The sequence below is a fragment of the Toxotes jaculatrix genome, chromosome 22 (assembly GCF_017976425.1).
Source record: "Toxotes jaculatrix isolate fToxJac2 chromosome 22, fToxJac2.pri, whole genome shotgun sequence".
NCBI classification, from domain to species: Eukaryota; Metazoa; Chordata; class Actinopteri; family Toxotidae; genus Toxotes; species Toxotes jaculatrix.
Window position 1 is genome coordinate 1,326,888 of NC_054415.1, and position 144,179 is coordinate 1,471,066.

At 44.3% G+C, this 144,179-nt stretch overlaps 1 protein-coding gene across 1 annotated transcript; it reads left to right on the plus strand.

Annotated features, from left to right (window-relative positions):
• Nucleotides 1-25,949: 25,949 nt before the first annotated feature.
• Nucleotides 25,950-120,165, plus strand: LOC121176308 (thyrotropin-releasing hormone-degrading ectoenzyme-like). Its single transcript, XM_041030357.1, has 20 exons — nucleotides 25,950-26,450; nucleotides 30,276-30,520; nucleotides 37,825-38,101; nucleotides 51,818-51,944; nucleotides 77,569-77,723; nucleotides 90,150-90,263; nucleotides 94,368-94,505; nucleotides 94,640-94,705; nucleotides 97,578-97,643; nucleotides 98,165-98,343; nucleotides 102,302-102,390; nucleotides 103,619-103,752; nucleotides 103,856-103,911; nucleotides 109,831-109,978; nucleotides 110,136-110,239; nucleotides 110,515-110,622; nucleotides 115,536-115,703; nucleotides 117,707-117,847; nucleotides 117,955-118,036; nucleotides 120,013-120,165. The coding sequence occupies exons 1-20, from the start codon at nucleotides 25,956-25,958 to the stop codon at nucleotides 120,163-120,165; spliced, it is 3,045 nt and encodes a 1,014-aa protein (XP_040886291.1). The 5' UTR covers nucleotides 25,950-25,955.
• Nucleotides 120,166-144,179: the final 24,014 nt, after the last annotated feature.

Consider the following 144,179-nt stretch of genomic DNA (forward strand, 5'->3'; position numbering starts at 1 on the left):
AATGGCTTCACTGTCCACCGGCTGCAGGAGCTGGGCTGAGGTGGACGCCTGCTGCTCCACACTTTATCTTAGAGCCTGAATGTTTCTGAGCTGCCAGACGCTTCAGAAATACAATATTTAGTCACGATGATGCAGTGCAGCGGCGAGCTGGCGATTAGAATCTGAAATACATTTTCATAACACAATCCTCAGAAGAGAAAACACATTAGGAGATAGAGACTGTGGCATGTGACTGCAAATAATCAGTGACACTGGAAAACATTTGCAGCAATCAGACGTTTCTCTGATAAAACTGCTTTGAAACTGACTCTGGATGTAAACGGGTTTAGCAGCAGAGTCCTGGTGTCGCCCCCTGGAGGCTGCAGTGTTAAAACATCTGACAAAATAAACCAATGTAACGTTATATCATGTAATGTTATATGTTGTATGTCTCAGTGTTCCCAGCAGATGATGAACCCACTGGACATTTTTTTTTTTTTTGCTAACAACAAAAAAGTGACAGTTTGTTAATCAGTGCAGCTTTAAATAATAACTGACTTATTTTTAAACATATTCATTAATGATCAGTCGTAAGTTATCGCTGAATGTTTCTAATTCTTGGAGCCTCCACAGTTTCTTCCTTGGAAAGTTTTAATGAGGACGCCTGATGAAGTCGATTTCTCCCACACGGACTGGAGATGAAATATTTTACATGCTGTTTGCTGCATTAATGTGATAAACGATCATTTAGTTGGATTACTCAGAGCAGGCGTCCACTTTTCAGTCATTGTTATTGGAGAATGGTGAATCTTCCCGGTCAATTCACAGGATCGTTTCATGCATTCTGTGGTGAACTGTTCCTTTAAAGATCCGTACTCAGATAACAGCCAGAACAAAGTGATCTGCAGGGTTTGGTGGAAAACTGAATCCTGTCTGTGTCCATGTAAGTTTGCAGAAAAACAGAGGAAACTTTTCTGTTGATAAAAATAACCAAAGGTGTTTGCTGATTCATATTTTTGTTCCTGTAAAGCCAGAGTCTACAACAGGAGGTGTGTTTTCATCTGAGCAGAGCGTCAACACTCGCTGACGCTCCCCGAGTTTGTCCAAATAAAACTCTGCTGTCGTTGTGATCGCAGCTGGATCGTCTTCACACGAATCAGTTCCCTCATCGGAGCCGACGTTTTTACAAGAGTCAGTGAGAAGAAATCAGAGGTTATTTTATTTGGTCCATGATTGTTAAAATCAAATCCACTTTACATGAACCGTGACTCATGTTCAGCTCCTCTCTGATGTTTCCTGTCAGGCTGGTTACAGGGTCGTGATCAGGGGCCACAGGAACAGACGTCAGGCTTCGAATCCAGGCGTCCTGGCACGAAGAAGCCAGATGGCTCCGGATCGTTCCTCCTCGCACAGGTTTCACGTGTCAGGGAAGAATTTGAAGCATGATGTTTGCACACGTAGCACCCGGGGGGGGTAATGGTAACCAAGGAAGCTAGAACACTTTGAATATTCCCCCACGCTCCCAAAGGCAGATTGACTCAGAGCAACCGGGAGTCAGGTTCGAGGTTGAAGGTTCAGTGTCTTTGTAACATCCCACTGAATCACCTGTGATGCTCCTGCAGCAGCACACGCTCCACAGAGAACAGCATCCAGAGTTTCTCGTGTGTGATACCCGGCTGCCTCTCTGCCTGTCGTCATGCTGCTGTGACCTCTGACCTTGTCTCCATCCCGGTTTTCTGTCTGAAGTGTTGGTGGATTTGGGATCCGAAGCTTGTCTGAAGACAAATGACTGAGAAAGAAAAAAAAAAAAAAAAGTCAGTTTTTCTTTGCTGCAGTTGTCACGTTTGCCTGGTTTCCAAGGAAACTGAATCAGTTTCCATCAGACGCATCCTGATGCTGTTTTCACTCTGTTGACAGATTCATGCTTCATACTGAGAAGAGGCACTGAGGCCTTACACATAAGTCACTTTATCCACAGTCTGCTGCTGTTTTACATGTTTGTCTTGTTTATTGAACAGTGGTACAAATAGAAATGCAGAAAATAGACGCATTGGAGATATTTGTTGAACAACAGTTGGTCCTGTCCTCACTGATTTGACCTCTGTCCCAACTCTGCAGGATGGTAACCAGCTTTTTTTTCTCCCCAGTTTTCATGATGCATTCACTGACTGGCTGATAGTTGGTCCTTTCCATTGTCTGGCACATACTGTCTCTGAAAGCTTCAGGATGAAGCCACGAATAATTTTGTTGATTTAGATCATTGAGTTTCAGAATAAAGTTCATTTTATGTTAAACTTGCATCAGTACACAAACCATGAGCTACGTGCTGAGCATCGTTCGTTTTTCCAGCTGTGTCATCGTCCAGTTCAGGGTGGCTCCAGATGCTGCGGTTTCATCTCGTCTTGTGAAACTTGTGAAGCAGTGATGAGCACCGGCTTCGTGCCTCAGCAGCACTTAGAACATCTCAAACTGTGAAATTTACCCGGATCTGAATTCTTCTGGGAGCTTTGAGGCAGAAAACTGTGTGACTGTTTTTGTGCCACGGCTGCAGTTTTTTTGTTTTTATGAAACTGCTCAGAGAGTTGACCACAGCTGTCGCACTGCTGAGACTGTAATCCTCTGTGTGTGTGTCTGTGTGTGCGCTCCACTGAGCTTCTGAAGGTGTAACTTGGTCTTGTGTTGCCGCCGACACTGAAACCTTTTTAAACTGTCAGCCCTGATATCTGGTCTTTACAGCAGCGGCTTAAAGGTGTGTGTATGTGTGTGTTTGTATGCGTGTGTGTATGCGTGTGTGTGTTTACTGATCATATTCTCTGTGACAGTCCAACAGCACTGTAAATGGAGTTTAAATTTTGAATGACCTTCGTGACCTCAAACTCAGTTTCTTTTTCTGTCTCTCTCTCTCTCACACACACACACACAGGCACCCACACACCCACACGCACCCACACCCACACACACCCACACACACACACACACACAATACATCTCTCAGCAGTGTGACAGCTGTGGTCGTGACCTCAGATGCACAGAACTGTTTCCAAAACAACTAGAAACTGCTGCAGAGACGAGGAAAAAAGAAAAGAAAAGAAAAAATAACTTTAAAGCACCAATCCTGGGCCAAACATACACCGTAGCCCCGCCCACCGCCAAAATTCAGACCCCACGATTGGACGGTCCCACAGCTAAATGTTGAATGAAGGTGACCTGAAAGCAGCAGATGACAAAATCTCACCATAGGGTCCATTTAGTAGATTTTCTGGAGCTTTCAGTCCTAACACATGATCTTCATGTCCACTTTGACTTCCTGTTGGAAACCGTGACTTTGTCACATTAACTAAATAATCTGATGCTGCTTGATCCAGTTTATTCACAGACGATGAAAAGTTAACACGTTTTCTTGCTGTTTAATTTGAAAGGGAGAATCTGATTCCACGCAGACAGTGTTGGGTCCCTCAGTCAGTCGTTGTTGTTGACGATGTTTGTTTGTTTGTTGAGCCAAACTCGAGCAGTTTATCTTTTTATTTTGGTTAAATTGAATCTGAGCTGTTTGACAAATTAAAGAATGAACCTCGGGTTTATTGGTTACTGAAATCCTGTGATGATGCTGGATAATGAAAACTGTTTATGCCAACATTATTCCACACAGCAGGATTTTCGGATGTGTTTGTCCAACACAATAGACAATAAGAGCCTTCAGCTGCAGTGAAACACACAAACACAAAGACAGAGTGTGATCAGAGCACGGGACACGCTGTTCATTTTCTGCTCCCTCGCCTGCGACCCTCTCTCAGCAGGTGAACTGCAATGGCGAAATATGAAATGAAAAATAATTTAAAAAGTCAGACTCAATTACGAGAAGGTGCATCTTTGGAGTCAAAGGCCACGGGACAAAAAAAGCAGAGCACTCAGGATCCTGAGAGCTTTATCCCGACGCCTCCACGGAACGCGGAGGTGTCGGCCATGAAATATTAAAGGCTTTTTATCACAGTCCGGACTCAGAGTGCCTGGGATTCTCTGTCTTATTTCCAGGTCAGTGTGGGCGGGTTTTTTGTGTATTTGTGTGTATAGAGCTGATTTTGTCGTCGGTTGCCACTCAGCTACACAACAGTTCCACCCAGTAGTTAGTAGGTGTAGATGTGAAGCTGTAACTGAACTCAGTTTGTGCTTCTGTATTATCATCACATCTGAATCACAGAGCCGAGCATCTGTTGTTCTTCAGTGATCAGTGAGAAGCCCCGTCTTCAAACAATGCTCCGACCATCTGGACAGAAAAATGTCCCTCACTTCTTTCCTTAGTTTTACCTTTTACTTTTCAAAACTTTTACAAAGTCCTGACGTATCACACATACCTGATGTAACAGATGTATAATTTTAATAGGTGTATTTCACCGAATCCATTTCATATTCTCATGTTTTTTTATGTGATTTTATTTTTGCCTGTATTTATTTTGGGGAGCTTTTACTTTGGTAAGTTGTATTTTGACCTTCCATCTTGTAGTGACGACACTTCCTGTGAATGCGCGCTGTCCTCCTCATTCGTTCACTGGACGCTGTGAGGAGAGGTGAGCGTGACGGGTGTTCCTGTTTATAAAGTGTTTAAAAACAGTAAAAACAATAAACAGAGTTACAAGTTTTACTTGTTACAGGTCACACATATTACCTACAGCTGGCGCAATTATTTCGAAGTTTGTACGTTTGTTTATTTATTTATTTAATCAGTGCGGCACTTTTAGGTAGCATGCTAGGTAACATGCTAGGTAACGGATTTCGAGCTAAGCTAAAGGAGCACGGCTGCAGTTTTTTTCACGCCGGTTGTTGTTTTGTTCCCTTGTTTTTAAAGGTGTGGCTGTGGAAAGTTGCTGTACTGGTTTTACTGTGTTTTGCACAGAGAATAAATCTTCCCGGTCAGCCAGGCAGAGGCTGTGCTCATCACAACACAGCGCAGAGTTCGTAGCTACCCTCAGTGTCAGACCGGACCGGTTCCACTGATCAGTGTGAGCCGATGGAAACGAGCTGCATTCACTTCACCTCCTGAGTTTTCTGTTGTTGGCAACGAAAACCTGACACATGTTTTTTAGATTTATGTTTAGACACTCTGAGACTTTGTAAAGTTTGTTCTCTAAGTTAAATATATAACAACTTTTTGATATTTAAGCAGCACACACGCTCCCACCGCCCTCAGTCTGTCAAAACGTTCCTCTCTTCCTCCTCCCCTGTGTAAACTGACGAGTTTCAGCCGTTTTCAACCCTTTTAATGCTTCGACGTAACGTCTGATGTTCATCAACAATTCATAGAACTGTACTTACATAAGTAACTGTTGTTTTAACGTCTGTACCACTAACACTGGAGCCTTTTCTCCTAAACCAGCTGGGGCGGTGTACGTCAGACTTCTCACGGATTTTGGAGACGTAGTGGACATTTGGACATTTGTTTACTGGGACCAGTGAGTCCATACAGTGATTCTGTATTCGGCAGAAGAGATTAATTGGCATAGATGTAATTTTTTACTCAGCTGGTGAAGACTGACGTTATAAAGAGGCAGAGGAACATGTGCAGGACACTGATGTGCAGGGAAACAGTCGGACTGATCCCAGTCAAAGAGGAAAAGCTCGGCTCGTTTATATTCAGCCAAAGATCCAGAGAACGTTCGTTTCTTTCCGTCTGTTTCCTCATTTATTTCATTAATTCTTCTTTCTCTCTCTGAACTTCATGTACAGATAAACTTGTGACAGTGTGTGTGTGTGTGTATGTGTTTAAATGTGTGTGTGTGCAGACAGCATGGTTCTGCTTCAAAGCCCATTTTGAGTCAATGGGTGTGTCATGACGGATTTTTGTCAACCCCCTGCGGTGTTACGCGGCGTGTGTGTGTGTGACAGTGTGTGTGTATGTGTGTGTCTGTGTGACTGTGTGTGACAGTGTGTGTGTGTGTGTGTGTGTGTGTGTGGTAGCTGACTCAGTTCCTCAGGGTAGATCCCTGAAGCTCAGCTGTCAGAATCTGTTTCTCTTTGTCTCCATCTCTCTCTCTCTCTCTCTTTCTCTCTTTTCTCTCTTACTGTATTTATCTCTCTTTGTTTCTCTCTCTCCCTCGTTCTTATTCACTCCCTCTTTTTCCTGCTGTCGTGAATCCTTCCTACACTTGGATGAAAGATTTCGTCATAAACCTTTAGACCTGTGTGCGACTGCCAGTTTTACCTGCAGTTACAGACAAGTCTGACTAAATGAGAAAATAATCTGGTAACATGTACAGCATCAACATCATCAGGCATCAAAGCCAAACTTCAAGGTGTAAACACCGTTAGACAGTGATGGAAAAGATTCAGATGAACATTTAAACAGTAAAGAGATTTACTTCTGCTGATGTGTCCTTTATTTTATAAACTCTACACAATCAGTCGGAGGATTAACATCACAAGATGATATAAACTATAATAACACAAAATGAACAGAAGTGAAGAAATGTAGGATAAGAGGGAAGATGAGCCTCCAGTTGATTTCTCTCTGCTTTCCATCCAACAGCTCAAATGATGAACATGGAGTCGTAGAATATTCAGACACCTAAACCTCCAACCAGCGAGCCTGCAGGGGTTTCACACCAGCCAGCTCAGCTCTGCAGCCGCTGATTTCACAGCGTAACATCCTTCAACCCGAGAAAAGAAACTATCCAGAGAAACGTGAGTAGTCCGGCGGAGGGGAGGGAGGGATGATGAAGAGATTCCACATTTTCTGAGGGTCCATTTTCAGTTTCCTTATTTTATGGATTTTTGAACTTTCTCTTAAAAAAAAAAAATCATCATTACATTACATGGTCACCTTGACTGGATTAGATCAGTAGCTTCCTGTTGGGTTGTTTTGCTAAAATTACCATGTCAGTATGTTCAGAATAGTCTGGTGTAAATTCAAAATAAGTTAACAAAAAATGAAATTGTTAATATGAGTTTCCATTAACGACTATTCTGTGAAAACGGTTCATGAAGATAATAAACTGACGGAGCTAATTTTCCTTTGGTGTCGTGAAATCGTGAAATTTCATCCTTGTGAACAAAGTGTGGACAAAGTTTCACAGTGACTCGTCCAATTATCGAAGAGATATTTCAGCCTGGATCAAAGACAGACCGACGGTGCCATCCCCAGAGCCACGCTGCTAGCATGGCTAATGAAAGCATGTTAGCGCCCCCTGCTGGTGAGTCATTGCTGAAAAACTTCATCAGCTGCAGCAGTGAGTGAGCAAAGTGCAACGTGGGATAAAGGCTGGAAGTTATTAAAATTGTGGTGGATGAACTGTGTGTGTGTGTGTGTGTGTGTGTGTGTGTGTGTGTGTGTGTTAGCTGGACAACTCGGCATTAAATCTCATTAGGAGGTGAGGATGAGAGAGCTGGTCTACTGCCTGGGGACACACACACACACTCATCCTGGCGTTCAGATGCAGCTGGGTCCATTTGGAGTGGAACATCCCATAATGAGGGTCTTTCCGTTTCCATGGTGATGAATAATATAAAGCTTTTGGCCAAAAATCAATTCAAATATATTGCTGATTGTCGACATGTCAGCAACTTGGACGAGGCCGGAGGAGCGATTCATGGTGAAGGACTTTTTCTTTCTTCTTTTACTTTTTCTTCTTCACTTAACTTTTCTTCCCTCGCTCCTCTCCTCCTCCATCAGGACCCGTTTCTCTCCGGCATCCACCCGCCTCTCTGCAGTTTTTCCTCTCCGTCCTGGTTTTCCTCTCGGTTTTTGTGTTTGTCTGTTTCAAAAACAGATAGTAATTATCTTTGTGTCTGCTGTACAAAAATTTGCGCTTAATTAGAAAATATACAAGAGGAAGCTCACTGAATGAATTTAAAATAAAAAAAAGGGATAAATAATAAATTACCCAGCAGCTGAGTCTGGATCATACACACTTTTTTATTTGCCGTCTTGGTTTAACGCCAGGACTCTCAGCTCCTACACGTTGTCTGTCTCTGCAATAATTAAAATCACATTCTCTGCCAAGACGCAGCAGTTATCTCTGGTCAGACTCCAGGAAAGAACATAAAAATGAGACCGCAAAGGCTTTTGGATCAACTTGACCTTGGAGAAACATCGGGACCTTTGTGGAGCATCTCTCGACCCAGACAGAGCCTCCTGAAACCAGAGGATCCTACAAAGACCCTGAAGGTCACAGAAGATTTGAGAAATATTCACTGTGTGAACTCCTCTTTTTTTTTTTGCTGTGTTTGTCCTGAATCTTCATCTTGGTAGAAACTCAACTTTGCTTTAGCCCAAGATGCAACATCTCAGCCGACGAGGAATGTCTTCGCTCTCAGCAGAGGCCACGTCAGGGCCCGGTGACAGTCGGTTTGTGTCCTTTAACTGAGCTTTCAGACAAATCTTTACAGTCAGCTCGTACAGAGGCTCTGGCCCCAGGGCACTTTGACCTTTTGGGCACCTGGGACAGAAAGATTGTCTCAGGTGAGACAAATTGCCCCAGGTAGAAGATCTTACGGATGTTAAAACACCTTGACCCGGGTAAACGATCTGAGCCTTCATGGAGGGTGGAGCGGTTGGAGAGCCACAGTCTTGACTCAGGTGAAGCTTGGCCCTGCAGGATGATGAAGCACCTCGACTCGCTGGATAAATCTTTATCCGGGTTAAGCATCATGACCCTGGACGACCTTGAAACATCCTTATCCATCCACCCCGTCAATATTTTAACCAAACTAAGTATCTGGACGTGTGGGTGTATTTAGAACTGTCAGTGAAGCAAGCAGCTGCTCTGTGTCTGGAAGCTGCAGGAGCCACTGATTTCCCGCCAACTAAATTAAGGTTTCTGCCAAATAAATTGAACTTTGACCCAAAATACGCTGATCTCCTCAAACCGAGGGGGATTCTAGCATTTTAATGTTTCTGTTATTCACATTTCAGTGTCATACACAGCATCGTAGTTTGCTGCTCTTCATTGTGTTTCACTTGTGTTTGGTCTGTTGTCGACCTGGACTCAGGTAAAACTCATGGAGCCTGTTTGACACTTTGCTCGTGACTTGCTCTCGGGTTTCTGGCCGTTTGAATGAACCTCACTGAAAAATTGTCCCGCTGACTCTGGATTGTTTGCTCATTTGCTTCCTGTTGAGTGGTTTCCAAGGCAACAACCAAAGAAACGCCTCAACCAATCTGGCTGACTGCTTCTTATTAATAAACAATGTTATTAGAATAATCTTTTATAAAAAGGTAATAATGTGAATAAAGTGTCACACATAAGTGGAAATTCTGTTCCACTTCATATGGACAGAACTGCTTTAATAATGTTTTTATTATTCATCATATTTTAACCTTAGACTTTGATTTTGTTTTTTTATGAGCCCTCGTTTTCTTCTCTCTCTTCTTATAAGTTGAACAGACAATAAAATATTTTATATAATCTCACATACAGCTTTAATGGGGCGGCATTAATCAGTATTTTATACTCCAATAAACCTAAAGTACAACTTCTGTTTCTGTCCTTTTGTACAACAAACTGTACGACAACTAAAGAAGTAAAAAAACTCACATGAAAAATCTGCTTTTTATTCACAGACCATTTATACAACGATAAATTTACTTTTACTGCGACTGAATAACAGCTGCACGTTTTATAACAGTCTCCGTAACCGTAGTGTTGTTTCTGTAAAACTGTTTACAACATGAACAGCGCTGAGGACGATAATCGTGTGAAGAGCAGACGAATGTTCACACTCAGCCAGTCACAGTTTGTCCTGCAGGTTTACAGTGAACAGGCCGTTCAAACAGCTCGGACACGAACAGCTGTGATCAGGGTCACGCTGCAGGGACGCTGACCTCTTCCTGTCCATGGGACAGGTACATGAGGGAGGAGGCGTTCCTCGTCTTCGTTTCATTAGTCTGCCCTACATCTAAATTCAGCTTCTCCATGTGGATTCCTTTCTTTTCTACTTTCTGTATTTCTTTGGCTCACAAACAGAGCGACAGTGCCGGGGGAAAGGGCGTCACTGTCAGTCCTGTGTTTCTTTAATCATACTTTTGTCAGCTTTGTCAGCCATGTGGTAATGATGCACTTCATCCACACGACGTCTGCAGTCGTCTTCGTAAGAAGGTCTGAGAAATGTGTGACACCACTTCAAAGATAAATTGACCCGATGAGCTTTGATGATCTAACTTCGCTGGTAGTGTCGACATTTCCTGTGGTTGTTTCATACCTTCATACCTTTGCCTGATTCTGCTGATCACCGTGTACCGACCCTTGCCTGATATTAAACCTGCCTTTACTTACCTGAGTTTGCGTTGAGTTGTGCACTTGAGTCCCTGGTCCGAGCGTGGCCTTGATACTGTAAATCTGAGGATGTTGGCTAAAATGATTTTATCCATGAACAGTTGATCACATCAAGCAGTTGCTGAAACCCGTGGTACACGCAGACCAATACACAGATACACTTTACATACACAGAAAGATAAACATGCAGGCGTGAATAAAATCTGTGGGAATAAAAGATTTTCAAATTCACGGAGGCAGAATTAAAGAGAATGAGAGTGAATGACCTTGGTCAAACTTTATTTAGCTAATAAAACAATGTCGTCAGTACTATCACTCAAAAGATAAAGAGAGAACACACACACACACACAGGGTTTCAGTGTTGGTGGTTTGATATTGATCGGCTTTCTCCTCTGTGTTTGATGAAGGATTTATAGCAGAGCAGACAGGCAGGATGGAGTTATTTTAGATGAAGCTTTATTTAACAAGCTTGGTCCCACAGGAGTGGAAGTCACAGAGAGAGACAGAGCGAGAAAGAGAGCAGCGGAGAGAGGTCGGTCGGCGGCGGGTCGGAGGTCGTCACGCAGCGCAGAACATCTTGACTTGAAAGCAGCAGAACAGAGGGAGAGGCTGCAGAGGATCCGACTCTGTTCAGCTCAGATGAATTCAATTTCTTTCTGTTCTGATCCCACACTTCGCCTTTATGCTGCAAAGACAGAGAGGAACGTTCGCCGCCATCTTTGATCCACATCTAAAAAACATGTTCATACTTTTATTTATTTATTTTCCTGATTGTGGAGCGAACCTTCTTCTCTACGTGTGCAGAATGAGTTCACTTCACTCACTGGTTTCTGAAAGATCCTTTGGACGTTCGTGATGCTTGTTTTTGTTTTGTGATGCTTGTCTGACGTTGCACTTTGTGTCTGGATTTCCAGCGTCGTCTGTCTAACCTGTTTGTTTTTGATGATACATGATCAAATATCCAGCACACAGAAAAAGTTTGGAATCATTTAACATTTCTGTGATGTTTCACAGGGTTGTGCTCGGTTTTGTTGCTGTATGTCCTTCCACTGTGATCTGTCTTTAGGAAACTCAATATCCCTTATCACTGCATGCTGCCAACTCACAGCTGCACTTCCCATTGAAACCAAGCGATACTCACAATCTTCAATCTCTTTGAAGTTGTTTGAGGATATTAAATTCTGGATGGCGAACACTTCCCTTCGCCTGAATGAAAGCAAAGCGGACGAGCCGGTTCTCTGAGGTCTCAGTTCACAAACCAGAAATCGAGGCGTCAGCTTTGACTCCACGTTAAAATGTGACGAACAAATCAACTCTGTCCAGGAAAAAACCTTTTCTTGTGGAGAACCGGAGGCTGTTTTACCAGCTTTCATTACCTCACATCTCAACTACTGCAAATCCCTTATGTGGGAGTCAGTCTGTCTTCCTCGTCTCGTCAGTGAGACTCCTCACTGACGTCTCCCTCCACTGGATACCAGTCAAAGGCAGGATTGATTTGAAGAGGCTCTTACTTGTTTTGAAAGCTCTGCATGGTTTGGATCTCCTCAGTTCTTATCCAAAGCCTGTGATCAGAACTCAGCTTTTTCCATCGGACTGTGGAGCAGCTGGGCCTTCGCTGTCAGACCTGTCTGCACGGCCAAAGACCCGCCTTCACAAAATAAAGATTTTATATAAAACAGCATGTGATACTGTTTTAAAACAAGCTGCTCTGATTAAACCCGTGGTTTCTGACATGTTTGGCTTGTGACCCTTCAGAAGAAAACAGCAAATCTAAAGTAAGAACGTAAAGTTGTTCATAATGCTGCTGTGCATGTGAACTGAACCACAGGTGTCTGCATCCTGCTTCCTTGGGTCCAAATGCCAAGGTGAGTTTACATATGTCTCCACTGTGAGTGCACTGTGTGTAAACCCACCTCTACAGGTGTATATGTCGTCTTACAGGTTCATGAACGCAGCTCTACAGTCGCAGGTGTCTAACTCCTGGACAGGACTGTAAGCAAACTTTACAGAAGGTCTAATTCCTGTAATATGAATTCTTCTCACAGCTCCAGCATTTGTTGATGTTTGTGTTCGAGAGGAAGCGATGCCAGAATAAAAATGTGTACTTGTGTATTCAGCGTGTGTGTGTGTGTGTGTGTGTGTGTGTGTGTGTGTGTGTGTGTGTGTGTGTGTGTGCGTCTCCAGGGAGGAAACGTCACCTTTAGCACTTGTGGTGGAAGCTGACAAGTCATTAGCAGGACAAACACACACACATACACACACACACCTACGAATACATACATGCACACACACCACACATAAACACACTTTTACCGCCCGTGGGGTCAAAAGGGGTCACACAGAGTGACACTATAATAAGTCTCTGTCAGTCTGATCAATGACTACACACACACACACACACACACTATGAAAATAAACACACACAGCGAATACCAACAAATGGACACACACAGTGAATTCTAATTAGCCAGCGGGCTAAACGAGGCAGTGATCCCATTTACTGCTCACAATACAAAGAGTTTAACTTTCCCTCTCTCTCCCCCTCTCACTCTCACTCTCTCTCCCTCTCTCTCTCTCTCCCTCTCACTCTCTCCCTCTCTCTCTCTCTCTCTCTCTCTCTCTCTCCCTCTCACTCTCTCCCTCTCTCTCTCTCTCTCTCTCTCTCTCTCTCTCTCTTCTCGTGTTACCAAGTTTGTTTTTTTCACACGTCGACTCATTTATCAGAGCGAGAGCACAAACATGAATTAATCAACTTCTGTTTGTTTCAGCACAATTAGTGATCAAATCAATTTCTGCCTTCTAACGATGGAGGGAGGCGAGGGAGGAGAGGAGAGGAGGAGGAGAGGAGTGAAGACTGAAGAAAGAGGAAGAGGAGAAAAGGGAGGAGGGAAGAAGGAAAGCACAATCGCAGAACGATGGAGGGATAAATGGAGGAGGAAGGTAAAGAAAATATTGTTTGCAACCATGGAAGAATGAATGAGAAGATGGAGGAAGCAAAAGAGGAGGCATGAAGAAGAAGGAGAATAAGATGGAAGGACAGGAAAGGAAAGCTAGAGGAAGGAAGGAAGAAAGGAAAGGAGAAAAAGAAGGAGGGGTGGAGAGAAGAGGGAGGGAAATGCAAAAGAAAGGAAACAGGAAAGGAGCGACGAAGGAAGGATACAGAGGAGACATCAGGATCAAGGAGAGAAGGAAAGATGGAAGGAGGAGAGAAGGAAGGAGGGATGAAAGGAGGATTGATGAGTGCGTCTTTGGTTTGAACGTGTGATTAGCATTTAGCTGACTGAAGTGAACTCTGCTGCTTCATCACTGTTTACTGTTTCTGTTCACACACACACACACACACACACACACAGCTCAACACAAACTTAAATCAAACCATCATTAATAACCTGAGCAACTTCAGGCTCGATGATGTTTCTGTTTCTAAAATAATAAATAAGAACAAAACATCTGAATCACAGACAGACAGAGAGACAGACAGGCAGAGAGACAGGCAGAGAGACAGACAGGCAGAGAGACAGAGAAGCAGAGACAGACTTTAAGTACATTTTACTGGTTGAACCTTTCTGTACTTTGACTCCTGTAGAATTCTGAGTGCAGGACTTCCAGCTTTTATTTTGAGGATCTGAATTCTTCTTCCTGAAATGTTATTGAAGAAGCACATTTCTCAAAATGTTGAACTGAGAAAAAAGAAATCACAGAGACATTTAACGTGTGATTTTCCTGTAATTACCAACTCACACAGTTTCACTTTGAATTTCACTTTTCACTGGAGATCGATCATTCAAATTAGATGAAGTCCAAAACAGCAACCATCCCTCCATCCTGTTTCCATTCTGTCTTTGTTTCTTTAAGCTTCACTCAGTGATCCCAGACACTCAGCTCTCCTGATGCTGTCCAGAGACTGTCAGATCATCGAAATCATCAGTATGTGCTTTATCATCTTTGGTATTGTTGTGTGTAATGGCGCCTGCCGCGGCTCCATCAGGCCTCAGCCTCCGTGATCCCGTTTAAATGTGATTTCAGCAGGTTTCCTCTCTCGTATCGACGACCGCTGTAACTGTGTTAAACCCGATTTTCACTCTCCTCACTTCTCCTTCGCTCAGCTCTGATCACATCACGCTGCTCTGCATCTGCTGCGGCTGTTTTATCTGCTCTTATTGTTTTTATTGTGTTTTCATCATAAACTGTTTCTGCAAACCAAATCTTCCTCACGGGACAATAAAGTTTTGAATTGAATCAAAGGTTTTTATTCAGGCAAAGCTGCAGCAGGAACGCGCCAACGAACAATAACCTCTAATGGATTTATATATAGGAGCTGGGCAGGCTGTGTGTGTGTGTGTGTGTGTGTGTGTGTGTGTGTGTGTGTGTGTGTGTGTGTGTGTGTGTGTGTGTGTGTGTGTGTGTTTTACTGTAGCGGTGAGTATCTGTGAACCCCTGCTGAATATAAACGACTCAAAATCCAATACTGATCTGTCTCTCTCACTCTCTCTCTGTAACACATCACACACACACTCACACACACACTCACACTCTGCAGCACTGACCAGTCCTTCAGTGAAGCTGTTCATTTGCTGCATTAACTGCTGGCTCCTCCTCAGGCTGCTGGAACATTTCAGTTTCAAACATAAACCCTCTGCTCGTCTCCAGGTCTCTCAGGTGATGTCGTCTCCTCTTCTGGTAAATTTTGTGAGATCAAGGACTAAAAACTGATAAACACTAGACTCCTTAAATTAGCTGTGTGTGTGTGTGTGTGTGTTCACGTTACATCTGTATGTCCTTTGCATTAGAGGAAAGGTGCGTTTGTTTTGCACTCCGGCGTACATGTTCTGAGCTGCTGCAGTTCCTGCTGGTAAAGTTGAGTGTGTGTGCATGCTCATGAGCTGGACGTGTACAGCCTCAGGGTAAGCACCAGACCTTTTTGCATCAAATCGATGAACCACTTGAATAATGTCACAGAAATGAGGTTAACACGTCTCTTCTCTCTCAGTTTTCCTCTTCAGTCATGAAGATACCAGGACAAATCGAAGCCGCTCATCTTACAGCCTGTATCACATGACAGACGCACCTGTAAGGTAACACTGTTGGTATCATGATGTGGGTAAAATATAGTCATCGCAGGCTGCAAACCTCCTGCTGCTTGATGCCTCTGACAGGTTGTGAAAGCAGCAGCTCAGCGGAAATGTTCATTTGTAAAATTAGTTTTTACACATAAACGTTCTGACATTTAAAGACTGTGCAGCTGCTTTTTATATTTTATGTTATGAGTTAATTAATAGCTTTTTCTTTTTTTTCCTTATTCCTCTCCTTTCTTGTTTAAGTGTTAAACATCATCGAGCTGCCGTTTCAACCAGGACTCAAAGAACCGATCTCCATCTCAGGGGATGATCCTGGTTAGATAAAGGTCAGAATATAACAAACCTCATAAAAAATCATACAATAAAAACCTGTTTTTACACAGTGAACAGCTTCTCCCTTTCAAAGGTAGATAATTAAAAATCAACATCTATCTATCTATCTGTCTGTCTGTCTGTCTGTCTGTCTGTCTGTCTGTCTGTCTGTCTGTCTGTCTGTCTGTCTGTCTGTCTGTCTGTCTGTCTATCTATCTGTGGTCTCTTTCAGTGTCTGTGTTCATTTCTTTTCTAAATGGCCTGCAGAGATGGATTTTATATCCTCCATCCATCATCTCTGCAGAGAGATGTAACCTGAAGAAACAGCCCACGCCTTCAACGCTGCTCTCAGAGCGAGGGAGTGTGTGTGTGTGTGTGTGTGTCCAACTGTATGAGTGTGTATGCACGTGCACACACAGGGATATAATAGAGGTTAAGCAAAAAGGCATTGTGACTTTGGCTGCCTGAAGGAGAGAGAGAAGTGTGTGTGTGTGCGTGCGTGTGTGTGTGTGTGTGTGTGTGTGTGTTGTAGCTGAATAACTACATTTTCACCTCTGTGTTAAAACGACCCTGAACATTAATGCATTCCCCTCTCTCTCTCTCTCTCTCTCTCTCTCTCTCTCTCTCTCTCTCTCTCTCTCTCTCTCTCTCTCTCTTGCTTCATATAACCAAGGTTGCTCCTCTGTCTGTTCGATGACCTCTGTACACACACACAGATGTTAGTCTCTTGCAGCATTTTACTCTTTCAGTCAGCAGAAGTGAGCAACATGGAGGTTGCTCTGTTGTTGTACAGTTGTTCTCAGACGTGTGCGACTGAGCCGAGCCGAGTGGCTGATTACAATAAGCTGAAAAACCTGCAGATCACAGCAGCCACAGCTTTAAACATCAGAAGTTTTAATCACCATAACATCTCCAACTCTTTCGATGCAGAGATGCAAACGGCTTAAAATCTCACGTTAACATGACGACCGAACTGCGTAGTTACACTTCTGCTCCAACAACTTTTGGTGAAGTTTGGTGTAAAACGTCAGCCAGTTACCATAGAAACGCCAGAGGAGTCACAATAAAGCGGCTGTGTGTTATACTGAGGCATCGTGAGGTTTAAACACACAGACAGCCACTCAGACACTCCTGCCAGCTCCAGATGCATTGTGGGTACCAGGGGGGCAATTTAGTTCAAGTGCCTCTGTCTGAGCCCCGACGTCGACACACACACACACACGCGCCCTCATATACGCTCACACACACTTGACATGATTCATCGTGCTGAGTTACAACCCAATTTGCAGAGGGAGAGTTTCACTGATGACCTGGCAACCCGGCGGTTTCCTTATTTACTATCTGGCAACCCAATATCACATTTACCTTCAGCTGAGCCAAGGAGACGCTGGACCACGTCTGTTTGTTTGTTCCAAAGCACCCATCCTTTGAGATAAACTTCTTGTAAGGACAAACACTTGTCGTTTCCACGGTGACGAGAAGCTAATTATCTACAATGAGCCAATTTACCCATCATGCTTTGCTTTCGATTTGTGTGAAACAAGCAGGAGTCTCATGACGACAAGCGGTGCGTTGTCATTAAATTCAATGGCTGCATTATCACAGCGGTGTGTGTGTGTGTGTGACTGTGTATTTGTGTGTGTGTGCGTGTGTGTGTCTGTGTCTGTGTGTGTGTGTGCCAGATGGTGATACATCAACCATGCAGTCATTAGGAGGAAATTAGAATAATGAACAAATTGTCTGTTTGTCTCCTTTAGTTTCCTCCAGTTTCCAGCCCTATAAATACAGAAACAAACAGAACGTAAACAGAACGTAAACAGAATGTAAACAGAACGTAAACAACGTATAAACAACCGTTGCTTTTCATCACGGAAAGTTTCAGTAACCAGAACGACTTTTTGATTTATAACTCAGATCATTTGAGCCGAGCTGTCGCTAACGTTAACTGTTAGCACGAACAGACGTTTGACTGGTTCCATGTGTTTTATCATGTTTTTAACATGAAACAGTGTAAATCAGTGCTGCAGTGCTGTGATCACTCTGCTCTACGTAGCTTTACAGACACAGATCCTGAGTAACACCAGATGAATTCATAAAGTTAGACAAACGGCTGCTGCAGTTACCTGTTTCATGGATTTATTCCTAACACCTCGCTCTTCTTCTTCTTCTTCTTAAGGTTTGATGGCAGATCAGGCAGCGTTTGGTTCCACTGCAACGTTCAGTGCAGGGATTTGTTGTTGCAGTGACTGAAGGTGTTGAGCTCTCACCCTGATCACCCTGCAGAGTCCACTGCTTACTGTTATTTTAAGCACTGGGACAAGGATTTGCTCTTTTTTTTTCTGCCCAAACAAACCTTGAAAACGTCTGAGGAACAATATGTGATTCATTTCTGTCACACAGCTGCTGGTGAAAGCTCAGCCTTTCCTGTCAGCGTGTAAATGCTGTGCCGTCAGATCACAGAGCTGACGTGGACACAGCCGACAGGTCCGGTCACTGGAGAGTGTGGACTGGCCAACTTCGCTTTTCAGGGATGAAGTCCATCCACTCAGCGACGCCATGGAAGGTAAAACCATCTGAACTCACTTTACTCGTCTTTTGAAATGATCCCACGAGTCTTTTGTGACTGCAAATGATCGGATGGTACAAATATACGTCCGCCAGAGGCAAGTTTATCTGATGAAATGAGAATAATAGGTGCTGGTTTAAAGAACTGGCACCTTCTAAAGACCCAGTTTGAAACAGGTTTTAGTGGGAGACAACAAAGAGCTCGAGACTGGTCTCCCAACACAAACAGGCTCATTCATCTATTACTTCACCTCATCTGCATAAATTTAAATATGGAGAGTAAACAGTGAAGTGCTAGTTTGTTAGCGCGGCGTCGAGCTCCTGGATTGGATCCTGTTAAATGTAATGTAGAAGAGAAATGCTCAATTACTCCTGTGTGTGTGTGTGTGTGTTCTATGCTAATAATTCCATGGAGGGTCGAGGCAATCAAAAACCTCTCACTTTTAATCAGCGTCACACAGAGCAGCACACACACACACACACACACAACAGTCTGACAACTACAGTATGGTGAGACAATACAACAAACACACACACCTGACAAATTAGAAAAACAAATGGGTGTAAAAAGCTGCGTGAGAGTGGGTAACGCAATGTGACAAACGCACACTTACTGCACGTTTAGCGCACTTTCACACACAATCATGCGCACGCTGCTGTGAGGATAAATGAGGGAATAAATGACAGGACAGGCAGATACACCTACCGAAGAGAAGAGAGAAGCAATCTGCTTTACATTTGTATGGCGAGCTGTGACACACACACACACACACACACACACACACACAACCTGCAGCACCCTGATTGTCCCTGACACGCTCTGGCTCTGCTGCTTTCGGCTCATAACAGAGGCCCCGTTCAAACCTGGCATTAACATGCGTCTCAGGTGATCCGAGCACAGGTGGGCCGCGCCAGTTCACACCTGGAATTAGGATCTCACTTCCTGTTCTATGTGAAAATAAACATGTACGCCATTTTCATTTGCAAAGACCAAACACGTCGTTGTTTTTAAATGCACTGTTCACCGAATGCGGTCTGAGTGATCGATCCCAAATGCGTCCTCACTGCGTCTTGTGTGCATTAACACCTGTACTTAGAGCTGATTGGATCACCTGAGACAGGTGTTAATGACAGGGCCTGAGAGAAGAAGAAGAAAAGGACAGAAAAGACAAAACAAAGATCCTGACTTTAAACCGCTCAGAATCAGAATCACCTGCCTCCCACCTGCCTTCTCCAGAAACCAGCCTCTGTTCCTCCGTCCTGTTGCTGAGTGACGCAGACCACATGTCACGGATCCAGACGTGGGGCTCTGAGGACGACCTGAAGACGACCTGAGGACGACCTGCCTCCACGTGATGCCGCTGACACGGTGAGGAGACACTCCACCATCTCTCCATCAGAGGATCAGAGTCTGACCTGACTGAGGCCTTCATCCAGAGCAGGAGCAGCAGGTCAGAGTCTGTCAGACCGACCTCGCCTTCTGAGAGTTGAGGACGTGCTAATTAAGACTCCTAACACTTGGTTAGAACTGTAGACAGCTCTGTGCGTGAGGCCTGAAATTCGTGCACCGTTACATTTGGTAAATCCATCAAATCCAGACAGTTTTGATTTTGACGAACAGCTGCTGAGAGACCGCACAGTCAGAAGTCTGGATACGAAACCTCACACTACACCAAGCTACTCTACGTCCCACTGCGCCACAGCATTCATCAGAGGCACACACACACACACACACACACACACACACACACCCTCAATGATTCAGTTCAGCACAGAAACAGTGAGCCTCTGTTTGTTCTGTGCATACTGACCACAGGATGCTCGGTATATATCTGCATCTCTGTCTCTTCTGTGCAGTGTTTCTATGAATCATGGATGGATTTGTGCTTTCAAGGAATCTGAAATATTGATGTTTGTATCTCTGTGTTCGGCTTTAAGTCTGTTCTCCCTCTGACACACTCACTTCTCTTTTATATTTCTCTTCAGCTGCTGCTGCTTCTTCTGCTGCTGCTGTTAGATTGGTGTCAAGTGCCGAGACCACACACGCACACACACACACACACACACACACACACACACACACACACACACACACACACACACACACACACACACTGTCTTTCTTCTTAACAAGTGATACACATTCATTACATTTTCTGCCCACTGTGAGTTCTGACACCAATCTACCCTGAGGCAGAAGAGTGTGCCACCCACTTAGATCTCTCTCTCTCTCTCTCTCTCTCTCTCTCTCTCTCTCTCTCTCTCTCTCTCTCTCTCTCTCTCTCTCTCTCTCTCTCGCTGTCTTCTACCTTGATCCAGTTGGTTGAAATAGGACTCTAATTGGCCATGCAATGTCAGAGAGACTGTGTGTGTGTGTGTCTGTGTTAGACAGAGAGTGTGTGCTTTGGACTTTGTCCAATAAAACAGTCTAATATTCGGGAACCCTGCTGATGCCCCCTGTGAGACACAGTGTTGGTTAAACCCCACGTTACAGAGGAGCTGGGTGGGCTGATGACTGTAAATCTTGGGGCTAAAAATAGGAAAAGTCACAGAGCCACAGGAATCAAAAGGGTTCATCCACCTATAGGTCAGTTACCAAATGGGCCAACAAACCAGCAGTTAGCATCACAACATGACATAAACCCAACAGCACACACACACACACACACACACACACACACACACGTATGTCAGGTAACAGATAGTTTTAATGGAGGCACTTACTGTTCAACGCACACGCTCAGAAACACACATGTATAAACACACACACATTCGGAGACAGACGGGCAAGAACACGCCAGTCGCTGTAAAATTAATGGCTCATGTGATAGCCAATCAAACGCTTGGCAGACTGTGTCAATAGCCAATCAAACAGCTGGCGGCATGAATGTTGATGAGCTGGACGTCCGTCAGTGTCACCTTGGTAACAGCAGGGAAACACCTGACCTTCAGCACACGACCAGATGTGGTTTAATGTGGCACGCAGAGCATGTTTCATTGGTCGGATACCAAAGGGACGGAGTGGCCAATTAAACGTGTCCTGACGTTGACACAGGTGAACATGATGTTCAGAGCGGCGGCGGTGTACGGTGACTTTTAAAGATTCAGCTATTTACTACACCAACGAGAAAACTGGACCAGACTGAAACTCTCAGTCCTGGAGGAAGAAGTATCAGGATTCATCTGAACTAACAGTAAACATTTCAAATGCTCAGTATAACGGAGAAATATCCCCCCCCAAAAAAATAAAAGAACTACTGTGGTAATCTTCAAAATGTTTACCAAACTCCAGTGACAATGAAGAATCCTGTATTTTCAATGTTCTATCTCAAACTTCTCAGACTCACTGCAAAGAGAACCTGGTTTTAAACAAATGAAAAGATATTAACAACTAAAGAACAACTGAGACCAGTGTGACTTAAACCACAGAATCTGTTTGTTTACTTGGCAATTTTCTAACACTCGTGTTCATGTGTATATTAACGTGTGTAGTATCATCACTGAGCTGAGTCAAGGGCATCTAAACACACTTGTGCTACATCCTGCCTGGAATTGGTTGTACTTCCTGTTTTATTTTGAAATTACTTACCTTATTTGTGAGGTGTTGCTTTACTTCCTGCCTTTGTGTTTTTTTCCCTCCCCTTTTTTTGCCACCTGTTGCTCCTCAGTTAATTAGCCCTCAGTGTATTTAAGGCCTCCTTTCCCTTCCCTTCTGTTTGCTGCAGGTTGTGTTGAGTTGCTGTGTGGTTCCTCGTGTCTCACCTGTCTCACCTGAGCTCTGATTCTCGTACCTGTTCGCTGGAGTTTGGATTCCTGCCTTTTCCTTCCTGGACCTGTTTTCGTGTTTGGACGCCTGTCTCCGGTGTCGACCGGCCTCACCATGCAGTAAGCCTGTGCTCCTCTTTCTCTGAGTAAAGCTGTGAACTGTGTTAGCTCTGCTGCAGTGTCGACACTCACCTGTGGTTTTTGTAACTCTGCTTGCTGGTCGCAGCCAAACGAAGCTTCCTGAAGAAGTTAAAAACAACACGCTTTTACATTGAGTGATAATAATCTAATGATATAATAATGCAGCACTCACAGAGGCCATCATTTACTTATGTACATTTACTTTCAGTACTTAAAGTTCATTTTCCTAATTATACTTTAACTTGAGCAACATTTTCAGTGGAGCACTTTCACTTGTAACGGAGTGTTTTTGTTATTTTACTTTTATTTGAGTAAAGAATGTGAATTCTTGGAAGTCAACCAGTTAAATCTTCTGCTAAATGTTTGCTGGAGTAATGGCAGCTCCTTCAGCAAACATTAACATTAACATTTCCAGCTGCTGAATGATCAGGCTGCTCTGTAATGTACACAGATAGTACAGATACTGAGCAGGAACATCACAGTGGATGGAAACAGTTGGATTTCCTGAAGAGACTGAGTCACCCATTTTCCTGCAGAGCAGCCGTAGTGTCGGGTGTAAAACAGTAAACCATGGTCAGGTGATTGACAACTGATTTTCCAGAGAATCCATTAAAGAAAATACGGATTAATGCATGTTTCCATCCACCAGTGTTCGGTGAATTTTATGAGTTGGTTTACAGTCGATGGCAAAATTCTTTAAAAAAAAAAACTGCACCAGTCAAAACTTTTTCATTTTAAATTTATTCTCAAATTGAAAATGCGCATGAAAACAAGTAAATGGAAACGCATTTTCTCTGCTCACCTTGATGAGAATGACTGACACCTGTCACACAGGTTTCACTGCTCTCATGTTGGTGAATGGCCTCAGCAGATTATACACTCACCTCTCACTGCATTACACTGTGATCTGTGTGTGTGTGTGTGTGTGTGTGTGTGTGTGTGTGTGTGTGTGTGTGTGTGTGTGTGTGAGTGAGATAAAGACTGACTTGTCTTTCATTTAATTTTCTTGTGTTTAGTTTGAATATATCCCACAGAGACGGTAGAATAGATGTGAATAGAGTTTGGTGGGTGTAGCTTTCATCCAGCGGGCGAGTCTCTCTCTCTCTCTCTCTCTCTCTCTCTCTCTCTCTCTCTCTCTCTCTCTCTCTCTCTCTGTCAGCGCGTGCCTCTCGGTCAGAGCAGCAGCAGCTCGTGCTCAAACACAAACGCACACCGCGAGCGCGGACTAACTGCTGAACGGGCTGCACGAGACTCTTCCTCACCACCGACACCCCACCGTCACCACCATCCTCCTCCTCCTCCCCCCCGGTGGATGGAGGGACGCTAATGGGAGAGCTTCATCATCATCTTCATCACCGGGCATCACCGTCATCATCCCCACCACCGCCATCCTCATCATCAGAGGAGCAGCAGCTCTCCGTGGGCTAAAAAAGTTAAGGAGGATCCGGTTAATAAAGGAGCACCGGAGGGGCTCGTGCCCGGCGTTAACCCGGGATAATCCGCCTGACACGGTTCATTTCTACTTTTGGACTCCATGGAAACGGATCCGATGGTTTTGGAGGGATTTACTGTGTATTTAACGGATCACTGACGGCGCTTTCAAGGATCGGTTTCCAAACAGTCCCCGGTCCTCGGTCCCCAACTGAAACTGGTCTCCGGTGTGTTTTAACGAGTCTCCGACGTGTTTTAACGGATTCCCGGTGTGCAGATCGTTCACTCTGAATCGGAACTGATCTCCGACGTTTTGAAATGATCCCCAGATGTTTGTTGTCACGGATTCCCGGCGGTTAAACGGATCAGGAACGGGTTTCTGATGTTTCGCAGCCGCCTGGTTTCCATCGCGGATTTCTGTGTGTTTGAACTCACATCTGAGCTGTTTCACGGATTTCTGGCGACAGTGTAACGGATCCCCGGACGGTCCCGGGCGGACCCGTCGGTTTGCTGACAGACGGTAACCTCAGCCCCCTCTCCCGGTACTGAAGAAGAAGAGGAAACGCAGGTATAAAGCAGGTGCGAACCGCAGAGTTTACAGAGGAAAGGAGCCGCTCTCCTCCCGACCCAAGAAAGTGTCGTTAATAACGGATCTCCACCGGGGAGGCTCCCCTGAACCCCAGGGACCGACCGCCGTCAGGAACGGGCCCGGGGCTCACCGACTCCCAACGGGGGCGAGAGAAGAGAAGTTACCGGAGGAGTTAATCTGGATCTTTAGCGGCTAAATTAGACACTCTCACGGACCGTTAATGATCGGATAACCCTCATCATTAATACCAGACTAATCTCGTTAAGGGAACGGATTGATCGGTGGGATTTTAACGGATAAAACCCGCCTCTGTGTCCCGGTTTCTGCTCGGTTCTCCGTCCGTCTGAAACAAAACATTCCCGGGTATCAGTCATTTAAAATCCATTTTCATCCATCAGCCTCCTGAGCAGCAGCGTTTAGACCCCGATATTCACCGGAGTGAATTATCTCCTCCACGGTGAAATAAACCCACATGCTGACCGTAAATTATCCCTTTAACCCCCCGACAGAGACGCAGGGAGGGAGACGTGGACAGACACCGCACTGAGAGTTATTACCCTTATTAAACAGCTTTTTGGTGACATGTCCACTGAGAGTAAAATCTGATTCTAACGTGAAATCTGTCCCTGCTCTTTTCAGCAGGTTTAAACTCTTCACCTGGTTTTAGTGTAAAGAGAAAAAAAAATTTAATTTAACCAGAAAGTCGAACACATAATCACATTCTCACAGGGAGCAGAGGAAAGTTCTTTATTATTAAAAACGTCTTTGTTTTAGCAAAAATATGAGCAACTGAGGCAATTAAAAATCAGACAACCCAAACATTATCACAACCCAAACCACGTGACAGAAACCTGTGTGAAGATGTGCTGACCTGGTTTAATGAGTAGTCCCGAGTCTGGAGCTGCCTCCAACTCTGAGATGTAATCAGAATCTTCTCAGTGACTCACAGAGCATCCGTGGCTCCGAACGCTGACCTTAATGTTCTGTGAGGTGTTTTCATTTCCTGCTGTATCATAATAATAATCCCATAATAGTCCGATTGGGGTTTATTTATGCTTTACTGCAGGAAGCTGTGGAAGAGCTTTTAACTCAGAAGAAATTAACTTTATAACTACCCGGGGACACAAACCTGCCACTTCCAGTCCCCTGTGTTCGTTTAAGCTTTAGTTTAAGGTCCCTGACTTTGATGCATGTGGATCAGCTGATCGTTTCTGAAGCTCAAAATGAGGATTTCCAGTTTCCCAAACTGGTTTTAATGTCTGTGAGGAAGCCCAGCTAAGCACTGACTCCAGCTTCTGTGTTGGTTTAGAGTTCAGCTCACCCAGCTGATTTCCTGTGAAAGTCTATGGATGGTACGCTCACTGTATAGCCACATCCTCAACAGCATACCTCCTCCTCCTCCTCCTCAGCCTCCTCTACACTTGAAATCAAGCCATGCTGCATTGATTTTTTTTTTTTTTTTTTTCTCCTCGCCACAAAACCAAAACGCACACGGCCATCTCATCCTTTCTGGTTTGTCAGTTTTGTTGCCTGAAATGTTAGACGTGCCATGGTGTTGATTTTCCACCTCGAGTCAGAGCTGAAGGACGTTCATAACAGTCCAGCAGCTGTGGGGTCAGAGTTCAGCTTTTCAGACATATAACGGCTGGAGTTTCAGCACCTCACACTGAGAACTGGGAACATCTCAAACAAACCTTTTTAAAGAAGTCGTGTGTGAACGAGCTGGATCAGAACTGGGTGTAAATTAATGTATTTTTTCAATCAGAATCGATTTCTGACTTTGAACCCTGAGGACATTTCTTTGTTGTTAAAGTGACACTTTCACCTAAATGGGACTAAACGACAGCAGCCCGGGCGCCATGCGAAATGGCCGCGGCCTCTCGGACCAGTGGGCTGAGTCTGTGGTGGTCCGGCCTCGAACCACCGAGCGCCACATCACGGTGCACAAACGGCTGGTGCTGGGCTTCGCCCTGTCCATCCTCACACTCATCATCGTCACAGCGGTGGCCGTGGTGCTCAGCGTTCGTTTTGAAGACTGTGGCGGACAAGACCGTGACGGAGCGACAGGGGAGTCTGGCTCCCGGGGTTCCGGAGGGTCAGCGAAGCTGAACGGGAGCAGAGGGGAGAGGACAGGGGAGAGGGGGGACGAGGAGGCGGTCCAACCGTGGAGAAACTCACGGCTGCCGGGCTCCGTGAGACCACGGCACTACGACCTGAGGCTCGCCGTCTACATGGACAACTTCACCTTCTCCGGAGAGGTCAGCATTGAGCTGGAGTGCATCAACGCCACCCGATTCATCGTGCTGCACACTGACCGCCTTGAGGTACGGTGGCCTGTATGAGAAATCTGTGTCAGAAATCTGGTTAACTTGAATTCTCTGTAAGAACAGATGTACTGTGATATCTGTGACACACCAGTGTGGACAAACATCTGCTTGCCGACAGAAGATGGAAGATTTGCAGATGTATCGTAAACTCCTTCATGATCTGTGCAGTGACATTATGTCTGAAGGCACAGGAAAAAGATGTTCACCTTATTTTGTAGGTACAGTGTTGGTGTTGTAGGTGTAGTCGTCTGTCCCCGCCCCCTGCCCTCTGTCATCCAATCAGCAGCAGGCACAGGTACATCACTGCCTGTGGATGTGTACATTTTGACACCGCTGATAACTTTTCCGGATGATTCTTTCCAAACAAGCCTCCTGGTTTGAGGTCTGCTCTCTGAGTTGGAAAACAACCCGCTCTCTAACAAAGAATGTTTATTTCCAGATTTGGCCTCAGAGATTTCCTTAACGAGGCTAATTAACAGTCAAAGTTGCTGTTTCAGCCCAATTTCCGAGACGAGCGCATGGTGAGAGAAAGCCTCAGAGAAACGCCTGAGCAACGTGATTTTTCAGGCCGGTCATCTCGGCTAATGTGAGACAGGGATGAATCTGTCTAATCTGGGCAGAGGCCAATTAAAAACCCTGCAGCCCCTCCTGTGTTTGTGTGTGAGCACAGTGTGAATGAAGAGGTGTTGTTGGGGCAGTGGGCAGGTCTCCTCACAGTTAATGCGTCATGAAAAGAAAAATTGTCCGGATGTGAAAAGGCCAAAAAAAAAAGGGCGTAAACATAGGAGGAAGAAACACAAAATAAATTCAGCATTCGACAAAATGCAAAGTTCAAAAGTGCTGAAAGCATCATCATGGTGGTTTTTTTCCTGAACCCACAGCAGTTCCTGCTGATACATCCAAAACCTACAGTCAGTTCAGACTGATTTTCTTCAGCCGTGGCAAAGACTGGTCTCAGTTCAGCTCAGTGAACGTGAGGCTCAACCGACCAGAGACATCTGATAAAAACAACGTTAATAAAGTTGTTTTCTTCCGTTCTGACGTTTGACAGTGATCAGTTCAGCTGAGAAATCAAATCAACAAACAACACAATTAAAATGCATTTTGGTTGAGCGGAGCATTTGAAGGCATCACGCAGTGTGGCGCCGCGTTCGCTGACTCACCAGAAAACCGTGAAAAACATCCTTTTAATCCCCAGCGTTTCCTCTCTGTGTCAGCAGGCTCTCTGTTCGTATCGATCAGTTCATTCATCAACGAACAAACGCACACTCCCCCAAACAGATACAGACACACACACACACACACACTCACACTCACACTCAGTGTTTGATTGGCTGAGATTTGCTGATCTGTGACAACTCAGAGACCCTAAAGGTTCCTAACCGTTCCCACTGCTGCCGGATGCTTTCCCATCATGCACTGCTGTTCTTCAGTCCCGTCATCGTTTATGTTTCTCCTTCACGTAAATCCCATGGTTTCAGTTCTTCCAGTTCACAGGCAGCTGCTGCAGATTTCTTTTATTGTTTCATAGTGTTGTAACTCACCAGATTTCTGGTGAACAACTGGGCAAGAATGGGGCGTGGGGGCAGGGGGTGGGGGCAGTTATGTTTACAGACCAGAAACTGGTGCAGAAAAATAAATGTGTGTGTCTTTGTGAAACAGATGACGTTCGAAGCTCGGTGGTGTGTGTGCGGCCCTGACTGTTTACTGGACGGTAATTGAATTTAAGCAGCTGGATTTGTGCCCTCGTCTCCTGCCTGACAGCTGACTGCAAAGCTTGTTTGATGAAGCCGTTCAGTGGAAGCAGGGTTATATCAAACTGAATGATGTGATATGATAGCTTCCTCTGTTTTTCACTCCCTGGATTTCTCCACTCCCTCAGAAGTCAGCACGGTTTGCAAATGGTCAGCGAAAAAAAAAAAATAGTACGTCAAAAATCAAAGTTGAACTCTCCACTCGGCTGTGCTCTGCCTGAAGAAGAGCGCCGACCTGACTGAACAGATCCTGGTCCAAACCTTTGGTGGTTTAAACGCTGGTTGAGCTGAGGCCAGAGATGCTGCTGGTGCACAAACAAACTGAAAACCTGTTGAACTTCCTTGGCATTCATCACATTCCTCAGTCCAAGAACTGCCTGGCTTTTTTGCATCATCTCACACTGGAAGCGTTTTAACAGGAACCACTGCAGAATTTTTTGACGTTAGTTTTCATCCGTGCCCCCGTGGTCCACCCACACAGGTGTTTTCTCTTATTTCACCTGATTAGACCTCTTCCCAGAGCTGCGTGGGCGTGTGCAGACCGAGCTTGACTGACATCTCCCTCACTTTCTGTTCGCCCCGTTGCACCTGTTAGAGGGAGACCACTTTTACCTCGATAATTTTCTTCAGTGCAGTGAGTTTAGTGACATTTCATTTAATTACCAGCAAATACCCACCCATCGTGAAGCCGAGCTCAGGTCTAATGAGGAGGATTAGACCTGAGGATAAGTGAAAACACCTGTGAGGCTTTGTGCTGCTTTTAATGGATGAAGCACTCGTCTTCATTCATTCCTGACTGAACTGGCTGTCCCTGTTGTTTCGCCGTCACGTGGCCGACTAACAGTCGGAGTTCTGCTGACTTTTCTCTCGTTCTGTCTTGAAACTGTCAGAAATGCTTTTTCGAGCTACCTGCATCCTCACACATATCACATGTGGTCCCTGTCACGTCACCATGGTGACAGGGTCCAGCATTCCGAACAACAGCTGGCAGTGGATCAGGTGTTGCTTAGCAACGGCTTTCATCCCACAAACTGTGAAGCTGAGACAAAGTGAAACAGCTGCAGATCTGTCAGAGTAGCGTCGGGTTTGTCATGTGACTTCGCTGATTCTCCTGAACAGCAGAGGGCGCTGCTCACGGTGGAACTCACAGTCAGCAGCTGATGTTGTGTTCAGCCTTCTACCCTCTGCCCCTGCTGAGACCCCGAGTGCAATGTTTTGATTGGCGCTGCAGGATCAATAAAACTCTGTATTTCCTTAAATAAAAACTGGGAGTCGGGTCTCCAGTAATGGCTGTGGGCGTGGCTGATAGACTAATACAGGCTGGGGAACATGTGCTCGCCAGTTAAACATAATGTGTGGCTTTATTTGAATTTTGAAGTCAGCAATATAATGGTGTTATTTTCAACACTTTGTTTACAGACAGACAGTTTGTGGTGTTTGATTCGCTTGTTCTGATCCGCTCCGCTCTGTCGTCCTTTAATCCCGCCCGGCTGTTGTTGCATATGGTGTGCCTGCAAATGTTTCACAATAAAAGCCCCGTGAAGACATTAAGGATTTTATCTGCTGAAATGTTTTAGGGCTTTTACTTCGAAGCAGCTGCAGGTAGTGTTGAGTTTGTGTGAACAGTTTAAGGCGGTAACGTTAACACGGCAAATGGGAGCGAATCACAGTGAGTGACATTTTACATGGAAACTATTTTTATGTGAATAGAGAAAATATAGAGAAGCGATATTTGGCAGCAAAGCTTCAGCCGTTGCTCCCCTGGGGAACACAAACTCTGCTCAGCACAGACCGGGGCGGGACAACGATCGATTAACCCCTAACCCTGTGCAGTTAAGTGTGTGTTGGGCATGTTGCAGAGTTCGCAGCACACAGTGAAGCAGCTCTCGGGCCTGAGTGTTCTCATGCATCTTATTAAAAGTTTTTTACGTCCAGTCTCGGTCTTAAAGTTTCAAATCCAACTTTGTTTCGTCTTCCTCTGGTGTGTTAGTTGATTATTCAGTTATTTGATTTGGATGTTTGATTATCAGTCACTCCACGGTCTAAGTCCCCCTCTTCCTACCTCCAGGTGGACAAGGTGTCCGTTACAGCGGAGGGTGGTCCTGGCGGTCGTCCTGCCAACCGTCCCGGGGGCGGAGCCATGCGTGTCCACCGCCACTTCCCCTTCCCGGCCAATCAGATGTACGTGGTGGTTCTGCACCGTGAGCTGAAGCCAATGAGACTTTACCGGCTGAACGTGAGCTTTGACGCCGCCATCGAGGACGAGCTGCTGGGCTTCTTCAGAAGCTCATACACCCTGCAGAGAGAGAGACGGTACATACACACTGAAACACACACACACACTGGAACACACACACACTGGAACACACACACGGTGGAACACACTCGTTTTTTCTGCAGCAGCAGGTGGTTCAACTAGAAAAGGTCAGAGCTTCACATCTACGACACTGATTAACTCACACACACCGCTCAATATGTGTGTGTGTGTGTGTTCCACATCTCAAACCACACACACACACTACTCACTCCCTCTTTATGAATTTCCCATAAGCCTCCGCTGCAGAATTGTTTCCACATCAGATTTCTTCCCCACGGTGCTGATGGGAAACAGACTGTGTGCTGATACATTTATTATTTCATGCATGAGTCTGTGTGTGTGGCCTCCATCTGTGTGTGTGCGTGTGTGTGTGTCTCAGTGTCTTTTCCACTAATTTCAGAAACACAAAGTCATAGTTAATTATTAAAATCCAGGGAGGCTCACTTGTGATTGGACAGAGGAGTGCGACCATATAAAAACTCTTTAAATACACAGTTGTATTATACATAATATTCCTGTGGCTGCTTCACAATAAAAGCCATGCCATGTTTTCACTGGTTGAATCCTTTTATGTGAAGCAGCAGTAGTGTGAAATGTTGAGTTAGCATCAACAACAACTTTTATAAAAATTTGTTTGATTCTAATGATGTTACATTAGTTTAAAGACGTTCTCACAGTTCTGTTGGTCCGGGCGCTCACGTGGTTCTGCTCAGCAGAGAAAACCCTCGTCTGCACTGATGTCATTAAACTGTAGAGGTCAGAGGGCGACGCTGCTGACGGATCGATGAGCAGGACGGGACACTGGCTGCTGTTTGTACAGTTCAGACTGTCAGCTGCTCACACAGGAGGCAGACATCATGACCCGTAACAGCAGAATACAGCAGAACGTTTACTAACTATATCATAATATATCCTATGAGATGGAATTAAAACATGATCCTGAGCTCCGCTGAGTTTCACTTTCAGAACCAGGAAATTCAAATTTGTGTAGATTTCTTGTGAAAATGAAAGTTTGGAAACATTATTCACGTCCTCGTGTGTGTTATTGTATTAAAACAACATTTTTGTGCGAAAGCTTGAAAAGGATTAGGCCACGATCTGCTGGTAAACACTGTGATTATTTCCACCCTGTGACTCTCGCTGTAAAGCTGTCGGACCTCCAAGACAACTGCATGTAATCTGTTAAACCAGGCTGAAAGTATATGATGCATAAAGGGAGACAATAATAGCTGCAGTGTTTCCTGTACTAATATTAACGTGACTTTTTTGCATCGCTGATTTTGCCACTGATTCTCAAAGAAATGATCATTTTGTTTGTAAAATGTTCCAGATGTTGTTTAAATCACCTGTTTAACAAAAACTTGTTCAGAAAGCTGAAGAAAAAGTGTTTTTCTGTCTCAACACTTGAAACACATGTTGAGCTGAAATTGGCCGTCAGTGGTCCCATGTTCAGCGGTGGCTGCTTGTCGGATCAATACTGGATCAATACAACAGCTGATGAACCAGCAGAGCTCGATGATACAATACAACAACCTGTTTGTTAGACCGAAGCTCCAGCTGACAGGAACCCGGTTACTGTCCACTTTGTGCTGATTTCGATCTCGTTAAAGAGGAATCCAGATTTATCCGTGAGGCAGAAGGATGACACCGTCGGTGTTAACTGGGTTTTTGCATGTGAGCATGTGCGCTGCGAAGGATTGGACGGGGACGTTGTTTCTGTGAGAGCGGCGAGCTGTGGTGAAATGATTAGAATTAACTGCTGGAATAAATAAACATGAATCCGCCTGCGTCCTCAGCTGAATAGTAGATTATTTGTAAAATTCAGACACAGAGCAAAAATAAAAAAATGTGTATATGACTAACACCCTTTAAAGGTGCCAGTCTGGCTTCATAAATATGTTAATCTGATGACGAACCAGCAAAGCAAAAAGACACATAGTGAAACGCAGCTGATTATTACAAAAAAAAAAATTAAAGCTTCCCAGTGTCAGATTCACACAGCGTTGGTGTTTAGAGACTACTGTCCAAGACACACACTGCTGAGGTGTGTGTGTGTCTGTGTGTGTCTGTGTACACAGCTCACTGTTAGCTTAAGGATTGGCTTGATGCAGCGGTGCGGCTAACGCTAACACACAAATACACACACACACAGTCTACTGTGAGATTTGCTTAATATCCAGAGTTATTATAAACCCCAGGCTGAGCTTAAATGCTTAAATGCTGGGAGGGGGAGAATTAATTAGTACTCACACACACACACACACACACACACACACACACACACACACACACACACAGAGTATCACTGTTTAAGCTTATTATTGATCTCTGTGCAAATGATGGGTTTATTGTTGACATTGCTGTTGTCTCCCATTAAAACCAGTTTCGTTCCAGTCTCAGCAGCCGCGTCTGCACAGACTCCACTGACCTACTCACATGACACATGACACATGACATCACGACAGGATAAAAACTGACACATCAATACTCAGCTAATGTAAAGGGAACTGGACCAGGCGGGTAGAGTCGCAGCCATCAGAGGATTTTTTCCTCACACTCTGAAGTTCCTGTCTGTTCACTGAGGTTTGGTTCCTCACTGACATCATTACAACGTAGAAACTCACAACATGGAGGCTTGAAAACAACTAAATGTCCTGGATTCTGATGAAGTTCAGTCTGTTGTTCACGAGGCTAAGTGCTCACAGGTCGAGGGGATTTAGTTGCTGCTGCACCGGCTTCTAACGGGCCCCAGCATAATCTGAATGCACTGGTTGCCAGTCAGCGAGAAAATGACTTAATGACTGTAGACAGTGAACGAGCACGAAAACTGGCAAAGAGGCAGGAGCACGTTTGACAGTTCTGCAGCACAGACTTTATTCCATAAGCTGACGTTTTGGCACAAGCGTGTCCTCTGCAGAGCTGAAAGACGAAAAGACATCACAGAGTATGTAAAGATTTCACTTTTACAATCAGTAAAACCTCAGATAATTCGATATGCACTGTGTAGCAGCACAGCTTCATCCTTCAGCTGTCCATATATGATCAACAGTGTAACGTGGGGAAGATCACTGACCTCGAAGGTTCTCACTGGACTCAACCCACGAGTCTGTGTCTCCTGATTCACAGATTTCTTTTTAAAAAAATCCCAGAAAACCCAAAAACCGCTTCAGATTCTGTGAGGAACGTTTTCATTAGACCGGAGCTGTTTTTGCAGAGCTGCCTTTTCTTAACGAGGAGAGGAATCAGAGTTAACGAGGGGTAGTAAGAGATGTAACGAGGCAGCGTTTGATTAGGAACAGAGATGCTGGAGCGTTAACGAGAGAGACAGATGGTTAACGAAGGCTAGGTGAGCATCAGCATTTTAATGGAAGGTAGAAAGAAGCTGATTGGTCACAGATCTACCTGATCTGTCCTTCATCTGTCATCTTCCTCCTCTTCATCACCAGCTTCTCTCTCTCTCTCTCTCTCTCTCTCTCTCTCTCTCTCTCTCTCTCTCTCTGAGTAATCTGGTGTTGAGATGTTTCAGATCAATACTGCGCTCACCCACTCTGCAGCGTGTCAGAGGGTAACCTATCCAACATGGCAGTCAGAGCTGAAGCGACTTAATAAATTCATTCGTTCTCTGAGCCTTTAACACACACACACACACTCTGAGGGACTCCAGTAACATGTTACTCTGCCATCAGCTTTAAGTTCACACACTGCACAACTTAGGCTGATGAAAGCTGAGTCTGACAGTGTAGAGCTGAGTCTGACGAGCTGAGGGTGAGGACGCCTCCTGAGGTCCTCTGTGGCTTCGTACCAGGGGCCGTTCAGTTCAGTTTCCTGGATCTTTCGGTGTTTGTTTTGTTTTGTGTTGGTGCCTCCGGTATTTAAACTGTGAGTGGTTTCCATGGTAACGCTGAACTTCTCACTAACGTCGTTTAGACCCCACAAAATGTCCCAATGGACCATCTGTGGGTCGTGGGCCACACTTTGACAACCTAGCCCAGAGGACAGGAAGCCTCCTTATCATCCCTCTCTCTCCTTATCTCCTCACAACCTCACCTCCTTATCTCCTCTTATCTTCTTCCTTCTCCTCTCCCTCCTCTTATTTCCTACATCCTTGCCTCCTCTGTCCTTGTTCCCTTAGAAAGTAGTATTGAAATCTGATCCCCCACCCCCTCCCCCCACCCGCCCCCCCTGTGTCCTCCATCAGTCGCATATGTTATACTGAACATGATGAATCAGCCTCTTCACCAGCTTCCTGTGTAAGACTATAGCTGCAGCAGCTCACACACACACACACAGACACACACACTCACCCACACACACACACACACACACACACACCATGCTGGACACACTGATCTCTTTAAGCAATGTCTCAAATTGCAATTCCCCACTTTCACATTGAAACGACTGCAATATGTGTGAGTGTGTGTGTGTGTATGAGGCAGATATAGAAATTGAACACACTTCTAATACATATGCACTCACACACACGCACACACACACACACACACACTCACACACACACATGCACAGAAAAGCACCTGACTCAACAGTTTCCCCTTCAGTCACATCTCTGAATCTGAATGAGGTGTGTGTTTCTCTCTCTCTCTCTCTCTCTCTCTCTCTCTCTCTCTCTCTCTCTCTCTCTCTCTCTCTCACACTATCTGTGTGTGTGTGTGTGTGTGTCTCTGGTGTGTCACTCACATGCCTGTATTCTTCTTCTGTGGTGTCTCCAGACCAGATAATGGCAAACATTACAGCAGGAAATGATGTCATTTCCATTTGTCCTCCAGTGTTTAGGAGACAAAGCAAAGTGTTGTATGCATTCATGCATGAGTGTGTGTGTGAGTGTGTGTTTACGTGTTTATATGTCTGTATGTGTGTGTGGTTACATGCTTGTGTGTCCGTGTGTGTTTGTGTACATGTTGTGTTTGTACGGGGCAACGCTGCTGGCTTGGTTGTCAATCAGGATTACTGTGACAACACGCGTTACCTTGGCAGCAGCGACTGTTGACGACCTGCATTGTGTGTGTGTGTGTGTTTGTGTGTATGTGTGTGTTAATATTGGGGTTTCATTGAGCTTTTATGAAGGTGTGTGTGTGTGTGTGTGTGTGTGTGTGTGTGTGTGTGTGTGTGTGTGTGTGTGTGTGTGTTACAGACTCATCCTCCTCTCCAATAGATTCTCTCTTTATCTCGTCCCTCTCAGGCTTTCTCCATTATTCTCTCTCTCTCTGTCTATGTCTGCCTCGTTCGCCCTCTGCTTATTATCCACGTTACTCCCTCCCTCCTTCCCTCCCTTCCTCCATTCTTCACCTCCTCCCTCCTCTCCTTCCTCCTCCCTCCATCATCCTCTCTCCACACCTGGTTTTTCACTCTTTTCTTCTTCTCACTGCCTCTGTTATCCACCTCTCCATCCTCCCACAGCTCCTCTTTCCTCCTCCTCCTTTCCTTCCCTCTCTCTCATCCTCTTGTATCTCCACTCCTCTTTCTTCCCTCCTTTCTCTTTCTTCTCTTTCCCTTCTCTATCCTCTCCTCTCTCATCCACCTCCTTGTTCCTTCTCTTTTTTGGAGGCCTCTGAGATTTTTCTCCTTTTACTGTTGCTCCTTTAGCCTCATCCTCATTTTCTCCTCCTCTCCTCTTTCTCCTTGTCTCATCCTTCTTTTCCATTTCTTCTTGTCCTCTTCCTCTTACTCCACCTGTACTTCCCCCATCCTCTCCTCTCCCCCTCCTCCCTCTCTTTCATCCCTCTCTCCACAGACAGCAGCAGTAAAATGTATGAGTGTGATAACAAAGTTTCCTGAGGGATTATTTCCTGGAGTTTAAACTTGTCCCAGTGTCTGTCAGGTGACTGACAGACGAACGTAACAAAGCTGTGATATGAAAACATTTAACTCCACTTTAAGAAATCAGGAGGAAACAGAAAGTTTCCTCATGTTTATTGTGGATTATCTTGCAGAAGTACTAACATCTGCGGTAAAAACTTCTGCCGGCAGACAGCCGTCCTGTCGGCTCCGACTTCAGAGGATTATCCTTTAACCCCCTGAACTTTGATTCCACCTTAAATTTCTCCTTTGATAGGTTTGGAAGGTTCAAAGACTAAAACAAAATCCAGCTTTAGGCGGCGTCAGCGTGATCAGCTGATAACTGGTGTAAACAAAGCGAAGTTGCTGTGCAGTCGTAGCGTAGCTGAACAAAAGAAGTAATTCCAAAGTGAAAAAAATAAGAAAACTAAAGGGTGGAAAAATAAGAAAATAAGCAGGATCAGTATGAGAAATACTGTCACGGACCTGCAGGGAAGGAGGGGTTAAAGAAAGAATAAAGAAACAAGGAGGAGGAAGACAGGATGGTAGGTAAGAGAAAGTGTAGAATAAGATAAAAGGAAAAAGAACAGGAGAAACAAAACTGGGAAGAAGAGTAGGATGAGAGGATTTGTGGAAAAGGACCCTGCCTCCACCTAATTAGACCGAGAAGACTTGGGACACGGCTGAGTCTTGGTTTCTTGGACCTGAGTGGACCCATGAGGACGTCCAATTCACTGTGAAACCATAACTTTTAGAAGAGGCAAAAGCACAATCTTCTTCTTACAAATGAAAAGAGGATTCATAAGCAGTAAAACTGAAGCACACTGGCTCAGCTCACTGCACTCTGGGGGGGTTTGTTGCTGCAGCCTCACTCGGTGCGATTTGACCAGATATTTATGAAGACTATACCACAAACAAAGTTCTCTAGATTTTTAAAATTAGGCATTTTGTGACTGAGGATCTATATTACCCACCTCTAACAGAAATGTAGTAGTTAATGTAATGCTGTATTTTTTATTATTTTCTTTTCTTTTTTGGCAGTGGAGTGGATGAACTCTCTTTGTCCTGTGGCAGCTGTGATTACATTTTTTGTAGTGCTGTCCAAACACGTACTTACCCTCTAAAGTTGACTCTTGACTCAAATCACCCCACATCGAATCAAAAGCTTTGTGTACAGTTAAATATCACGTAGTGAAGGTTAACTGGTGTCACTGCATTTTATAGAAAAAAGAACAAAACACATATTTAGCTCTGTGCTGGATGAAAGACGTGACCTGAGTCGTGTCCAGATGGTTCTTTGTAGACATTTGACACCGTAAACTGGCCTCTGCATCGATTTCCCATGTGCTCTATAGAGTGTAGTGAACTGTGAAGAAATGTGGTTTGCTGTTTGCTAAGAGACGAGGAAATGAGTATTTTCATATTGATAAAATAAAATCTTTCTTGGTTCTTGTTATTATAGGATAAAGGTGTGTAACACTGTTCACCTGTGTCTCTCACACAGTTACCTGGCGGTGACTCAGTTCAGTCCGATCCACGCCCGGAAGGCCTTCCCCTGCTTCGACGAGCCCGTCTACAAGGCCACGTTCTCCCTCACTCTCCGCCACGACCCGCAGTACACCTCGCTCTCCAACATGCCCGTGGAGAGCAGCTCGCTGTCGGACGAGGACGACTGGGTGACCAATCGCTTCGCGCGAACGCCTCGCATGTCCACGTACTACCTGGCCTGGGCCGTCTGCAACTTCACGTACAGAGAGACGCAGACCGACAGCGGCGTGACGGTCAGTGTCTACACACACTGAACACACACAGTAAAACCAGGAGTCCTGCTGTGACTCTGGTTTCAGGGTTTCTCTGATGAAGCTTTATCCTGAAACATGTCTGCCTTTTCTAACACAACCCAGAATCTTTCAGTGTCACTTCTGTCTTCTCATGTTGGCCACAGACAGAAAACAGGACAACACAGAAACAATAACATGCAATTAAAACATGTAATAATGACAATAAACTGATACACAGGAAGGTATTTTTCTCTTATCTCATGATCCCAACTTAATTATCTTCTTTTCTTCAGATAAGAAATCCTGTTTATTTTTTAAACCACTGATTTCTAAGATCTGATTTAATGAACTCACGATGAACCAAATACCGTGAATGTTGTTGATTCTGTGTTTGCTGTGGCTTCTCTGTTGTGTTCTGGTGCTGCTGTTTGTCTCGAGGCTCAGAGGAAAGACTCTGTGTGTGAATAGATCGAAAAAAACTCTGGGAAAACTCTGATCCTCTGAAATCTGTTTCCTCAGCTTCGATGAGCGGTGCAGTTCAACAGCAACAAAAATCTTTCCTCCAAAATGTGGTTATTTCACATTAGAGGTTTTGTGTGTGAGAGATATTGTCCTTACTGTTGTGACTGGTTTGAAGTGGGCGGCTCAGCTGATGACAGATGACAGTTGGTTTGTTTATGTTGCCAGCACTTTAAATACAATCTGATCAAACCCACAAACAAACAGTCCTGACAACATCACTCTAACCTGTCAGCCAGTCTCTGACTGATGTTGTATGGATTACCTTGGTTTAGGTTCAGACTCCAGAGATTTATCAGAAAAAGAAAAGAAAACCTGTTCCAACCTGAGAGCAGTGCTTTGAAAGATCTGGTTATTACCAGGCAGAGAGGGTTTAAGGAAAGGAATCATGGGAAGTGTAGGATCCAGTGTTTTGGAACTTGACCTGTGCTGCAGGGACTAAAGGTCAGGGTGACTCTGCCTCTGTTGCCTCTGCTAATGTGTCTGTCATGACTCCTCAGCTTTGTGGTGCCACACTAATCACTGGAGCACCTCTTTAAGCAGCTTAACAAGATCAGCATCTGCGCTCATGAGATAATGAGGCGGTGAAGTCATGTAGGTCTCCAGAACACAGTTTGCCATCTTGATAAAATGACAAGTTCAAGTTTTTATCACAGGAAAACAATGCTTGATATCTCCAGATAGATCTTAATTAAACGGTTATTTCAGGGTAACTGGATTAAACTACTGCAGATGGGAACAATTTCTCCTCTCTAACTAATGACTGATTCAGAACCTCTAAAGTCTAAATCTACAGATAAGAGTTTATTATCTTTCACTGATATAATGAAGTCAGACGGCAGCATTTGTTATCTCAGGATAACACGGTAATTAAGATGTGAATGAAGATAATAGTTTGGTATCTTGAGATAGGAGATAATTAACTGTCTTTTGTATAGAGGTGGACACGGTCTCATTCCCTTTCTCTCAGCTTAGCTGTATGAACACACTCGGATTTGATGGAAAACCGAAGGAGCAGGTGTGATCCAGATGTGGACCTGGTGTGGGTTTAGTTTGGTGCTTCGGACCAGACACTTGGAGGAAAGCTGTTCTATCCGTTTTCTCTCTGTGCTTCACAGTGTTTAACATGTCCATCGTGTCTGTTATGATTCTGATTTGAAAGTGAAAGCCGTCCACCGCTGGATTCGGCTGATTTCCCATCATCCTCTAACAACAGAAATATGCACGCGCACGCGTCTGTGTTCTGATACAAGGACAAATACATGCACGACCTTGTTCCTCCTCCTCCTCCTCCTTCTTCTTCTTCCCCTCCTCCGATCATCTCTCTATCAGTGTAATTACAGCCCATCCATCTCGTCTGCCAGAAACTCAAGGACAGCACCACAACACCCGCAAATATTCACACACATACCCAGTGTTAGAGGCTGGTGATGGTTATAAATGACCCAGATAGGAGTCGTCATTAAAACAGCATTTCACCAAAATTATCTTTCAGTAACAAGGAGACACAGGCAGAGTGTGTGTGTGTGTGTGTGTGTGTGTGTGTGTGTGTGTGTGTGTGTGTGTGTGTGTGTGTGTGTGTGTGTGTGTGTGTGTGTGTGTATAAAGTATTTGTAAGGTCGAATCAGTCAGGCTTGTGAGTTTTAGTCCTCATAATGAATAAATTAATCTTTTATTCTTGCTATTTTTACTCACCAAAAACGAAAGCTAACGCTTCCATCACTTCACACTCATCTTACAGGTGAATAAAAGAAAAGGTTACACATCATAACCCTGGTTCTGCTTCAGGTGCTTCAGACTCTGCAGGTGTGACAGTTCTTCTTTTAGAGCAGCAAACGAATATTTATATGAAACATATACTTCCTGAATCCAGGCTTTCTGTGTGGACTCCGCTGCATTAGCAGTGTGTATTATATCAGCTGTATCATATTAAGAGTGTGTATCTCCTCATCTCAGATGATTTAATGCTCATTAACCAAAACTAAGTACTGCATCATACAGATGTGGGTCTCAGAGTTATTAACCACGTTAGCATTAGCTCCAAATAAGCTACAATAACAAAAGCTTCTTCCAGCCCACCTTCTGTTTGACTTTACTCTGCTGTTTGCCTGTGAATGGACTCCAGCCCCTTGTGATCCTGCACAGGATAAGTGGGCACAGATAATGAACGAATGGATTTTCCAGGATGTCAGGATCTGCTCCCGTTTCCCACCAGCAGAGCGTACTTAGAGCTGATGGTTCCCAGATATGAGATGTTAGCAAATTACTTAGTAATTTATACATTTATGATTTTACTTAGAGACATTAAGCTGCTCCCCTACTTGGTAAGAAGCAGACTCAGATTAGATTATCATGATGTAGAGTCCTACATCACATAATATGCACTGCACTGCAATATCATTACAGTACTCAATAAGACTAATTTAACTCGCAGTAAAACTCCGAAAATTGCTTATTCTCCACCTTTTCCACCACATCCAGGTCCTAATTCACTTTATTTGAATATATTAGGTTGTGTGAACTCATGATGTATTTGTTGCCTTAAAATGGGATAAATGCACATGAACCCAATCAGAAAAATATATTTAACTCAGCCTGGGAAAATGCGTGTACTGGGATAATTCTCTGAGTACAGGTCAGATACACATGGATCCACACAGGGATCTGAAAAAACGAAACACCCGGAAAATCAAATCTGCAGATCGATGAAATTCAAACAAAGTTCAAGTTGCTAGAAAACAACAACAAACAAACTGCAGGGAACTGTGAAGAAGACGTGAACATCCTGAGAAAGTCAGCAGTCGTGCTGATGAAATTCCTCAGTGTTTGTATTGATAAATGTTGAATGACTGGACTTTTCTTCCATGAACACGTAGATGACAGACTGTTCGTTCTGGTACATACTCTCAACACCGTGGAAGGACAGGTTTAAGTGTGAGATTGTCCTGGTTGAATAACAGCTTTTAAAAACAGGATATGATTCTATTTGCAGACAAAAAGCGTGCAGGGCATGAAAGAGATCCAGGAAGCAGCATATTTACAAACAGTTGCTGGGTACACTCTCTGTGTCTCTGTTACAGCATCGCTCTTATATTAAAATCCTTGTTTCAGCCTGAAGGCAGTGGAGACGCTGCTGTCTGTTTGCAGAGCAGCTTCCTTTGACAGAAACATTAATCCTCCCATCCCTCCATCCTCCTCCTCCAAACCTCTGAAAGAAACAGCTTTATATGATGGAGGGGAAAAAAAAATCCCTCCATCCTCTTCATAACCGCTGAAACAGCTTCATCTGACAGAAACATTCATCCTTCCATCCTCCTCAAAGCAGCAGAAAGAAAAGCAAAGCATCCGTTGACATGTTGGACCGAGAGCAGGAATTTAGTCTCTGTAGAAATGACGCAGTTTACCCTGCACAAACCCGAGTGCTGAGTTTTACATTTAAAGATAACTTCAGCCTGTCAATCATGCTGTCAGTATCTCACTGCTTATGTGTTTATTCCATTTTTCATTGTACGTTTACATAAAATGAATGAGGCAGCTTTTACTTGCATTAACTATATTTTCATCAGCTGACTGAGGAAGTGATGGAAATAAAGTTCAGTCGCTATGAAAAGTGTGTTTGTTTGGACTTTGGGCTCCTTACTGGACCTGTTTGTCTTCGTGGACAGCCGTCTCTTCTCTGTGTGAAGGAAACCACTGTACGACTTTAGCTCTGCCTCTGGCGTCTGGATTTGGGCTCTGTCCCCTGTGTTCCTGTTAGCCTGCTGACTCCAGCCTTGACAGGAAACTATGGTGTTGCTGTGTGGTTGCTTTTCCCAGGCGTTTTGTTCGGGTTTTACTTGGAGGTCATGTGGTTGTTGCTGTAATGTAGCTCGGAGCTTGTTAGCGGGACTGTTAGCTGGTGGCTTGTTCCTGAGCGGTTGTTAGGGTGTTCACGGTGGTTACCAGGGTGTTGCTCACACTGTTAACTTTTCCATCCGTAGAAATAATTATACCGTTCTTAAACATACAGAGAAGGTTAATAAGTCCAGAGTATCAATAGATTTATTAGGCCATTTTGGAGACTACGTTAATGAGTCAGAAAATAAGGCAGAGTAACAGCTGAGTCGGTGCTTAAAAACTCATTTAGGTTGGCATTAACACTTTAAACAGTTTTTATGATTGTAAACAAAAACCACATTTTTTATGCACCAAAACAGTGTAAACACAACATAAATGTCTCCGGATGAAGGAATTGTTTCCATCTTTTTGATGATCTGAGCTGCACAAACACATCTTCAGTAGTCTGGGACACTTCCAGCCTTCATTGTCAACTCAAATTCCTTCTCTTGTCCTCCTTTCAAAGCGTCCTTTCTCTGCCTCCTTCAGAAACAGCTGTTTATCTTTCTGTCTCTGCATTGTCTTTCTAATGTGTCGCTGTTAGAATCTCTGTTCCTGTAATGAGCTGCTTTCCCTTCAGGGAGGATTAAAGTCTGGCAGAATACAAACAAACAAACAGTGTGTGATGACCCACTGAGCAGCCCCCAGTTCAATGAAACCCCCATCTTTCAGCCATTTAGCTCGTTATTCCTTCATCTTTGTCATTTCGCCGACTGTCAGCGTCATAAAGCAAAGACTGTTGGTGTTTATCCATCAGCTAATCACAGCTGTGAATCTGGATGTGAACAGGTTTCTGTCTGCAGCACATCTGCTTTTAACAAGACTCAGACACAAAGCTTCAGACCGTGAGGATCTGTCACACTGAGCGATTACTGAGAGGACGTTCCCCGTATTCAATCTGACAAAAAACTAATTCAGTAGGATATAACTCTGATTAATAATTTTTAAATAACAGTGGAAACTATTGGAAATAACTGAGCCTTTTTAAAACAAACTTTTAAACTACAGACGAGGAGGGTAACTCATCCTCGTCCTTGTTTGATATATCCCTATATTACAAATCAAAAAACACACAATAACTTTTTATTAAATTCCTTCAAAGTTTTACTTCATAAATTATATGAGTTTTCGATGGAAACATGGATGGAAACTGCAACTTGACTGGTTGGCAGAGGCATAAAACCACAAGACAGTAGTTCTGGTTGTAATTATAATTATAATGGTCTTAACGTTAACATTTTCTAATAAAGAAAAGCAAAACTGCATCTGAGCAGAGTCCTTCCCTCCCAGGATCAAATGAGGCGGGAGAAAAGTTGGGGATTTTGTGGCACTATAACATAAAATCCAGGAGACTACCATTAAACTCCTGTAATGATATTAAAGGTCACATTAACATTCCATAATGATAATAAAGGTCACGTTAATGCCCTGTAATGATAATAAACTGTAGGTCAGATTAGTATTTTAAAATGATAAAGGTCACTTAAACATTAGGTTTTTCTGTGGCACCCATTACTTTAACCAAAGTTTAACAACATAGGTAAGTCCAGCTCAAAAGACGAGTGGACGGGTGGATGTGTCTCATAGGAGCTGTAGTTTAATGCAAACAGACGTTTCAGTCGTACGCACCCATTTAATTTAGAATACAGAGATACTGATCAAAATACCCTGTTAGAAAAAAACTGAAGAATGATGACAAGAAAATATGATAACAAAGGTAGAACTCAGTTCAACATATAAAAAATAATAAGTTGAATTATTTCGCAAATTATTTGACGTCTTTGTTGTTTAAGTCGTTCATTATACGAACAAATCACAACAAGCAGTTCACACCACAAAGTGTCTCAGTGTGTTTCAACACTGAGAACTCAGCTTGGAAAATGATCTTTTTTGTGTTTGATTGCTGTAATTTTCTTCGAGCTGTAAGAGGCTGCAGCTGCACCTGTCCTTGGTTACTAATTTTGCTTTTCTGACGCCATTTTCAAATATTAATCCATCAAAATGTCTGATCATGAAAGTCCCTGTGAAACTTAAAGGGCCCCGCAGCCTCACCCCACCCCACCCCCCTCAACCTGGGAATCAGAACTTCCTTAAGGTAAACATAGCCCTTTGATTTGTCGTCCCCGCAGGATAAATTTGAGGAGCAGGCACACTGATGGAATAGGAAAGAAGAAGAAAAATCATATTTGTGCCTCAAAGAATCGATTTCCGCTCCCCTCTTTGCTTTCCTCTCTCGTCAAATATCGGATAGTTTTACCTCCTTGGGCCGTCAAACATTGCTCACATTAAACAATGTGAGAACCGAAAACTAAGAGCAACACACACAGCGGTGTTTGACGTACATCAAAACACCCACGTCTACCGTCCTGTTTCCCAACATCTACAGGAACCATCCCTTCACAAAAGAAGCACGATAGACACATCAGTGCTACCTGCACCTTCAATAAGTCTTTGGGTGATTTCCCAGAGCTCAGACATCTGCAACCTGTAATGAGCATCAGACTCTTATTTGTTTTAAGATTCTGAAAAGTAGTGGATGCAGGACAGGACGTTGTCTCTCTGTAGAGGAGGTGGTGTCATTCACCAGAAGCTGCATGTTGCCTCTGTCGGCTTTCTGTTCATGCTCTGGTCCTTCTGCAGTCAACAATCATCTCTTTTGTCTTGCTGACACTGACAGAGAGACTGTTATCCTTGCTCCAGCTCTCGGGCTGTCTCACTTCATCACAGTGGTGTCGTCAGCAAAAGTGATGATATGATTGGACAGGTGTGTGGCGCTGCGGTCATGGGTCAGCAGTGTTTGTTATGGAGGGAGCAGTGACTGTCTGAGGCCTGTTGATCTCAAAGTCACTGTGAGGAGAGAGAGAGAGAGTGTGTGTGTGTGTGTGTGTGCTCGCCCTCTCTCAGCAATCGTATCAGTTGCTAAACCATCCATCAAATTACCGTGGCAACCGAGCGTCCATCACCTCATCCATCATCCAAGGGCGACAAACGGAGCGACAGAACGCAGCGAGAGATGTCACGGACGAGTGGAGAGATAACAAGGAGAGAGGATAGGAGGCAAAGGACGTAAGGAAGAGAAAGAGGAGAGAAAACAGACGAAAAAGTGCTTACATGAATCGACAGATGAGAGTAATGAGGGAACCCTGTGCGTTTGTGTTTTTATCTACTCTTTTTGTGTTTGTGTCCTGTTTGTTCAAACTTTGAATAATGTGCAGCTTTGAATAGAAATGTCACTGTTGCTTTTGTGTTTCTGATGTTGATTGAGCGACTGATGAGGATAAAAGGACGTTTCAGACGTGTCTGCCTGACCAGACATCTTAAAATCAAATCAGGGATGTGGAGTGGCAGCTCCTCCCTGCTGCTGTAAACTGAATCTGCCATTTACATGTGTAGCAGTGTGATGCTGTGCACCACATTATGAACAGGGCTTTGTAAATATGCTTCTTTCATTTAAAACATGAAAGGAACAGAGGGCTTTTATTTTGAAAAAAACAGTGTAACATTACTCATAGATGCAACAATTGCTCCGACAACAGGGGCAAAATATGAATATGGATTATGAGCTCATACAACCACTGGATTTTTTGTGGCGAACACACACACACACAGACACACACACACACACACACACACACAGACACACACACACACACACACAGTGCTGTGATCTCAGCAGCAGCACAGCGTCTCCTCCTCGATAACAATGGAGGAGACAGGAGAGAAACGGAGGAGGGCTGATATTAGGACACTCTTTTTTCCTCAAAACCAAGTAAGTTGTGAACCACTGGGTAATGTTTTTTAAGTTTAATGTTTTTTGAGTTTAATGTTTTTCGAGTTTAAAGTTTGTTGTTTGCTAGTTTTCCAACTAATCCTAAGGTCATGTTGTTGCCTGCTAGCTAGCTAGCTAGCTAAGATAGCAGCAGACAAGCTAATCCAGGGTTAGCTGAACGCGACAGCACGAGACATTTTAATTTGACTTTTATCAGCTGGAATTTATTTAATTCATGTACGAGATGATTTCAACATGAACGCGAGGCGTTTCGCTGCAGTCAGAGATCAGAAAGCGCTTTGGGCTCTCGGCTCAGTCTGACCACAGGCGGCGGTGAAGCGATAGTCGCCTAATTGTAGTTATTTGTCGGGTAATTCATAATTCCTCCCTTCAGGATCTCAGAAGACGCAGAGAGCGAAGCAATTAACAGACGTCTGTCTCTGGATTACATGAAACTGCTGAAGGGTAAAATGATCGTATGAATAAAGGCAGTTAAAAACTTGCTGAAATGTGAATTTGATGCAGTGACTGAGGCAGATAAACAGGTAACAGTTATTATACCATAGTCAGGATTCAGCTTGACATTTTAAAACGTGTTGTCCAGGCCTGGGGGCCAGGTGAATGGAAAAGGGCATACATGTCCATAGTGGATAAGCTCAGAGTGAAAATTTAATTTTCAGTGGCAGCTGCCTGAATTTTGTCTTTTCACCGTAACGTGCTGCAGAAACTGGCCCATGAATGGAGCTTTAGCGGTGCAGGCAGGTGGGTTTGGTTGTGATTGGCTGTTTTCCTGTTTCCACTCTTTGTGCTAAGCTAAGCTAACTGGATGCTGCCTGCAGCCTTCTGTTTAAAAGGCAGATGCAGTCAGATCATCTCATATTTCTTTAAACAAATGTAAAGTTAATAAATTGATATTTTAAGTTTAAATTGTTTTAATGCATAAAGCTTTGACAGGCCGTTTTCTGACTGGCTATTTTTAGAGACAGGCCGTTCCAGTAGTGCTGGTTTGATGGTATTTTGGTGAGAAGCCTCCTTGTTTTTTTTGATCTGCTCCAGTTTGCTGTGATAATTTGCAGCTGCTGCTGTTTGCCGTTAATCTGCTTCACGTTCAAAGCTTTCCAGCAGTTCAGGGGGAATAATCCCTTCACCTCCTCAAAAGGATTTTACTGTGAAATATGTGAAGAAAGTGTTTATTTCATTAACAGCAGTTTAATTCAAGATGGCAAAGTAGAAGCCACTGGATTAAGTGATGAATAGAAATGGTATCACTGTTAAAAATAGAAACTCAAGAGCAGCAGACTGGTGAGTGTTGCGTGACTCTGTTGTACTGATTAGAAGTAATGTAGAATTTAACACGAGAGCCAGGCAGATCATTTAAATTCTGGTGTTGATAGTCTCTAAGTGGACAACTTCAGTCGAGACAAAGTCCCTCAGATGTTAATGTGTAGAAGGAGGTTGGATTTCAGACTCTGAGGTTTGGTTTTATTTGTCAGTGATTGGTCAAATCTGTAAACATTCCTGATTTATAGATGATGATCGATGAGAATAAGTGAGTGAAAATGGAAATTCCTCTCATGGAGCAGGAAGGTGCGGCCTGAGCAGTCTGTCACAGAGCTCAGAAACATGACCAGCAAACTTTCACGCTCACGTTCTCACCTGGGAGCAATTTAAAGTTTCCGCTTCAGATGACCTGCATGTTTTTAGACTGTAGCAGGAAATCCACGCAGACACGGACAGAACATACGAACTCGGCGGGTCGGGTTTAAACCCAGGACTTTCGTCTTGTTAGGCGGCAATGCCGACCACTGAGCCACCGTGCAATGGTTTTAGCTCAGCTGAGGCTGTGTGTTTCAGTCCTGGGAGACACAGTGAATGTGTATATGCTGATACTTTGAAGTGTGATTGTCTCACACCCCCCCCCAAACTGAAAAATGTAATGTGCCCTGGTTTCTCCTCACCTGGGAGAACATGACTGGAGGCGTTTCAGGAATCCTCAGGAGATGATACTCAATTCAGCAGCTCACTGCCAGTCCATCGAAAGAGGCTACGATTTCAATAAAGCCTCCACTTTCTTAGCAGATATTCACTCTGCTGGCTGCCGCGCTCCGAGATGAGTTCTGGTGGAGGAAGGAGAATGTGGGGAATAAGAGGAGAAGAGCTTTAAAACGTTAGAATTTTTATTGGAAAATCAGTCCTGCTGAGGGAAGTGAGGAGTAAAGGAGAGGAGGATGAAAACAAGAGGAGGAGCAGGACTGTGACGAAGCACTAGCACAGCTTTAGCACGTGTGGCACCATCAGTAATAATATCAGTACTCATTAATATTTGCAGCATCAGTGTTTGTGATGCTTTCCTTCACGTTTACTGTCTGATGTTGTCGTCCTGGTTGTTCAGTCTGTAAATACACATAACATCTGTCTGTGTGTCTGTCCTGGCGGAGGGACAGACAGACTCGTCCTCAGGTTTCTATCATTGTTCGCTGATAAAGGGTTTTCTCATGGAAATATACAGTATATTATAGTGACACTTGTCTCTCACAGTGGTGACAGATGACTCTGCAGTGGCATCACATGTTCAGCCAGAACGCAGCTTAATAACACGCACACTTGTGCAGTTTCACAGGAGTTTTTATGTGACACGAACACGGTGGAACCACCTGGTCTGCTCACAATGTGTTTTTACAGCTGTGAGGAAAACACACTTTATTAGAGAGGAAGTGAAACAGAGAGAGAGAGAGAGAGAGAGAGAGATAGCAGAGTGACAGAGCGATGTTTACCTGAGCGAGAGAGAGATATGGCAGGGATACAGCCGCATTACATCATGATGTGACTGTGTATATGTGTGTCCACTCGCCTCCATCTTTATGTGAAAAAGTGTGTGTGTGTGTGTGTGTGTGTGTGTGTGTGTGTGTGTGTGTGTGTGTCTGTGTCTGTGTGTGTGTGTGTGACAGCCAGTCTCAGCTGACAGTCAGTTGGTTTCTCTCTCTGACAGTAAAACCGTCCAATAAACACAGTTGAGTTGTATCTGTGTCCAGGCAGATGTTGATATACACAGTTTGATCAGTGACTTCACCACCTCCCATCGCCACGGTAACGTTTGCCTGTCAGCTGATGGAGTCTGTGTGTAATTAGTCTGTGGCTCAGCCTGATTAACTGCTCCATCCATCACACAAACACAGAGCTGGCAGCTTGTTGTCAAACATTTCCAGAGATTCTCAGCAGATCCACAGGCTGGTTCTGGATTTTCCTGTGTGACCATAATCACACTAACTCACGCAGGCCCTGTTCTGCTGTGCTGGAGGTGGACGGTGAGGTGGATGGTGTCTGCCTCCCCAGAGCAGAGCCAGTCATATTACAGCTAAACTGACGGTGCGCCGTGTTCCCAGGGTGATGCTGGGAAATAAGACGGTGACGTGTTAAACCAGGGTCAAACAGCAATTACACCTCACAGCCTGCAGTGTGTGGACTTTGAAGGTCTCTCCGCTGATGTTACGCACCACAGCCTGTTTACAGGTGCTGGGGGGGGGGCACTGGTGATGCCACCACCCTCAGGACAAACTCTACGTGGTTTAACTCCACTAAAAAGAGCAAAATCGTTGTGTTTGCTTTGTCTAATACTTTAAAACACACAGCTGAACTGATGCTAGCAGAGGCCAACACTCTGACGTCTGAGTGCAGTTTGACAGTATGTTATACAGTGAGATTAGCCCGGAGTTTGACATCAAACTCTGGATGTCGATTGGATCAGGCAGTTACAGCAGCTCATTTTCTAAAAGCCAAATTGCTTTTAGCTCAGAAACCCTTTTTTTTTTTTTTTGGACTCCGATGGAGCAGATGTCTGTCCGTCCTTCAGCCTGAAACAATCACTCCAGTTAAAGAATCAGTTGGGAGCCACTGAAGCGAAGCCGTTCTGACAGAAGTGCAGAATCACAGGAGACGAGCAGATTCATAGCACGGTAACGAATAATAAGTTGGTTTCAAAGCCAGTTAAAAGATACAGTTTTACAGAAAATGCTCTTGTGTGTTTGGCGCACGTGAACGATGGTTGGCCGATCCACCAGTTTGGTCCAGACTGGAATGTCTTTACAGTGATTGGCTTGAAATGTTTTACAAACATTAATGAAGAATTGTGTATGAAGATATTTGTTGACTGGTTGTGTTCATGTTCTTCTCAGGATGAACTGTAATAACCTCACTTATGTTTGTCGGTAGTTCGGTTGTTGTATTTAACTTTGTGATCATGTGATGTGTTTATTGTGATGGTGGACACGGTTGAAGCAGCTGTAGTGGCCTCATGTGTACTGCGTAGTTTAAAATGTCCTTGTTTCTGGGTTTTAATCTGAGCTACATGACACTTCGCACGTTGCCGGTCGCTTTGTTTTTTAATAGTTTAGCCCGGTGGAGTGATTCTCTGTCAGAGAGCAGAGGGTGGAGAGAGAGGCTGCTCTGTTAGCGAGGTGTTGTGATTGTCAGTAAATAAGAACGAGTTGCACTGAGCAGCCCGTCCTTTTGAGTTTCCTTCTCCCTCCAGCCTGATATTAGATGTAAAGCAGTGAAAAGTTAAATGTCAGTACTGAGATTTCCATCTGTACCGAATAACAAACCGTTCTGCAACAACAGATAATTATTTTAAATTGTAGCCTACATCCCACCCACGGTGATGTGAGTGTAATTCATGGCTGTGGAGCTTCAGGGACACGCACACTGTCAGCGTGTCGTCCTGTTGTTCTTTCAGCGAGGTCACTGCACTACCCGAGCGTGCTGATAGGCGGGGGGCAGTCATGTGACCTGGGGGTATTGATTATTGATCGGGACGTTTGGCAGATGAGTTTTCGTGTGTGTGATGGTGACGGACAACTTATCGCTTTCCCTCACATGATCTGATCACACAGCCGGAGAATCTTTAACTGAATGAAGCTGCGGCCACAGTGCGAGTCTTCGTCCGGTACAATGATGAGAACAAACCCAGCACCAGCATTTTGTTTTCTCTGTCTCTGAGAGTCGATTGTTTTTCTGCTCCGTGAGCCTCTCGACTCCGGAGACCTGAACACGATCTCGGCCTGATTCGGTTATCCTCTCCGTGGAGTCGACCAGATCAGCTCTGGGCTGATTCCATTTCTCTTTTTTCTCTGTGCACAAAAAAAAAAATCCCTCAAATTAAATTTCTGTCTGTGCAGATTTGAATTTAAACTCAGCCTGACTGTATTATTTCCTCTGTAGCGTTTAATGTACACGCAGCCTTGTTCTGTTTGTCTCCTCGAAGATTTGATCCTAAACTCTGCCAAATTTAATTTCTGTCTGTGCAGATTTGAATTTAAACTCAGCCTGACTGTATTATTTCCTCTGTAGCGTTTAATGTACACGCAGCCTTGTTCTGTTTGTCTCCTCGAAGATTTGATCCTAAACTCTGCCAAATTTAATTTCTGTCTCTTGGATTAATTCCATTTAGTTTTCTCTGGAGCTGAGCATACGCTAATTCCATTATTCTCTCTGTATTTGTGTTTAGCTCCATCTCTATCAGATTCAGCCTGACTCCTCTGCATCTTTGTCTTTAGATCCGTCTGTACGCCCGGCCGGACGCCATTTCCAGCGGAGCAGGGGACTACGCTCTCCACATCACCAAGAGGCTTCTGGGATTTTACCAGGACTACTTTAAAGTCCAGTACTCACTGCCCAAGCTCGGTAAGTCTGCTGACGACTTCTTCTTCCTTTGACGTTGTTTGGTTGTTGTTGTTGTTGTTGTGAGGTTTTGGTTGCGTCCCTCTTTGTCTTGCCAACATCACTCCAGTGTGTCCATATTCGGCCAAAGGCAGGAAGAAACACCCTGTTCCTCTCATGTTTGATTTCCTGTCAGCATTCATTAAATAAAAAACACAGTGTTAACCTTCTCCCCCTGCTGATCCAAATGAGGAAAGAGAAAACAGCTTCCCCTCCTGGGCTGCCTGTTTTAGGGAAGTCAGCCAGCTCTTTGTCCTTTGCACAATTACCTTTGGGTTCATCAATTTGTACCCAGATCAGGCGCAGAAAACACTCTGTCCTCCTTCTCCGCCTGCGTGTCAGGGGGCTGTACAGTGTGATTAGGTCTGGGAATTGAACCTCCGACAGCCGTTTGTGTTCAGACATTAAACACTGGTGCATTTGAGAGTTTGAGCTTATTTAGTTAAATCTTTATTTGTACTAAGATGTGTTTATACTCAGCAAAGTAAGGTATCAGAGTAAATACTGCTCCTGTTGCACTGAAACTTAATGCAGCTCTGTCTTTTTCATCCTGCTCATTTTTAGATTCATGAAGTAGCTGGTTATGTAATTAAGCAAAGGAAACTGAAGGTGCTTTTGTCTTCATTTCTGTGGAAACTGGCTGAAGTTGGTGCAGTCAAAGGAATTTAACCGAAGCAGTGAAGCTGCAGCAACAAAGAAAAGCTGAAGCTCAGTTCAGACAGAGCGCTGAAAGGAGCCGGCTGAGGTGGTGATCGTCCAGTTTTCTGATTTTCAGCTAAACTTGAAAGTTGGTGACTGGAGTCGAAGTGGCCGTTAAAATGTGTCGCTGAGAGACACGGTCTTTGTTTGTGTTGTGAATGTCCTGAAAGTTTTGGTTCGGCCGAGAGACACGGTCTTTGTTTGTGTTGTGAATGTCCTGAAAGTTTTGGTTCGGCCGAGAGACACGGTCTTTGTTTGCGTTGTGAATGTTCTGAAAGTTTGGTTCGGCTGAGAGACACGGTCTTTGTTTGTGTTGGGAATGTTCTGAAAGTTTGGTTCGGCCGCTCCCTAACCGCGATGTTCAGGCAAAACTCTGAGCTCCGTGTCGCTCATTGACTCACACCAGTATAATTAGTGGAACACTTTGTAGTGTAACTCTATAATACAACAAAGGGACACAGTGAATGTTTGTAGAGATATTATCGTTTGTCTTAGTGGACGACAGGTTTTCCTTCTCGCTGTGAAACGTTCAGCTCTCAGCTGCAGCTCAGCCCGACCACGTTTGGTGTTTACACTCCCGTCCTTCCCGTCCAAGTTAATGAATCGTGTCAGAGCAATCGAATTTCCTCTCCCCGTCCTTCTCCTTCTTCTTCTTCTGTCTTCATAATTGTTTGTGTTTTACACTTCTGTCCTGCCAGAATTAATTAGCTGTGTCACCGTGGTGCATTTCCTTTTTCCTCTCTACGCCCAAACAAGCTAATGTGATCACTGCGGCTCCATATTGCGTATGTCAGGTCCCTCCTTCCTGTCCACATTCATTCATCACATTAGAGATCCACTTTCAGTCAAAGTTTGCTGTTTGTTTCCATCCGCTCAGATTAGCTCTGACATTTTCTTCCTCTTCCTGACCTTTACACTGACATTAGCTGCATTAACAGGCGGCTCCATGCTGAGTTAAAAGTGAGGTCACATCCAGTGGTCCAGCCCAGGTGGTACAAAGATGTCAGGTGAAGATTTATTTTCTCCAAGATACCAAATAATCAGTTACTCAGAGTCTCAGGTGTCAGTGAAGCTTTGTGAACGGGTTTTGACGTTGTAGAACATTTATTCTTTTAAATAAACAAAATGGAAATCCACTCCTAAAATCACTGCTGCTGAAAAAGCACTTTAAGCAGAGACGGCTGAGCAGCGTGTTCAGGACTCAAACCACCTGGAGACAGAAAGTTCTGGTTTAAACCAGCACACAACCTGGTGCTGCTAATCAGGAGGCTCCAGGCCCAGGTAGCACCGATGCCCTCGCTCAGCCGTGCCCTTCAGTAAACCTGCCACACCTGGCTCCGCCGCTCGTGCCAAACTCGTGATGGATGACGCACCAGAATCCACCCAAGTGCGCTGGTCTGAGTCCAGGTGCCGACGTTTTCCCGAAGCTCGGGCCATGTGCTTCTAACTGGATCTGATTCTCAGTCCAAACCAGCCCATGCTCACTTTCCTAAAACCGAGCCAAAAGAGGCAACAATATGTGAGCCAGAGCCAGGAAATGTGTGGTCCTGCGCTGAGCCAACACTCTGCATTTGTTGTAGGTATCCTACAGGGAGGGATGCTTTCAGCTTTTTTATCCACACAATCTCTGGGACGCAGATTGTGACACAAATGGACAGAAGAGTCTCGGTGGTCCTCTTCTAATGTAATTATGATATGAATCATCATTTGTAGAAAACTTTTCAAAACCCAGATTGTTTCACAAAAGTAAGAAACCATTGTATTTTACAGTAAAGATCATGAAAGCAGTTCCATCAGCAGCAGCTCAAAGAACAGAAAGTTCACATAAAATGAAGAGAAACTCTCCATAAAAGAGTTTTTTTCTTTTTTAAAGAAGTGATTTCAGAGATGATTCCAGCTCAGCCAACCTGAGCCTCAGGACTCTGACTGTGAAGACTCTGTGCACTTTAATCAATGATGCTGAATTAATAAGACCTTAAAATGAACTGTAGAAATTGTGGGGCCGCTGTTTTCGTCTGTTTACTGCTCAGTTCTGATCCGTTTGCTCAGTCAGTGGATTTTTGGTACAGACTGTTTCATGAGTCAGTGCAGGAGGAGATGCAGCACAGGTTTCTAAAATAATGTCTTTAATAGTTAAACCAGATTGTATTTTTAAAATATTTCTAACAGAATGAAGAAGTGAGGTGTGTGATTGTAGGATGATGCTTCATAACCTGAATGTGCAGAGACGAGTTGCTGCTTTGCTTTCTTGGCCCGGGAGGACGGATGTCCTGGCCCAAGAGTTAGAGTTCAGGTGTTTGAGGTAGCAGATGGAGTGAAGACAGACGTTACGCTGTCAGTCCATTGGTCAGTCTCAGTGAATCTCGTGGTTCAGGATCCTTCTGTTGTCTGTCCGTATCTCCCATCATGCCGTGCTGTGCTCGGAGATCCAGCAGGAGCTGATTTAAAAAAAAAAAAAAAAGAAAAAGCTGATGAGGAAAAATTGTTCAGGTGGCTGAGAGTGTTTCCACCATGGTCCTGAACTAGAGTCAGACTCTCAAATAGATGGATGGAGTCACCGGAGGGTTCCTGTGTTATTGTGCCAAACAGTCCCCACATGCCCTCACAGCTCCGTGTTTGGGAGCTCTGAAACTCAAATAAGCTAAAACTCAAGTGTCAACTGTGTGTGTGTGTGTGTGTGTGTGTGTGTGTGTGTTTGTGTAACTGCAGTCTTCCATTATAAATCTGCTTTGTGTGTGTCCACACTGTTCATTTACATCCATCCACATAACCATGGAGTGTGTGTGTGCATTCATACTGATGTTGACATCAGTCTCTTCCACGCCTCCTACCCCAGCCCACTGTGTGTGTGTGTGTGTGTGTGTGTGTGTGTGTGTGTGTGTGTGTGTGTGTGTGTGTGTGTGTGTGTGTGTGTGTGTGTGTGTGTGTGTGTGTGTGTGTGTGGGTCCCAGAGCCTCAGGGCTCCATCTGTTGTCATGCAGGGCATCGAGCTCCCCTGAGAGAGCGAGAGAGAAATGATGAGCTGAGATCCAAATTTAAAGGGACAGAGGGAAAAGCGTCTGTGTTCAGACGGACGAAGATACGGATCAGGACGACGAAGAATAACAGTCAGAATCATTGAGTCTTTTGTCCCATTGGAGACAAGCCTGAGGATGTCCATCTGTGTGTCCAACTCAGCCTCGACCATCCAGAGGGACGTTCACTTTGCTGTGGATATTCATGGTCCTCAGATCGTGAACCTTAATGACACCTGGTGTGTGGAAAGCTGGTAGTGAGACAAAGTGTTAGGCAGGAAACAAAGAATGAAGCTCTCTCCTTTCCTTTTCCTCCCAAATGAGCAGAGCTGCACGACGAGAGCTCCGATTCAAACACTACGACTGAGGAAGTACCAACTGGTGCTCAGTGAGCTGTTTAAGCCAAGTCTCAGAGCAGATAAGTCCAAGTCAAACCCAAGTCTAAACTCTGTAGCTCAGGAAATGACAGTTCCAGTGGAGCGTTCCTTCCTTCCATCTTTCTTTACTTCCCTCTTTCTTCCACTTTTTAAATGAAACCCAGAGACTGGAGCTCCGTGGCTTTCTCTCAGTCCCAGCCCGGGAGTTGGTTTTTCGCTCATTCTTTTCAGTCCTGGAGTGAAGATAACTGAAAAAGAAGCGATAGCGGGCCTCTCCGGGCTTCCGTAGGAATTCATTTGACTGTTGCAGTGGAGCAGAAATCTTGCAGCAGCAGAGCGAGCAGGGGCTCAGGTGATCCGACCGTCAGGAGAATTACACTGAATATCTGAGTGTGTCTGAGCGTGTGTGTGTGTGAACACGCCAAGTGGACTAATGCGTTCTGTTGAGTTCTGGCTCCATCTGGGATCCACAGAGACACACACCCAGCACCGCCTGAGGTCCAATACCCACACACACACACACAGAAACACACACAGAAACACACACAGAAACACACCTACATCCCTCTACTTGTGTATCTTCTGAATCTTTTCTTTTCGTCTTTTCATCTTTTCTTTCTTTTTTTTTTCCTCTTTGTCTCTCGCCCTTTCTCTCATGCCGTCGCCTCAGGGTGACACACAACAACAGATGGACTAAACTGAAACGCACATGCTCGTGCACACACACATTAAAACACACACACACACAAACAGAGCTGCAGGCCAGTCAGCTGTCTGCCGGCTGCTGCCTCAGTGAATCTGAGAGCTGAAGTCTCTTCCAGTCAGTCGGTATGTCCGGCTCATTTCGAGCTGTTTGAAAGAGTTTAGCATTAATATTCAGTTCGAGTGAGGAAGACGATGTTTTCAGACTGCAGCGGCTTCGCAAAGTTTCTACACTGAACAAAAGAGGCAGCAATAATACAAGAAACTGAACCTCATTTTCCCCTCTGAGCGTCACGTCGCAGAACTTTATTTTAAATTCTGGTGGAGATCCCAAAGTGTCCAAAGACATCAGATATACCAGGCTCTGATTAGGAAGACTGTGTATGAAATGAAGGCCCAGACATGTAGAATATTTCCACTTGATGAAATGGAAATATTCTAAAACATGGCCTGGCATTTTGGGTTTGAATATTTCATTCAGTTAGTGAATGGATCAAATTAAGTGCAGGAACAAGCCGATGCGTAAAATAAACGTATAACCAGGGGAAATAACAATACAGAGCGAAATTTAAAAAGCAGAATAAAGTGAATTCTTTTCCAGACGACTCACTAAATATAATTTCACCTTTAAATTTGTGTGAGATCGACAAAAAAAACCTGGTTTATGTCCAACTGAGAACTGAAAACCCGGGTTTTGCTCGGTTTAAATCAGAACAATCAATATTTTTATAATAATATATAATAATAATAATGGAATAAATGATGCCTAATATAAACAGGGCTGTTTGTGGTGATGCACCCACAGAGAATCATCTGCAGCTCAGTAGTGTCCCTGTAAACCCACGAAGAATTTTTAGCATGTTTCAGTTAATTGTTTTGGTTTCACTTCTTTCATTGATCCAGTTTCCACCTGCTCAGGTGCAAACTGCAGACAGACTCAGTCAGCGAGCAGCTGCTGAACACTGTGGAGCGTTGAGCAGCTAAAGAGGCAGATATTTCCCCCAGGAGCTGGTAGAGACCAAAACCAGAGCTAAGAGGGAGGGAACACTGGACTGAGATTTGCTGGGTGGCCAAAAATGTGACTCCAGATTAATAGTAAAGTTGCTCTGTGTTTGCTGGATGTGGAAAATAAGCAACTGTTTGCTAACAGTCACCCTAATAACTCTGTGAGATAGTGTCTTTGCTGTGTTTTCTGCCCCAGGTGTCTTAAAAATCTATTAATACTGCTTTAAGGCAGAAATTAAAATAAAGAAGTTTTTGCTTATGAACAATATTTCGTAGCAGGATAAACAGCCAAAGGATTTGATTTAGTCCAGGTCTTTCCAGCGGGCGGCCTTCAGGGGAGTCCCCAGACGAGACTGAAGCTATTAACTAAAGTTGTGAGAAGTGCACGAGGAACTGTGACACTTCATCATCCCTGTTTCTGCTCCTCCACTAACACATTTTACCATCGAAAAATATGTTTCATCTCCCTGAATAAATCCGTAAACAAAGCACTTTAAAAGCCGTTAATGAGTCTAAAATAACCTCCTGAAGTTGTCTGTCTCAGCGACTTCCATTATCGAATCTGGGACAATCCATGCACACTTCACCTGCTGCTGCTCGTTCCTCAGCCCTGATCAGAGAGCTTCACTGTCTTTACTGTCACTGATAGTCTGTGCAACTTTAATTACCAAGGCGAGCTTGTACCCTCTGTTACGACACCATCCATTGTAAATGAGTTATTTTAAGTTGCCTTTCTGCCCACACCATCATCCAGCTGTCCTCGATCTTATAACGCCTTTTTTCTTTTTCTTTTCTTTTCTTTTTCTGCTTCTTATCCACCCATAGAAGAAGACTCCTCTGAGGTTTGCACCTTTATAGTCGATTACTTTGGTTTCTTCTTTCGATTTGGCCATAAACACTCAGTTGTCTGGTTATTACGTCCACGGAGCTAAAGCCAATCACTCTGATAAAACCGTCCACCTGTAGATTCAGCTGTTTGTTTGTAACGTCCACTGGATGTCACCTGACCTGGTCTAACCCCCCGTTAGGACGGAACAAATAACATACTGATAACTTATCTGTGATGGAGCCTTGTCGACTTACGACCCAGAGAATGAGGAAAATTTATCAGGATGAATCAGCTGCGTTTGAAAACCTCTGTTTTAGTTAATTAAATGTTCAGATCCTTTATACTTTCCATTACTGACGATCAATGGTCACCATTTTCCAATCACCCTCAGTTTTTCAGAGGAATTATCTCAACCCGTTTGCTGAATGTGTCATATTTTAAGACTATAAAGGATAAAAATATATCTTTAGAAGAAGGAGATTTATTGGAGTTTACATATCAAATGAAAAAAAAAATGACATCTACTTTTGTACAAATGAGGTTGGTATCAGATCCGGCTGCTCTTCGTGCCTTTCTGTCCTTTAAAGATGCTCCGAGTGCGTCGACTCTGCAGGCTGCTTCTGTGCTGCCGGCACAAAGCAGACTGAAAATGAATGAAGATGGTATCGCTGTTATCTACTTCCAGAGTCTTTTAGCAACAATTTCTTTCCATGACCCCACCACAGAAAGGTAATTTGGAGGTTGGTCTGTGGTTCAGAGGACAGGATGGATGAATGCCGGGTCTCTTTAGGACACAGGCTCTGTTTCAAAGCAGTTTGGGAAACAGCCAGAGGTGAGGAATTTATTTCCAGCAGTGAGCAAAGACCAGCCAAAACCATCCAAGAGAGGGGAGTTTAAAGGGATTATTTCCAAAGAGCTGGAGGACAACAGTCACTGATGAGACTGAGTGTCTCAGATCCTGAGGAGATACGGAGGTGAATTGATTTCACAGAGGAGAGCAGAAGGCCTCTTCAGCTGAGGAGACAACATCAGGTTCAGGGTTAACAAGCTCATCGTTGCTGTGCAGCTAAAACAAAGAACTGTATTGAATTGTTTGTGGATGTGCTTAAATTGCTTTTCTCTGAGCAGCTGTGGGGCCTCAGGACGGAGGTGGTGTTTCAGAGCCACACAAAACCTCACAGCCTCTGCAGCTGCTGATAAAATATATTAGTCACCGTTTTTGTCTTTGTTAAAATGGAAAACTGTGCAGAGCGCTGGTGTCCGGCCCACTGTTTGGTCTGTCTCGCTGTCAGTCAACGTGTCAGTAGCCCCGGTCCTTACACATAGTTGTAATCCCTCTTTGCGTGTTGTTATATAATTGTTGCTTGTGTTGTGATGTGTGGTTTAACGTCACAGTTCTGTACTGTGCATTATTTTACACTGCGTCTCAGTGACGTGTAGTTAAACCCTCTCCAGGTGAAAAGCAGACTGAAGTGCGGTGATGCTGAAACCGTGGTTACACGTGACCCAGAAGTCTGAAAACCAAATTTAGTTTTGACCTGTGCGTCTAGACAGCTCTTGATCAGCAGATGAGCGAATCGATGCTGGGTCATCTGTCATGGAACAGAGACAGAAAAGCACCGTGTCATCTATCACCGTCTCAGAGCGACAGGTAAAAGAAAACCTCAGTGAGAAAAACACTGATGAACTGAAGGTTTGGCGATACGTGTCGGAGGCTGTTTGTGGGCGGGGCTCACTGGACTCAGTGTGTGTGTGTGTGTGTGTGTGTGTGTGTGTGTGTGTGTGTGTGTGTGTGTGTGTGTGAGAGACAGGGCTTCTCAGTGTGAATAGTCTGGGACCAGTTTGTTTGTCCCTTGAACACACAAACCAAAAAGCCTCAAGACTGCAGTGATGTCGACCTGCTGTGTGTGTGTGTGTGTAGCTATTAGTGTCACTTCAACATGAGGACAGAGCTCATTATGCAACACACACACACACTTGCTGTATCTTTAAAAGCACCAATTAGAGACATTTAATCAGTGAACTGTCTGCAGGACTTACCGTGAGTTTCATGGGGCGGACTCAGAGATGATGTGGATCAGCCTCGGCTGCAGCCTCAGCTCACGAGCAGCAGCAGCAGCAGGTTTGTTTTGTTTGGATTTAAATGCCACGAATTCAGTTTCACATCCGACTGCAGCCGTTTGAACACGTGGAATATTTTAAAATACAATGATACGACAACAAAGAAGCACTCAGCACCGCTTCCAGTCTTTATGCTAAGCTAAGCTAAAACTCTTCCTTCAGACTCATTCAGTGCAGCTAAACCTTGTTCAAACCCACAGAACTTTATTCGAAACCTGACGAACACTGAACAGTGAACTCTCTCTGTACCTCCTGGTCTCGCTCTGCTCAGCTGGTTTAAATTTTCCAGTGGTAAAATGTGTAAATGGTGAGTGATGGGCTGAGGCAACTCAGAGCGTCCAACATGTCTCTGTTTAAACCTTCACACTGACAAACTTTACAAGAAGTGAAACGAGCTGCTGGAAAAAATGTCTGAAATGTTCCTAAAGAGAATTTGGGCCCTGAGACAGCAGTCAAACTCCCTCTCTCTCTCTCTCTCTCTCTCTCTCTCTCTCTCTCTCTCTCTCTCTCTCTCTCTCTCTCTCTCTCTCTCTCTCTCTCTCTCTCTCTCTCTCTCTCTCTCTCTCTCTCTCTCTCTCTCTCTTTCTGTGTAACCGAGTGTAACTCGTCCGGACAACCAGTGCAGTGATTAAATGTCTCTAATTGGTGCTTTTAAAGACACAGAGAAGACAGGGTGTGAAGCTGAAGCAGCTATTTTAGTGTCACTTCAAGACAAGGAGAGAGCTGCTTATGTAACACACACACACACACTGGAGTATTCACATATACACTAAAGGGTTGTGCATTGTGTGTGTGTGTGTGTGCGCTGCTCCCCTGCTGTCAAAGTCAAAGCCGACCAGCTGAACAAATGACAGAAAATAAATGAAAAAACAAGCCAGAGAAAGGAGGCGATGGCCGGTTCAGGAGACACAGAGAACAGATCAAAATTTTCCAAAAGATGTACTGTAAGTAGCACAGACACCGGTTCACCTGAGGAAACGCCGATCGATTGAAGTATTGATCGGTGGTCTGAGTGGATCTGTCTGTCTCTGCAGTAATGAGGCTTCATGGGGTTTAAAACTAAACTTTTAAAACACTCGTGGACTCCTCTGCTCAGCTGTGAACTGTGTCCAGTTTTAAAACCTCCACAGACCCTGGCCGAGCTGGACTGGACTTAAAGACATGAGGCTGTGGACCTGTAAGACACACGTGGACTTCACACAACAACTCAGAATAATTTGTATTTTTTAAGGTGGAAGAAACAACATGGACGTCAACCTTACATGGAAGTGTTGTTTCTCAGATTGGTTATAAACTTTAGTCACGGCATTAACATGTGAAAACAGCATCCTGTCCCCAGGTACCGGTATCCACCGGTGCTGACTGGACCGAAAGGTGTGAACCGTGAGTGGGCGGGACTGGAGTTAGATCCAGTGGAGGTGTTTGTGGAGCTGAACTGGCAGCTGAAACACCCCCTGTGTGTGTGTGTGTGTGTGTGTGTGTGTGTGTGTGTGTGTGTGTGTGTGTGTGTGTGTGTGTGTGTGTGTGTGTGTGTGTGTGTGTGTGTGTGTGTGTACCTGCTGGTTGGTCGGTCGGTCGGTTGGTCGGTTGCCAGCTTGTTGACTCAAACTCTCCCTGGCATCAGAACCAAGGTCACCACACACACACACACACACTTTTCCCTCCATCTCTCTCTCCTGTGTTTCACCTCTATCATTTTCTGGAACACACCCCCTCTCTGTCTGTATATAGAACAGAACTGCACACACACACACACACACACACACTCTGAATCCAGAGTAGAGTTCGCTGGCCTCTCACCGACTCAGTGACCCAACATCTGTTGCCATGGTAACGTCTCTCCCACTCTCTCTCCATCTCTGCATCCATCTGCTCCCCCTCTCTGCGTGAAATTCAAATTTTCTTTATTGGCAGACGGAGGAGAAAGCGACTGTGTGTTTCCACAACAGCACGGTTACAGTTACAGTACGTGTGTGTGTGTGTGTGTGTGTGTGTGTGTGTGTGTGTGTGTGTGTGTGTGTGTGTGTGTGTGCGTGTGCATGTGCGTGTTTAAAATGTGAGTGATTAAATCAGATTCTTTGGGCAGATGCTTTTGTCGTATGCTGTTTACAGTAAGCGCGTTGAAACCCAACAGGAACAAGAGCGAGATGTTCAGGTGCTTCGGTTTTTATTTATTTCGTTAAGAAACGAGATGAGAGCACATTAAATGCGACCCCGTGGTGTCGAGGTGGAGGTGTGTGGAGTTTAATCCACCACTGTGGTAACTGTTACTAACAAGATAGTCGTGATCAAAGTGTAATAAATTCATAATAATTCAACTAAATGTAAAATAAAAGCAGACATGCTGACTCTGGTTTTATTCTCTCGTTGTTTGAGTTCCCACAAATGAATGAATGTAAGAATAATTCATATAATTCAATCATAAAATTAACCTTTGCTTTTCTTATGACCTTAAGCCCGATGTGTAGAAAAATGTTAATTATATGTGCTTCATATGAACAAACACTGTGAATATTCACAGGCAGAGAAACATACACAGGTCAGTGACATTACTAATGTTTAGGGTCAGTCAGAGTTGTAACTCCCTGTTAGAGCTCTAATGAACCAACGGTGATAAAAGTGATAAGTGCTGTCAACAGCAGTCACAGCTGCAGAGAATCTGAAAATCCATTTTTATTTAAGCAGGTTTTAGAGCTGAGGTCTGTAATAATCATTTTCTGTGACAGATGCCTGAGACATGTCCTCAGTTCAAACTCAGATTTATGAGCAGTTCCCATGAAAGTACGAAGGTGATTAAACAATGTGTGAGTTTTCTGAGCCGTTAAAAAAAAAATCTCCAGGACCTTAATGATTCAGCACACACTTTATTTTACACTCCGGCGTTCCTCCACCTTTACGCCGACAGTTTTCCCGGTTTGCGGTGCAGGAACATGACTGGCCTGCACAAAGCCTTGACCTCCACCCCATCCAACACCTGTGGGACGGACTGGGGAGCCGACTGCGAGCCAGACCTTAGCACCCAGCACCGGTGTCGGACCTCACTAATGAATCAGAGCCTGAGTCTGTTCAGTCTGAGCTGCACTCATGACTGTTCTGGCTGCAGCTCGCTGCATATCACACACTTTGAGAGTAGCATGTACTTGAGGCGTCAGTGCTCTGCTCTCTGTTGTGCTGCCTCACCACTCAGCTGCTGTTTACGCGCCGCTTCAAAAGCCACAGCGTCCACCTGTGGGCTCCGGGTCTGGGGAGCTGTTAGTGTCCCTCCCCACTCCCTGCTGTGCTGAGCTTCCTCGCGGGGAGCGACGAGGTCAGAGCCAGTGTGGGTGCATGTTCTGCACCCACACAACAATCCGTTCCTCTTAAGTTAGCCCAGTGAAATGCTCCTCTGACTGACAGGGAGCAGATCCCTGCAGCCAAGTTCCAAAACCTCTGGTCAAAGGATCACACAGAACCCATGAAACGCATACATATCAGTATATGAACACAGCGATACGTCGTCCGAACAGTCACAGCTGAAGGATTATTCCTCACGTAAAGTTTGTTTGGCACAGATGCACATGCTGATGTGTTTAATGAAAGTCTGAGCCTTTCGATCGCTGTTGGAACAATAATAACAGAGTTTGGCAGGAACTGAGAACAACAAGAAGCTTCAGTGTGATGACGGCGCAGTTACACTTAATCCAGAGGGTTTTAACTAAAGTTAAAGGTCGGGAGCTTTCTCAGCCTCCACAGCAGCAACTCACTGTTTATCATTCATTATTTAAACATGGAAACTTCAGCTGTACGGACAGGTTCCTTTCTCTGAGTGATTTTGAACAGTGGATCATTTGACAGTATGTGGTGTGAATGTTTTCCCATAATTCCGTTTTCATTTTCAGTCAGCTGCACGGTGATGAGTGGGCGGAGTCAGGAGGCTCATTAGCCCAGTGGGAGTGTTGAAGCGCAGATAGAGACTAATAACTCTGATTTACTCTCTGCTGGAGATCAGTTAACAGACCGGCATTAGTTCCCTGGGAGCTGACTCTGAATCAGTGTTATCAGAGTTCTGCTCATCAACAGTCTGAAATGTGGACCTTATTGGGACCAGCTGTTTGTCTTCCTCTTTTTTTTCCAGGACTGATGTTTTTTTGAAATTGAAGAATCCGATTGGCTGGGAGGTTTTGGGACGGTATACCCTGTGGTCATAGTGCGTCTCATTGCGCGTCTCGTCGTGCTTCTTTGTGCTCGCCGTGACTCTTTTCTTTGTTCATTTTGAGTCTCTCTCTCTGTTCGTTTGAATCTCTTTGAGGTCGTGTAATTGACTTTCCAGTTGGAGATGTAGCGTACCCAGTAGGTCTGTTCAGTAATCCGTCCCTGACATTAACATGCCAGCTACCCATCAGCCCCTACCTCTGACAGGGGGAGCGCCGGAGGGGGCCTGTGCCAGTCCCGGCCTTTGACCGAGGAATGCTAACTAAAAGCCAAATACAGACGTGTGTGTTGGTTCTGTTCTTACATTCTAACTTCCCTGATAATCAGACTGAAGTTTCACTCATTCATTAGTGTAATTTAATTTAGTCTGAGCCGCTGAGCAGATCAGAGATGTGGGAGGTGACTGAGAGATCAGGACTCAGCAGATCATTTAGATTCTGTGTGAGCGTTCTTTCATTTTAAGAAACTGTTGTTTCTGATTTATTCTCCATTTCCTTTCATTCTCTGCTCCTTGTTTGGGATAATGTGAATCCGAGGCAAACGTCTGATATCAGATACCTCCTTAATGCTGTTTGTACATTAAAACACACGTTGTGTCTGTTTTTCAGCTAAAGATTTGTTTCCTATTATGTCTTAAAAGATCAGCAGTTGCCAAACTTGGAGCGAAGACGCCCGAGTTCCTTCACAAGATAAATGTGAGAGGCTGTGAGATAATAAATTAAATAGCAGAGAAGGAAAAAGACAAATTTCTTCAATAAATGTAGCTTCACTTTCTCTGTGAAATACTTTGATCTCTTCAGGACTCTATTAACTATTTAAATGAAACAATCTAAGGAGGGAGTATCACTCTTTGGTTGAACATATCAGTTTTCAAGGATGTGAAAACTTTAAAGCTCAATAATCTGAAAAGCCTCTCAGAAGTTTGCAGATGGAGCCTTTTAATTCCAAACTCGTTACATTAAGACGACAGCTTAATGATCCCCATTCACTCTGGAGATGATAAGGTTCATCTATCTGACCCTTTATCTCGCACACGGCCGTCAGAGCGCCGTGTGCATGTGTGTTAGTGTGTCAGAGACTGAAATGTCACAAACTGTCCCTGGCTGATGATGTGTCAGCGCGCGGTTGGTCATTTACACCCTCCTCCACGGCTAAACGGACAAATTAGGACACGTGTCAACGACCGAATTAGGACGTGTCAGAGCAATTGTGGTTTCCGTGGCGACGGCGTGGCCTTAGCGTGTCCTGGAAACGTGTTCTAATTCAGGAAAGAGAAAAAGAACGAGAGCAGAGAGGGAGGCAGAGAATTAATCAATGCATTAAAACCTAATGATACGAGGAGGACGATGGAAGGATTTTAATTTCCAGGTTGGAGGTTTTTGTTCGGAAAGTTGTCGGTTCAAGTTCCATCACTAACCGATCTTTAACCCTCTGACGAAACCGATTCTGCGACTTTTCCCGGCTCAGTTCGGAGGCATCTGTTCTCCCTCTGTGTTTCCTTTATTCTGCTTTAATATCTGCTCTGAAACACACACACAGACACACACACACACACGGACACACACACAGACACACACACACACACAGACACACACACACACACACACACACACACACACACACACACAGACACACACACAGACACACACACACACACACACACACAGACACACACACAGACACACACACACACACACACACACACACACACACACACACACACAGACACACACGCACACACACACAGACATGGGAGCAGTCTCTGTCTCCTGCTCCCATGTGTGTTTTACTCTCCATGGACTCATCCTCATGGGACAAATTCATTGTTCTGTCTGTAAAGGAAGTGACTGCAACACTGTGTGTGCGTGTGTGCGTGTGTGTGTGCGTGCGTGCGTGCGTGCGTGCGTGCGTGCGTGTGTGCGTGCGTGTGTGTGTGTGTGTGTGTGCTCATCACCAGGAATAAATTCATACATTCTGAGTCATACAGTCCCTGTATGTACAGTTTATACATAGAAAGTAAAGTCTCTTTTCTCAGTATGAATATTTATAGATGTAAATATCGTACTTCCACCAACAAACTGTCCTGAACAACAGTGAAGCTCAGAAACATAACACTGACGTACCAGTCTGAGTACTGTCCACTCACCTGCAGTTCACTGACTACAAGAGTTAATTATTGATCCAGTTCAGTATTTGTTGTGTTTATTGTATCAGTAACATAATGTGATCATTTCATGTTGCTTCCATTTTCCTATTTCCCCCATTTTATGCTGCAGTCTGGTGTGAACAGTAAAGAGGAGCCGTCCAGAGCTGAAGCTCTTAGAGGTTTCATTTGTTTTCTGTAAATAAGGAACGGGATGATTTCTGTGCTGATTTCTTTAAATGCTGCTAATGATAATAACCAACAGTGTTTGGTGTTTCCTTTGTCTCGAGGCTTTGGTGCTTAACCTCAGTTAACGTGTTCAGATTTGTGTTGTTAAAGACAGAACTGGTTCAGCCCGGAGCTACAGACACACCAGTGGACAGCACTTCAGCTCCAACAATCACATCCTGGTAATGAGCCTGATCTTTAGCCTGAAGGCTGATGTTGAAAAAGGAGGATTAACTTCATAAGTGGATTAAATCACAGTTAATCTCATAATTGTACAGCGGTGATGACATCTTTTCATAGTCCAACCTTGATGTTGACTGCGCTTCAGGTTAAAATGGCAGATTTTCTATTGAAGTTCTGAATGAAGTTTAATGAAATTTCTTTATTTTGAAAATGACAATTAAATATTTGATTTAACATGATAATATAGTATTTAACATTATGAGAGACTAAAATCAGTCACGACCTGGGTGGTGGCTCCACTCAACTCCAGGGTTCAAACAGCAGATTTTCTATGGAAGTTCTGCATTAGCTCTTGGATAAGGAAATAAGACTCGTGGTACTTAGTAAGTGTATGAAATCACAGTCAGTGTGATGACACCCTGCGGCTGTAACCCTGCTCCACTCAGGATTAAAACAGCAGGTTTTCAGTGGAGGTTTTGAATTTGATTATCGATTAGCAGGTGCAGCTTGTGATACCTACGCATTTAATTTACCAAGATAATTTACGACTGTGGATGTTGTTTAGTGAACTACAGTATATTCACCGCCGCATCCACATGCAGTTGTAAACTCCAGCTGCCATCATCAGAGTGCGCAGATCAAAGAAGACAATAGCACAGGAAAACACCTCGCAGAAATACACATCCTACAACAGGAGGTTATTTTAAACCTGCTCACAGACCTCGGCTCGGAGCGTCAGAACAAACCCAACAAGCTCAGTCACATTAAGAAGGTCTGAGTAATTTAAAACGGCTCCTGTGCCTCAGTGGAAACATGAGCTGTACTTTTATTTCATTTTCATCTCTTATGTCAACCTGCTGGCGTAAAAATATTATTATCCGTAAATATAATGCTTAATCAAAAAGCACTTTTCACGACTCCTCCCAGCACCCACGTTCCAAACTCACTGCAGAGGAAATGTGTGTGTGATGAACCAGTGAATGTGTCGTCCTGTGGAGGAAATGTAAGAGAGCACAGAACCGACGGAGTTAAAGAAAAAACACAACAAAGCCAATTAAAAAAAAAAAAAAAGTTTAATTACTAGATTAACTTTTCCTGTCCCAGAGTGTGTGTGTGTGTGTGTGTGTGTGTGTGTGTGTGTGTGTGTGTGTGTGTGTGTGTGTGTGTGTGTGTGTGTGTGTGTGTGTGTGTGTGTGTGTGTGCGTGTGTGTGTAATCCTATGAACCAGGCTAATTAATCTTCTGTATTAGCTCTTTCTGTCTCTCTGCAGTGTTTTTGTTTGAAGTGGATAATTTATTACTACAGGGGCTGTTTGCATAGACTTCATTAGAATATATGGAGCCATAAATCGTTTTATTATTCTATTGGTTGTTTCTGTCTACGTCCACCTGTCTGTCTGTCTGTCTGTCTGTCTGTCTGTCTGTCTGTCTGTCTGTCTGTCTGTCTGTCTGTCCGTCTCTCCTGAATCTGATCGTTGTCATGCTGAACACATTATAGGCTCCGACATCACACTGCCATTGGAATTTTAATAAGAGGCAATTTGTTCTGATATCACACTCAAACCTGTATCTCCAGAGGCGTCTGATGCCTTTTTCCTTATACCTGTAAAAAAAAAAAAAAAAGAGCACATGTGAAACACACCTCATTTTTTTCTTATTGAATGAAAATCCAATAGGCTACCATGGTAAGTAATAAATACCATGGTAACAGCTACTTACTATGTAAACTGTGCAAACACTGCTTCAGCCTCAGTGACTTAATATTCGCCTCAGAGGAGCTGCCCAGTGCTGAGGCCTGAGGGCTTTAGTTTCTTCATGAATGGAGGCTCTTTTTATTTTATTTTATTTTATTTTATTTTACTTATTTATTTTTATGTTTTCTAATGGCTCAGCGTAGTGATTTGTGTAGAGCAGAATCAACCCGACAGCGTTTTTGAACTGTTTTCAGTTCTCGGCGTCACGTCACATGGTCTGTGTCGGTGCCACGGAGGAGAATAAATGATTCTGGTTGTATGAGCTCACGTTTCACTCGTCGACACACTGTTGACACTTGGATGGATCCTGTCCTCTGTGGACAGATCAGTCAGGTCGGGACAGATCCACTAAAACTGTAAACAGTGCTGGCATTAACACGTTGAACCAGTCGTTCAGGACCCACACACACACAAAGGTCTCATGATTATTTCTGGGATGGAAAATTCTTTTAATCTTTCAGGCTTTTCTCTGCTCTTTGTTCTGTTCCTGTTAAATGCTGTGGAGTTTCAGCTCTTCAGGCCTTTAAAACTTGTTCTAATTAAAACAATCTCAGAAGAGAAAATAAATTATTCTTTGATTGAATTGCTCAGAACTCATAGACGCACGCCGTCTAACATTAGCAGACATTAGTTCCTTTCTGAAGCTCAGCAGGTGCACAGATTAACCGCTGACTCAGAGGCACAGCCCAGCTCTGCTCCTGGGGTCTTAGGCACCGGCTGTACAAACAACTGTGATCGGGTTCAGATCCAGGAGATGAGACGGTTAACCTGCGGTCTTGTTTTGTGTCCTTTGATGCCTCTGTTGTTGTGGCCTCACCTCAGCAGCAGGGTCCTCTCTGCCGGCAGAGTCCACCTTTGTGTACGTGCTGCCGAACGCTGCGGCCTTCGTGACTACCTGGCCAGGTTTTTGATTTGCTTTTCGTCTGCTCCCTGTGATGGTCCACCTCTCTCCCCAGTCGTCGTGTGAGGACGTGATGAAAATGTTGACGTGGAGGACAGTGAGGCGTGAAGTTAGCCATGGGGGACTTTACAATCTGGACAATACAAACACCCTCAATCCTTAGAGCCTCGGTTTAGAAACCCACAAAATAAAAGACAGAAAAAGACAAACTAACATCGCTATCGCCTCTGATTGTCCTGAGCACTGTGCTTCATCCGGAGAAAAAACCATGATCAGACCAGTGCTTGCTGTGACCCCCCCTTTGCCTCTGAAACAGAACCAGTTCTCCTTGTCTCTTCCTGTAGAGCTTGCCTCAGTGTCTCCGTCTCTTCCTGTGATCCCAGACTGAGTCCATGATGCTGAGATCAGGTCTCTGTGGGGACCAGACCATGTGCTGCTCGTGGTCCTGCTGTGGAGTGAATCTTGGACCAATCAGACGCTGGCCTGATGGTGCTGTTAGCACCTGGACCAGAGAGGAGCTCTCTGCTCAGGTTGTAGGCCTCTGTGCTTTGTGTGGAGCGATGATGAGTCCACGTTCCAACTTCCTGGAACTCACCGGACTGGATTCAAAGCTCATTGCAACCTATTAAAGGGCAAACCTCAGCATAAATTACAAACCATTATGAGTTCTCACAGCTGAGCCAGGATTCTGTAGCTGTATAATCAGTGTTGGAGCCTCGGCGCTTGGCTTTGTGCTGCCTGTGACACATCCCCACAGTCTGCTTTGATGACAGGGTCACAGACACTACAGGTCTGATGTGGACTCAGTCCACCACAATCCAGAGTTTACACCGGGTCAACGTGATGGCAAAGCACACGGAGACTGATGCCGGGTCGGCCCAACACAAGCAGCTGGTGAAGCAGAGAGCGAGATGGAGGAAACGCAGAGAAACAGATGGCAGAGTGAAAGAGTGATTTGTGTGACAAAATGTAAAGAGAAGTGAAGATGAAGGGAACAGAAGAGAGAAAGAAGGAGAAGAAGGAGAGGATGGAGAGGTTGGCCTGAGGAGGGAGTGAAAAGAAAATGAAGAGATAAACAAAACAGATGGAGACATAAGAGTGGAAACAGAACGAAAGGCAGAATAAAGATATAATATAAATACCCCATCTGCTGGTTAATGAGATTCCCTCTGCTGAGAGAGACGGAGATGTTATCATCCGTCTCTAACATCCTCATTGTTCTGTCAGAGGGAGATCTGATGTGGCTGCGGCGCAGCGTTCAAACGCCGAGTGCTTACTGCCGCCGCCTCTGATGTAAATATGACGACTGAAGAAGAGCTGCCGCCGTCACCTGCGTTCAACCATTTTACAACTTCGTCTCTCCCCCTGGTTGTGACCATGGCAACCGCACGGGGGAAAACAATCGAGTAGTTAATTTTACTGTTACGTAAGAGCAGAAAATTGTATGACAGCTGTCCATGGGTGATAATGGGCGTCGAGGAGCATCAGCTCCTCAGCTGAGTCATCCGCTCTGAGCCCACAGACAATGTTTAAGATAATAGTTTGCTCAAATTGCTGCCAGGGGCGTCCTTACTTCACTTCCTGTCTCAGACTAGCAGTCAGCAATGACACTTTATTATTTAAAGAGTGAAACACAATTAAAGACAAGAAGGTGTCAGTGAACTCATTCATACACAGTGTACATGGAGAGCTGTGAATACGTGTGTTTACATCCAGCTGCTTTTCTGCCTGGCACCAGCAGAACAAACAGATTCAGTTAATAAATGTGTGTGAAGCACATGTTTGCATCAGCTCTGTCTCCCATCAAATATCAGTTTCTAACAATAAAAGCAAACTAACATCCGTCACAGAATATTGATGCACTTCATCTTTATTCATTCTGAAAACGCAGCAGCTCCCCTGACTCTTCGATTATCTGTGGAAAAAGTAAACAGTTTATGAAGACGCAGGAGCAGAAGTGACTCAGAAACATCTCTGCAGAGTTAACGGGAAGTCGCCGCAGCCTCACGACCTGCAGCAGAACTTCTAAAAATAACATTTCCAGCAGACCAGGCAGCTAATGAGACTAATCGGCTCATTTATAATCTTAAACTATGGATTTCCAGGTGCGTTATGATGCTTTGGTTTAAAGGTCGTCTCTGCTCGGCTGTAAAATGTTTTTCAGCTTTTATCGCTGCGGGGAAATCGAGGCCTCTGATTGGTCGGACTGGCAACAAGCCAATCCAATCAGCTGGCCCCGGGCGATCTGATGGTCACTGTCCTCTGAGTCTCCTCTACACACACACACACACACACACACACACACACTCAGATATAGATTTTCCACTTGTACTGAGCAACAGAGAGTTTTGAGTTTACATCAGAAGCTCAACATCTTCACGATCACTTTGAATCAGTCTGTGTGCGTGTGTGTGTGTGTGTGTGTGTGTGCGTATCTTTGTGTGGAGTGTGAACTCCAGTCTCCTGCGTGTCAGTCAGACGTGCTGCAGGCCCGTCCTCCACCTCGACCTCCACACGTCCACAGCCCACCTGCCTACACGCGTGGTCCATGCATCATGCATCGTATGTGAATTACGAGACTGCAGATCGAACACTTGGTTGCAGATTCTACAAACTACTTTGCACAGCCAGCCATGCGACCCCCTCCGTCCGTATAGTTTAGTATTCTTTTCGTATATTGCCACAACATACAGCTGTCCAGATACTTTTGGCCTCATATCTCTAACAGGAAGGTTTTCATGAAGTGGACCGAACACGTTTCTGCCGCCCTGAGGTTGAACTCTTTCGATTTTAATGATTCTTCCTTTAACTCCAACCACAGGACGAACTTTACATTTTAAGATAAATCATATGGTTTTAATTCTGTGCAGCGCTTTCATATTATGGGGTGTAATGAAGAGCCAGCCTCCAGCAGCTCTTGCTGTAGCTGTTTGTTATTTGTGTGCTGTAGGTTCATCCCTCTCTCTCTCTCTGTGGCTGCTGGTTGTCTGGTGGCTGTGAAGGCGTTTTAACATTCAGAGCGTCTCCTCTGTTCTCTCCTCTCGTGTCTGCTGAATATGGAGCAGCTCTTATCTGAACGAGCTAAAGATAATTGGTGGACAAGTGGAGCTCGACCACAGAGAGGAGGGGAGAGAAACAGAGAGGGAGCGAGGAAACAGAGACAAACGTCGGAGCGTGAATGATACTGAAAATAGGAGTATTATCGTGGATGTGTGGCTTTATCTGGGATGTGTGTGGCGGGGGACAGAGGGAGACGGGCCCCGGAGTCCTGCCCCAGAATGTGAAACACTGAGTGAAGCAAGAGAAATAGAGATGACAGTGAGCTGAGGTAGAAAACGTCCATGATAGAAAATATACTCATATCATAAACCAGCAAATGTTCACATTTAAGAAGCTGGAAGTGGAACGAGCGACTTTTAGTCACTTTTAATTGAAAAATGACTAAAACCTGGACAAACCTCACATCAGTCGAGATGGAGCATAAACATCACGACGGAGTAAACACAACACTGGTCAACCAGCACCACCAACTGTCCCGTGTTCTCCTCCAGCAGCGTGTACTGTTGTTTTTTTTATTATAGCCTTGATAGCATTAATATTCATTCCACAGTCACATTTTTCTCCATTTCACTTTTTCAGCTCTCACACCACAAGTTTATTCACTGTATGTTTCATCAGTCGCCGCTGTCAGTCACAGATATCAGACGTTCTTTCTGAGGACGACGGGCAGGGACTGGACCTGAAGCAGACGCACGATGTGGTTTTATCTGCTGACTGTCAACACCAGCTGACCCAGACTGGAAGACTGGGCCTGGTCTGGCCATCAGCTGTCAAATCATATTCAGCAGCGGCTCAGCAGTCGCAGTGTGTGCCCCTGCCTTCGCTGTTCATTCATCTCCAGTTCATTTTCTGTTGATTTTGAGCTTTTTAAATGCGGGACTGAGGCGGTGTAGTCGTGTAAACCTGACACCACGTGGGACGCAGGATGTCAACCCTGGTGTCCAGCGTCAGACTCCTGTGGGTCGTCCACCCCGACCTCAGCAGCTCACCCTGCTGTGTAGAAAGTGTTGCCCGTCAACAGAAACCAGGCAACAATTACAGCTCCTGGTGAAGTGTCTGTAGTATTTTTAGAGCTGTCCCAGCCTCCAGCTTTTCATGTCACACATAAGGACATTTCAGCATTTGTTGTTTTAACACAGGTCGTGAAAACGCAAGATAGAAAAATGATTAATTTAAGATCTGAGTCTTGGTCGTTAGCTAACAGAGATCCAACCTGAACTCTGTCCACCCAGATTCATTATCAGATGAATTAGTCAGCTGCTCTGCTAACTGCTGACGGGTCCAAACACACACACACACACAAACACACACACACACACACACACACATCAAATCAGCCAGCACAGCAGCCACTCATGGACCCCGTCAGTCTGTCGTTCTGATATGGAAGCAATTACAGCCACCATCCAGCAGCAGTGACAGCAGCAAGTTCATCATGATTCAGCCACGGTTCACAGAATGGAAAAATACAACACACACACACACACAAAAGCCTCCACTGCACCCAGTGTCAGGACAGCATTGTGTTGTTGTGCTGCCTAATGCAGCCAGTTAGTGCTAAGTTAGTTGTCCTGCTTGTGCGTACAGTAAATGTGTTGTCCACCTCAGTGAAGCTGAAGCTGTGATAGTCAAACAAGTGTTACTGGATTAATCTATTGATGTCTGCTGCTGCCTGTCTCTGGAATTATGGGTATGTGTGTTTTTGCAATGTTTATTTGTTTATTGGCTTTCGTATGTTGACTTAAGAGTCCTGCAGTGTAGCTTCGTTCCATCTCTGACAAACAAACAAAGAAAATAATTAAAGAGAAAACAATAAGATAAAATAATAAACGAGAGGCTGCAGGCAGAGACAGAATCCAGGTAAAACACCAGAGCAGCCACACGAGAGTGACGCCAGAGAGTGTGAAGGCAATCTAATTTAAGTTATATTTCACGTGTGTGTGTGTGCGTGTGTGTGCGTGTGCGTGTGCGTGTGTGTGTGTGTGCGTGCGTGTGTGTGTGCGTGCGTGTGTGCGCTGTAGGGCTCATTCTGCAGTAAAATGAAACGATGCATTTCATTTTAATTTAAATGTCTATTGAGTATAATGTCTCTTTTGCATATTCCACCTTAAACCAAACAGTCTCATTTGCATTTCCCCCTTAACTTAAACCAGTCGTATTTCCATTTTCCCTCAGCCAGCCAATCAGTTCTGCTGTCTGAGCCTCAGTCATGTGGATAATGAGCTGTCGGCCAATTACGTTCAGCCTGGGAGCGAGGGCTGGAACGTGATTGGACGCTGGCTGTGGCTGTAACGTGTCACAGCGTTGGAATCCTGTTTCCATGGTAACTTATATGTTTTATAATGCATTAGCTGAGCTGCCAGTCGTGTCATGCTCCGCCTCCTCTCGGCTGTGATTAGTCAACCATGACACATGTACTCTTTTAAATGAGATTTAACCAATCAGAAGGCTGGAGCTGCTGATGTGATGTTAATGAGAAAAGTTTTAGTAAAGAGAGGAAGATTCATTTTTGCCAAGTTGGCTGCGAAACGCTGCCGTAAAGTTCCGAACTTTCAAACACACACAGTAACAACACGCTGACGCGGTGACTGAGGAACAGACATGACGCTCAGTTTAAGAACATGTACGAGACACACAAACGCCACCAGTGTATCCACAGATCCATCATTCTGAGTTTCCTGGACCTTTAACGTGTGTGAAGCAGCAGCTTCAGGGACTGAACTGTTTGTTTGTTTGTTTGTTGGTGTGAGACTCAGACAGAGTTTCTGCTGTCAGTGTGACAGCTGCTGGTTGGATGATAGATCAGGTCTGAGCAGTGTGAGCAGCTTGACACTGATGATGTGATGAATTATGTCTGAACGGGGCTGAGGCCATCTCACACCGAGCACAAAGATCGCACACGGACCCCAGAGCTGGTTTTTATGTTTCGGTTTCTATGTTCGTCTCATGAGTTAAAAATCTGATTTAGTTATTTATTTATTTATGTAGCTGCTGTTTGTGATATTTAAATCATGTATTTCAGACCTGATGCTGTTTCATTCATTTTTTTCTGGCACTGAGGAATGAAACCCGCCGTCCGTCCCTCTGGCAGCGTTCGGCTGTGTATATTTCACCTCGTGACATTTCAGCCATCACACTTCTCTTTGTGCCAACACACATTTCAGCACAACCGTTAATCTCACAACCAGAACACACTAATAAAACCAGAACACTCGATCCACGTCTCAGGATCAACTATGGGACCACAACTCTGACATTTGTCTCCCAACAAGAAAACTTAGTCACTGATCCACTGGATCCATCTGGTCCTTCACTGGAAGTCCTCCACCCTCCCAGAGTTCCTCTGTGGGTCTGAGGGGTGGAGTCTGAGGTGGGTGTATCTGTTTGACGCTGACAGACAAACTGCAGGCGTCCTTCTTCTGACGTCCTGGTGTATCTGAAGCCAGAGATCACACAGGTGACGGTAAACCACCTCAGGCGCTGATGGGTTTGATTGATTAGTGATCGGTTTGTTTGAAGCTTTTTAAATACGCCGTTAATCGCTGAGCGAGCAAGGAACAACGTGTATTCTCTCTCTTTTAAAGAATGAACAGACAGAAGAAATCGTAATTAGAGTAAACGAGGAACAGCCACACACACACACACATGCACGCCTTCAGTGTGTGTGTGTGTGTGTGTGTGTTAGCGACTTTCCGTCTTTTCTTTGTTTATTTGTTGAATTTCTCCATCAGCTGCTGAAAAACTGGGCCAAAGCTGAGAAACAGAGAAAGAGAGAGAGAGAGAGAGAGAGAGAGAGAGAGAGAGAGAGAGAGAGTTTTCTGTCTGCAGCAGCTGTTTTTATGTCTCCAATACAAACTGTCCATCTGTCCATCCAGACTCTGCGTTAGCTGTTCTCTGATCTGACACAGGTGAACTCAGTGAAAACATCTGTATAAAGTCTGTGGATCATTTCCTCTTTTTCTTGATGTAACTCGTTTTCCTGAAGTGTGACTTTTAATGACCTCTCTCTCTCTCTAATAAATCTTCTCTACTAAAGGTGAACTCCTTCTTCACCTCATCCGTCTCTGTGTCCTTCTTCATCCTTTTCTCCACACCTTCCCTCGTCTCTCTCTCTCTCTCTCTCTCTCTCTCGTACAGATACATGTAGAGTTATCTCTGAAAAACTCCATAGATCCATGTTGTGGGGATAAAAGGATTCCTTGGCAGGTTGTTAAAATGACTCATGAGTTTAATTTTAACCCAAAATGGGATCTGCAGTCATTCTGTCACAGCCACACTCGCCTTTTATTTAAATGGCGGCGTCTCGCAGGATGAAACTAACTGGGAGTTTATTAATGGAGGAACACGTTTGGCCCTAATGTGTTGCTGTGTGTGGTTTTCAGACTTGTTGGCGGTGCCCAAACATCCCTACGCTGCCATGGAGAACTGGGGGCTGAGCGTCTTCGTGGAGCAGAAGATCCTGTTGGACGCGGAGGTGTCGTCCTCGTCCTATCAGATGGAGCTCACCATGGTGGTCGTCCACGAGATCTGTCACCAGGTAGGGAAATCTTTAAATCTTCACCTCAAACAGTGGCTGAAACGTTGTCTCAGGAAGACAGAGACACTTCACCACCTTCTCCATCTGGACCTCAGCCCGCGAGCTGTGTGTGTGTGATACTGCTGGATATTATTATAATGCAGATTCAGAAGGAACTTTAAAAACTTTACAACATCATTATTAAAATAACTATCCTAAGGGACTCTGCAGCCTTGTCAGAAGTAGTGAACAATGTTTGTATACCTCTCTGAGAGCTTTCAGGTGGTTCGTTTGATTTCTTGACACCTTGCATCTTGTGAATGTGAAGCTATTCAGGTTTCAGCTCCTGCACATCGCTCCCTCGTCATGTGTCGGCGTGTCAATACCCCAGTGTGCAGCTCTAACTAATGTTTATGAGGGAAAACATGATGCTTTAGAGGAAATAATACACCTGCAGTGGCTAAATTTGTTGATAATGTTATTTGGCAAAGACTAAAACGCACTGCTGTCACTGAGCCTGAACCCACTGCTGTGAAATGACTGGCGGCCTTTCACATTACGCTGCGTCTTACTTTAACTTTAAATAGATGAAAAAAGTTCACAGTGAACCCTGACATAAGACCCAGGGTGGAGGAGGAGAGAGAACCGAATTTTCCCTGAGCAGATGCAAATGATTTGGTTGTAAACAGACTGAACGTGACACAAGTCAAAACAGCAGCAACCACAACACCAATGAGCTGTGTGTGTGTGTGTGTGTGTGTGTGTGTGTGTGTGTGTGTGTGTGTGTGTGTGTGTGTGTGTGTGTGTGTGTGTGTGTGTGTGTGTGTGTGTGTGTGTGTGTGTGTGCGTGTGCGTGCGTTACAAAGTTCCTCGGGCAACAACAGCAGCCGGGGAGATGATCCTGTTTTTACAGTACGACATCGAAGACGTGACGAGCAGACAAACACGACGAAGCAGAAGAAAATTTAAAGGTTTCAGTCGGCAAAGAGAAAGACAGGGGCAGCGTGTGCGGGCGGGCGATCGAGCTTAAACAATAAAGGCAGATGAGAAGGAGAGAGAGGGAGAGAAGATAGAGCGTAGGAGACGGAGAGACAAAGAGGTGAAGAAACAAAGTGAAGGAGAGACAGAATGGAGACGACATGTGTTAAAGGAGAATAAGATAGGAAAAGATGAACAAAGACAGAACGAGAGCAGAGCACTGTAAAAAATATCATTCAGTTTTACTCCAACACTTCTGTTTGTGTTGGAGCTCAAACTGCTGGATGAGCACGACTATGGTCAGTGACCACAGGTTCACACTTACATCCACACTGATCCCTGGAACCAGGCCAAACGATAGATGTAAACGTAAACAGAAAAACAACTGACGAATTCTCTGGGACACTTACACAAGCTAACGTTAGCTTAGAAATGGAGTCAGCTAACGTCAGCGAACGAGGGGCTTCCAGCTCCAAACATTCAGCTCTGGTCACATCAGTGTTGGACAATGAGTCCAAAACACTGTGGTAGCATTTTAGCTGTTTAACGTCCTCTGAGGACGGGTCTTGTGTATAGAGACTGAACAGTGCTAGCTTGGCAGCTGCAGGAGTTTATCATTCATGTTCCTGTGACACTTTGTGGCTTCTGGGCCTTTGATGTGCTGCTGTATTAACCTCCATCCTCAGGAGGACTGGAGAAGCTTTGCACCAGATTCTGGAGCCCGGCTGCAGCATTAATGCATAGCATATAATGTTTTATCTTTGTCTTTCTGTTATGGATGTTTATGTTCTATGTTCTGTAATCAGCGTGGGTCGATTAGGATGTGACACGTTTTATTTCCATGATTTTGTGGATGAATAAATGAAACCTGGATTACTCAGTCAGCATCTTAAACCCGTACTAATGCCTCCACCTCACCGCAGTGGAGGTGAATCGAATTTTATTTCTGGTATCTGCAGCACTGAATAATTCTATTTAAATATTTCAACATGACTGTTATCCAGTTACTGTGGATAACTGAGCGACCACACAGAGAAGACTTTCCCGAGGATCTATTTTTCTATCACAGAGCGAAGGAAAACTGTTCACAGCGAGATGTTTTTTTGTCTTTTGGGTGAACTGGCCCTTTAAATGCTCAAACAGCTGAAGTGCTTTAGTGCTACATGGGATCATTTCGGTGATGAAAATGAAAAGCTGCAGTGTAAATATTGCAGAGCCCGTGGCTGACTGAAGAACGTGTCGTTTTCATTTCATTTCCTTCAGGATGTGGCCTCAGACCCACATTTCTCTCTGCTGAGTCTGGATGAATGTTACCTTCAGGCTACTGCTGCTGTGGAGCAAAAACACAGACTGAATAACAATGTTAAGCTTTTGAGTGTGATGCTCTACAGTATATTAAGTCATAGATATTATTGCACGTGTCATAAAAATGTAGTGATGGTGTTTTTGTCGGGTTTTGATTCTCTCGCGTTTGTTTTCGTCTGTTTTTGCATCTTTCCTCATCTGCTCCGAGAGTTTAGAGAGAGAGAAGAAAGAAAAATGATAAAGTGATGTTTTGTCTGCAGCTTTGCACTCCACTTCATCCTGAAGCCATTTATCTCTCACACACACAGACACACACAGGCACACTCACAAAGTGAGAGAGAAAGTTGTTTGAAGCTTTCGATAATCAGCTCGTTCAGTTGTAAGGAGTTTAACTGGAAAACAGAAACAGACTTTTGTTCTAATCCTGTTTGGAGAAATGGGTTAGCTGTACATGGGCTGTGTGTGTGTGTCTGTTTGTGCGTCCATGTGTTCTTCATGTTGTGGGGACAACACAGAGTCACATTGTGGTAATTCACAGATCTCTAAGGGCAGAAACGCTGGTGATGAATGTTAGTTAGAACACGGATTCTCTCCAGAATACACCTGTTCACCACGTTCACCAAAGATCAGCAGTAAACAAAGAGTTAAGGCTTCACCCTGAAGGGGGCGTGACTGACTGCACGCATTTCATTGTCATCGTATACTATGGAAATATATGTTATGACCAGGTTAAGTTGAGATGAAGAGGTTTTTTTTTTTTTAAAGCACTTAGAGGTGAAACGTCAAGGGATTGTAAGTCATTCCCCTCACATAGATAGGAAAACAAGTTTGTGTACTCTGTGTGTGTGCGTGCGTGCGTGCGTGCGTGCGTGCGTGCGTGCGTGCGTGCGTGCGTGCGTGCGTGCGTGCGTGCGTGTGTGTGTGTGTGTGTGTGTGTGTTAGAGAACATATTGAGGCCATCTGTCAGACCGGCTTCCTCTGCTGCTGCCATGTTTATGTCAACATCCATCAGACACAACAGGATGATAAAGACTTAAAGACTGAAATTTTAAACAATTATATCAAAATCTGATTGTTCTTCTGGTTTTATGTTCTTCACTGAATCCGAGGGATTTCTCTGAGCGTCTGCCTCAGCTGCTCATCAGGCTGCTGTGCAGACGCACAGTCTGGAATCATTAAACACACAATACGCAGTCGTGTCAGCAGCAGACTGGTGATAAAAATAAAGGTGGTGTTGATGTCTTGTTGGATTCAGGCTGCTGTTGTTGACGGGTTCAGAGTGCAGGTACTGTACTCTGCTGCTGCTGCTGCTGCTCTCAGGTGAACAGATGGAGGAGATGTGGACTGAAATGTGAGCAGACAGGCTGCGTCCCTCCATCAGCTGAGCATAACACAGACAGAGTTTTACAGTGGATCAGTTCGGACACTGAGATGAACACAGATGTTGCTCTGAGTTGCAGTACCACTGACGACCACTAGGTGTTGGCTCCAAACAATCTTCTCTCTTCAGTAACAAAGTCCAAAAATGTTTTTCCAGAACACATTTTGGCCCGTTTCCCTGTTTCACTTCTTCCAGTGTGTGTGTCGGTGGCCATTTTGGAAAGTATTTTTCCATGAATAAGATATGAAGGATTATAGAGGGACATATTTGGAGTTATATGGGCCTTTTGTTAGCAGGGCCCACACAGAGGCCCCACTGAGAGTTTTCTCTCCTGTTTATACCCAAGAAAAATGTCACTGAGCCAAACTACAGGCTTCAAATATGTAAGATGTCTTCAGCCGCAGTGGAAGCTCTTTGTACGTGGTCTGTGGTGATTTTTGCTGCAGGTAATGTTCAGGTAATGTGCAGGTAATACAGACATCACAAGGCAGAGGACACAGATCGGAACCACCTGGCGTTGATGTCTGTTCAGTGATGATGCTGAAGATGTGAGATCGAAACGTTGCTGTGTTAAATTCAATTTCACGCACGTTATCGGGACAGTGAGCAGGTGTTTGGTCTGAAATATTAGAGCGACAAGTTCTACAGGTGATACAGGTGTGATACAGGTGTGATACAGGTGTGATACAGGTGTGTATTTGCTCATGTTACTTGCAGAGCTTAGGTTGTGTTGAGTTGAGGTAAAGTGTAAAGGTGTGTGTCCAGATGTGTCTTGCTGTGCTTGCAGTAGGAAAATGAACACGCAGAACCAGTGCGTACACACACACACACACACACACACACACACACACACACACACACACACACACACACACACACACACACAGGACTGTGTTTCTATCAGCTGTCTGTTAATTAAAACAGACAAAGAAAAACACTGGGACCAGATTCAGGGAAACAGATTTACTCTCTTCATCTGCTGATCTCTCTCTCACACTAATTCAACCATATGCAGGAGGAAACAGCACAGTGTGCTTTCTGGCGGGCTGACAGCAGAGTCACACACAGTCACACACACACACATTTGTATCACTGAACTTGTGAGGATTCCCAGTGAACTTCCTGCTTTCCCTTTCCCTGCATCTTAACCTTGGCCAGGGTGCGACTGAAGCCGGGGATCTGACCTTCTCTGAGAGCCGGTTTAACTTCAGCCCAGAAACACTCTGTGATTTCAATCTGGGAAACATCAGAAAGTGATTCGGCCTGTTGGATATTTATCGGTGAATTTAGATTGAATGAGTCACATCATCATCTAGATGATGACACTCATCTGCCTCTTCAAACGAGAGGTCCTGTACGAGACCAGGTGCAAATTATATCCAGTGTTCAGTCCAGTCAGTGAGTGTTATCATGAGTCTCTGGCCTGAGTGTCAGTATTTCTGTTGGATCCACGTGGACTCTAACAGCTCTGATCGCATGCTTCAAGTCATCATCACAAAAATTAATTTGGTTTTTGAAGCACGACCGAGGTGAACTGAGCTGGATCAGCAGCCAGATCCTTCACGTTGTTCACGATGCCGCGTGGTTTAAAACATAAACCACGTAACTTTGTTACGACAATAAGAAACAGAGGTTAGGTTAAACAAGCAAGTCTCCAACTTTACATCACACCTGCAACTTTACATCACACCTGCTTGTGGGCAAAGTATCTGTAGCTGTGGTGCAGTGTACAGGCCTGTGTTAAAGCTTACGTTTGGTCCTCACAAGAACAGAAACACCAGAGTACACACACTCGCACACGCTGTTGTATGTGTGTGCTGTCAGCGCGTATATTTTTCCTCTGCAGTGTTTTGGTTCAAAGTAGATAATTTATTACTGCACACCATGTTTGCATAGAGTTCATTAGAATACAAGGAACCATAAATCATCTCATTGTTCTCTCTCTCTCTACCTGTCTCACTCTTTTTCTTCCTCTTCTTTTGCTTTAGCCCCGTCCTCCACCTCTTTCTGTCCGTGTTTTTATTTTACATTTGACTCACATTGGAGCTGAACTTTCCTCCTCCATCACTTCAGTCTGGACACGTCGGGGACTGTGTCCACAGGCGGCTGTTTGTGCGCTCGCAGAGCCCATGACCTCGTTCTCACAGCGTCGTTCTCAAGTGCTTACTGTTGCTAGGTTACAAAAACTAACTTGTTAACCTGAACTGTAGCTAACCGATTAGAAACACGACTCTGACATTAGACGCTCGCCTGACAGACGTGATAACATCCCTCCATCATCTGCTTCACCCTTCAGTGTGAGATCCTGAAGAAGTGGGTTGGTTGTAGCTTGTTTCAGACGTGTGGACGACTGTTGACCGTAGCGGCACCTAATGGGAACAGGACCAAGCTTCATAAACGGCTAAAAATAACATGTTGGTGTAACTGATGTGTGGTTTTTGAGTCATAGCGCTAACTGACATGTAAACACACAGGAATGACCAAAAACCAAACCTCTTCGGAACAGGAGGGTTTTTTTTTTTTAGCAAAACAAACTATTGAAACCTAAGAAGTGTAAATATATAGTGTGTGTATCAGGTCTGTCAACACAACACTGCAGCAAAGTGATGCTTCAGCTCAGAACTGCTGTCATGGCTGCACCATTCCATTTATTTTATTTATAAGGGAGAATGTACAATATTAAACATAAACCTGACCGCTCGATGTTTTATACCAGTGTTGGTATAAAGCTTTGAATTGTTAATCCTCCGTCACTCAGCGGGTCACAGCTGGAACACAGAGACAGAACAAACCAAACCTAAAAGAAAGAAATGTTTCAGGATTAATTCTTAAAAATCAAAAGTTTAAGTAACGTTTGTGAAACTTTATCTGAAATCTGAACACAAACATCTACCTACAGCCTCCTCTGCTGTCCCACTGCTGAAGGACTCGAGTGTAATCAATAATAATGTGTGTGCGTGCGTGTGTGTGTGCGTGTGTGTGTGCGTGTGTGCGTGGGTGTGCGTGCGTGTGTGCGTGTGTTTGTGCGTGTGTGTGTGCACGCTGCCTCCTGCTTGTGTCCAAGGCTAATTAACAGACCATAAACAAACATCTAACACAGTTGTGTACCTGTTTGTGTGTGTGTGTGTGTGTCAATGTGTGTGTCTGTTTGAGGCTTATTAGTGAAGCTGAACACTCCTGCAGCCACTACACAGTAGGCGATCACACACACACACACCTTGTGCTAAACAGATATAATAAACCACAAACACAGTGATGCTACACTTACACTCCATGTGAGTGTGTGTGTGAAGTGTGTGTGAAGTGTGTGTCACATATTGTATAAATCATGTGTTGTTGTTTGGTGAATACAAAGCTAAAATTTGTTGGGCTTCTGTTTGTCTCCATTTCTGTTGTAATTTCCTTCAGTTTGGATAAATCACCTTCTCACATCATGTAACTTCACTGTTATATGACACATGTTGTTTATTGTTTACTGGAACATATAAACGTGAATGAAAGGGAAACATACTGTGGACTGTCAGTGAGCTGTTTCCCTGCTCTGTTTGTTTCTTATTATCCATAAATCTCATGAAAAAACTGAAACCTCTTTTCACTGTTACACTGAGAGACATGTCCCTTCATCACCATCAGCACCACACACAGGACCAGATGTGGATTAATCCACCGCTGAAAATAGTCCCCAACAAATGCATTATTTCCTCCTGTTTTGTTAACGTCCAGCTGTTAGAGTGAATACATCAGCCTTTATATTATTTTCATAGCCTGTCCATCTGTCTGTCTCTGTCTGTCTGTCCATCTGTCCGTCCATACACGCTGATTTAGAATTCATATGCTAATTATATTAAAATACACTAAATACTTTTTATTAAATTCCTTCAAAGTCTTAACTTCAGACATTATATGAGTCTGGACAGACAGGGACGTACACTCGAGCCACAGACAGAGCAAATCTTGGTTTTTGTCAACAACAAAAGCTGCAGAATAATCTTAACCTTGTCCGTTAAATAACACAGATTCCATTCAGCTGTTCCAGTGCACCTGTGTCATATTTTATTTAAAACAGACTGTAATTTATTTATATATGTTTATAGTTGTTGAGTTGTGGTTTGTATGTAAAGTATAGTTTGTTTCTTATAGTGAAGTTTTAACGTGACTCATCAGACCCTGCTTCAGTCCGTCTCTCCTCAGGCTGAACCGCTTTGCTCTGATTCGTTTTGCTTTTGTTCTTTTTAATTGACAGAATGCACGGAAACACACACACACACAGACACACACACACACGCACACACATGCACACAGACACACACACACATGCACACACACACGCACACACACACTAACGTTCACTGAACTGTGTAGTTTTGTTGTTGTAAATCAAAGGTTTCATGGATGTGACAGATTGGTTTTGCCAGTTTGCTTTATATAGCAATTTAAACATCACACACACACACACACACACACACACACACACACAGTGAATAATGGGAGTGTGGCAGGACTGTCAGGAAAACAAGAATATAAAGAGAAACGATCAGAGTCACAGAGCTGAACACACTAACTGTCTGTCTGACAAACTGTCTCCCTGCACAGATCTGTCTTTCTGTCTCATGGCTTACTCTGCACCCCCCCCTCTCCTTTTATCCTCCATCCAACCAGCCCAGATGCTGTGGTTCTCAACCCAGGGCTTCACAGCCAGGCTCTTAAGTGAGACTCTAGGCCGGTCCAGCTGGTCCAGAACTCTCCAGGCAGCAGCTCCTTGTGGTCCAGATGCAGCACGGTTCTCTTCCTGTGCCCTGTCGATCTCTAGCTCTGCAGCAAAGTCTATTATCTGAAATCAAGTTGCAAAACCTACCAGCATTTGGCTGGTGGCCACCGTTAAATCCCCGACCTCACAGCAGTCACACAAAGATTAATTAAGCAGGAGGTTTGAGAGTTTGCTGCGACTGTTGTTGATAGTGTTCATTTTAAATTCAGCCAGTCAGGACTGAAGACACTGTGAAAGTCTTTATAGTTTCACAGATGTGTAGATGTAAACAGTGTTTGTGCCAAATGACAAACAAGACTCATTTCATGTTGGCTGTCGTGGAGCTGTGAGAAGCTCCATCCAAACAGAAAGTGAAAATCAGATTCAGTCCCTCTGCTGAAGAGAGGGATGAATATTTATCAGTGAGGGTCAGACGGAGGGAGGAGAGGAAGAGGAGCATGATCAAAGGCACAGATCTGCTTTGTTCTGAGGGAAAGACAGAAAGAAAGGAGGAGAGGTAAAGGAAGGAAAGAATGAAGGTGCTATTGTTGAAACAAGCTGAGACAGAAACCAGCAGGGTTTGCCCGTTCTGTTGTTTTCTCCATTTAATTCACTGCAACGCTGCGTAATTAGTTTGAAATTATATATGTGATGCAAGTAACATTATGCTAAGCATGCCAGCAACTGTAGTGTGGTTCCTGAAACTGAAAAGGCAGCTCATTACACTGCTGTGTCACTGGAACATGATTCCATTAACACTGTTTATTGTCGCAGCAGAAAATTCCCCCTGAGCGTTCCCCGGAGCGAGACACCGGCGTCGCCGCTGCTGCAAAAACCGATCTGCATTTAACCAGTCGCCACTTCCCCTGCATTAACTGACCTCTGACCTGTGGGAGTAAAACAAACAGGACAATAAGCAAAGCCCTGAAAGGGACACACGCACACTGCTCACAGTCTTCATGTCCGTCTCTGCCACTTTGAATTGTCCCTCAGCAATGAGCCTTATGAGCAGCAGCGAGTGTTTTCCCTGGGTTTTGCTTCTCAGGCTACACGGCCTGCTGTGTGCAGCCAGGGAGAGAAGGCATGACATAGAACTGGAACACATCTACATCTGACCTGTCCTGAAAGAATCACATAATCTTTTAGTTTACTTTTGGTCTGTTTGTGTTGTTTGTGTTGTTTGTTTGTTTCTCATTAACTCATGAGATAAATATCTTTATACTTGTTTGTGTTTCTTTGTGGAAATCTCAGCGACCCCTTTTACCCCTTCTACCCCCTCCCAGTGTCAGGGGGAACAGCTGTGTTTCTACTCAGTATTTATCCATCTCTCTGTGGTAGTTTCTCAGCTTTTACTAAATCTCAGCCAGAGACCTCCCTCTGTCCCTCTGTCCCTCTGTCCCTCCATCTCTCCGTCCTTCTGTCCCTCCGTCTCTCAGTGTCTCTGTTTTCTGACTCATCATCGTTCTTCCCGATTCTTTCCCGAATCCTCCGTCTCAGCAGTCTTTCAGTTCAGCTCTGCATCGTTTCCTTTTCACTCCCCACCCCTCACCTGCAGTTTACGAACCCCAGCCACGACGCACTTGTGTAACCATAGCAACAGTACAGCCATAGCAACCCGAGACAACTTCCCCGGCAGAAATGTCCGACCCACTGGAGGCTTTTTATGTTTTAATGAGGCTAAAACAGGATGAGAGATGACAGAGGAGCTAATGAAGACGAGTGTGTTGGAAAAACTGCAGAAGTCATCATTTTTAATTATTACAGAAGAAGTAACAGCTATGGAGGATTATTCATTTTCACTGAGTCTGTCGCTGTGAAACTAAAAATCTCTCCGGTGTAAAATTCATTATATTTTGTGTTTGTCAGGAGGCTTGAACAAATGACTGTACCAGTGTAAAATTAAGGGTTTGATGAAAAGTGAAAACTTAGCGACCCAACATCAACATCCAGCTGGATAAAGAGTCAAATCCTTTCAAGGCAGCAGAACAAAAATCAAATGTAAACTGTCATGTTTAATGAAAGAGCAGCACGGCAGCAGTTTTCCTGACAGAGGAAAGAAAGTGATGTTATTAGAGAGCGGAGACCGAGGCTTTAATCAGAGCGCTCAATAATTTAACAGAAAGGATCATTAAAGGAAAAACCTCACTAAATACTGCTCTGTAGTTTTTATCAGTTTTTTATTCCTGGGAGCACAAAACAAACCGTACACGAATCATTTGATCCTTTTTCATCACATTCGCTGGTTTTAATTCATGTGAGTGGAACATGTGGGCGTGAGTGTGTGATTCTCTTTATGGTGCTGACCACAGAGATGAAGGAGGGTGAAGCCGGACAGGTTCAGCGTGCAGTGGCAGGAGGAGGACACCAAACTAATGTTAATGAAATGCGTTTTTTACTCTGGCTCGTTCAGGCTCTGCTGGGATTAAAGTCGGGCAGAGCAAGAAGCAACAACCAACAGGAGAGTGAGGGAAATGTCAATCAGGTGCAGCACCTGTTCGCCCCGCACGACGCTGATAAGAGGTCACATGTCACGCTCACCGCATCTTATAGGACGGGTGGTGAAGAATGAACGATCGTCAGGCGTCGTGCGAAGTTTCTGTGCTGATTTTTGGACCTTTTCAGAAACACCGGAGTTTCTGAGGTTCCTCTTTATTTATTTTATTTGGACCTTTTTCTTTTCCAGTTTTTTCGTGTTCCCGCCTCTAACTCAACCACAGCTCCTCAACTTTATCAAATTTCTGCCAAAATAAATAACCCAACGATGAAATTAAAGTCTGGCTACGGTGACAGCTGCCGAGCGCTTTAATGTGTTTACAGTCTGAGCTGTTTCAGGTCAATGATTTTACAAATTGTCTTCAAAAAGAAGTGTTACCTCTGCACCTCCACCACCTGCTGGTGTTTGATTATCAGCCTCGTGTGCCGCCCACGCTCCCCGCTGCTTCATATAGACGGAGGCCTCTGGTTTCCATTAAGGTGGATGCTGACTGTTGCTCCTCCGCTTCAAAAACAAACCCCCGTTCATCCGTTGGTTTCCTCTGATGTCTGTTCGATCTGCGTCCTTTATGTGGACACGTCTGTGACTTTGGACGACATATTTAAACTTGTTTCAGATGCAGGACAAACAGGCCTTTAACACAACGCGGACACACACTGTGCAGAGGTGTGAACACTGCAGTGTGTGCCTCTGCTGCAGACGGAGGCTTTAACCAGGGTATACAGTGAATTTAACTTTTTCTTTTTTTAAGATCGTCAGTCATCCGCTCTGCAGCTGAAGGTTTAAAGGGAACACTCAGACGCAGGAACAAAGCTGGCAGGGACACACGTTTGTTCCCAAACGGTGCATCGTTTTCATTCAGACTGTGTTGCCTGGAAACAGCCTGGGTCCAGATGTATTACTCTGGTGGACGTACGTTTCACTATCAGCAAAGTTCAGTCTACAGTCTCATTTTTTTTACGTGCTCCTCCTTTATTAAATCTGACTGTTGGTTTACCCTGATGAGGCTCCGAGGCACCACCCAATCAGGTGGCAGCACGGCCTATAACCACGAGCCAAACCCACCGCTCCCTTTGTCACGCTCATGAGCAACATTGCTGGTTGCCCTCGGGTGTTGCTGATGATTGAGTTTGTACAGACAGTCATGGTTCTGTCACATCCAGCTCCTGAGTCAGGTCCTGTTTCTGTTTAGTTAGTTTCCTGTTTTACTTTGAAATTGCCGTCCGAGTTTGATACCTCTGCCTGATTTTGGACTGCCTTTCTGTGTTACCGACCCTGTTTGGATTAGAGACCAGCTCTTTGCCTCTTATTCCTGTGTACTCGAGTCGTGCGTTTGAGTCCCTTTCTGAGCCCTCACCCCTTGTCAGGTTCCCAGAGGATGAATCCTAATGACGTAGGTGCCACACAGCACGCTGCGTTGTGCGATTGTTACCATACAGTCGTGTTCGCTCTGTGAACTTTCTTTGTTCTTGATGCTGTGTGAGTTGGACCAGCTGATTGTATACAATGATCCAGATCCTTTCCTCTGTGTGTGTCCTGCAGTGGTTCGGTGACCTGGTGACTCCGGTCTGGTGGGAGGACGTCTGGTTAAAAGAAGGTTTTGCTCATTTCTTTGAGTACGTCGGCACCGACTTCCTCTTCCCGAAGTGGAACATGGTGAGTGAAAATTACTCTGATTCATTTCTAACCAGCTGTCTTTTTAGTTTGCTTTTAACTACTTACTTACTCTTTAAGTTCGAGACGTCAGTCAAACGGACAGTTTCAGCTTCTTCAGGAGACGATTTTTGTCGGTTTGATGCTCCATGAAATATTCAGTCTTCAGTTTCCTTTTCGATAACTGAGGAAAATGGTACAAAAGCCCCGAACCATGAAATTTTTATCCTTTTTTTGAAACTTTCTGAACAACATGTAAAACAAAATAACGTAGGATTAAAGGTCCATTCACGGGGCTTTGTGGAGCTTTTAACCACAGGCGTCTTTTTAAGCAGCTGAAGGAGTAAAGTAGCCGAACGCCTGTAACGTCTGTGTGATGTGTGGTGACTGCAGATCACCTCTCGTATTTGATAATAGGAGTCTGATCTTTTATTCAAGACAAACAGGAAGTGGAGCTTTGCATTCGGCGTGTTCAGGTGTATTCAGATATCCTGAAGCTCCGTCTGTTCGCTCATGAATTTAAATTTTCTGCCCTCTGATGGTTTCAGGTGAGTCAAAATTTCAGCTCTAGGCTCCGGTTAGTCAGACATGAATTCATTTTTTTTTTTTTCAGAGTAAAACATCTAAAAATCTTCAGACACAAACCTGATTCTAACAGAAGATTGGAACCAGACGGTGGATATTAAATCAAACTTCAGGCCTGTTTGATTTTTTCCTTTCAGTTCAGACGTAGACGACGGCTCTGTGGACACTCTGACAGGAAATAATTCCTGATGGAATCTGTTGACAGCTGCTGCTCTGTTTCCACCGGCCCTCCGTCTTTCTCCTTATTGTATAAAACTTTACATAACTTATTACAATATTTGGATGTACAGTGTGTGAGAGGAAAGTTAAAACAGGCTCTGAGGAGGAGTGAGTCCTGACTGTGAGGTCTCCTCCTGACTCCTCCACCTTCCTCCACTCGCATGGATCGATATCTGTTTCCTCCTTTTCTAAAAGTGTTTTCCTGCAATTCCGCAGATAATATTCAGCCCAAATCCGCAGCAGGTAAAACCCTGTTTTATTTTATTCTGCTCAGGTTTGCAAACAAATTGATGCAGAGACTGAATCAACTCAAAACACAATAAAATTAGAAATGAATTCTTCCTCAGATTTCCTCCGATTCCCCCGAAACTCGGTGAAAACTTCTCTGAGAAACGGTGAACGCTGCAGAACTTTAAATTACAGCACACACTCACTTCCTCCTGCTCTGTTTCTGCCGATGCACGTTGTGATTTACTTCCAATAGAGAATGTGTTTACACCAAAACACCTTATCTTGGGCACGCACACACAGTCTGTTATACTGAGCGACATGGCATTTTTAAATCCCTGTTACTGTGGTTCTGCACGGCTGGACGCTTTAATAGAAACAAAGTGTTTCTCCAATAACAGGCACAACGATGATAAAGCGGTCTGTTCCTGATAAAGCAATTTATTTATAATTCAGGTTTTTATTTAAAAAGCCGTTTCCATCAGCGGTGAGTCACAGTGCTGCAGGGGGAAGAACAAAACGCAGCAGAAGAAATGAAACAAACAAAAATATGACGAGGGAGGAAACACCCAGCCGCTTGTTCCTGTATCACAGCCCGTCATTTTTCCAATCAGGCTACAGGTTATTTTTCTCTAACGGGAACAAACTGCGACGCAGGTGATTTAAAGTCGACTCTGTCCGAGATCAAGCGCGGTCGCATCAGTTTAATACAGACATAACGAAACAGCTGTGATGTTTACAGAGCAACACGCAGCTCACACACACATTAAAGCAGAACACAGTGTTAAAGTGTGAAAGAGCTAAAAAAGAAGCTTTGGCAGAAACGTCAGTTTGCTTGAATCTTGTCGTCTCTGATTCTGGTCCAGAGTGATCAAAGTCTTTCTCTGGATCATTAGTGTTGAAGAGTTAATGGAACCTCTCCAGGGTTCTACCCGGGCCATTTATGTCTTTAGCTGATTTACAGCACTCGCTTTATAAATGTGTAATAATCTTACATTTTTTATGACAGGCCAAATTTATTTTCCTTCTTTTAAAAAAACAACATATTATGAAAATGATTTTTTTTTTACAGACACAGTCAAACATTTTAATTAGCTGAGTTTTCATTTTAATTTCTCTCACTTGTGAACCCACAGATACTTTTTTCAGGGCCTTTTCTAAGGAACTGTTTATCGAATCTTCCATGTGTCAGAGTGTGGTGGCGTCTGCAGGTTTTAAAAAATCCTGTGAAAGAGTGTGAACGTGCTGTAGTGTTCAGGACGAATGTGTTACACAGTGAGAACCGTCTGTGGCCCAAACACCAAACATGCCAAGTTTAAATGGCACTGAAATTAGCATCGAGATGGAGAGAGGAGGGAGGAGGGAGGAGGCCAGGAGGAAAAGAGGAGTGGAAGTGAAGCGGGATGGAGGGAGGAGATGAGCAGACGTTTAAAAGTTCAGCAGCTGCTCCTGAACACAGTCCTGTCCCTCCGCCTGTGTGTGTTTGTGTACACACACTGAGTGTTGGCCTATTATCCAACCCTCCACATGTGGGTCCATCTGGTTCATAATGACCATATGGACCAGGTGGACCCCCCCCCAGCCCCCACCCTCCCACCCCCCTCTCCAGGTGATTTAAAGTCTTTGTTAATTAGAGCTGATGTCTCATTTAGTCTGATTTTCTTCTCTCTCATGCTGAGTAATTTTGGTTTCATCCAAATGTGCCATTTAACTAATTAACTAATTGTGTAATTTGTGGTGAAGTCCCCTGTGTGTGTGTGTGTGTCTGTGTGTGTCTGTGTGTGTGTGTGTTTCTGTTGATTCAAAGAGGAAAACAGTAGTTTACCTAGGAATTAGCCAGATCCTTTGAAGAGGGATCAGTGTAGCTCTTGTGTATATTAACAGTTTATCTGACACATGGTTGAGTTCATTTCTACCCTCTGAGATTAAAACTCATCACGCTCACACCAGACATTAGACCGGTGCACTTCTACTGATGATTAAACAGAAACAGAAAACCTAAATCTCAGTCTCAGAATTAAAATGTTTCAGTGGTTCAGACTAAAACAAGAGTCACGTGTACCAAGAAATAGTCTGATCCCAGCAGGCACTGTAAAATCAAAATCTTTCTATTGATTCGGATTCGATTGATTCATTAAAAATTTAATATCTTGAGAAACTTTTGTTTAACTTGATGTAGATTCATTAAAACCATATCTACTTAATAAACAACCTTAATCCATGTATTACACTGAGCCACATTGGGCCAAGAATTAGCCAGATCCCAGCAGATACAGTTAATTTAAAAAAAGGTTGCTGTTCGTTCTGTTCATTAATGACTAAAACTTAATAAGCCACCAATTCCATTGCTTAACAAGATGGAGGTTCGTTAAAACCAAATCTCCATAGTAAACACTGTAATCCATGAATTAAACAGAGCCGCACGTCTCCGGATTTAGACTGATCCCTGGGGTAATTTAGACAGAGCTCGTTAAAGCTCAACATGTTTGCAGATGACTGTTATAACCCTGAAACCAGAAGAGCAGAGGAGGAGGAAGAAGAGGAGGAACGACAGGAAACAGATCCAATAAGGAAAACAGTGAGGGAAGGAAACAAGGAAGGGAACAAGGAGATGGATTAATGAGGAAAACTGGGGAATGAAACTGTGAGAAGGCGGAAGACTGGATGAATGAAGAGGAGAGAAAAAAGGAAGATGAGAAATCAATGAGAGAAACAACAAGGAGTAAATGGACAACAAAGACTCACAATAATTAAAGATTAACCAGACAAATTACACAACTAAACCTTTGTTTACTGAACCAACTGCTCTGCTAAATGAAAATGTGTTGATGACTTTGTTTTCCAAACTTAATTATTTAACTGGGATCTGCTGAAAGCTGAGCAGACAATCGATCACATGACAGGATCGAATACCGCGTCACATACCAACATCAGGAGGACGTCCCCACACAGGAAGCGTCCTTTTTATGGTTAGAAGTCGGTTGAAGACTGGTTAATTGTTGGTTGTACAGGTTCAGCCTGCAGAGCATGAACATCAACACGGCAGTGACAAAAACAAATGTTTGTGTATTTTAGGAGAAGCAGCGCTTTCTGACCGACGTCCTGCATGAGGTGATGCTATTGGATGGACTAAGCTCCTCCCACCCGATCTCCCAGGAGGTGGAACAGGCGACGGACATCGACCGAGTCTTCGACTGGATCGCCTACAAAAAGGTAAGTGCCAGAAAAAAAAAAGCGGAGCAGGTTAAATGGACTCAGGTCCCTCAGAGGAACCGAGTCATGGTGAGAGAGACGTGGCTTTCGCCTGCTGTTGCCTTTAAAAGTGTGTTTCTCTGTGCTGTCTGCAGGGGGCAGCGCTCATCCGGATGCTGGCTAACGTGATGGGACAGCCGCTGTTCCAGAAAGGTCTCAACGTAAGTCCATGTTGTCCTGCGGGTCCAGCTGTGCATACAGAGGTTTACGTATCTGAGGACGGCAGGGGACAGCTGGGTTTGGCTTTGAAATGATTTGTCCTCAGCACAAAGTGGACAGACTCAGACAGAGGCTGTGAGTGAGTGAGTGTGTGTGTGTGTGTGTGTGTGTGTGTGTGTGTGTGTGTGTGTGTGTGTGTGTGTGTGTGTGTGTACTTAGCCACATCTTGGCTAAACGCTGACTGTTGGGAACGTACTCAGCGTACAGATGGGCTGCTAATAAGTGGATCTGGCTGCAGGGGCAGTTTGAGAGGAGGTTTTCCCGCTTTTTTTCTCTGCTGTAAAATCATGTGACTGGTTACGACCCGTCAATCCTGTGTAACTGACCTGAATTCAAGTCGAGCAAAGCTGCAGTTTAAAAAGTAAAAAGCACAAAATGCAAAGTTTCTTGAGCCGTTTCTGAGCCCACAGAAGTTAAATTTGTAAAATTAAAATGTTTGAAGTGGAGTATCCAGGACAGCAGCCAAATGAGTCGCTTCAAATTCTATAAAATATCCTCTACAAATAACTTTAACCCCCCCCCACATCCCCACCCACCCCCTCGCGACCTCAGTGTCCTCAGCAGCAGCTACATCTGTGTGTGTGCAGTGTGACAGCAGCCAAACACAAAATTATACAACTTCAGTTTAATGAGGTGCCATAAGTTTGTGTTTGTTTTGTACTTACAGTTTACTCTGGGACAAGTTCAAAGGAAAATGAATGAAATTGATCCATGGTGGTGCAGGGCAGCGCTGGCTGTGGCACAAAGCGATGAAACGTGGATCAGAGCGAAAGCAACAAGTAATTCAGAGGAGAAAAAAATCTTTTTTCAAAACTAACAACCGTGTTTTCTATTAACAGTTTAACATTTAAAGTTTTTAGTCGATAACATCTGTGTTGTTAATGACTGCGTGTTATTTGTCATGTAGCTGTAGGCGGCTGCGACTCTGATGCTTCACGCTGGTTAATGTGAACGTCTCAGAAACGTCAGAGCAGCAGAAACTGAAAACGAACCCAAAACAGTTTTTAGCCACAAAACTGGGAGAAGTGGTTTTTCAGCTACTGTAAAAATGATGTCATATGATGTAAGGTGAAAGTGGGTTAAATCCACGGTTTATTCTGAACACATGTAAAAATATGTGTGAATCGCTGCACACACACACACACACACACACACACACACACAGAGGCACACTGTGTCCTGATTATCCTGCAGAAACTGTCAGTGACCTGGAACACACTGAGAACCAGATTCTATATAAAAACACTGCTGATCCAGCAGCAGAACACACAGAGTGTGCGTGTGTGTGCGTGCGTGTGTGTGCGTGTGTGTGTGTGCATGTGTGTGCGTGTGTGTGTGTGTGTGTGTGTGTTACAGGTCCATAAACAATATGCTGAACATGACGCCACGCTACCTAATAAGAACAGCTTCAGTTCTCAGCTGCATAAAAAAGGATCTTAGAAAAAACACAGTGTTTTACAGTCTCATCAGATCCTCAGTGAAAAACACAACAAACCATTCAAACCAATGAGAGAGACTCGTGATGTGAGAGGAGCCAAAACACAGCTGCATGAAGCTGAACCAAAGCAAAACAAACAACAAACAAACAAACAAAAACACGCAGCAACAGCTTTAATTTCATTTGCAGCTTTGTTACAAAAGATAAGGCTCTCACCTGCCTCACCTGTCTCACCTGCCTCACCTGTCTCACCTACCTCACCTGTCTCACCTCAGAAAAGCCAGAAATCTTCCACCTTAACCCACAAACCTGTGATAACAGGTTTCTTTAAATGAGACTATTATCACTCACACTCATCTGTAACGGGATGTTCGTTATCACGGTTTGGTTTGGACCCATCATGCTGTTAAAACGGTGGATTGGGATCAGGATCAGACTCTGTGTGTGTGTGTGTGTGTGTGTGTGTGTGTGCGTGTGTGTGTGTGTGTGTGTGTGCGTGTGTGTGTGTGTGTGTGTGTGTGTGTGTGTGTGTGTGTGTGTGTGTATTCCTTACAAACAGTCAGTCAGTTGTCCTGGTGTGTATGAAGGTTGATAAGGCAGGAGGGAGCTCTTTATTGGAACAAGATGACACACATGATAACAACAAAGTGCGTCTGTGTGTGGCTTTGATAAGTTAGACTCTGTCCCCTTCACTAAGGCTGACATGAACAGAGATAACACACACACACACACACACAGAGGACAGAGAAATATCCTCTCTCTCAGCAGCAGATCTCAGCTCTTTCTCCGTAGGTGTTCTGTGTTATCTTGTACTACTTTACTTTCCTGCCTTCTTCTTGTTTTATTGCAAACTGAAGCATCCAGCAGCCTCCCTAAGCTTTCACACCTCTCAGCTCTCTGCGGTGGGAATTAGTTTTTCTCCTGACACTGAAACAGACAGAGATCAAACCCGACACAACTGTCACAGACGGGTTACAGGTTTGGAGCCACGCCACCGCACCACTAAGCCCCTTTTGAACTGGGATCTTCTCTCTGGGAGCTTTTGAGTCTCCACTTTGTTCATTAGCTTAGAAAATATAACTTAGAGTTTGAAGTCAGAGCAGGGATTGAGTCCAAAGCCCTTCAGACTCAGCCCTTCAGACTCAGCCCTGCTGGCTCCTGCTGGCTCGTCATGTCACTGAGCCTCCGACTTCATGATGTGTGTGTGTGTGTGTTTTTTTTTTCAGGTTTCATGTACATTGTTGTATCTTAAATTTACAGTGAGCTGTACTGGACAGAGAGGTTGAGTTAAAAGTCCACCTGGTGATGTCATTTCCTGTCGTGTGGTGTGATCACGCGCTGCAGACTGATCTGTTTTCTGTTGTTGTTGTTTTCAGGATTATTTGCTGAGTCACATGTACAGCAACGCAGCCAGAGACGACCTGTGGAGCAAACTGTCTCAGGTAACGCTCGCCGTCTGTCCTCGCCTGGTCACACCTGTGGCCCTGCAGTGTTAGTGCCTTGCTCCACAGCAGGGATTTAAACCTCTGACAACTCCACATGTGACTGCTCGAGATTTGATCAGCAACTGACTGAGGCTGTTGATTATTCAGCGAAGCAGTTTTAATGAAGACCGGGGAGACGCTTGTTAACACCGACTTTATGAGACAGAGGCGGTGAAAGTCTTGTTGCCATGGTAATATGACTGACAGGTGGAGGCGAGGCTTGATTGCTTGTTTGTCTTGCACACGAGAAGCTTCTGGAAAACTGTTTCTGTAATTAGATTCATCTTTGTTAGAGCTGTTCGTTATACTGAGACTGCTCTTTAATCAGCCGCCAGCCAATCAGACTTTATATGACCTTAGTCATTAGTTAGTCATCGTCATCGTTCTCTAAGTGAGGTCGTGTTTAACCTGTTACCTGGTTACTGATGAGTTGCTCGGAGGGATAATGACCTCATGTTTTCTGGTTTTGTTTTGTCCAGGCTATGCGTTCAGAGGGGCGGGACATCGACATCGGAGAGATGATGGACAGGTGGACTCTACAAATGGGCTACCCTGTCGTCACCATCAGCAAGAACCAATCAGAGCAGCTCCCTACTCATTACATCACCGTCAGCCAGGAGCACTTCCTGTACGGACAGGAAGTCAGGAACAACAACAGGTTAGGCTGTGTTTAATTTTACACTGCAAGTCTGAGGCAGCTCGTTGTCACATGATGGTGACCTTTAACCTTTAAAACACGAAGGGAAAGTCAGGGTGGTGGTTAACTCAGGCTGTTTGTGACCACAGTGTGACCCCTGACCTTTGGTTTACTGCGACCCTCCTGACCCTGCTTATGCTAAGGCTGCAGACACAGTCCTTCTGAACATGGCGGCCTCTGAGGGACAGTCGTGGGACAGTTTAGTCCTGTTCGTATTCGGTCATTCAGCGCCGAGCGGATCCTCCCGGAGCTCTTTGTTTCACGGCTGGGCGAGCGCAGAGTTTGTCCTCTCAGTGATCGCGCTGCATTTTCTCCTGAAAAAGCACTTTTCCAGTTTTTCTTCACATTCTTTACCACCTTTACATCATTTATATTTCATTTATATTTGATTCACATGATGTTTTATTCACATTCTTCACAACCTCTGGAGTTTATTCTCTTCGCTGTTTTATCGACCCACTTTCTCCTCCATCAATATTTCATCAGCTCCTTTCCTCTTTTTTTTACCTGTTGTTCACTTCTTTTCTTTCCTCTTTTCAGTTCTTTCTTTCTTTCTCTGCACTCCATCATGTTTTTGTACTGTAATTGACATTTACAATCACTCTGACTTTACTCACTTTCTCACCAATAGTTTCTTTACCTTTTTATTTTGTGTTGCTCTCCTCCTCTGTTCCTCTTTCATCTGGAGCCTTTTGTGTTTCGCTCCAGCTCCTCTGCACGGAGTCGCTCCCGAGGTCTTGTCAGCTGACAAACTGAAGCTGTTTGTTGTAGGTGAAGTTGAACTCTTTCTTTTCGCTCTTGTTTAGTGTCGTGGGGCTGCGTTCAGACTCGCTCACTGGTCCCGAGGCATTCGCCAACACTTGTAAAAAAGAAACCGCTGTTGTGCTTTTAGCCGAACTGCCGTCACAGCTGAGCGCAGCAGCGGTGGATTGAATCAGAGGCTGACGCTGCTGTTTGATCCTGTGGAGCAGCGTTCAGAAGCACAGCAGTGTCCCACACTGTTACACACTGTTTACTTAAACTACTGGAAAACAGAATTCTTACAGGAATAAATCTATTCTTTATACAGGGATGAATTGAAGTATCACTGCACAGCCAATCTCTTCTGTCGTTGGTGCTGAGACGTAAACAGCCGTTGGTCTCTATGTGTAAACCGTCCAGTTTGTCTAAAGTCCTTGAATAACTGTGCGGCTCACAGCTCTGTGGCAGCTGTGATTCTTTCTGAAGGAAAAAATCATTTTAAACGTCCTTCAGCCGCTGCACTCAAACCTGCTCGTACAACAACTGCTGCAGCTGCTGCTGTGAACGACTGAACGACTGACGACGTGCAGACATGGTGACTGTAGGAATGAGCTGTTTGCCAGAGTTCCAGAGATATTTAACATCTTTACCAGATCAGAATAGGTTCCTCACACCAACTCTGAAGAGGGAGGACTGGTTTCCAGTAGAATGCACCCTGAAGTTAACGATGCTCATTATTCAGAATCTTAACTGTCAAACTAATTAGTTACTGAGAACCAATCAGCTGTCTCCGAGCTTATCGCAGCCAATCACTTGTCATTAGTTGTCGTCTCTCGTAAAGAAAATGAAGTTGGAAAAGAAGCTTTTGATTCGGATAGCAAAAACTTTTTGTCACGGATTTAACTGAAACTGTTAAGGTGACATTTTAAAGATCACATTCTGTTTCTTGACAGACACTTTGCATTAGTCTCGTCTTCCTGTTCTCGGCTGTTTGAGACGTTTCAGGTTTGTCTTTTATTTTCCCACCATCAAACAGGCGACAGCGAGGGAAATAAACGCTTTTTAAAGAGCTCAGCTGACAGAGAGAGAGAGAGAGACAAGGAGAAACCAGAGGACAGCGCGAGCTAACGATAAGGTCGAGCTAATGATACTGAAAATAAACCAAACAGGATCTCAGCCTTAAACACATCACAGCTCGTCTCCGTGCCTGCAGGAAGCAGGCCCTGTCAGCTGACAGGTAAACAGAGATGCGATTGGATAAAGAGTGATTTTCTGTTTGATTTAATGAGCGTTGATGCTAAACAGGACAGTGATGCATTATTTATGAGTCCACCTTAACACAGCTGTAAGGAAGTAAAGTTTATTTATACACTGCTTCACCTTTCTGAAGCAGACGTCACAAAAACAAAATAATAATAATTAACATGCATAACAAATAGAACAACTAACACAACTACAAACAACAACAAACAACAACAACAAACAAACAAACTTAAGAAAAAATGAGGCTGGAAACATGGGAAGAACTCAGGACACACACACTCACACACACACCTACACACACACACACACACACACACAGTTGTTTAAAATAAACAGTCTTTATTTCAATTAAATATTAATGAACTCACTCTGCTGTCCATGCTTCTTACTGTGGGTGAGTACGTGTGCGAGTGTGTGTGTGTGTGTGTGTGTGAGTGTGTGTGTGTGTGAGTGTGAGTGTGTGTGTGTGTGAGTGTGTGTGTAATTGAGTCCTGCTCCTGTCAATCACGTTGATATAAAAATCAGATTAAATATTTGGTTGCTAGGCAGTGGTATTGATCCAGGGTTGCCCGCAGCGACAGATGGCTGTAGTGGACTTGGTAAATGGGTCTTTCTCTGGCTGATTGTGTTACAATGACCCTACACACACACACACACACACACACACTTTGTCCTTAAATGGACGAATTGATCGTGGTGTGTAAAGCTGATTGTTTGTTGTCTGTAATTAAAATCTGCTTTAATTAAAATATGAGTCAGTTTCATCAAAATGAGTCTAATTAAAAACTGAACCTCTGAAGGTTTTAATGGAGCTGAAGAGAAGGTCTCACTTTATTAGTGTCATTACTGCCCACATACAGTGTGTGTGTGTGTGTGTGTGTGTGTGTGTGTGTGTGTGTGTGTGTGTGTGTGTGTGTGTGTCACTGGTCACTAACAGAAAGCATCAGAAAGCTGTTTGTTCTTAATGGACTTGTAGAGTGAACGCACTGTTGATCGACTTTGCATCAGCTCTTTGTCCTTGTTTACAGGTGAGACAGGTGAATTAGAGGCAGGGTTTTCTTATAGAAAGCTTCACCTTTACACACAGAACTCTGCCTTTTTGCAGTGTTTCAGGCTTCGAGTGTATTTTTCCCTTCTGATGCACATAAGTGCAGAATTGTGTGCTGGACTGTGAGTTCTGTCAAAACAGTCTGAGCTCGGTGGAGTAGTGTGGCCGAGCAGATCCAGTGTGAACACTGAGAAGTGCAGCTGCTGCAGTGGCGTCGGCGACACGCCGCTTTGGACACACAGCTTCTTCAGACAAGTTCTGAGAGGATGGCGTGTAAAAATGCCGCTGGCTCCCCGAGGCGATTATCCGCACAGTGACGTGACACACGGCGTGGCTCAGGAGGTCTCAGACTCCAACACACAGAAACACAGAACCATCACTATAACAACAGAGCCATCACTGTGTCCACTCAGGGACGGAGGACAGAGGGTTGTTAATGCTGTGAGATCTCTGCAGTAAGACAGCGAGTCATTCTGAAACACTGGGCCGTGTGAAGATGTTTTGAGGTGATGAATCACTCATTCATCAGTCACTCGTTCAGCTGATCTGAACATGTAAAAATCAGCACACACAGTTTTGAGTGGACGACACGTTTAACCTCTCCTGCTCTCTGAAACAGACAGTAACCCTCAGCCACTGCACCTGACGGATGTCTGCTGACGGCTGCAGCTGTTACACTCTCACTGTCTCTCTCCCTCTCTCTGCTGCACAGCGAGTGTCGCTCGCTCCATTTCCAGCTGACTGATGCTGAATGATCATCGCTGACCATCACTCTCTCCCTCTAATGTCTCTCCATCTGATAACTGAGGCAATAAAACCCAATCCAATTCCACTGACCGTTACTGACATCGCTCTCCCTCTCTGTAGTTTGCAGTGGCAGGTCCCATTGACGGTCGCTGTGGGAAACACATCCACTGTTTGTTCAGAGAGCCTCATCTGGATCAGCAACAAGTCAGGTACAGTGCTGCTCCGAGATCTGACCCGTTCATCCAGCCTCTCCGTTTCAGATAAAAAAGCTGTTATCATGGGATTATTTTATCATGTGAGCAGAGCAAACTTTCTCATCATCACAAATTAATTATCTCATTATCTCCAGATTTGTGACTTGTAGTTAATGGATTTAAAATTGAAGCTCACAGGTGTATTCCTTCGAGGAAAAGCTCCACTCAGTGTTTTCCATTCTTCAGTGTTCAGAGGTCGGTCAGCGCTGGGAATAAACCTCATTTCTGTTTCTGTTGTTGGAGAATAAAGCTCCCTCCCAATCGCTTGTCTCTTTTTCAAAATAAAAAAGCTCTTTCTGTCCTTTTGGAGGGTTAACATTTTCTCTTTTTATTTTAATGGAAAGAAAAACTTTGGTTCTGGTTTTTATATAAGACTTGATCTGCTTCTGTTTTTGTAGAATAAAACACTATCTTCTTCCATCATTGGAAAATAAATCTCAATCTGCTGAGGATTTTGGAGAGTAATGCTCTTCCTGTGTCTGTTTTTGGTGAAGGAAGCTTATACAGACAGTAAAACTCATTCTGCTTCACATTTTGGAGAAAAAACTCGTTTTGTTTGTGGAGATTAAAACTCATTCTGGTTCTGTTTTTGAGGGATAAAGCTGGATATTTTTCAGTTGTTGGAGAAAAGCGCTCACATGTTCAGAGGCCATTCTGCATCTGTTTCTGGAGACTAAAAATCTCTTTTTGTGTTTATGAAGAGTAAAATTCATAAAGCAAACCAGAGTAGAGGTTCTGGCATCACTTCACCTACTTCCAGGATACACAGAGAAGGGAGGGAGCCTCGAAGTTCAAGACTTAATTTGAACCAGAGGGAAGGAAGTTGAGGAAGTGGGCCAGACTTGGGTCAACAGCTATTTTCCTTCTTTTCGTCACCTGGTTGTTCTACAAAGTCTGAAACATCCAACAAGCTGTTCTGTTATGTTTTTCTGTGAGAGGCTGAGATGCATCTTGAGTTTAATAGTTTTAGTTTTTACATTCTCTGCTTCACTCTTGTGTTTTTGTAAATGTGCTGTGTACCTGCTCATCAGCCAGTTCCCTTTTCTCACCTGCTTCACTCATTCATCTTATATATTTCTTATGGTATCGTCTGCGTATCTGATGACCTTCAGTGAATATCCTGGCTTTTACTGATGATTCTCTGATTAACTGACCCACTCGTCTTTTCCTGTTTTGTCTCTAGAGAGCCACAGGGTTGGCCAGATGGACGACAACACCTGGTTGCTAGGCAACATAAACCAGACGGGCTACTTCCGTGTGAACTACGACCTCCAGAACTGGAAACTGCTGATTCAACAGCTCCACACCAAACCTCAGGTATGAGTGTTTGTGCGGCTGCTCTACCTCTGCTACCTCTGTTTTCATTTCATACTCATTCTCTCTCTCTCTCTCTCTCTCTCTCTCTCTCTCTCTCTCTCAGATCATCTCTGTTGGAAACAGGGCAGGACTCATCGATGATGCCTTCAACCTGGCCAGGTGAGTCTTGACCATTTAGGTGCAGTTGGGCCTTTGATGTCTTGATTAGAGGCCTCTCCTCACACACACACACACACACACACACACACACACACACACACACACACACACACACACACACACACACAGAAATGGATAGTTCATTATACCAGTATAAAGTGGTGGACAAATGGTCTCTTTTCCCCTTTTTCTTCGTCTCTGATTGGTTCATTTGTCACTCAGCCCGTCAGACATGTGGACACAGAGGGAGCGTAAAGCAAGGCTGGTCCATTGTGTGTGTGTGTGTGTTTGTGTTTGTTTTTAATTGTTTCCCAATAAGGAGCGTCTGTTTGTCGAACGCGTCTGCCTCGCTCAGATACGTCTGCTTTGATGGATTGAATCATTTTATTGGACAGAAGTTGTCATCATCTATTTAGCAGAATCAACAAGATGGTTTTGTGCTGCGGTGCATGTGGTTTCACGGAGTCAGCTGTATAAACACAGCTTTATATACCGCGTGCGAATGCAGTTAAGACCTATGGATTTTCATACACAAATTTACATTCATACACGAGGCCTTGGGATGCAGCTTTGCCGGCAGCATCCAGCATCCACAACAACGGTGATGAGTGCATCTCAGTGGCTCAGGGATTACCACTGTCGCACTGGAGCAGGAGGTTTTCCTGAGCCCCGTTTCTCTCTGCATAAAGTTCGTATGTTTTCTTTCACATTATTTTCCTTTGTTCCTTCCAACAGATTTGCATGTTCAGTGTGAGCCTCCAGCAGCTTCCCAGTAAACTTCAGTTTAACTTGTTTCGAGTGTGACTGAGAGGTTCTGTTTATCATTTACAGGCACTTGAAAACTGCTTCATGTACTTTTGTTTTTGTAAAAAACAGGACGAGTGTCCTGCCAGAGACCAGCAGAAATATGTGAATAAGACCGAGCTGTCAAACAGCAGAATGTCCCTTTAAATAACATCCTGTTGTCAGAGTTGGAGTCGGTTGCCTGTTGTTACCCTGCGGCTGCAGGTTAGTTATTTTCCAGAAAAGTCACCTCAAAGTGACAGAATCACATCTGGGTCTGTTAGACGGCCACTTCATGTTGCTGTGTTCAGAGTCGACTACCTGCATAAAGAACAGTGTGAAAAGAAATTCAGAAACAGCCTGAGCCAGACGGAAACTCGGTGATGAATGAGCGATCGGTGAGGCTGCAGCCACAGAGAGCGAGAGAGGTGGAGGAGCGAGTCGTTTCTCATAGTGATGTTTTCAGCCTGGAGCTTTTTGAGCTCTGTAACCAAAATCTACTCTGACACCGACCCTATAACTCAATTCACCCCCCCCCCACTTTATTTTTTCTGTATCTCTCTCTCAGCCATCTGTTCGCTGTCATGTTGAATGAGCAACAGTCAGACACAACTGTGCTGCCGTCCTGTTCGTGAGTGCGTGTTGATGAGTTGGGGGCTCAGTGGGAAGTTTCCATCTACAACAGACCCATTAATATTCACACTGACAGCAGAAGACACTCATGCTTCAGCCTGCATCTGTTGCTGTGGCAACGCCGGACATCACCACATCACAAGAAACAACATGGTGGTTTTTTCCCCCAACAAGGTTTTTGTTGAGGTGTTTAGTCCTCGCAGTAGTTCAGAGAGATTTTACCGGGATCTGTTCAGCCGAGGAGACAGTCTCTGTTGATGGCGTGTGGATTGTCCTGATTAATGGGGACGCTGTTTCTGTAAAGAGATGGGCTCATTAATGCTGTCAGCACCACAAACTAAACACCGTTCACCTCGAATGTGTGTGATGTTTTTGGAAATTTGAGTGAACTGAACCTTTAAATGTAAAGTTCTCAGCACAGAAACCCACGAGATGAGGAGCAGTTTTAAGGAGCAGTGGGATATTTAGAAGAAACCCTCATGTTTTCCATATTAGACCTGATGTCGGTCAGCTAACAGGCAGGTGTGTTTCCAACCTGCCATCATGTGATTCCACCCTTCTAACAGTAACAGGTGTAACAGGTGGTGATGTGGCTCTGCATTGACCTGCCAGCGTCACACAAACAGGTCCTGGGTCTGTTTTACCTATTTTAGCACACAGAGCACGAGCAGGGTAAAAGCTGCTGGTCAGGTTTATTTTAAAGTGACAAAAACACTGCAGACGCCTTTTTTTTTACTGAGCTGTGATTTCAGCATTTTTTCTGATTACAGCTCATTGAATTCATTACAGTCTGATAGATCTTTAATCTCAGATTTAATTTGAGCTGTGCTGATTCCTCCTCTGTTTACAGTTCGATTGGCTGAAGCCTGAGCAATCCACATAGCACTAAAGGCTGATGGGTGGCAGCGCGACTGTGTGTGCGTGTGTGTGTTTGTGTTTGTGTGTGCGTGTGTGTGTGTGTGTGTAAAGCTAGTTTAGCCGTAATAAATGGCTGTGTCTCTCTGAGTGTGCGCTTAAACAGTGATGGATGTCGCCTCTCTTTCTCTTTGTGCGTGTGTGCGTGCGTGCGTGCGTGCGTGTGTGTGACCGCAGCAGTCCCTCGTTAGCTCTCCACTGAGCCTTGCTAATGGCTAATGGACAAACAATTAACTGGCCCTTAACGATGTTAACGAGTTAATGAGCTCAGTTTAAAGCCCTGTTAGCGTCTCCCATAGGCTGCAGTGCTCATTATAAACACAGTGTGAAAGTTAAAGCGATAAACCCACACACTGGTGATGTGGCCGAGACTGAAAGAGAAAAGTTCATCATTAAAGTTTGTCTGAATATCACAGATAGAGATGAAGTCCCAGTGTTTTCAGGTGCTCTGGGATTTTTGTTTTAATACGTAATTTTCAGAGCTGCAATTTGGTTAAAACGTTTATTGTTGGTACTTATTCATACAGTGTGAATATGTTTAATATAAAATTTTATATCAGAGATATTCATACTGTACAGTTAAAGGGATTTCTATAAACTTCTCCAAAGAATATATAAAAGGCATTTTAATGGGATTTTTTTGACAGAATGTGATGCAGCGCTGTGCTTACATGGCAAAATCTCTTTTATCCTAATAAACACGTCCTGTTAGATAAGTCATAAAATGTGTGAGCACAGAGAGAAGGAGATAAAAGCTGAGGCAGAGAGGAACCTGATGGCGACGCATGATGTTTATGCCACAGGTTGACGTGGCGGGATGGATGATGGATGATCAGCTGATGCGTGAAAGAAAAACACTGATCGACAGAAAAGAAACCAGGCAAACAGATCAATGGCAGGATGCTGTTGCCATGGTGACCACCATCTCTCCCTCTCTCTGCCTTTGTGTTCAGTCCCATCAGTCGTTCAGAGAGCTGTAAACAGGAAGTCTCTGCAGGCTGGATGGATTATGGTAATATGCCAGAGCCCAGGTGCATGATGGGAATGGAGATGAATGTGTGGAGGTTGGTCAGGTTGGATATGAGGCAGATTATGGAAATATGATGGTCTGGAATTCAGAGTTTCTCCGCTGGCTGCTCAAAGACTTAGAGAGTCTTATCTCAAACGTATTAACTTTCTGTGGACGTCTGTCTCTCTGTCGGCCTGTCTCTCTGCCGGCCTGTCTCTCTGCCGGCCTGTCTCTCTGCCGGCCTGTCTGTTCGTCTCTGTAAGTTAAAACAGGCGTCCTGAGCCGGTCCTGAGGACTGGTGTCAGAGCTGATCCAGGCATGTTAATGTCTCTAATAATCATAAGCAAAGCAGAGAAGAAAACACTGAGCTGCAGCTTCTGGTTTCAGCGGCGCTTCACCGATGACAGGCCTAAATTAAAGGGTGTTGTCGGTTTGTGTGCTCTCTGCTCTGTTGTCGGCACTTGTCAAAGATAGTTTGTGTAAAGCTGTAAAAGCACAAGTGGTTTTTGTTTTGGTTTATTTAGTTTTTTCAGTTCCAACAAACCCAACAGAGTGAGACGTCTTCTTTCAGGTGGATCGTGTCCCGTCACTGTCCTCCCGACTGAACTTTCATTCACATCATATCAATAATTTAAACTCATAAACTTTAGATTTTTCAACTGTGACCTTCAGTATTTGGCTCAAGAAGCTCATAAAAATGAGATGTGTGGGCTGAAGCAGTCCAGCGTGTTATTTCAGTGGGTCAGATACACAAACTGTTTCATCAGATTCAAGTAACGTATCGGTTCGGTAACACGGATCAAAATCAGGATCAGCATCAGGATCAGGATCAGCATCAGCATCAGGATCAGGATCAGCATCAGGATCAGCATCAGCATCAGGATCAGCATCAGCATCAGGATCAGCATCAGGATCAGCATCAAGATCAGGATCAGCATCAGCATCAGGATCAGGATCAGGATCAGCATCAGCATCAGGATCAGGATCAGCATCAGCATCAAGATCAGGATCAGCATCAGCATCAGGATCAGGATCAGCATCAGGATCAGCATCAGGATCAGCATCAGCATCAGGATCAGGATCAGGATCAGGATCAGCATCAGGATCAGCATCAGCATCAAGATCAGGATCAGCATCAGCATCAGGATCAGCATCAGCATCAGCATCAGGATCAGCATCAGGATCAGCATCAGCATCAAGATCAGGATCAGCATCAGCATCAGGATCAGCATCAGCATCAGGATCAGCATCAGGATCAGCATCAGCATCAGGATCAGGATCAGCATCAGGATCAGCATCAGGATCAGCATCAGCATCAGGACATCCCTAAAAAGAACATTAAATCCTTTCCCCTCTTCTCTGTGTGTGTGTGTCAGTCACTTTGATTGACAGCTCTTGAGTAAAGGTTGGCGCTCGGCCTCAGTCAAACTGAAGTCACCTCTCCCTGCTGAACACCAATAATCAGAACGAAAACCAATAAAACTAACATCACCTCGCCGAGTTCGCTTTCTGTCCCCGGCCGCCTCGCCTCATTATTATTCATGAGCTGTGGGCGGGGCTGAAGGTCGAAGCAGGAAGGTGGTGAGTGCCCCCCCCCCCCCCCCCCCGCCCAAAACATCATGAATGTTAATGAATGCACAGAGGAAGCGTGTTAATATTCATGAAGCAGTGGCTGAAACCTCGGCTGCTAAATAACTCTGGTGACATTTAGAGGCCAAGTTTTTCTTAATGTGTTCATAAAGTAGTTTATTCACACACACACACACACACACACACACCGCAGACACTCTGTGGGTTAAAGGTCAAATCTACATCAGGATCAGGCTCCAAATTGGATTCATGCCCCAGAATGCACTTCTGTGTCTCGTGTCCTCTGTTCTAATAACAAACTACAGAAAGAGAAAAAGTGTAATGAAAGATTACACTACGGGATGTCAGATGGGTCAAAATACACTCTCTTAAATCAGTTCAGTTCAGGTCAGGGGCTGTGCTGCTCCAGTCTCATTCAGCCCGGTATGACCAGCTATGGTGGCTAAAGTTAGCTACTGAAAACGTGCTTTACAGGACACGTTCACCAGGCACAGGAAGTTTCTCCTGTTTCCTGTCTTCTGCTCTGGATTCTGTGGAAACCTGTTGCAGTAGCGACGCTTAGTTTTCTGTGTAAACCTGCACACTGTTGGCGTCCTGATGCATGTTAACTTACATAAACCTGTCAGGATACAGCAATGTCCTATTTCCCAGAATCCATCAGCCCTCCAGAAAAGCAGAAATGTACATTTCCTCCTCCTGTCAGCATTTCCTGACAGCTGCTCCTGGCTGCTCGAGGCCTCAGCTGTGTACGCTGATGTACATTAACTGACTCTCCTCCTTGTGGCCGCTGTGCATCACACCTCCGTCTTTATCTTGTTCAGATGTGTCCTGAAGTGACTAATGACGTTAAAGTGTTTGGATTTGTTATTTTTAGAGGTTGATATAATCATTTTCATTTTCATTTGACTCTGTCAGATGGTTTGACTCTCTCTCTCTCTCTCTCTCTCTCTCTCTCTCTCTCTCTCTCTCTCTCTCTCTCTCTCTCTCAGGGCGGGGTACCTCCCCCAGGGTGTCCCCTTGCAGCTGATTGGCTATCTGCCTGAGGAGACGTCCTTCCTGCCGTGGCACGCTGCCAGCCGAGCGCTCTACCAGCTGGACAAACTGCTGGACCGCACAGAAGAATACAGCCTGTTCAGTGTAAACCACCGATCAATCAATCACTATCTCAATCAGCCGCTCAGTCAATCAATCAATCAACTGTCGCTTCAGCACTGACAGCTGTCTGTCTGTTAATTAGCGCTTATTGGTGTGTGTGTGTGCGTGTGTGTGTGTGTGTGTGTGTGTGTTAAAACAGGACTACGTGTTGAAGCAGGTCGCGTCGCGGTACCATCAGATGGGTTGGCCAACAAACGGCCCCGGCAACGAGGGCAACGTCCTGCAGGCGTCCTACCAGACTGAGTACGCAACTCACACACACACGTACAAACACACACACACCTGCTGTATATATACACAAATATACACACGCACACAAACTGAAAACCGCAACAACAATAGCCACAGATGATGCACGCTGTTTCCCCATGTTCCCGGTCCTGGACCTACACTTTCTCTGTACTTGGTGAAGAGAAATGAAACTGATTAATCGTCTCATCTGACTCTGGGTGAAATGAAAACAGAAAAAAGTTCTTTCCAGTTTGTTGGAATACGAAGTTTTGTCTCCGTCTCTGCAGGGAGTTACAGAGGGAGCTCATCATGTTGGCCTGTAGCTTCGGGAACAAGCAGTGCCACCGTCAGGCTGTGGCCTACATCTCTGACTGGATCTCCAGCAACAAGAACAGGTACGAACACACACACACACACACTCACACACACACACACAGGGTGAATTTCAAACGCGGCGCTATTGGAGGGTAAGTCGACATGTATCCCGGGGTTTTGTGAATCTACTTCATAAATGTTCAGAGGTGAGAGGAAAAAGGAGAGAGACCAGAGGGACATGACAGAGAGGAGTGGAGTCACTGCTGAGTTCAATCAGAGGCTGAGCTGAACGCACACACACACACGCACACACACACACAGACACACACAGAAACACAGTCAGTGCTAGCTAACTTGCAGCTAACGTCCGTGCAGCTGGTGTATTGCTCTCTGGGGCGAATACACACAAACTTTCCGGCGCTGAAATGTGTGTGAATGACGCAAGCTGAAAATTTGCTTTGCTTTCTGCCCGAACAGCTTCAGGTATAAATATTTTACAAGGTTTAATCATCATATACCTTCAACAAAGTGTTGGAACCAGCCGTGCAGAAAAACTTGTATCAGAACAAATTCTGTAAAAATCCTCGTGTCTCGAAATCTGAAGTGGAGTAAACCGTGTCTGACATCCAGAGACAGAGAGCAGCACTGCAGCAGCCTCCCGCCCTCCTTCCACATCCATCCGTTTGTTCCTCCCTTTTCTCTCTCTCCTCCCGTCTGACTCGAACTTCTTCTCTCTCATGTGCTGCTAGCTTGTTCGCTCCCTCCGGGTCCTTAACGAGATCCGCAAAATTTGATTTCAAACAGCAAGTTAAATAGAAGCAGATGCTGGTGTTGTGTGCAGGACAGGAGGGAGCTGATGATGAGAGGCACGCTTAAATTAAAAAACACTAAATTAAACTGTTTCAGGCTCCGTCCAGCAGGTTTTATGAAGGAGCTCTGAGGAGGAAGTCCTCACTAACGTCAGGTTGGTGTTTCCGTGTCGTTTCCTGTCACCGTTCACAGCAGAGTATTTGTGGAGCCAGGTTTTTCGGTCCTTCTGAAAGTTTAGCTGTTGTTTACAGAGCGAGCACCAGCTCACACGAAGCTGCATTTTTCCATCCTCACTGCAACACGAGTCTGGCGTCTTCTGACTGTGAAGCAGTTTGGAAAAGTTCCAGATAAATCCACATTCACGCAGGATTAGTCTCCCCGGGGGGCGTTTTAATATCGCGTGCTCTATTCAGTGATTTTAATCCCGTCTGAAGAGCACACGTATGTGATTTTCATCCTCGGTATTAATTACAGATCTGCTTTTTATCAGAATGCCACAATAATTAGAAGTCTTGTCGGGAGAGGCTTCGTCTGGCCTGACGTCACCATTCCCAGGAAACTGAGGGTTATTTAGCTCCTGTCTGATTCTCTGTACATGAACTCTGTGTGTTTGATTGAAATGAGTCATACCTGCGTCACACCTGCACCTGCTGCATAAACAGGGTGTTAGAAACCACCTGCTGTAATGTAACTCTGACTAAAATCCCCTCCAGAACAATGAGTGTAATTACTGAGCAGAGCAGCTAATATTTTAGCGCCTACATCCCCCTGGAATATTAATCATGTCCCACTGGGGCTTTATTGTAAATGAACCTTCTAAATGGATGAAAAAAGATCAGCTTTCCAACGTATCTTACTGTGGCTGCAGCCGTGGCTGGATTAACCTGGTAGGGGGTTTGAACAATGAGCTGCTGGGCCTCCATTAACCCCCAGTTCCATCCACTCTCTGTTCATTGTGTTCAGTATTTCTGTGCTGGAACACTATCTGGGCCCAGGTATGTCAGCACAGTACTGACCTGCTGAAGGTCCTGAGACTAGATTTTTAACCATGTAAGCGACGTGGTTCTGAGGACGGCTGTCTCCGTCTCATCCGTCTCTTTGGTCCAGATTGAAACGTCTCGACAACTACTGGATGAATTTCCCTGAAGTTTCCAGGCGATATGTGCGACTGTGTTTGATGATCCTCTAACTCGACATTTGTGGTTTCCAGTAAAAGATTTCTGCTCCTATTAAATGACTCGCGATGAAATTTAATTCACACGTTCATGTTCGCCTCAGGATTAACTGCAGTGACTTTAAGATCCTCTGACTTTCAATCTGATTTCAGTTTCACCATAACTGCTTCGCTGCACATACAGCAAACAGCTTCCCTCACTGGTAATGAACTTACCTGCTGGATTTAAACTGTGTAGCATGGACTCGTCTAAACCTCTGAACGTCCTGGGATTACAGGACTGGACTGTCCTAACGTTTGGACCCAATCTGAAGCCGACCCACTGAAGACCAGCACACACACAGTGTGTATTTAGTCATGGTGGCAGTGGCAACGATCATTGTTCATGAATTCATCGTTCAGTAGGGCTGGAGATTGGAATCATCAGAATCAGTCGAGTAAACAGGAAACACAAACACGTGACAAAGTAAAACACAGAAGCTGAGTGCAAACCCCCAAAGGCTCCAGCTCATTCTCTTCATCTGCCATAAAAACACATCTTTCTCTCGTTATGGCGATGACACACCATATGGTCAGAGCGTATACGGAGTCGCTCTGATCCACTGGAGTATTAAAAAAAACCATAAACAGATGTAAGACTGAGTTGGACTGAATTTAATTTGGACCCAAATCAACTCAGGTCCCAGGTTGACTCTTAGTTAATAGGAACCGATGGGACCCTGAAGACGTCTAAAGACAAGGCAGTGGACACTCAGCAATATCTGTAGATGTCCACACACTCATCCATAAGCCTCTGGTTTTTAAAGCCTGGGTTTGCTGTGGGGTGAACTCCACCAGCCTCGCTGCGAGCCCACAGAGCCGCAGTGGCTGATGGGAGTCTGTCTGTCTGTCTGTGCTGCTGACAGGACAGCTGGTTTCTGAGGATAGTGACGGCATGAAAAAGGTCGGCGTCAGTGTGGATTAAAAGTATAGGCGCTTCAGTAGCAGGTCTCATGTCTGCTGTGATTTGGGATTCAGCAGCATATGCAGCGGTCACACAGCAGCGCCACAGCCATCTTTAGTCAGGCTTTATCTACCTGGCCGAGCTCATGCCGCTCTGTCGAGTGGCACAGCGATTCTCCAAATTCAAAGTGACATTTAGACTGCAGAGTCAGACAGACAGGCAGGCAGACATATGGACAGACAGACAGAGCAGATGGTGGAGAGACGTGTTTACTGTCAGAGTGGGAGTTTGATGCCGAGGAAGAATGAGAGGGAGGGAGAGATATTTCAGGAGAAAGATAGAGCTTCAGGACATGAAACATCCTCTGCAGACTGTTAAAACACACACTCACTCACACGCACTCGTAGTGAGTGTGTTAGTTAATGGGATCAGAGCCATCTGGAGGTTTCCAGAGACTCTGCTCCTCCATTTTATATTCTGCAGAGACAAACTCTGCATTATGACTTTTATTTCTATTAGAAATAACCACAGTGCCTGCAGAAGCACGAGCGTAATAGGAACAGTAGCAGCAGTGCTTCATGTTTTACATGATAAATAATGTGGAAGTGGCTCAGACGTCGTGTTGTCTGGCTGAACTCACTCATTCATAAACACACACACACTTCAGTACACAGTGTTTGGCAGATGTCGTCTGAGAAGGACTTTAATGCCACGTGTGTGTGTGTGTGTGTGTGTGTGTGTGTGTGTGTGTGTGTGTGTGTGTGTGTGTGTGTGTGTGTGTGTGTGTGTGTGGAAGCTTGCTCTTAAGTGGAGCATCTCTAAAATGATTTCCCAGGTCGGTGAATGATGTAATTGTCGCTGCATCACTCACTCTGGACTCACACAGAATACGCACACAGCCAGAACACACACACACACACACATAATAAATACACATCCACAGAATATATATACACACACACACACACGGTGTCACATGGTGCTGTAATTCAGTATATAATTTTGCTGCCAGCTGAGCTCACTGTATTGTGATGAAAGTTTTTGGTTTACTGACAATTTAGGTCAAGTACACACACACACACACACACACACACACACACACACACACACACACACGCACTCACACACACACACACACACACATTATGGAGTGACGGAAATGTTCACCTTTTTTGGTTTACTGATGATTTAGGCCAGTGACCAGCTGGGCCATGGAGTGTGTGTGTGTGTGTGTTTGTGTGTGTGTGTGTGTGTGTGTGTGTGTGTGTGTGTGTGTGTGTGTGTGTGTGTGTGTGTGTGTGTGTGTGTGTGTGTGTGTTTGTGTGTGTGTGTGTGTGTGTCAGAGCCACAGTCAGTGTATAAAACAACAGATACAGTAGTTACCTGTAGTAACTCCAGTGCTGTCGGCCGCCTCCTGTTCGTGAACTCCACTGAGGCTCAGGCTTGATGCTGTGAGCTGTAGCCTCATCCCTCGTCCTCCACCGCAGGCTGAGGGGACACGTCCAGTTCAGAGACGACTCAGAAGTGAACTAGGATCAGGAAAAGTGAGACTTGAGATCAGAATATTTGTTGTATTAGAAACAGGTGAGAGAATTTCAGCCCTCGTCAGTTTTTACTTCACGAACCGAGAATTTCAAAGCTCAAAAATAAACTTGTTAAGATGAATTCTGGCCCCACACTCCAGGATAATTGGGCGCTGATACTTTTTGGAGTCTTACTTGGTGAGAAAGTGTCTTAAAATAAGTCTTTGCCTCTGCACTTTATGACCAGAGTCCACAGGAGAAGTGAGGGGATGTTTTTAGAGGAGCTCCCTAATGGAATAAGAATTTCTCGCTTTGCATCCAGAGAGCGTCCTGGTTAATCCAGCGGACGTGTCTTATCAGGGTTTTTAGTTTTATTACCTTTGCTGGTCCACTCTCATTCTCACATCCTGCCTCTGCTGCTGTTACTCAGACTTTTTAATGAGCTTTAAATGTGACACAGTTTATTTTAGATGTGTTGGAAATGTTTTGCATCGCGGCCGATTGTCTTCAGCAGTCTGATGTTTTTATGTTGTGTCTTTGTAGGATTCCTCCCAACATCAGAGACATAGTTTACTGCACCGGGGTCAGTCTGATGGACGAGGACGTGTGGGAGTTCATCTGGATGAAGTTTCACTCGTCCAACGCCGTCTCAGAGAAGAAGATCCTGCTGGAGGCTCTGACCTGCTCGGACAACACCTTCCTCCTCAACAGGTACAGATGGCACAGCCGTTCCTGTCAGCGTGTCTCTGGCGTTAGAGAAGGACTCTGCATCGTTTAATCTTTTATCGTAACAACAAGGCTGACGGAGGATGTATGAAAAAGCCTGTTTTTACAAGTGCATGGCTTTAAAGCTCCTCTAATCAATTTCATTGATCTGAACACCGAGTTAGAAACATCTCTGAACTTTTGAGGAGCTGCCAGTGCCACTCGTCCCACTGAGAGTTTAATTATGCAGCTTTCAGCTGCACTCTGTGTGGCCTTTCACAATCTCCTGCAGCTGCAAGAAAAAAACTCATTTGCATTTTCACCATATTTTCTGAGGTTTGTGATCCACTCGCTTTTTATAAACATACAGACGTAGACAAGCGCTTTGTATGTAGCAGGAGGATTAAAGCACATATCAGCTATCAGCTGCACTGTTAGCTAAACAAGCTGTTCACCGCTGCTAACCGTTTACACCTCCAGCAGTTACATGGCAGCATGATCCTTCGTCTGCAGTCGTGTTAGTGTCCACAGGACGAGTCTCGGTCCAGTGTTAATATAAAATATGGATCAGTGCAGCTTTAAAAGCACGAAACCCTCGAACATTATTTGCTTATTTTTGATGTTTTTGTCTGGCAGCTGATTTAAAATCAGAGAAGTTTCCGAACAGTCCCTGTTCTCAACCTCATTATTCATATGATAACAAAACAAATCACCATCGGATGACGCCGACTAAATGTTTACTCTGAAGGATTTTTTTAACTGCAGCAATTTTCCAGTCTGAAAGTTGACTTTCGTGGTTCAGTAAAAAAGAAACCAGATTTCACATGGAACGAACGGTGCACTGAAAATCTTCCTGAGGCCTCACACGCACATCAATTCCACACACTGTGTGTGTGTGTGTGAGTGTGTGTGTGTGTGTGTGTGTGTGTGTGTGTGTTTGTGTGTGTGTGTGTGTGAGTGTGTGTGTGTGTGTGTGAATGTGTGAACAGTATTGTGATTTATCAGGAGCTAACTGCCGCTATCTCTTGTTGAGAAAAATAGGGAGGATGGATCTCACACACACTTTAAGCTGTACAGTGAGACAGATCGGTGTGTGTGTGCGTGCGTGCGTGCGTGCGTGCGTGCGTGCGTGCGTGCGCGCGTGCGTGTGTCAGGTATCGATTTTCCAGGCACAGTGAACTGCTCTGCAATCAGAGAGGTAGTACTGCATGTTCAGATAGCAGCTATCACACACACACACACACTTACACACTCGCACACACACACACACTAAAAATCTAAAACCACAGCACCGACACACACTGATTGGTCACACAGGAAATGGTTTCAGCACAGAGGGATTGTGGGAAAAGAGAGAGAAAATTGATTTTGGGGTTTAATGAAAAGACGGCAGCTACAAACAACCAGCTAACACACACACACACACACACACACACACACACACACACACAGAGTGGAGTGACAGAAAAATACAGAAACATGGGAACAGAAAGTAAAGAACGATGAAGGTGAAGTCATGTTGGATGAGTGTGCATCAGTTTTTTGTGAAACTGTCTTTGTCTCGTTCAGTCTCACATGTTAAAAACCACTTTAGAAACTGGGATTAATGTGTTCACGCGTCTGAATGATCAGGACTCTGCAGCCAAACTGTGTGTGATCAGCTGAGAGTAATCACACCACTGCAGCCTGTGTGAGCGCTATGTGTCTGTCTCAGAGGACTGATTCTGGGTTTGACAGACAGGACAGTGGGACAGACAGACAGACAGACTCCTAACAACACAACACAAAAACTGAAAAAAATGTCAGTTTCCATCAGACAACTTGACCTTTTCTGTTACACACACACACACACACACACATACACAGTGTGTGTGTGTGTGTGTGTGTGTGGCAGCTTAACTGTGGTTTTCTGAAGAGAATGAACAGTTGAGACCGTCCGACCATCACATCCACCTCTGACCTCTTTCATTACTGCTGCCGTACTAACTGAGCTTGTCTGCGTCTCCCAGGTTACTGAACCTGTCTCTGACCTCAGACCTGGTCCCAGAGCAGGACGTGATCGACGTCATCATCCACGTGGGCAGAAACCCTCAGGGTCGTAACCTGGCCTGGAAATACTTCAGAGAGAAGTGGGACGTCCTGAACGCACGGTGAGAGACCGAGGGTGTCAGTCCGTCTGTTTACTGTTGAACTGTGGAGAAAACAAACAAACAAACAAACTGAAATTCTGACTGACCGTCTCACTGTCTCTGTTCAGCTATGGTGAGGCGCTGTTCATGAATTCAAAGCTCATCGGTGGAGTCACAGAGTTCCTGAACACTGACAAAGAGCTCAATGAGGTAAAGACACACACACAGACACACACACACACACATAATACCTTTCCTTTGAATCCTTCTCTACATATATGAGTCTGAGCAGACACGGACATAAAAGTCAGCGTGGCAGCAGCGTAGCATCTCCACCGCCTCTGACCTTTTAGCTGCTCACACAGTTTCCACAAACCTCTGTGATGCTGACTGAAAGAAATGCAGTGAAAGCATGAATGCATCCGTCTTCCAGCAGATCTGGGAGAATCATGTTTTCTGCCTGTCATTATGTTGGCTGAGACGTCATCTGCAGGATTACCATCATTCATATGTTAAATAATTTCTCTGCACGTACACGTTGGTAGAATGAATTTCATGAAACTCAAAGATGTTTCACCAAAAGGAGAAAGTAGAAATCATAAATAAAATGAATGCAGAGGTCAGACACTACAGAGGACTGACAGAAAAATGGTTGATTTGAATCCAACTTCCAACGTTCACAACCTCACATTTTCTACAAACATAAAGGCCCGTGGGTGTTTCTGAATAATAAGCTGTCTCTTTTATTTATTTATTTATTTCTGTGATGAATACTTTCTGTAAAGAACAATTTTGTTTGAGATCTGTGTTACTCCTGTTGATATGGTAACAACAGCAGCCTCAGCGTGGGCTTCAGTGAGGCCTCAGAACAAAATCTCTATGAATTAAAATGGAAACTCAGAATATGAAAACTGCATCAAATGAAAAGAATGAGGTGAAAATGTTCTCAGAGAAAAGTGGAGTCTGATTCCGCCCACTAAGCAAATGTGAGGATGAGTCTCAGGGTGACTCACAGAGGGGAGGAAGAGGGGAAAGAGGAAGGAGGAGAGTTAAAAGTTAGAAAGTGTAAAGAAAATAGAAACTCAGATTGTAGGACAGAGGAGAGGAGGGCAGGAGCAGAGGGAAGGGGAAGGAAAGCAGGGCAGAGGAATTCAGAGTTAACAGTATAAACTGTATTAAAGTGAGTTGAAGGGATGGATTTTCTCCTGCACTCCACTGAATCTGTCAAATTCTGAACAACACTAAGATTCCTCTTCAGGTCTTAACTTTGGGAAAAAAATTATTCTCACACAGTTTCTCTGTCGGCATAAAATTCTCTTTAACACCTCGCACGCTGGAAACCCTCCGTTTAATTATTGTCCTTTAAAGCAAAGTTTCACTTTGATTCCTTTACTTTAATGCTGAAATTTAATCTAATTATGAACCTTTAAAGCAAGTTTTTCTTTAATTATCAGCATTTTAAAAGCATGCATGCATGCATTTTAGCTTTAATAATTCACATTTTCTTGCTGGGTTTCTTTTTTAAAACTGTCATTAAAAACTAAAATCTTCTTTTAATAAAACAGAAAAAAGACCTGTTGTTTTTCACCTGTATACGACCTACAGGCAGCTGCAGGTAACTGTATAGACAAAAGTATGCGGACAAATTACTGCCTCTGTAATATTGATGTGAACAGGTGTATGGAATGGATGCAGCCATATTACTTGACTTCTGTAGGAAAGTAATCGTCTAATCTCTACGTCCGTTTTTCACATTGATGCGTCCCATTGTATTTTTTCCTGTCGACTGTAAGTGCAGTGACCGTGACGTGGAAATGCGTAGGTTTATCCGGTAGTAACACATCACCAAGCTTGTGTGTTCCTCAGTGACTCTACAATCTGTGTCACCTTCAGCACTAAACTCCTGCCGTTAGCTTCAGTACTGAAAACCTCACAATGAGTGAATCATCAGCGTATTGTTGGTTCTGTTAAACCTTTTCTCTTTATGAGCTGTAATGAACTCTGGCATCTATGGAGCTGCAATATTTCTCTTTCTCTTCCTATCACCTGGAGGTTTTTCAGAATTCTAATATTCTAATTGCTTTCTGTCATCTCCTTTTCCTCCCTCCCTTCCTCCCTTCCTCCCTTCCTTCCTTCCTCATTATTCCCTTGTCGTTCCCTCTTTTCCCTGCCCTTTGTCTCCTCAGTTAAAGGAGTTCATCCAATCCAGCGGTGTGGGGGCGGGGCCCGCTTTGCCGCGGGCGCTGGAAATCGTTGAGGGCAACGTGCGCTGGCACCGCCTCCACCGGCGGCAGTTCTACCAGTGGCTGCGCAAACCTCCGAGCCCCGCCCTCGGCTAGCCTCTACGCCGGCTAGCACGAGTGAAGCGACTGCAAACTGACTGCTAAGCTCATGCTAACGCACTGCTAGCTTACAGATGCAGTCAGATAGAATGAAAAAGACTGACTGAACAGAGAGGGACGGACCTGACTGGTTACTCAGCTGGTTTCTCTACTGGTTTTTTGATTTTAAAGAAATTTGATTTGAGACTTTTTATTTCAGATGGATTATTTGTTACTTCTTCAACAAGTGGCTGATGTGGTTAAACTGGTTTCTGTGCTGTGAAAAAGTAAAGACTAATTTAAATTAGTAGAGCTCACAGTTAGCTAGCAGTCACTGAATTGGTCATTTCTAGCTAGCAGCTAGCCTCAGAACTCCCCAGTGACACAGTCACAAACAGCCAACAACAGTACGAACTTCTGAGTTTGAATCAAATCCGATGAACTTTTCAAACTTTTAACATTAAACATTTATATTTCAGTAGCTGCACAACAAAATATAAACTCTGTGAAATCCCCATGCACAAAGCGATGCATCGTTCAAAATGTTTATCTGCAAACATTTTGTCATCAATAGATTAGAATTAATTATGATGTGAAAAAATGCTTGAAACTGGCAAAATCAAACATTAGATCAATAGGTGGTGGTTGCTATGTTGTTTGCTACAGTCGCTTATTGACTTCTATCTATGGTCAGATCTGTTCTCAGCTGAACCTTCCTGACAGAGAATTTTCTCAAACTCTAAAGAACAAGCAAAACAGATATAACAGAGATGTTACAGGCCAGAGCTTTTAACTGCTGTGCATTCAGCCAAAATACCCTTGAGCAAGGCAGTGACCAGTCCAGGTCTCTGCCTGACAGCGTCTCGTGTCTGAGCTAAAAGTCTTCACGTGTCTGAAGGTCAGAACAGAACCTTTGGCTGTCTAATTTGGACCCGAAGTTGACCTAAAATCAGACAAGAGAAAATATCCAGACTATGTGTATCACTCTTAAAGCACAAGCACAGTCTCTACCACAACGAAGACATATTCATTTCTTTGATTTGCTGTATCGGCTAACCAAAGATGAAGCCTGTGTTTTCAGCCCCTCTCTGCTCCAATCCAAATTCCTCACTAACCACAGACCCACAAAAGTTTGGACCTTACCGTGTTCACAACATTAAACCCGCTGACAGCAAAAGGCAGACAGCTGCATGTTGATCATGAACAGAGCTGTAATTAACACTACATGGAGTCGTTGTCCTCTGATCACAGCTCTCAGAGGACTCATTCAGACTCATTAACTCTCTGCAACATTCAAACTGCTTCAGCTTGAATTTAAAGAGCAGCTTTATGTTTTTTCATGATCAAAACTCCAGCAGTTTGGGAAATATCAGCGGGTTTGGGTGGGCTTTGTTGGAGCCTTGCTTCAGAAATGTACTTTGAATATAAAAGCTCACAATAACTTCAGAATTCAGCTCTGCACCACAGAGAACACCACAAGTGGAAGAACAATTTTCCACTGAAGAGCAGTGATGCTGTGGTCTGTTCTTTTTTTTTTTTTCATCAAACAGAGCTGGAAAACATTTGAGGGGATTTTGAAGTGAAACAAATTAATGAGGTAAAACAATGTTCTCTCATAAAAGGCATGATGGGATGAAGCAAAGGTGACATGGAAATTGAACCTGGCGTGACTTAGTAATTCGCTTGAAGTTAGATCAATAAAGTTGAAATGGAAAATTTTGTCAGGCGTTACAACAGTCCCCCCATAAATTGAACAAATAAAAGCTCCAATTTTTCTTTTCTAGTGTCTAGTGAGAAGTGTACAACAGTTTCTTCTGTGCCATATATAAATTTTACCTTGTATTAAGTGGAAAGGCCAAATAATTATTGAAATACAAAACAGTAATTCACTTTTGAAAGCAAATGTAGAAAGTGCATCATAGTCAGAACAGAACCGTCAAACAGAAAATAAAAACCTCTCCTTATTTAGTTACCTCGTAAAACCTGACAAGTAGAGACTCATTTAATAAAGGACCTGATGGATGAGACTGTGCAGGGAAGGAGTCTATAAATGACATGACAACATTTCTGACTGAAAACTTTAGAGATTAAAACTTTGACCAATTTAAAAAACTAAAAAAAAATCTTGTGGTTTCACGAAGCACAAAACCAGAAAGGTGTTGGATGAAGCACATCAGCCTCAGCTGCTGGTTAGAAACTAAAGTCACAACAAACATTAAGATTTTTTTTTTCTTTTAAGCCGAGTAGTGGTTTGTTTCAATCAACCTGCTTCCCTGTCCCCAGATGGAAGAATACATGAGTGGACTTAAAATGGACAACAATAAAACTGGGACAAGAAAATGGCTGACAAGACAACTGAGACTATATGGCTTAAGGAAATATGTTGAGTGTTACTATATGCAGATGATGTGGCTTTTTAAATGGGATTATTCATTGAGAATATTCCCATTTAAAACATGACAGACTCAATCTCATCATCGGTGGACTTCTGCAGCTTGACTTTACATTGTGACAAATTCTTCTGAATTTTAGTCTGATCAGTTATACGCGTGACAGATTAATGAAATTCACAGCCTTGCAGACCTTATTTGGCTTTGAGTTTCACAGCATGATAGAACAGATTCTTCAGTGGACAGTATTGTTTGCAGAGTGATAAATTCGGTGTGACAGATTTTATGGCGTGATGGAAATTACAGCTTGACCTCTGCAGTGAGATGGCTTACAAAGTGCGACGGACAATACTGTGACAAACTTTACAACCAAACAGACTGTAAACTCCACAGTTGGACAGATTTGGCTGCGTGATCTCTACAGTGCAATGGATTCTGCTATGTGATGGAATATACAACGCTTCAGATTCTGTGATGGTTTTGTGGTGGAAGATGTGATGGATTCTACAGATCAACAGCAGCATGGATTGTACAGTATAATGGAAGGCAGAAAGGGAGAAGAGTCTACAGTGTGAAGTTTTACTCCACGATGGGTGGATGGATGGATAGATTGATGGATGGGGTGGGTGTCTTCTTTCCCCCTCAGAGTTTTAAACATAAGTGGACACAAAAAGCACCGGAAAAATACACCTGTATGATTTTTTTTTTTTTGGAGTCCAACTCCAAAGACAAGACGTTTAAGCATTTTGGAAAATGAATAAAATGACTCATAATGAACTTTTGGAAAGTCCAGTGCGTCGAACCTCCGTCCTGTTGAGCAGACTTTTTAAAGTTGTTCCTCTTCTGTTGGATCCGGCTTTGATGTTAATAATTGAGCCATATATGAATTAATGGGCTTGCCTGCTTCTATACACTGTGTGTCCAGTGACGTGTGTGTGCGTGTGTGTGTGTGTGCGATGAAGATGATGATGATGAAGAGAACGGCAGCAGTGGTGGCGATGGTGACTGCTATGCCAGTCATGATTAAAATTATGATAATTAAAGTGATTATGATTATGATCAGGACTGAGGCTGATGGTGATGGTGATGATGGTGATGGTGAAGTCAGTATTAAGTGTTGATGATGTGAAAAGCGAATCAGTATTATTATAATTATTATTCTAATTATTCAGTGAATTTTGAACCTTTATTGTTCTGTCAGGGAAATTTGGTTTACAGACATAAACCACAGAATAGATCTGCCCCATGTACAAATAAACACTGTAAATCACACTAATCTGAGATTTCAAATTCAAATGTGGGATTTGAAGATGTTGAAGTAGATGAAAATGATGTTTACAATGATAATGATGAGGGTGATGATGAAGTAATGATGGTGGCGACTTGGGACCAAAAATATGACAGAAACAGGAAGTTGCACAGATGATCCTACTTCCTGTTTACCCTGCTGTGGTTTCCTGTGTTTTCTGATTGGATAATATTAAAATGGTTAACCTTGTGTGTGGTTCAGTCTGTTTCTGTTCAAAACTCAGAACTGAATCAGGGGACAAGTTATGAGAAGGTTTCCATCAAGCCACATCGAGCTGTGGCACAAAAAGTAAAGCCAAGGAAAGTTTTTTTTTTCTCAGTGAACTTCATCTAAAGGGCAGTAAAGAGAAAAAACATAAATCACATCCGTGTTTGCTGTGACCCTCCTTCACAGCACCAGTTCTCCTCAGTACACCTGCACACAGTTTGTCAGGTGCTTGGCAGGAACCACGGGCTGCACTTCACTCTGAGCTCTCTCACTGAGACTCATCGGTGTTTGTAAACCCTGAAGTATTAACTGTGTCCATAACAATAGCAGCAGTAGTAAAGCTGGTAGTAGTAATTTCTAAGTGTCTTCTATCAGTGGTGTTGATGGTAGCTGGTTGCCATGGAAACAAAGTGAACACGCGGTGGCCCAGTTTTCCAAAATATATCAGGATAAACTGCAGCTGGAGAGTTTTCATTATTCAACTCCAGGAAGGAAACTGTGGCACAGAGTCAGCGTCAGGAGTGGGAATCAAACCAGCAACCTCCGCAGCTCGCTCAGCGCGCGTGTGTGTGTGTGTGTGTGTGTGTGTGTGTGTGTGTGTGTGTGTGTGTGTGGGGCTGACATCTCTCTAAACTTCATCCTCGGTGATGAATGACTCCACTGTTTTTCCCACGGCATCATGGGAAATCACACAGGGGGTACACACTGCAAGTTTACAAGTCGTGTGTGTGTGTGTGTGTGTGTGTGTGTGTGTGTGTGTGTGTGTGTGTGTGTGTGTGTGTGTGTGTGTGTGTGTGTGTGTGTGTGTGTGTGTGTGTCTGTGCGTACACTGAGATTAATGGGACCCGGAAAGGATGTGACAGAGAGAGAAATGAGCTAAACAGATGATAGAGAGAGAGAGAAAGAGGGAGACAGAGGAGTACTTTGGTGTTTTATGAATGGAAAAGAGACCGTCTGTCAGTTTACTCCACAACCAAACTGAATCTGTTGTTTTTCTCTCAGACAAAATGGTGAGTTTATAACCAAGAGCTGTAAGTGGAGGTTAAAAAAAAAGAGGAAGGTAACACAGTGAAGGAGAGGGGCGAAGAATAGGGGAATAATAAAGGAAGAAAAAAGATGGGAAGGGGTAAAGAGAGAAAAATCAAGACAGGAAGGAAGAAAGAGAATGAAGGAAACAATTGATGAGAAAGAAAGAAATGGGACTGAGGAAAAGAGAGAAGAAGGAGGTAAAGAAGCAAACAAGGAGAGAGGAGGCAGAGTAACAGCAGCAGTGTTAGGTTATTATTCTAAATGTCTTCTGTCTGTTCAGAGGAATCCCATTTTAGATAACACACACTCACACACACTCACACACACACACACACTCACAAACACACACACACACACTCACACACACTCACACACACACACACACACATTCAGTTTAATGGAGGACAGGAAGACTGAGAGAGACTGAGAGAGAAAACTGTAATTCATTTTCTGATAACAAGTATAATCCAGGGTTTCCGTGGTAACGGCTTCATACAGTCCATGGATTTTTTTTTCACCAGAAACAGTAAAGTAATAAAACACTTCTCTGTGACGTTAGTGAACAGGACTGAACCATAAAGATATGAATACACACTGAATCAGGTTAGACCCCCCCACCCCCACCTCCACCCCCACCCCCCAGCTCATCAGCGAGCCTGTGGATTGGACAGAAGTGGTTCACAGTGCAGGAGGCCTAGTTTTAGAAACAAATAAAAGAAAAACAATTAATTATGAAGGAATTCCTAAATAATTTCAGTGTGAAAACAAGGTGTTGTGTTGCTGAAATGTTACAGAGCAACACAATCGTTCAGTCGGTGTTTGTGTTCACCTGATGAATCTAAAGCAAATATTGTTTTTCATTCATGGGTAATCCATCCCAAGCATCTTTTTAAACATTAGCATCCACAGAGACACAACTGAAAACTGTCCAGAGGTCTGGACCTGATTCTCTACCTGTCCCCTCGCTCGCTCTGAGTTCCCTGGACATTCCTGCTCCGTTCACACACCGGATCAATCGGACATAACACGGACTCTGAACCAGGAGCTGCTGAAGTCCATTTAATGTCCGGTTCAGCTGATTCAGACGTTTACGTTCTCAGATTCAGCTCCTCTGGATAATGTCGAGAAAAGTTCGGGGTTGCAGAGCATGTGTGAAAGCAGCTTAACTGTAACCAATGTAGTAATTCACACACACACACACACACACACACACACACACACTCACAGATATAAAACCTTGTGTCCACTTTTAGCATCTCAGTGTGAATGAAGCTGAGCAGAAATTGAATTAATTCAGTTTGCGGAGACAAAGTGCAAATGAATACTTAGTGTATGTGTGTGTGTGTGTGTGTGAGTGTGTGAGTGTGTGAGTGTGAGTGTGTGAGTGTGTGAGTGTGTTTCGCCTCGAGGAAAATCAGCTCAGCTTTCATTCATATTGAAATGAACCAGCAAGAGAGAAGAAGAAAGGAGGATTAGGAAGAGAAAAGATAAGAGAGGAGAGGAAGCAGAGAGGAGGAAATGAGGAGGAAGGAGGAGAGAGAGAAGGCTAGAAAAGAGGGAGACAGGGGAGGAAAGGAGGAGTTGGGAAGGGCAGAGGGGGGAGAGGGGGAGAGGAGGAGAGGAGAGTAGCAGATAGGAGGAGTCTGTGTGACATTATCTGTGCTTCCTTGTTTCAATGCTGTCAGAGAGAAAACTAATCCACTGTCAACACACTCACACACACACACAGGCTGTGTGTGTGTGTGTGTGTGTGTGTGTGTGTGTGTGTGTGTGTGTGTGTGTGTGTGTGTGTGTGTGTGTGTGTGTGTGTGTGTGTGTGTGAGTCTCTGCAGTGCAAAGCAAAAATTATTTCCCACATAGAAACTAAAGTTTTCTCAGAGGTCGCAGCTGATTTTTAATTACTCTGAAAATGTAGAACTGAGCTGAGGTTCATCCAGCAACACACACACACACACACACACACACACACACAGTGTGTGAGCAGAGTGTTGTGTTTCAGGTCAGACTCACCGCAGTCATCGTCCTCTGGCTTCATCAACAGTTAATAATTATTAACTAAGTCTTTACCGATCAGTTATTCGTGGTTAATAAGAACGTCTGCAGCTGTCAGTGTTAATGAGCAGTTTATAAATGGATTTTAGTCCAGATGTTCACTCATCCAGGGGATGAACTGTCAGGACAGTCATGAAGAGCAGCTCTGTGAGAAAGTACAAATCTCACTGATTAAGTTCTGATCGTGAAACAGTTTGATTCTCGATCTATCCGTTTGCATCTCAGTAAAACTATTTTCAGTTTGGGCTGAATTTGTGTTATTTTGAATGAAGGAGATAATTAGTCCGTGATTTTCATGTAACGTTTAGAGATCCAACAATGCCAATTAAATTTCTGAGCATGAAAACAGTTTGATGTCTTCCCGTCTTCAAGAGCCAGAAACTGTTTTTCTGCATCACAGACTCAGAGCGGTGACACATCTGAGGATCCATTCACAGAAATCCAAAACACGAGCTGAGACGCAGACGAAGATCTGCATATTAATGTGGTCAGTCTGCATCCTGAACACACACGCACACACACACGCACACACATACACACACACGCACACACACACGCACACACATACACACACACGCACACACACACACACACACACACAGAGTCTCTGAAACTCGACCAACACGTCGCTTTAGATTTGTGTTCGGTGAAAATAGATGAAACATGAAGAGATTTCCCAAACCGTTGGCAGCGACACACACACACACACACACACACCACAAATAAATACTTAAGCAGCTGTTTGGAAACAGTCGTCAGTGAGCACTGAACAAATCAGACAGGATTTGTGATTCAGTCGTCCGGAGTCAGGCTGGAGGACAGACATCTGTGTAGTAGCCATTAAGTATCTGAAATGATGAATCTTTGCTTTTGCAGAATCATTTTTAAACAGTTTACTGACGAAAAACATCTGAGTTAGAAGATAAAAAGTTCAGTTCGTGGCTCCTGTTTATCTTTTTTATCTTTTTTCCATCATCAATCATTGTCAATTGGCTTTATGCAAAAACATTCTCCATCCATAGATAAATAACAAACAGCACTCTGTGCTGCAAAGTGCACAGACACAAAAATCACAAGTGTAAAATATAGTTTTCTCCTTTTTCAGTTACAATGATTTTACAGCATCTGATTTACGGAGAAGATCTTTGAGGAAATCTGCGTCTGGTTCTGTGAGGTTTGACTTTGTTTGCTGAACTTTGACTCAGCGAAGCCTCAAACTCTGTTTGTACTGAGAAACACAGACGAGACGTTAATTAAAGGCCAATCAATAATGAGCATGTACTTCACAGCCAATCAGGAGAGAGAGAGAGAGAGAGACAGATACAGACAGAGAGAGTGACAGAGAGAGAGAGAGAGAGAGAGACAGACAGAGACAGAGAGACAGATACAGACAGAGAGAGAGACAGAGAGAGAGAGAGAGAGAGAGACAGATACAGACAGAGAGAGAGACAGAGAGAGAGAGAGACAGATACAGACAGAGAGAGAGAGAGACAGAGACAAAGAGAGAGACAGAGACAGAGAGAGAGACAGATACAGACAGAGAGAGAGACAGAGAGAGAGAGAGAGAGAGAGACAGACAGAGACAGAGAGACAGATACAGACAGAGAGAGAGACAGAGAGAGAGAGAGAGACAGAGAGAGAGACAGATACAGACAGAGAGAGTGACAGAGAGAGAGAGAGAGAGAGAGACAGACAGAGACAGAGAGACAGATACAGACAGAGAGAGAGACAGAGAGAGAGAGAGAGAGAGAGACAGATACAGACAGAGAGAGAGAGAGACAGATACAGACAGAGAGAGAGAGAGACAGAGACAAAGAGAGAGACAGAGACAGAGAGAGAGACAGATACAGACAGAGAGAGTGACAGAGAGAGAGAGAGAGAGAGAGACAGACAGAGACAGAGAGACAGATACAGACAGAGAGAGAGAGAGAGAGAGAGACAGATACAGACAGAGAGAGAGAGAGACAGATACAGACAGAGAGAGAGACAGAGAGAGAGAGAGAGAGACAGACAGAGACAGACAGAGACAGAGAGACAGATACAGACAGAGAGAGAGACAGAGAGAGAGAGAGACAGATACAGACAGAGAGAGAGAGAGACAGAGACAAAGAGAGAGACAGAGACAGAGAGAGAGACAGATACAGACAGAGAGAGAGACAGAGACAGAGAGAGAGACAGATACAGACAGAGACAGACAGATATGGAGCTTTGAGGTAAATTGAAATGTTCAGAGCAAATTGGTTGTTTCCTTGAGACAAGTGGAGAAAACACAGGAAAATGACAGACCGTGTGTGTGTGTGTGTGTGTGTGTGTGTGTGTGTGTGTGTGTGTGTGTGTGTGTGTGTAGTAATTATATCAGCAGTCAGGGTTGATGGATGATTGAGCTTCTATCTGCAGCCCGAGGCCCCAAACGCACCACAGCACTATTAATCTGACATCGCTACAGTGTGTGTGTGTGTGTGTGTGTGTGTGTGTGTGTGTGTGTGTGTGTGTGTGTGTTAAATGTTGACCACAGTTTAAATAAGGCTCCAGTATTAGACTAACTTCACTGCGGGTCACGCTGAAGCCAGTTTCTGACTGATGATTAACAGCTGATGATTCACCTGAAGTTGTGTTCACACTAAACACGAAGCAAACTGATCATGTGATCGTGGAGCTCGGCTCTAAGTGGCGTAAACTGATGCACAGAAGCATCATCATCATCATCATCATCATCATCATATTTCATGAGTGTTACACAAACACACACAGCCAAAGCTACAACAACACGCAGCTTCTAGCGTGTTGCTAACACTTGAATATGAATTCACTGCAGCAGGACACTGAAGTTACAGGTTACTGAGGGTCCTCGGCTCGGTGACGTAGATTCGTTTGAGTTTCTCTGCCCATAGTGTTGATAACCTGATGGATATTTTTAAATAACAATGAACTTCTTTTGAGAACGGGCTCATTACACATACATGAAATCTGCCTCTGAATCTAAGTGCACCTTTTGGAGGTTTGATTTGAAAAGGCTTTAAAGGCTCTAAGTGTGTCTGATAATAATAATGATTATACAGAGCCAGGCGTTTGTCATCTCCACTGCGTTTCGTTTTGCACCGATTCACTTGAATGCAGCATCTCGCTTCGTCTCTAATGAGCAGGTTCAGGCTCGAACCGTAATGAAGGGTTCTATTCTCCTGCTGTCACACTGCCACAGACCGGCCTCAGTGTGTGTGTGTGCGTGTGTGTGTGTGTGTGTGTGTGTGTGTCTCTAAGTTGTGTGGACAAATTGTGGGGGCCAGGACCTGGTTTTAGGGTTCAGGTTTTTCCACATAGTTGTGATGGTTGAGGTTAAGGGAGTGCATAATGTCAGTGAGTGTCCTCAGAACTATAGAGACACCAATATGTGTGTAGGTGCGTAGGTGTGTGTGTGTGTGTGTGTGACAGATATTACCATATCAATAGTTCTCTCCTCCTTCCACCCACTTCATCTGTTTCTTTCTGTTGGGATGTAATTGTGGCTGATTATCAGACGAGCATTGTTATCAGCACACACGTACACACAGACAGACACAGACACACACACAGACAGACACACACACGTACACACAGACAGACACACACACACACACACAGACTGGGAACAAAACAAATCCAGTCAGCTCACTGGAGGAGGGAGAGATGTGAAAGAAGAAAAGCCTCAGAATCATAAACACACTCACGGTTTCTCTCAAGATAAATTTGGAAATGAATTCCAGAAAACAGGAAGCTGAGGTTCGTCATCTCCGGCTGCTGAACTCGACTCAGTGACACAAAGATCAGTTTACTCTCTGAGCCAGAAATTTATTTAAGTCAACTCGGTTTTTTAATTTGGCCCCAAATCACAAATCTGCTTCAGAGGGTCAGGCATCGTACCAGGCTACACGCAGGTGGAGCACTGATGCTGCTGCTGCTAACGTCCCTGCTAACGTCCCTGCTAATGTTAGCTAGTCACACAAACTGTGACCATAAAACAGGAAAATATCGAGGTTTTGTAGAGTTTTGTGTTCGTGGCGTTCAGGAGCCTTGTTCTGTTGACTGCAGCGTTAAAGAGCTGAAGGTCTCAGGGAGACGAGGGCTGTTTGTCACAGACTGTTTCTTCATTTAGTCGCTCTGTTAAAATAGACTCTCTCTCACCTCACTCCTGTAAATATATGTAGTGTGATTGTGTGTGTGGAGTAAATATAATTGGCTCCTGCTGGAATTCCAGTTCTGGAATTTCTCGGCAAAATTCACAGCTTTCCCAGAAGTCTCTGTGGCAGCAGCAGACCAATCGGAAATGAGCTGGAGAGTTTCCACCATCAGCATTTTTCATTATGTACTAATGAAGCGGGATGTTTCTACCAGCTGTTGCCACTGCAGCTCCTCAGTGTTTGATCCTAATAACCAGTTATTGTATGTGTATTAATTCACCTCTGAACGTAGACCCTTCACTCATGTTGTCCACTTCCTGTCCCAGTATCAGCTCTGTCTTCCATCTCCTTCAGTTTCTTTAGGCTTCTTTTTTTCCATTTGGTCAGTGAACACACGTAACTACTCAGAGCTCAGGCGTGTTCCTGCTGTGGTGCAGAAATGCCTAAATTTTGCATTTGCATACAAATGAACTTGTCAGAGACACAAACAGTAATGGGATTAAATCACACTCGACTGGGATTAAACCAAATTTTACTGGGATTAAACTCGACTGTGCTCTGTCATTGCACTGGCAATGTTTGTGGAGGGAAAAAGCCTTTAACCATGAATCAAACAGCAGCGAGCCAAAAAAAAAAAACAAAACAATTTGATATAAATACCAAAAAAAAAAACAGAGGAGATGAAAACTGCCTGAAAACGTCTTCTCCTGCACCGACGTCACCAACCGCGATAAAAACATTGAATACACACCAGTAACTCCTGAGCAGTGTCCCATCACAACAACCCCACACACAATCGTGTGTGTGGGGATTCATTTTACTGTGAATCAAAAAAAAAAATGAGGGTCAAAGGGCTTTTATTTTGAAACAGATCAATATCGTCCTCGCTAACTGTGTTTTTAAATTGAATTCAGCTGAAGGAGTGAAAGAGCTCTGATCTGTTAGCTACTGATAGCAGTGTGCGCGTGTGTGTGTGTGTGTGCGTGCGTGCATGTGCGTGCGTGCGTGTGGGTGTGTGTGTGGGGTGTGCGTGTGCGTGTGTGTGTGTGGGTTGGAGCTGATAAAGAGAGAAGAAGCTCTTTAATGGAATAAGATGACACATATGATATCAGCAGTGTGTGTGTGTGTTTTTATGTTAGCTGGAGTGACAGAGTGTGTGTGATCTGTCACACACACACAGGCAGAGTGGAGGCTGTCACAGGTGTGCAGGTGTGATGCGATCACCTCAGGTGTGACCGTCTGTCCCTCTGTTTGCTTCCACTCACGTTTTTTATCAACATTTTAAATTTGTTAATCAAAAAACAAAATGAGAGATGAGACAGAGAGGGAGAGACAAACACAGCGTCCCTTTGTCAGGTGTAGACAGGAGTCTTTGTCTTATGTAAGTCAACAGTCTGTCACCATAGCAACTAAGAAAAAGACAACAGGGTCCACAAGGATCAGAGGAGGACAAGTTACCTCATTGAAGAGCCAAACGCCGTGTGGAGACAGTGTTTTGTGAAGTGATGCTCAGAGACGTTTGATCCTCGGTGGAAACACACACACACTCACAGTTTACTCTGTGCAGTATGATGGTATACAGATGTTTAACATCTGTAGGACTTAAGAAGTCGTTTTTCAGACCGCGCTCAGTTTCGACTCAAAGCTGCGACTGCATACGTTATTAACATTTCCTCCTCGTTTCTAATGAGGTTTCATCTGTGGGACTGTAAGTTTCTCTGAAACCTGTTTCCTGTTGCAGAGGAGCTGAAAATGAACCTCAGAAAACTGTGACACAAACGTGTGGAGCTTCATGAGGCTGCAGCGCAGGATGACAGGGGAATATTGGCTTTAGAGAAGTTCCTTCATTCATTCCAGTTATTTTACTTATAAACAGCTTCTCCGTTAAATAAATAATTTCATCACTAGCATGATAAAAAGTGAAAAACTCTGTGTGCCTCAGCGATCAGTGTGTCAGAGGGTGGATTCATTCTCCTCTTCAGGCTGATGAGCTGCAGTTTCTCTCCACTCGTCCAGAAACAGCATCAGCTCCGAGAACGCTGCCCTGATGCCTCCTCCTTTTCTTTTTAACCCTTTTATTTCCTTTTTGTTTGTTGGTGACTTTTTCACATTTTGCCTTTTCTTCACTTCGTGGACATTTTCATTCAGTCAGTGACAGAAAACCGGTTTAATGAACCTCCCTCTCTCTCTCTCTCTCTCTCTCTCTCTCTCCTCTCTCTCATCCCTCTCTCTCTCTCTCTCTCTCTCTCCCTCTCCTCTCTCTCTCTCTCTCTCTCTCTCTCTCTCTCTCTCTCCCCCTCTCTCTCTCTCTATGTTTCTGTAAGTCATGTGTTTTTACCTCCATCTCTCCTTCTACTCTCCCTCCATCCATCAAAGAGAGAGAGGAGAGAGGGTAATGGAGGTGACCACAGATTGTGATTCGTCTTTTCACCGCTGCACTCTTCTCCATTTTTAATTTGCTTCTCACTCTATCATCAGCTTCTCTTGACCCTCTTCATCTCTCTTTCTTTGTCCTGCCCTCCTTCTTTCTTCTCCTCTCACATTATCTCTCTTCTTCGTCTTCCTCCTGTTCTCACTGTTCACTCCTCAGCTTCCTCTGTTTGTTCGCCTCTTATTTATCACCTCTCTTCTTCTCTCTGTCTATTTTCATACCAGCCTCCCCCTCCTCCTCCTCCTCCTCCTCCTCCTCCTCCTCCTCCTCCTGCAGTTCACTCCCTGGGGACTTAAACAAGGCCGGTGTAGCAGAGAGTTTTACAGACACTATACATTATACATACAGCAAGAGAGAGAAGATCAAAGTCTTACATACACACAGTACAGTGAAGGAGGGAAGATAAAAGCATGGCAGCATAATGATGAAGCTGAATCCTGCCTGAAATCTTCAGAAAATGAACCTGACACAGCTCGGAGTCAGAAACCCACGTGTCAGCGGCGTTTTCTCATCACGTTCATTGGAAGGACGTTGTAGAGAATTAAACTGAGAACTGTGGCACACGATCGCCAACAGCATACCACCAGGGATCCTCAGAGACCTGAGCCAGGAGCTGCACGTGTGCCACAGTTATTATGTCCGACATCAACAGTTTCTCTACAGTTGGTTCATGAAATGTTTGTAATTGATTTTTTTATTGCTTTACTCCTGCTGCGTTTCCTTCTCACCTCATGAATCCCTGAGAGCATCGTATTCTGCCCGCGGAGGCTCAGCGTTCTGCCCGGTCCATATTTTATGAACCGCTCAGTGGCCGTCAGAGTATCACGGCTCAGAGCTGCGTCGCACATGAGGCAGCACATCTGTGGCCGACACGCACGGGATGTGCTGCGGCTGAATGCTAATGATATAATGGATCTATTGCATCAACATGAATTCACTTCTGGCTCCGCCCACGATGAGGTGATTACCAATACACACGTGTTGACATGAACCTTGGGGTCAGAGTCCCGGGGGCAGAGCAGTGTGTGGTAAAAGCTTGATGCTGTTTCTCCGAGTTTCCCGCTGCACTTGATGTTGACGCCTTCGTGTTGTTGGAAGAATAGTGTGTGTCGCAGCACCTGTGATTCGCTGCAGCTGGAAACGGCTTCTTTAAACAAAGAGCCGTGATGTAAAGGAACTTCATCTTTGCTGTGCTTGTTATTAGAGAACAGAAACTGTGTGTTTCTGTTAAAGCATCCAGCCGAGCAGAACCAACAACAACAACAACAATTTAAAAATGTTGAATGAAGTTTCCTGGACGAGCTGACGTTTCTGTGGAGGTGAGAAATGTTTGCCTTCGATTGGTCGGGCGACGCCTCTCTGCTGTCAGACTCTAATTCACTCCACGAATCAGACTCTCACCTGCTGTTCGGTTCCTCGTAAACTTTAATGTACCACAGGCTACAGGCGACTAATGAGGCTGAAAACACCATAAATTATCAACAGCACATGTATAATAAACACATAAATGTATTGAAAATAATGTTCAGTGTGAGGTGTTGTGTGTTATATCAGACAAACTCGACACTAAAATATCAAACAAAATCAAAAGTTAGTCTGAGTTATAATTAGATAAAATCCTAATTCTGCAGAACTCGACGTGAGAACACTGAAGTGTTTCTCAGCCCAGATTTTAACTGTTGATCATTAACGTGTTCATCAGATAAATCTGATTAACGCAGAGACAGAAACTCTCCCTCTCCTCTCTGCTGCGTGTCAGCTTCACGTTACACATATGAAAATCCAAATCCACACACAGACACACAACGAGCGGCAAATAAATCACACAAAGAAGTAAATGAAAGTGAATCCACACAGATAACCAGTGACAGACAGAGACAGTTTGTCAGACGGTGAGTTCAGCTCCGTGATTGTTTCTCACTTTTCTCTCTCTGTTCTTGTTTTCCTGTCACTCATCCTGCTCCCCGTTACTCACTGTGTGGGAATGTGATGTTTAAATTGCTATATATTTTTCCCCTGGCAACGGCAATCTGTCACAGCCATGATTTACAACAACAGAGCCACACAGTCCAGTGTGTGTGTGTGTGTGTGTGTGTGTGTGTGCGTGTGCGTGTGTGTGTGTGTGTGAGCGACAGCAGTAATAAGTCTGTCACACGTCAGTCTGAGCCGACAGAGTTTGTCTCAAGAGCCTGCTCCTCAAAATTTATAATAAAGAGACACAACATGAAAATTTGGGGTATTTTTATATGATAAGTGCAAAATTGCTTCTGTAATTTTCAGTAAAAATTTCTTCAGGCTGACGTCTGTCTGTCAAACCTCTGTAATACTTCGCTGCTCTCTGTGCTGCTCCTGCTTTGTTGTTTCAGAGTCCTGCTCCGCTTCTGTCCTCCTCTCGTTACCAGTCTGAACATGTTCTTTATTACTGATCTGAAGACAGTCACAGTCATTTACTCACATTATCGCAAACGGGTTGATATTGAATGGACAGATTTGTTGGCAGTTCCAGGAAGGTAACCTGGGAAAACCGTGACTTTCCGAGTTCATGAGCAGCACCTGAACGCACCATTAGTCTTGGTCTGTTTTGAGGTTTGTCACACAAACACGTAATGACTGTGACTGTGTAAAAGATCGGAAATGTCTCCCGTTGTGGACGGATATAAAATGGCTCCTGATCAGGTGTTTTGGTGTAAAATAAACCAGGTTTGCTGGAGAGACATTTCTTTCCTGATTTCACTCCCTCCACCCGAAAATGTCTGATGTTGAAAGGTGAAGAACAAAGACGAGGAGAAGAGAAATTGTTTTTCCCTCCAGGAAGTAAACTAAAGAGTCAAGAAGAGAGGAGGACGGGGGAGGGGGGGGGTTCCCTCTGGCAAAGAGAAATCAATCAGCCCAACAGACCTGTCTCTCTCTGTCTGTCCTGTCTCTGTCTTTCCTGTCTCTGTCTCTCTGTCTGTCCTGTCTCTGTCTTTCCTGTCTCTGTCTCTATCTCTGTCCGTTTGTCTATCTCAACTAAAGAAATAAGAAAAACAAACAGTATTTTTATGCAGTTGTTGCTGAAAAGTAAAGCATGCATAACTGTGAACACACACACACACACACACACACACTCACACACACACACACACACACACTCACACAGCAGTCGATCAGTTGTGTTTGTTGCTCAAAGCGACTGCACGTCTTTTCCTCTTTTTTTTCATCCCCTCCATCCTTCCTCTCTAATCACAGCCTGGCAGACTGCACACTGTGTGTGTGTGTGTGTGTGTGTGTGTGTGTGTGTGTGTGTGTGTGTGTGTGTGTGTGTGTGTGTGTGTGTGTGTGTGTGTGTGTGTGTGGAGGCGTGAAGCGTTGAGAAAAACCTGAGGAAATAAATTCAAACCAGAAAGCGAGAAAGAAACGAATTCAGAGAGAATGAGGAGTGTGACAGAAGAAAGGAGGGATGGAGGGAGGGAGAGACAGAGGAGGAGAGAGAGATTTTAGTGGCCTGAAGACAGAAAAAGCAGATGCTGCAGATGGAAAACACACACACACACACACACCACAGGCTGGACGAGAACGATCAGCATGTGTGTTTTCTGAGCGCAGATGTTCCTAATTTGTTCTAATTATCATTTCTTCAGTCTGTTTATTCTCTAATACAGAGACGACTCTCTCTGCGTTCAGAAACACTGCACAGTGAAATTCAGAGGTGGAAGCAAAGCAAACAAACACCACTGGGTTCGTTAATTTGGCACCCAACATGAATTTAAGTGTCCCCCACCCTCCGTCTGAACCAAGAGCTTCTCACTGTCCCGTGTCTGTCCCTGATATTTTAGTTTGTGAAACTGAAGCTGTGAACAGTGAGCGTTAGTCTGATGAGAGAAGCAGTCAAACCACGTAAGGTCAGAATGAATATTAAGAATGCGTACTACCCATAATTCAACAGGCGACTGAGTTACAGCTTTATATTCAAAAAGAATATCTGATGCTGTGAACACTTAATTGTCTACTCCTCAAATGTGACAGCACGCCCGCTTTTTCATATACGTGCACATGACACAGCTGATTGGCTGAGCAGGTTTTATGAAATTAAAACATATTAGTTATTATTTCAGACATTAAACACAGGAACACACAGAATCCACAGCCAGGATCCAATCAGGTGCCAGTGCCCCCGGGCCGAATGTGATTGGCTGACAGCTCATTATACACATGACCAAGGCTCGGACAGCGGAACTGATTGGCTTGCTGAAGGGAAATAGAAATGTGACTGGTTCAAGTTAAGGGTGAAATATAAATGAGGCACTTGGTTTAAGGTGGAATATGCAAATTTACTCAATCGTGTTCTCAGTGGAGATTTGTGGCAAAAAGAATCAGCGCAGAATGAAATTTCAAGGCCGAGGTTGGTTTTTTTTTTCCTGTCCTCTCTGTGGGTGAATCAGAAACACTTTGCAAACGCTTTAAAATGCCACATTTAGCTTTTAGCTTTTCAGCTGTAGCATTGTTAGCATGCTAACAGAAGCACACACACACTTGTTAGCGGCTGAATGGACCTGAGATTGTGTCTTTGTGTCTCTCTGGTCATACTCCACTGTCCCACCACTTCCCTGCAGCTCGCTCAGAAAACAGCTGCTCCACATTCACAGGAAGACGCAGAGAACAAAGAGGAAGAAGAGAGTGTGAGTGTGAATGTTAAAAGAGTCACAGTGCAGCCACCAGACAACCTGCAGACACACACACACACACACACACACACACAGCTAATAATCAGAGTTTATCCCACAACACAAGTGGACAACAGGCTGAAGATTTAACTGTTGTTAGAGAAGAATGAAGCAGACCTGGTGGAGCGCTGCCTGAACAACACTCCAACATCTCATGCACTGAGTAACATGCAAGAATAAATTCCACCTTAAAAGTTGCCGGCAGCCTTTGAGCAGCACAGTGAATTAAATTTATTTTCTTGCTATCGTTGAGTAGTGAAAATGAAAAGGCAGCAGCGCATCCTTTCATTCGTTATTCACTCTTCTGACAGTTTCTTTGTTTGTCATCCATTTGTGCAGAAACATCATGAAGTCAGTGGATTAATCTTCATCCACAGCAGCTGGAGATGAAAGCCGAGCTCCGTTTTCACAGCCTGTTAGACGAGTTGGACTCCGCCTGTTTCCGATGAGGCTTCAGTCGCTCCACACAAGTAAGTAAATCATTCAAAACACAAACTGCTTGTGTTCATTCTCTTATTTGCAACCTGCTACATCCACGGGTTAATGCAGAAGAGATCAACAGTTCATCAGTAGTTAATGGAAAACACAGTCTTTCCCTCACATTCACTAAGTGCTGGCAGTTTGGAGATTCTGGTCTTTGAGGATTTGTTCGTTAAGACTTGTAAAACTTTTGTAAACATAGTTTTTATCGAGCTGAACAGACGGAGTGAAGAGTCGCTCGTTGTTCGGGGGGTCAGCGCTAAAGACGTGTATCTATCTTTAAAATGACGGGAATAATGTTTTCATGTTGTGACTAATGTTTGACTGAGCTGGGATTTTAAACTGACTCCTTCTGTTCACGTTAACGTGCCTCTCTCTCTCTTTTGTTTGAACAAACTTTATTGGAACCGTCACCGGACACACTGATCATGACGTATGAGAGTAATAAAAAATGCAGCATCTGCCCAGATTTACTGAGTCCTACTCTCTTAAGACGCCGTGACTCAACGGCTTATTATGCCTTAAATTTACAGCGTGTTTGCATCTCACTTCACGTCACATTGAGTGGAACGTTAGAAGAACACGGCCGCTGAGAATGAGTCACGAACAGAACCAGGGAAGGAATCAAACAGTCAATCAGTCAAACTGCAGAACACACGACACGTAAAGAGGAAGATAAAGCGTGAGAGTGAAGCCTGTCTGACAGAGGAGGGAGGTAAAGTCTCACTCTCACACATCTGATCGCTGTGTTTTTCCTGACACACTTAGACACACTAACAAACACAGAGAGCTGCGAACTGAGGTGACAGCGAAGACGTTAAGCTGTCACTTCTGATTTGAGCTCTGCTTCTCTTCCTCACAGTTTTCGCTCCCCTCTGTCACATCCTCCACTTTATTTCTGTCTTGCTGTGTTCGTTTCTTTGCGTTTCCGTTTCTCTGTTAATTTTATCCCACAAATCACTTTTTCACTCTAAGTAACTGGCAAAAAAAAGAAAATACCTTTTCACCTCTGATTTCCTGCGTCTGCAGACTTTGTGTCTCCATATGAACTTCTTGCTGCTTCCTGTGCTAATGATGGACGAGAGTCATGACTCGTACGGCGTCAGCGGCTTTGTGACTTGAACACACTGTTACTGTGCAGCGCCTAAAGAGGACGTGGTGGAGACCAATCCAGAGCTAAAAGGAGAGTGAATGCTGGTCTTTTTCATGTGATTCAGTCTTCAGGTGCGAACACGTGTATAACAGGTGATAATCTCTGCTCTCCGGGCTCATGTGGATTTCTTCTGCCTCCTAGTGGCCGAAAAATAAACCGAAATGAAGCTTTAAATAAAAGATAGATGCAGTGGGATGAATAAGTGAAGAGAGCACAGAGTGTGCCACCCCGCCTCACTCTGCCCTACTGTAAGAGCAGAAATCCTCAGCCCTGTGAGCAGGGAGCCGAGGAGCTGAGGAAATCTGATGTAACTCTGCTTACTTTCAGTATCCTCGTCCTCCCCCTCCTCAGGAAATCACTCACGTGTGCAAGTAAATTAAATTCTGCCCGAAAACAATATATCAGACTCATGGTTAAAATGAAAAGTCAATAAAATGTCTTGTAGGAGCTCTGTTCCCCTGCAGATGATTTTAATTCCTCACCTCCAAACACTAAATTGAGGATCTTCATATTCACACATTTACAGTCTGGTTTATAGTCCAATCAATAATAGTCACTTCAGGCTTTTAATGTCAGTCCGGAGCCATTTATAAAAGCAGAATAACCCCGACGGGCATAAAAACGTCAGATGTTTCCGTGAAAGCTGGACGGAGAGGAGTGATCACACGATGTGGAGCCATCAGATTAGTTTGCAGGGGCATGAGGAGGATAAAAGAAATGCACTGCTGTGACAGGAAGGCAGGATGAAGGTGTAAAACACAAACATTTAGAGGAGAAGAAGAGTGATGGGGGCAGGGGGGTGAACGCTGGCGGCTCATTAAGCTGGAAGGAATGTGACTCAGGGGTAAACACCGAACATGCTCAGAGAGCAGCGTTGGTCTCCACGTGAGAGTGAAAGAGTAAAACCAGAAAACGTCATGCGTGTCTTCGTGAGGCATCGTGAGGGATGATGGCCGTCAGTGCCGAGCCCGGCTCAGTCCATTGTTATCTGGGACGGGTGGACAGCTGCAGACTGGCAGAGGAGCAGCTCAGATCAATCATGTGTGCAGAGTTCAATTTAAACTTTATTTATTCCTCTCCTTCCAGTCTCACTCTGTTCTCCTACCTTCTTTACTTCCCTAGTCCCTCATTTCCTTTGCTGTTTATTCTTCTCGTCTCCTACCATCTTGCTCCCTTGTTTCCTGTTCCTTGCCTTTGTTGGCTCCATAGCGCCTCCAGTGGTCAGTGGTGGTTTACATGGTTGTAGAAGTTCAGCCTTGTTTCCTCAAGATGTTCGTTTCTGTTTTCTTCCTCTATTCTCCTACTTCTTCTTCCCTCCTCCGTTTCCTCTTCCTCTCCTCCCCTTCTTTCTCTTCTCCTCGTTTCCTCGTCCTACAGTGACCTGACATCTGTTTCTAAAGGCAGAATAACAGAATAAACTTTGTTTTAAACCTGCAGAGAGAACAAAATGAAATCAGCAGAGCTTCTTATGTTCAGACACAATGCTCACACACACACACACACACACACACACACCACACACACACACACACACACACACACACACACACACACACACACACACACACACACACACACACACACACACACACACACATACACACTGCCTCTCCACTGAATACACAACTATTTTATCTTCTTTCTCTCCACCTTCTTTCCTTTCTCCTGTCATTTTTCCTCTCTCTGTGGATTTGCCTTCATCCTCTCTGTCAGCTGCGAAGTGTGTGTGTGTGTGTGTGTGTGTGTGTGTGTGTGTGTGTGTGTGTGTGTGTGTGTGTGTGTGTGTGTGTAATTGGGAATTACAACACAATTTACAAGTTCACCTTGACTTCAGCAAAAGTGAATTATTCTGCTCTCTGCTTTCCTCTGTGGCACAAAGACTCCACAGCTCCATTTCATTTCATCTTTCTCTCTATTTTCTATTCTTCCTCTTTTCTTCTTCTCTCCTCCTTTTCACTCCATTTCTCATTCCATCCCTCCTTCCTTCTCTCCTCGCCCTCATTTTTCTCCTCGTCTTCTTTCCATCTCTTCTTCCTTCATCTTTCTTTCACTCTCCTATTTCGTTCTCCCCTTGTCTCCCCTCCTCTTCTCACCTCCTCTTACATTCTCACCTCCTCTACACCTCCTCTCATCCCTTTGGTTCCTATCTCCTTCCTTCCTTCCTTTCCTGTTTCCTTATCCACTCCTCTCCTCTCCTTGTCTCCTCCCCCCTTCTTTTCTCTCCTCTCATCTCCTTTCTTTTTTCCACCACCTTATTCTCATTCATCCTCTCTTCTCCTCCTCATTTCCTTTCCTAGTTTCCTCTCCTCTGTCTCTTGTTATCTCTCCTCCCTTCTGTAAAACCTCTCCTGTCTGTCCCGTCCCTCTCGTATGTCTCCTTTCGATGATGGATGGGGTGATGGATGCTGCGTTGCCTCTGTAATTTGATGGATGGTTTAGCAGGCGATGCGAGAGGAAACAGAGCGAGCCGACACACATCTACAACCTGAATTCTGTCGGGTTGGAAATTACTTTGTTGGTCAGATCCTATTAGATTGTATTAGTCCATCTGAGTGCAGGGTCACAGGTTCAAATCCCTGCACTTTTAAATATGTGATTAATGCTAAAATAACAGGCTGGGGGAAAAAAACTAGATTTCATTTTAGGGGAAGTTAAATTCAATGAAAGGACACGAAATGTCTCGTCCCAAGAGATGACATCCATTGGCATGGTTGCCCTGACAACGGGCAACTTTTATGCTAATGTTGCTACACACACACACACACACACACAGTCTAAGGCTGGTGATGGTTATGAATGACCCAGATATGAATCATAATTAAAGGAGTATTTCCCCAAATTATCTTCCTGTAACAAGGAGAAATGGGCGGAGTGTGTGTGTGTGTGTGTGTGTGTGTGTGTGTGTGTGTGTGTGTGTGTGTGTGTGTGTGTGTGTGTGTGTGTGTGTTAGTGTGTGTCGTCCTTGAGTCCTGGCAGAAAAGATGAATGAGCTGTAATTACGCTGATACAGAGATAATCGCAGGAGGAAAAGAAGAAGAAGAAGAAGAAGAAGGAGGAGGAGAAGAAGTCGAGCCAAGGTCGACGACCAGAGCAGTTCATGAAAAATTCACCTGTGAAAACTTAAAACTTCAGGCGTCAAAAAAATAGTTTTCAGTTGAGGAGCAGAAGTTTGCAGAGAATTATAACTTAACCTGAACCTACATGTCTTTTCCTTTCAACGTTACAGTCACAGACGGAGCTGTGTGTTTTCATGTTATCAGTTTAATTTGATTATTCTTTGTGCTTTTTGAGACGAGCTGAAGGAGGCTGCGGGGTGAATTTAGCTCCTGAATGTAGCAGCTGAGTTTGATTTCTAAATTAAGGCTTTAGTTTCTGAGATTAGTTCCTGTGATTGGTTCCTAAGGTCAGCCCCGGAGCTGGAGTCTCACCTTAGTTTAGTCACTGAGTCAGCAGCTTCAGTAAAGTTAGTTCATGAGTGTAGTTCCTGAAATATATTCCCTGAGTTTAGTTCTTGAAATTGTTTCTGAATTTAGTTCCAAAGTTTAGTTTGTAAAGTCCCAGAAGTTTATTTCCAGAGTTTAGTGTAAAATTAAGTTTAGTTCTTGAGTTAAGCCTCTGTAGAGTCTGTGAGATTAGTTGTTGAGTTCCCACCTTTAGGCCCTTAGTTAGTTTTAGCTCTTCCTGTGTCTCCAGTTCTAGTTTCCTGAGTTTAACCCCTGACTTTAGTTCCTCAGATTATTTGGTCTAAAAGGCCCATATGTTCACTCAGGCAGCTTTTTGTTCACTGCGTTTATTTAGCCCCTAAATTTAGTGTCTGAGCTCAGTGAATTAGTCGGCTTTTGTTCCTAAATTTAGTTTGCAGAGTTCAGACTTTATTTCCAGGATTCGGCCCCTGACTTTAGTCCCTGCAATCATTTGGTCAGAGGGTTTGTTGGTTTATTTAGGACGTTGACTCAGCACAGAACAGTCTAAAAAAAACATCCTGACTCTTTCAGCAAGAATCACAATCAGTCAGTCAGTGAGACGGTGGCAGCAGAGTTTGCTCTGATTGGTCGGCTCCCCGCGGTGTCAGCTGTGTGTGGCTCATCAGTGTGTTCATCAGTGCCCTCAGCAGGACAGACACA

Coding starts and splice junctions, on each gene's coding strand:
- LOC121176308 (XM_041030357.1), top strand. CDS start 25,956: ATGGGACTAAACGACAGCAGCCCGGGCGCCATGCGAAATGGCCGCGGC. Junction 77,724..90,149: donor TCCACGAGATCTGTCACCAG/GTAGGGAAATCT, acceptor TGTGTCCTGCAG/TGGTTCGGTGACCTGGTGAC. Junction 103,753..103,855: donor AGCTCCACACCAAACCTCAG/GTATGAGTGTTT, acceptor TCTCTCTCTCAG/ATCATCTCTGTTGGAAACAG.